This window comes from Cherax quadricarinatus, chromosome 70, assembly GCF_038502225.1.
Source record: "Cherax quadricarinatus isolate ZL_2023a chromosome 70, ASM3850222v1, whole genome shotgun sequence".
In the NCBI taxonomy this organism is placed as follows: Eukaryota; Metazoa; Arthropoda; class Malacostraca; order Decapoda; family Parastacidae; genus Cherax; species Cherax quadricarinatus.
This window is the reverse complement of record NC_091361.1, coordinates 7,206,540-7,340,536: the sequence shown is the minus strand read 5'-3', so window position 1 is coordinate 7,340,536 and position 133,997 is coordinate 7,206,540. Positions and strand designations below refer to the sequence as shown.

At 42.2% G+C, this 133,997-nt stretch overlaps 1 protein-coding gene across 1 annotated transcript; it reads right to left on the bottom strand.

Annotated features, from left to right (window-relative positions):
* Positions 1 to 18,819: 18,819 nt before the first annotated feature.
* On the bottom strand, positions 18,820 to 83,706 carry LOC138854805 (piggyBac transposable element-derived protein 3-like). Its single transcript, XM_070099959.1, has 3 exons — positions 83,447 to 83,706; positions 81,451 to 83,182; positions 18,820 to 18,938 (listed from the first exon to the last, which is right to left on the bottom strand). Exons 1-3 carry the CDS (start codon positions 83,450 to 83,452, stop codon positions 18,820 to 18,822), a joined length of 1,857 nt encoding a protein of 618 aa, XP_069956060.1. The 5' UTR covers positions 83,453 to 83,706.
* Between the last annotated feature and the right edge of the window lie 50,291 nt (positions 83,707 to 133,997).

Sequence of the window (133,997 nt, the reverse complement as noted above, 5' to 3'; positions counted from 1 at the left end):
ATATATATATATATATATATATATATATATATATATATATATATATATATATATATATATATATATATATATATATATATATATATATATGTATATAACTGTCCTGGGGACCCTCATCCTCAGAGAAAAGAGTAAACTTGCTTCAGGAAAAACTCAAAGTTCTACCTGAAGCTGTTTGCATATTTTCTCCTACCACCCCCTATATTCCATATATGCTTTATTTAAAAACAAAATACACTAGGGAATAAAACAACATAAATAACAACTCAGAGCTACATTACAAATACTGCATCTAGCTCCTCAACAGTGGGCTGCTTGCCCAGAATGCTGCAAGAATTTTCTCTCTGGATCGCAACACTGAGTCTCTGAAAGACGAAGCTGGCCGCCCTGTGGTCCTTGGTTTCTATGATGAGTTTTTCACCCAGCTCTTTGAGGAACTTTAGTGCACACTTGTCGCCTGCTCCAAGAGTCTCCGACCCTTTAGCAATGAAGTTATAACAAGGGGGTAGGTTTTTATATTTGCGGGTCTTCTGGGTCTCCCAGTGGTTGTTAGCTTCAACCCCTTCAGCTACGGATTATGGCAAGTAGGTGTCTGCCAATGTGGTAGCACAGGTGTAGTCCCAGGCAATCTGCTTTCCATCCTTCCAGGGAAACATAGTGGTTCCGTCAGTACACTTTTGACTTACGTCAGACCTATGCACTTGGGGTTCCCGTTGAGCTGGGCAACGGGCCGTGACAAGGCTTCTCTTTATGATGTCACTGACTTCCTCATTTCTGGCGTACTTCCCTTCTGATGTGTGACACACAAGACCATGAAGTCAGAATTGATCAGCCGTCGCCCTGCCGTAAATACACCTAGCTTTGGTGAGGATGAGGGCAGCTAGGCTAGGAGCAACACCAATCCGAATGGCCTGAGGGTCGATTCGAGTGCCCAGGGAGGAATTGGGAACAGCTAGAAGGAAATCTCTTGAGTGTGGTGCCTTCAATGTTAGGAGATGAGCTTTGTCCTTTCCTGAAGCGTTGGTGAGCATTGTGCTGGCTACTTTTTCCATGATCGCTTTGTCCCAGTGGGACTGTCTGTGCTCTATGGGAGGAGCTGATCTACTGGAGGAATCTGCAAAGGTGTCCCACCACATCGCTACTTCAGTAAGCCTGAGGTCTCGAGCTCCTACCACATCTCTCAAGCGTTCGGGGACGATCTTCTTGACTAATCCACTGGAAGCCAAGCACAAAGACAGGAAAGCAAGTAAAGCTACATGCGTTGCTTTGCGCACCCTTATACCTCCCAGTCGCACTGGGAGGGTTGCCTGATCCCATTGCAGATCCTCTAGTGACAGGTTCAGTGCCTTCTGAAAAGTTGATCTCAGGTGTGCGTCATATTCGTCGAGTGTCGGGTTGTCAAAAGAGGGTGCACACCTCAGGAAGTGATTCTTGGCATAGTAAGAAACCTTGTGAAGAGATACAGAGCATCATGGGCATCAAGATCGATTATTCTCTCCTCCATTCTCTTCAGGTCATTCAATTTGTCCTTGAGGACAGTGTCGATGGTCTGGTGAACCAGTAGTGCTCCCAAGAGGGTACTGTTGGACGGAGTGGTAGTAGAGACTTCCAGAAGGATTCCTAGCACGGCACTGATTATTTCCTGGTTTGCTGTGATGATTTCACACTTGGAGGGATTGAGGATGAGTCCCAAGTCTTCTCCCTGTGTTTTCACCAGTTGTACATCCTCTAACAGGGGCTCCTCAGTACCTGCCAGAGTGCCATCATCCAGGTACCAGATGTTGAGCTCGCTGCAGAGGCTGGAAATTAGTTCTCTTACTGCGAAGCAGAACAGAAGTGGAGCGTGTGGATTACAGCAATGGGTCTGATTCCCCCATCCTTCTTCTTCAAAGTGCATAATGAGGCTCCAAAAAAGAAAGGTTTAATTTGTTCTGGAATTTGCCCAGCCAGGCAATTGTTGACAAAAGTTGTTAACACGGTGAGAATTGATGCAGATGCTCCGACTACGGGATTTATCATTTCTTTGACGTGTTGTGGTCGAATTCCAGTGTAATCTCCTGCAGATCCTGTAGGAAATGACACTGTCGCTTTATAGACCTCTGATTCTAGCAATATTAATTGTTCAGTGATGGGGTCTTCCTCAGGGTTGTTGTTGACGGTTATGGTGTCCCTTGTTTGGTGCTTTTCTCTTAGTGCTTGGGCTGTTTTTTCATCTTTTGGAGCTACAGTGTCGTCACTTGTGATTATTCTGATTGCTCCCACTGTCTTACCTTCTTCGATTTTTTTGCTAACTTGTGCGCAAATTTTCTCGTTTTCAGTGAAAAATTTCTAGGGTCTACCTCTGTGATTTCTACGATGATGGGGCAGAGGGACACAATTATCCGTTCTTGGGTAGTTGCGGACTGCCTTTATGACTGAAGTGGCTAGCAGTTTGCCTCATCTTTCAGGAACTGCAAGACAGACATTGCCGAACAAGAGTAGGTTGCACCATTATTTGATGGTGCCTTGGACTTCTAGTTGGTGGAACCTCCAATTACCTGCTTGAGAAGGTCTGTGACTTTCCCTCCTACATATGGGCGAGCCGCTTTAGGGATGTAGGATTGGGTACTGCTAGAAGTGGATCTGAATGCCAGCAGAAGGTTTCTGCAATGAGGAGGTTGCCATTGGAATTGTTCTCTGCCGGTAGAGGCTGTGGGCTGCTTTCTGCTGGCGACCTATGTGATTCTGCACATCCATTGTGTGCATGAATAAGGCCATCCCAGTTGCTTGCTCAAAACTCTCCGCACACCTGACATGTTCTTCTTCTTTCATTGTTGGGTGCATTGTTTTCCTGGCTTTTTGGCTGGCTGGCTGCATCATCTTCCATACCTCGAACTGTGTGGTAAGCTCAGGGTGAAAGGAAAATGGCGCATGGCACCTACCGCTTGTGGTTCATGGTGGTGGTGGGAGGAGGAGAGAGGTCTCCCATCCATATGGTGGGCAGCAGGGGAGAGGGAGGTGTGGAAGATGTGTGATGAGGCGGAGTAGGGCACTGACTCCTTCTCACGACTCATCACTCTACACCATTATGCTCTGTGCACAGCCCCCCCCACCACTGTAAGTGACGTATGGAGAAATTTTCACCAGGAAGGGGGTATTAGCCCCCTTCTTCCCCTTTCAGCCCCTTTCAGCCCTGAGGGGCCCAGCCCTCTCAGAATGGGTAAGCATCTTGTTTACTGCTGCAGCAAGTAATTGTTTCCAGATGCTGTACAAGTATGTGACCAGGTCAAGCGACCGCATCTCCATGCAAGAATCCGATGCTGCAAATAGTTTAGTAATAAGAGACAGTCCATCTCTAACCTTAGCAGGACAATTAAGGAAAATGCTGCTTCCACTTTATTACCATGGTAAAGATAGTGGACATTGTTGTTTATGCTTAAGACAGAAAGTATCAAGCATTCTGCTTTGCTTCATGGAGGAAGTTTGGCAAGGAAGCAAAAAGTACTAGGTCAGCTCTTCCTTTATGTTGTAGGGGCATTGCAGTGGCGTAGGAAGCTGTGAGGTCAGATTACTTTTCACCCTACTGATCCGTTCATTAATATGAACAAAATGTCTCACAAAACACAATAAACACTTACAGAGAAGTGTGATCAGCTTCTTTAGTGATAAGATTGTGAACAATAAAGACAAACCTTGTGGAACATAGTTTACCAGTGTGCGTATTCCTAGACTATGGAAGACGTGGACATCCAAGGACACTTAAGCTTCTATCAAGTCACCGATACCTGTCGAGGGTGTAAAGAACACCATAGCTCATGCTACAAGAGTAAGGTAGGTTACGATTTTTTTGTAGTACGGGGTACTGCGCAGTTCTTGTCTTGGGAGTTTGTAATCAACCTATAGTCGGCAGTGAGGTGCGGACTTTTGAGTCCACACACGTAAGTTTTGTCAGCAATCAGTTAATGAAATATGCTGACATAATACCCCCTAGGGATACTTTATTATTAATGTATTTACTTTCCAGCTCGTTGTGAAGTGGATATGACAGCTTCTCAAGACCTCGCCTGCAGGGGCGACTGTGCAGGCGATGAGCTGTCTTACCAAGCTAAGTTCCCCCTACATTTAATCTTTAACCTTAGCTGGTAAACCATTTCTCATCACGACACACCGCTATGCAATACACATGCTATGCACATACCATGCACATGCTAAGCATATACCATGCACTATACACTATATACACTATACACACGGTGAACAAACACTCCATTGTCGTAACACAACCACACAGTGTATGCACGCCTGTTTGAGGTAGGGAAAGGGGGCGAGGACACTTTTACCTCTCAACGTCTGCCTCCTCCTCCTCCATGAGGCCTCCCCTCACCGGCCTCTCTTATCCATATGTGACCGCTATGTTCCCTCACTAACTTCACATACCCAACATTTTTCTTGATTCTGAAGGGAGAGAGGAAATGCAAAGTCTTCTATCCCTTTCCAACACGAGCTGCAAATATTCACACACCAACTTGTTCATGATAATCCTGGTATGTGTTCTTAATAGGACGATATTGTGCCAAAACCACAGAGCAGGATGCCCACAACCTCTCTCTGGCAGAGGTGCCAGATGTGTGTGTGTGTATATATATATATATATATATATATATATATATATATATATATATATATATATATATATATATATATATATATATATATATATATATATATATATATATATATATATATATATATATATATGTCATGCCGAATAGGCAGAACTTGCCATCTTGGCTTAAATAGCAACGCTCATCTTGCCATATAGGACAAGCGAAAATTTGTGTATGCAATAATTTCGCCAAAATCATTCTGAACCTAACGAAAAAAATATATTTCACTGTATTTGTTTAGTATTAAATTATTGTAAACGTATTTAAATTGGGTTAGGCTAAAATAAATTGCTCTTGTTATAATAAGGTTAGGTAAGTTTTCTAAGATTTTTTTGGTGCAAAATCATAAATTTTTACATTAACATTAATGAAAAAAATATATCTTTAACGATGTAAAAAATTTTAATTTTACACCAAAAGCAACTTAGAAAACTTACCTAACCTTATTTTAACAAGAACAATTTATTTTAGCCTAACCCAACTAAATATATTTTAGATTTGTTTACAATAATTTAATACTAAACAAACACAGTGAAATATATTTTTTTCGTTAGGTTCAGAACGATTTTGGCGAAATTATTGCATATACAAATTTTCACTTGTACTATATGGCAAGATGAGCGTTGCTATTTAAGCCAAGATCGCAAGTTCTGCCTATTCGGCACGACATTATATATATATATATATATATATTATATATATATATATATATATATATATATATATATATATATATATATATATATATATATATATGCCAGACCCCTTATATAGCTTCCTTGGATGCTTTACTTTCATAGTTCCTTGATAATGTGAGTAGTCACGAAAGAGCTTGGAATTTCTCTATTCTTTCAGTGTGGTTGTTTTGCATATTCTGAAATCACCTGTTTACTGTGATCTTATTGCATATATATATATATATATATATATATATATATATATATATATATATATATATATATATATATATATATATATATATATATATATATATATATATATATATATATATATATATATATATATATATATATATATATATATATATATATATATATATATATATATATATATATATATATATATATATATATGTATATATATATATATATATATGTATATATATATATATATATATATATATATATATATATATATATATATATATATATATATATATATATATATATATATATATATATATATATATATATTTATAACTGAGGTCCACCTCTGGTGTAAATTGTGGGACCCATAGCCTCGGAGAAGTGGATAAAAAGGCTTCAAGGAGGAATATTTGGATTTCTTCCTGAAGCCGTTTGAATATTCCACTTCCCCTACCACCCTATCTTTTAAACTATTTTTTTTTTACCAATAGGAATATTTTATTACATAATATGGCACAGAAGATTTAAGAGATACATTGTTAATATAAAGGTGGCATATACGGTACATGTTGTTACGTGTGTATCACCGATTATAAGGCGAAAATCTCATCCAGCTCCTCATAGCTGGGGCGTGTGCCCAAAATACAGCAGGCATTACCCCTTTGAACAGCCGCACTGAGCCGCTGGAACAGAAAACTAGCTGCCCTGGGATCCCTAGTTACCCTGATGAGTCTTTTTCCCAGCTCCTTAAGGAAATTAGATGCACTCTTTCCCCATGAGCCAAGGGTCTCTGAGCCTATGGGAACAAACATATAATGATGGGCAAGTTCTCCATATTTTCTAGACTTTTGGGACTCCCTGAAGCTGGCAGCTGCCCCTCCTTCTTCCCTGGTGTATTGGAGATAGGTATCAGCCAAGGTAGATGCACATGTATAGTCCCACACCACCTGCTTCCCATCTGTCCAGGCTTGAAGGGTGATACCATCTGGACGCTTCTGGCTGCCATCAGATCTGCATACTTGGGGTGGCTCCCTTACTGCTGGGCATCCAGCTGTTGTGAGGCTCCTCTTGATAATGCTATTAACCTCCTCATGTCTTGCAATCTTTCCCTCGGATTTACGGCACACAAGACCATGGTACCCGAATCGGTCTGCTGCTTCACTGCCACAAATACACCTGTGTTCGGCGAGAATAGGGGCGGCAAGTCGAAGGGCAACACCAATGCGGATGGTCTGTGGGTCAAGGCGTGTGCCAAGGCTGGAGTTGGGAACAGCCAACAGAAAGTCCCCAGCATGAGGGGCTCTCACTGCCAGGAGGCGGGCTCTATCCTTCCCTGACACACTCTGAAGCATTGTTGAGGCAATATTTTCCACTATTGGACCATCCCAGTGCGATTGTTTGTAGTTGTTGGGGGAAGCAGGTCTGGTTTCAGAGCCCGTTAGATTGTCCCAGATCATTGCTCCGTCAATGAATTTTTGGTCCTGGACTCCAATCTTGTCCCTAAGATGTTCAGGGGGAATCGCTGCTACAAGCTCTCTGGATGCAATACACGAGGACAGAAAAGCAGGTAACGCAATCTGTGATGACTTGCGGACACCAATGCCTCCTAGTCTGACTGGAAGTGTAGCTTGGTTCCATATATATATATATATATATATATATATATATATATATATATATATATATATATATATATATATATATATATATATATATATATATATATATATATATATATATATATATATATATATATATATATATATGCAATAAGATCACAGTAAACAGGTGATTTCAGAATATGCAAAACAACCACTCTGAAAGAATAGAGAAATTCCAAGCGCTTTCGTGACTACTCACATTGTCAAGGAACTATGAAAGTAAATCATCCAAGGAAGCTATATAAGGGGTCTGGCCGGCACCTCACTATCAGATCCCACAACGGTTTAAACACCTGACGCGCGCCGACCCAACTTGGATAGGTCCTTGGCACAACTCACCCCACAAACTATTCTACCCAAGAAATAAGAAATTTTAAAGATTATTTGTCCAGTGTATTATTAAATTCTTCCCAAATTCTATTAATTATAAATGGATCTAATTTATATAAACTGGACAAATAATCTTTAAAATTTCTTATTTCTTGGGTAGAATAGTTTGTGGGGTGAGTTGTGCCAAGGACCTATCCAAGTTGGGTCGGCGCGCGTCAGGTGTTTAAACCGTTGTGGGATCTGATAGTGAGGTGCCGGCCAGACCCCTTATATAGCTTCCTTGGATGCTTTACTTTCATAGTTCCTTGATAATGTGAGTAGTCACGAAAGCGCTTGGAATTTCTCTATTCTTTCAGAGTGGTTGTTTTGCATATATATATATATATATATATATATATATATATATATATATATATATATATATATATATATATATATATATATATATATATATATATATATATATATATATATATATATATATATATATATATATATATATATATATATATATATGCAAACAATCGCAGACAGGAGATCTTAACTATGCAGGACAAGCCACAGGGGATGGGGTGGAAATCTTTACCTTAACTACTTTCACACTTCTGAGTGCATCAGGAACTGTGCAATGTTGCAAGGGAGCAACCAAAGCAGGGAGAGAGGTCTCAGAGTAGCATAGGTGTCACCGGACACGGTTACCCTTAGACTGGGTTAGTGGTCGGTGCCAACCCCACCCTACCATCATCCCCCTACTTCCCACATGGGGTAGGAGGGTTTCTGAGATGTCAAGTATGAAATTATAAGATATAAAGAGCCAGCCCTAAGCTTTTTCTTATCGTTTATAACAGGTCATGTGGTTGGAACAAAATAAGCTTCTCGTTAAATACTAAAGACATGGATTGCTATTATTCTGTGTGACCTTTTCAAATAATGAAAGAAAGGAATACAATGTGCTCTTTGTCCATTTAAATGTCCTGCTCTGAGGTACTTGAATGTTTTACAGATATACTCAGAAGTATCTCTTCCTAAATATTGTCTACTATTTTTCTCAGTTAACATGCCAAACATTGGGATCTTCTATGCCTATCTGATAATATTTCTATGATCTAAATTCTACTAATCCCCTTTAACCTCTCCTTGCGTTATCTCGTTATTTTGTGTGCTTGTCAGTGTATGGTACATTAACAGCTACAGGTGTTATATAACCATCACAACTGACGTAGTTTGAAGTTTTGGTTCGTAGACACTGGACGGGCGTCAACAATCCATCAACCCACCTGGCATAATGAACAATCCTGTGATTTTGTATAGCACTGTTATTTAAATTGTATGCACTGAACTTTACTAAATAATTATCGAGCTTGTATGACCCATAATTTAAGTTGTGTAGAGTATTCCTTTCATGTTTCTAGAGGGAAGATTCAATTATGTTTCTTTCCATGACAGAACTGTTTGGAAATATAATTTGGGAAGCATCTCATTCCGGTGAGTGATTACAGGATCTAACGTGGTTATAGATAGCATTCGAATCCTGCCCTCTCCTGACTGAGTATTTATGCTGGGCAATTCTGGTTTCCAGAAATTTACCTGTTGGACCGATATATGAGAGATGACACTGAGTACATGAGACCTTGTAAACTCCACCAACTCTGTTGGATGGTGTGTTTTTAATCAGCCTTTGTTTCACTGTTACCCTGGTTTCGTGGTTGGAATAGTAATGAATATATGACGGCACATTGGTGGACTTCCTATAAACTGTGAATTTTAATTTTCTATCGACACGATGGATTAAAACATCTAGGAACTGCAAAGTGTTATTTATTTCATGTTCCGTGGTGAACTTAATGGAAGATACTAAGCCATTGAGTGTGGAAAAAAACTCATCAATGTTGTGATCATTAGGCCACAGGCAAAGAACATCATCTACGAGGGAACCATGCCGGGTCGAGTCACGTGCGGTTGAACTCCATCAAAAATTGTGGTTTCCTGACAGTAGCAGAGGGAACAGAGTGTGGGAAATAAGCGTGTACAACCATAAATTGTAGATAAGAGTAATCTAAATTGTCCCCCAGTATAACGTAAAATATACGGTGTAGCATATGGGAATATTTACAAGCGATTTGCAGTAGCAACTATTGCCACAGGTCCAGAGAAGTGGAAATAATGGATGACTGTTTACTATAGTCATAAGTGATAAAACGAGTGATGGTAGCACTGAGTTGCAGGGAATCACAGTATACATAAATTGAGGAAACAATCGATGAAAAGGCATAAGTCTACCGTGTAACGTATTTTTCCCGTTACCTTTGCTAAGTATGAAATAAATTTCCATGGAATTGCAGGGGAAAGTTACCGTAGGCCAAGCTGCTGTGTGAATAATAAAACAACGATCCCAGTATAGTGCAGTGAAAAGAAAAGTGTATCTTGAATGAATATAGTGTATATCCTTGAGATAACCAGTGTACAGCATAACATAAAAGAAAATAAAATAAAAAAACAATAGGAAGTGTGGCAGTGTGGGTAAATCTTGCCCTGGTGTTGACATGTGACAAGTGATACTCAAAGCAATGAATAGAGTAGGATACCGAGACATAATGGAAAGACCTAGTGAACCTAAATTATCAGCGGTACAACACAAGGATAGTGATTAACATAATGGAAATGGTTTAAACTAAATGTGACATCCCATGACAGAAGATCCACATACCCTGAGTGGTGTGCTACAACCATACGTCTGGCAGTGCTGCCAGGCAGCCACTCAGGCCTACCATATACACCACACACCCACCACCACACCACCACCCACCACCACCCACCACCCACATTCCGCAAACTTGGTTCGTATAAATACATCTTGCATACTACTGGCACCAGTAAGAGAAAGGTAAAGTGGAAATCAGTTTTCTTCTGTGGCATACAGAGTGTAGTAGGATACAGATAGGATGTCAGTACAGCATACCTGTGGGACATGTAAAAAAATCCTTGGAAGGAAATCCAGAATCACATGCAACCTCTGTTCTTCCAAACACCATATCTCTTGTACTAGACTAAATACAACCTCAAAAAATGACCTCGAGCTAGCAAGGTGTTTCTAGTTGTGCAATAAAGATATAGAACTTTGGGCAGGTATCAGAAAGGTACTAAGGAGAGTAATAAATTATAAAAATAATCACGAAAACAAAGATGACCTCTTGGATACTCTACCAAAAATATATGAAACATAGGGAAAAGAGATGGGAGTGAACCAAAAAATGCAGAATGCCCATACCACAACAGATGACTCGAAATTATCTAGTCACCCGCATAATGCTAAGCCAGACCCATCCCCCAGTCATAGCATTAATGCCCACAGCGCTGGTGCTGGCCCAGGCTCAGCCCCCAGCCCCAGTGCTGATTCAGTCTCAGCCCACAGCCTTATTGCCAGTCCAGACTCTACTAGGGACCCTGCCACAGCCACCAATAAAACCTTAAATATACAACCATCATTGCACAAGACCAAAGCCCACAGTACACATGTAGGGGAGGAGTCTCCTTCTTCGCCTATTGAGGAAAGTAGATGGAATCGAGGACGGGATGGCCCTGGCTTGGATACTGAGGATTATAGTGCAGTCCCAGAACCTGCAGAAATTGAAAACACACCTCCCAACAATTTACTTCAACTATTACAACCCAGGAGTCCCAAAGGCCTGTTATCCTGGGTGTAAAGGGAACAAAATGAACACAGCAGAAAAACTTTTGACTTGTATTAACCTTCACCAATTTTGAACAGAAGTATGTACACTATGTACACTTTGTACAACAATAGGCATTAGTGCACTCCACGGTAAGCAAGGCAGAATAGAAGCCACTAGAGAGAAGACCGTGCTTCAACCAGCTCTAGAATGGGAATGACAAGGGCAGACAGGTGAGTGGTACCCACAACACCTCTGCGATTGCCAAAACCATCTTCTCATTGGCTGGAACCTGGGTACTGATTAAACAACGGGGCACCGTCATCAACCCTAGTACTTGGTTCCCTGGCTAGGGGAGATAGTCTTTCAATGAGGGTGTGTACATGCGCCGAATAAAGGTTATGTACTCTTTGCATGCCACAACAACCAAAAGTGAAATTGTGCAAATACTATGCTTGGGGCATTTCTAAGCATGGAACATCAGGAAAAAAAATGGGACATGCCACTTTGAGTATCACAAAAAATGTAGCGACCTACTGTCTAAAGGAGTGTGTCATGACTTAAGAAATCGTAATGACACGATTGCAAATAAACCATACCCCCGGCCGGGATTGAACCCGCGGTCATAGAGTCTCAAAACTCCAGCCCGTCGCGTTAGCCACTAGACCAGCTAGCCACAATAAGATTCATCCAACTAGGTATATTTCTGCAATCGTATCATTACGATTTCTTAAGTCATGTTGACGGCAGTGAAGGGACTTGAGCTAGAGTTCGTCACGGCCACGCTAGCTGGAGATTCGTCTGTAAAAACTTGCGTTTGTGGTCACAGAGGTGCCTGTGCTAACCTTCCTATGGTGTAGAAATATACCTAGTTGGATGAATCTTATTGTGGCTAGCTGGTCTAGTGGCTAACGCGACGGGCTGGAGTTTTGAGACTCTATGACCGCGGGTTCAATCCCGGCCGGGGGTATGGAGTGTGTCATTCTTCCTGTACTTCCTTTCACCCAAAAATGTGCCACTCCTCAGTCCTCCAAAAGCAATGTTACAACATAAACTGCTCTGCATACCATCTAAAAGGGACCAGGAGGCACAGACCCCACAAGACAAACAATAGTAGCTACGACAACCCAACTCCATATGATTTTTTAGTGGCAGGAAACAAAAAGAAAATGGAAGGAAATAACAAAAATAGTCCAACACCTTGGAGCCTTGTTGGACTGGAGGCACAGCCAGTGGCCACCCATGGCCCTCCAGAACTACAACTACTGATGCCAATAACAAAATCCCCCCGACAAACACAGAATACAGCCTCGTTCATATTTGCTAATATACAGGGCCTTAAGCCATCCACCACCAACAAAATACCTTTTATCAGTGAACTTCTAAAGGAGTCTAATGCAATGTTTGCAGCCTTCACAGACACCCACACAAAAGATCGCTTTGACAGTGAAATATGGATAAGTGGGTACAACCTTTTTGATGCGACAGAAAGAAGAGGCAACAAGGGGGTTTTGGCCTGTATGTCAAAGAGTCCCTTATCTGCACGGAGTTGCTGAACACCACAAATTATGTAGTTGAAGTTCTATCAATAAAGATCGAGTACCAAAACTTAGTCATCGTGGTTGTATATAAGCCACCACATGCAACAGTTCAAGGAATAGCTACTGACAATTGATTACTGTCTGGAAAGCCTTCCAGCTCCATCCCCAAACATCTTCCTGCTTGGTGATTTGAATCAAAGGCATACAAAATGGAAGAATGTAGCAAATAATGTTATAGCAGAAACAATCCCTGGAGGTAACACAGATGAATGGTCACACACACATGAGCTACTAAGTCTCTGCGATAAACACACCTTAAGCCAGCAGATAGTGGAGCCAACAAGACTAGAAAACACACTTGACCTTATCTTCACAAATAATGAGTACCTGGTAGGAGACATATCAAAAACAACTAATTCCAATAACTATCTAATGGAAGTCCAGACTTACATGTACAGATGTTCTGATCAGCAAAATGCATGTACCTGTGAAGGTGTCTTCACAAAATACAACTTCAACAACAAGAACATCAACTGGGACCAGGTAAACCATGTCTTAAATGAAACATGTTGGGAAGATATCTTAAATAACATGGATCCAAACCAGTGCCTTGAAAGAATCAACTTCCTGGCAGCTGAAGCATGTTCTAGGCATATTCCCCTAAGAAAGAAGAGGAGCAGAAGTAAACTGGAGGAAGACGCTCCCTCTACAGAAGACGACGAAAAATCACTGAGCTCTTCAGGAACGCTAGAATATCTGATACACGGAAGGAGGTGCTGACCAAGAAAGAGGAAACTATCGAACTTAAGTTAAAGGACTCTTACAGGAACCAGGAGAGACAGGAAGAGCTTCAAGCTATTAGTAAAATTGAACGAAATTCGAAATACTTCTTTTCATATGCTAAAAACAAGGCAAATACCACATCTAGTATTGGGCCCTTACTCAGACAGGATGGGACTTACACAAATGGCAACAAGGAAATGAGTGAAATACTGAAATTCCAGTACGACTCTGTGTTTAATGAGCCACTAATCAGTCTGAGGGTCGACGACCCAAATGATTTCTTCATGAATGAGCCTCAAAACTCCATAAATGTATGCCAGATTTCCGACATTACCCTAACTCCGATAGACTTTGAAAAAAACATTGACAACATGCCCATGCACTCAGCCCCAGGCCCAGACTCGTGGAACTCTGTGTTCATTAAGAACTGCAAGAAACCCCTCTCACGTGCCCTAAGTACATTATGGTGAAGGAGCTTGGACATGGGTGAAATTCCACAGTCACAGTCACGGATATAGCCCCATTCCATAAAGGTGACAGTAAAACATTAGCTAAGAACTATAGACCAATAGCTCTAACGTCCCACATCATAAAAATCTTTGAAAGAGTGCTAAGAAGCAGGATTGCAAACCACCTGGATTCCCAAAATCTGCAAAATCCGGGGCAACATGGGTTCAGGGCAGGTCGCTCCTGCCTCTCACAACTACTGGATCACTACGATATGGCCTTGGATGCACTGGAAGAAAATCAGAATACAGATGTAATATACACAGACTGCAAATCGTTTGACAAGTGCAATCACGGCGTAGCAGCGCACAAAATACGTGCTAAAGGAATAACTGGCAAAGTGGGGAGATGGATCTTCAACTTCGTAACCAATCGAAGACAAGGAGTAGTGGTCAACAGAGTTAAATCGGAGGCTGCCATAGTGAAGAGCTCTGTTCCACAAGGCACAGTATTCGGCCCCATCCTGTTCCTCATCCTCATATCAGACAGACAGAGATGTAACCCACAGCACCGTATCATCCTTTGCAGACGATACTACGATCTGCATGAGGCTGTCATCTATTGAGGACACGGTTAACCTCCAAGAAAGTACAAACAAAGTTTTTCCAGTGGGCAACAGAAAACAATATGATGTTCAATGAGGACAAATTCCAACTACTCCATTATGGAAAACTGGAGGGGATAATAACTAGAACAGAGTATACTACAAACTCTGGCCATGCAATAGAGCGGAAAAATAATGTAAGGGACCTGGGAGTAGTAATGTCTGAGGATCTCACTTTCAAGGATCACAATAGTGTTACGATCACAAGTGCAAAGAAAATGATAAGATGGATAATGAGAACGTTCAAAACGAGGGATGCCAAGCCATTGATGATCCTTTTGAAATCACTTGTTCTCTCTAGGCTGGAATACTGCTGCACATTAACATCTCCGTTCAAGGCACGTGAAATTGCAGATCTAGAGAGTGTACAGAGAACCTCTACTATACATATAAGTTCTGTCAAGCACCTTAACTACTGGGAACGCTTGGAAGCACTTGACTTGTACTCGATGGAACGCTGGAGAGAGAGATATATCATAATCTACACTTGGAAAATCCTGGAAGGAATGGTCCCGAATCTTCGCACAGAAATCACTCCCTACTGGGCAGGCGATGCAAAATACCCCCAATTAAAAGTAGGGTCGCCATTGGTACATTAAGGGAAAATACCATAAGTGTCCAGGGCCCAAGACTGTTCAACAGCCTCCAACTAAGCATAAGGGGAATTATCAATAAACCCCTGACTGCCTTCAAGAGAGAGCTGGACAGATACCTAAAGTCAGTGCCGGATCAGCCGGGATGTGATTCGTATGTTGGCCTGCGTGCGGCCAGCAGTAACAGCCTGGTTGATCAGACCCTGATCCACCGGGAGGCCTGGTCGTGGACCGGGCCGCGGGGGAGTTGATTCCAAGAATAACTCCTCCAGGTAACTAGCTTTATCTGGAAGAATGTCTTTAAGAAGTCTGGTCTCATAGAATTCCATATACAGGTCGCTGAGTAAGGGGCTAAGGGGATTTCCCATTGCCATGCCTTGTTTTTGAGCATAGAATTTCCCTTCAAACACGAATTTGCAACCAGCAACACAAAGTTTTATCAATTCAATTATTGTTTTCTTGGGGAAGGGCATGGGGAAGTTTTCTAGTTCCTCTTCGAGGTACGAAAGCAAGTCAGGGACAGAGACTTTGGTGAACAGAGCTGTGACATCAAAGCTCACTAAAGAAAAGTCATGAGGGACATTTAATTTCTGGAGCCTCTCAGTGAGGTCAACATTATTTTTAATATGTGCGTCTGAGATCTTATCAACCATGGGAGTTAGAAGTTTAACCAACCATTTAGACAGATTATATGCTGCTGGACCTACTGAACTAATAATGGGACTGGCTGGGTATCCTGGCTAATGGGTCTTGATTACCAGATTTAGATATGGTAGAGTTGCTGACCTAACCGACAGATATTTAATTAATTCACCATTCCCTTTCGATAACGTTTTAAGGCGTTTATTAAAATGGCTGTTGACTATGTCTGTGGGGTTTTTAATGAGCGGTTCATGCGTTACATTATCACTTAATAAATGGTTAATTTTCTCTAAATATTCAGTTTTGTCCATAATAACAGCCACCTTAGATTTATCACCTCGTGAGAGGTGCAAAGTCTGATCATTATTGAGTCCTTTGTAAGCTTTTGTGAATCTTAATGGGCAATTGGGAACCACTGGTTGGAGTAAAGTCAGATATACCATACCTTTGCATATATTAAAATTATCAGGGGTCAAATCCAGCATGCAAAACGATTTTGCTAAGTCTACGTAATTAACTTCATTAGTTGAGGGCGCAAAGCTTAATCCAAACCCTAGTGCTACCTGTTGGTCACTGCTTAATTCCTTGCTAGACAGGTTCATAAATAACTCCGGATTCGCATGTGTGGTCCAACCACTCTGTGCTCTGAGATTATTTAACTTCCTAGTATGAAAGCGTTCGGTGTTTTGTCTGACTCTTCTAAGTTCCCTATAAACATAATCAAGCACGTAGTTATGCCAGCCTGGGGGAATCTTATTAAAGAATACCGTCTTGGTTTTTCTCATTTCAATGAAAAGCGTCTTCTTTTCATGTCTTATTAATTCAACATTTTTAATGAGCACTAACCTGTGTAGTTGATTGAACGGCGTAGTAGCTAGTCTGACCAACCTGTTCTGCAGTAGGGATTTTGGAAGAACCTGTTCACTTAGTCACTTATTTAGAAATTCTAACTTCAGAGCAGCTTTGTCGGCTTTGAGTAGTGCGCGTTTGTAGGAGGTAACAGTAGAAGTCAAGAAAGGAAACAAGCGGGAAAATTGGGAGAAGAGGTGACGAGTGACGTTCATGATGCAAACAATCGCAGATGGGCGATCTTAACTATGCAGGACAAGCCACGGGGAAGTGGAAATCTTTATCTCAAGTACTTTCACACTCGTTCGTGGGCACAATAATATAAAATACTGCTCGTTGTACTAGCACACTAAACAGGGGCTAGAATGAAATTAGCCTAGAGTCATCCACACCATCGTATATCCTTGGGTAGCAAGTACAACATCCAGTTCCGCTGGATGCGATACTCTTAAGGATTGTATGGTTTAGTGGATTAAGGCGTCATGAGTTTTCACTCACCATGAGGCAGGCCAAAGCTTCCCACACACTCTCACTCACACAGCGGCCTAGCTGCAAGACAGAAGGCCTAGCAGCTGTCTCTCTCTCGTGGGATGGCCCTCCCGGGCCATGGGCACAACACACAAGCCTATGTACCCACCACGACTTAACAATAAAGTAAGAAGCCTCCTAAGATATATCATTCACCCACGCCACTGCCTTACCAATAATCTTGGTTCACATTGGTGGGAAGCGGTGGTCGCAGCAGTTGTGTTTGCCCGGAGAGAGGAAGGAGGAGGTATGAAGCCATCTTCACTTCATCACCCTACACAAGAAGCATCCGTCTCTCAACGAGTTATCCTAATGTTGTGTCTGCACGTTTGAGCATCCAGACACAGGTACAAGCAGGATCCAGCCGAAATTTACCGCTGCCACCAATGTGAACCAAGATTATTGGTAAGGCAGTGGCGTGGGTGAATGATATATCTTCGGAGGCTTCTTATTTTATTGTTAAGTCGTGGTGGGTACACAGGCTTGTGTGTTGTGCCCATGGCCCGGGAGGGCCATGCCACGAGAGAGAGACAGCTGCTAGGCCTTCTGTCTTGCAGCTAGGCCGCTGTGTGAGTGAGAGTGTGTGGGACCAACTTCCCACAGACCTGGACAGGCCCAGAAGGCAGCACTTGAGTGTCGCGAAATATGAACTAAGCTGGCAGACAGCATGGGCTGTCTGTGCAGACTCTACAGTATCATACAATCGTGGAATTCTAGAAATATAAGTGGGACATGTAAATACTTGTATATAGTTGTAGATAACGGAATGTGGTTCAGCCAAGTGTGCAAAATCACCTGTCAGTGTGTACATGTGTATTTATGACAATATGATAATAATTTCGTATATAATATTGGTGTATAAACAACAATTTACATTGAAATCAAAAGATTTACTATAAAATATAATTATTATATCACGAAGACCAAAAAACTGAAAAAATAAAAGAAAGCGGCAAATATGTAGAATTTCTGCAAGCGGCAGCGCTCCATGTTGTCGTCAGGTGTTCGCCAAGTACCAAATTCGCTGCCGCATATCTCGGTAAGTACTGACCCTAATTCATTTTTTGTTGTAAAACACTTAAAAAAATGTGCTCTTTCTTTCTATAAAACAAAAATTCTTCAAAATATTCGGGGCGCGGTGCGAGAGAACGTGTATGTACCTATGGATCGTTTAGGGGTTAAAAAGCCTTTTTTTATTAGCATCAAACACCAACACTAGTGTATCCTACTTACAATAAATTTGTTGTTATTAATGGAATGTCTAATAGCCATTTTATATTGTTTAATCGCGAAATACAATAGAATTACATTATTGCGCTATTATGCCTTGAAGCTGCTATGTGCTTCTTGTTTCAAGATATAGGGATTATTTTCCTATTCTATAGATTAAAACTGAATACTTATCATTCTGCAGAAGCTCAACGACCTCTACTGGTGTAGCGCTTTCCCTGATTCAAATAAAAGGTTTTTGAGCATAAGTTTAAATTGCTCTTTCATCTAAATAAAATGAGAGATTTATGAGGGGTTTAGGCTGTGCACATGCACTTAATGATGGATTTATTGCGATAATAGGTAAATCAGTTTTCAGTACAGCTTTTAACTTGTAGTTCCGATGTAGATTTCCGCAAACGAAGCCTCGCCTTCATTTTAGGTTCTGTATTTTTGAATGTACTAACTGCATTAACTAAATTGGCTTCTGTGAAATAACCAAAGAATATCATTTTTGGACAGAAATACTCAGTGTTTTACATAGGCTTACCCTGAGCTAAATCTGCATTTTGTTATTTTTTTGTTCTCACTACATTACTGTACTCTCAAGACCACTGTAAAATATTGTTACAATAAAACTTTATTACTTACATGCATTACGTAAACTCCAAACGCTGAATATACTAAGAGATAGTTCTGGAACAGTTTGGGTGTTTGTTCATTTCAATTTTCCATATTTTATGAAAAAAATGGGAAAATTGGATGGTAGGCATTAAATTTTCAGTGCTTCATCTGACTGGCCTGACCATTCACCGCTAGTAACTAGATAATACAAGTTCTACACACCTTCAAACTTAATGTGCTGGAGTATTTTAGGATATTGGCTTCTTTCGCTGAGATAAGAAGACAGTGCCTTCTCAGCTTAGCTACACGAAGCTGCTTTGTCTAGCTAGATAGTTTGATTTACGTAATTTTGGGCTGTGTACGATCTAACATGTCATTTTTATTGAAGAAATGGAATATTAACATCTATCTGATAACTTTCAAATACCACATCTCATTCAGCTTAATACAAATTTACTTTTGAGCTACACTAGAAACTAATGAACCATTCGTCACTATTCCCTTCACGTGCTTGATGTACCTGGGACATTGGTTGCGCAATTCAAGGTACTTTTCTAGGTTTTGCTCAGTAACAGATATGCTTCTTGTTATTCTTTAGTATTAAACAAATATTGTGAATGGTAAATAAAAGTAACTTTAATTCATGAGATAGAAAACAAAAATAGATTTTCGTAAGTGTTCTTTAGATCGCTCGATGAATCAGTATATTCGACCTCTTATTCCCTTCATTAATTCTCAGAAAAAAACTTATTTCTTCATGATGTTGAACGCTCGTATTCCATTAATCCTGAGTACATTAAACCTTGTGTCATTCTTCAAAACTAAGAGTAGATTCTTGAAGAAATTGCCAGTTTTCTAAACCATTTAGATCACAAGTAGCAATGGTTCATAAGAATGTGATTTACAGTATAAACAGTTAATCAGCTCCCAAAATGGCATGCTAATTTATGAACAAAATCATTTTTTTATTATAATTTTACACTAAAATTCTCTCTCTCTCTCTCTCTCTCTCTCTCTCTCTCTCTCTCTCTCTCTCTCTCTCTCTCTCTCTCTCTGTGCCCCTTTGCCTTTCCCTCTCTCTCTCTCTCTTTCCTTTCTCTCTCCCCTTCCACTTCCCTCCCCCTTTTCTCTCCCTCTCCCTCTACCCCACTTCCAACTCTCTCTCCATCTCCTCCTCCCATTTCTCTCCCAGTCCCCTCCCTCCCTCTCCCCATCTCTCTCCCCCTTACAACTCTCCTCCCCCTCACACGCACAAACAGTACACACACGCACTACAAAACCTAGCTCATTAAAAAAAATTCTGCTCATGAAGTCGAAAGCTCAGGGGATCAGAGAGGAAGAGGATGCAGGCAGAGAAGACGTGAGTCAAAAGCTGAAGCTGCAGAAGCCACAATACGAAGGCGAGTTACAGTGCTATTGCCCAGAGGAGACATCGCATCTGAAGCAGGTATCCCCATACTGAATGAGGAGCCCAATGAAAAGGAAGGAGACAGGACTTACTCTAAGATCTATCAGTCTGAGGGCTGAGGAATGAAGAGGGAGAGCTCTTGGGAGCACGGATAATAGTAAATGAAGGGGGGGCAAGGAAGAGAACATGACAGGTCACATGCAGAGGCACGACCATACCACCAAGAGTTACAGGAAAAAATAAAGGAAACAATGGTCATGTACAAAAATAAAGGACCCAGAAACACAGAGGAAAAGGCAATAGGAGAAGGAGAGGGAGAAGTCAGTGTTTATTCATGGGCTTCAGGAGAGTGAAGGGAGGACACATACTGAGAGATGGCAGAAAGAGAAACAGAATGAAAACATCATCAAAGATGTAGGCAAGGAGGACTAAGATAGTAAATTTTGAGACAACAGGGGGATACATGAAGGGTAGAAATCAGCCAGTAAAACTGATTTTTATGGTAGAAATGGTGCAGAACAGGATCCTGCAAGAGAAAACAGCTGAAGGAATCATCAACCTACAAGATGGTGCTCCTAGACCGCAACAGAACAAGAACAGAACGACAGCAAGTGAGGGAGAGGACACAGAAACGGAAGGGGCTAGGAAAAGAGACAATGACAGAGTCACCAGAAGACAACCGGAGCAGGGCAGAGCAGAAAGCAAAAGCACACACAGAACCACCCTCAGAACCCCACACCGAAATAAATACACTATCCCAACATAACCGACAATCCACACTTAGAACCCCCACCAAACACTATACCGTAGAATCCCACAACACACTGCCAAGTCCCCCACCCCCACAGGTTCTCCAGAACTCAGTGTTTGAGAGGAAACTTAAGGTATAGTACACCAATGCTGACTGAATAACAAAGAAATGGGAAGAATGGCATGAAAGATTCAAAGAGGCATCACCAGACATCACAGCTCTCATAGAAATCTAGCTAACAGGAATCATAACAGATGTCATCTTTCCAACGGGATGTATGATCCTGAGGAAAGACAGAGGGAGTGGAGGAGGGGCAGTGCTCATCAAAAACCAATGAGATTTTAATGAGCTGGAGAAAGGAGACAGAGGAGAAGTAAGAGAGGTCCCAAGGTGTATAACCCACCACAGAACAACAGGAGGACAAGGCAAGAGTATGATGAGAGTAATGGAGCGATGGTTGACAAACTAGCTGAAGTGGCCAGATGGGCTCATGCGAGCAGGGCAAAGCTGCTCATAGAGGTTGACTTCAATCAGAAGGAAACTGACTGGGAGAACCTGAAGCCACATGGGGACCCAGAAACGTGGAGGGTTAAGATGTTGGAGGTGTTACTGGAAAATGTCATGTACCAACATGTGAGGGACACTACAAGAGAGACTGAAGAGAGGACGAACCAGCAAGACTGGACCTAGTATTAACCTTGAGCAGTGCAGATACTGAGGACATCAATTTTGAAAGACCCCTCGGGCCAGTGACCACGTGGGTCTGAGCTTCGAATACATAGTAAATTTACAAGTGAAGAGTAAAGCAGGAAGGGCAGAACGAATGAAGCTAAACTACAAGAGAGAGGGCTACACAGGCATGAAGAATTTCCTGCATGGGGTTCAGTGGGACAGAGAACTGGCAGGGAAGTCAGTAAATGAGATGATGTATGTGACATCACTATGCAAGGAGTCTGAGGAGAGGTTTGTACCAAATTGTAAGAGAAATAACGAGAAAGAAATGATGTGCCCTTGGTTCACCCAAAAGTGCAGAAAGGCCAAAACCAAGTGAGCTAGAGAATGAAAGAAGTATATAGAAGGTAAAGGACCTAAGAGAATAAAGAGACCAATTGTAGAGCCAGAAATGAATATACACAGGTAAGAAGGGAGGCCCAACTACTATACGAAAATGACATAGCAGCTAGAGCCAAATCTGACCCGTAGCTGTTGTACAGCCACATCAGAAAGATAACAGCAGTCAAGGAGAAGGTAATCAGGCTGAGGAAGGAAGGAAGGGAGATCACAACAAATGACCATGAAGTATGTGAGGAGCTCAACATGAGATTCAAATAAGTGCTCACAGAGGAGAAAGAAGGGACTCCGCCCCTCCATGGGTCCTGAGAGAGGGAGCAGAGGAGCTATGTGTACCACTAACAACAATCTTCAATACATCTATTTAAACAGGGCGACTACCTGATGTATGGAAGACTGCAAATACTGGAGGACCAGGCAAGGATAACACAGAAGGCACTGCAAAGGATCAGGAAATACCTGTCGGGAAGGCAACAGCGAGTCATGGAATGTGACATGACACAGAAGTGTCCCTGTTTGCAGATGATGTAAAGTTAAATGTGAAGAATTGAATCGAAGGAGGACCATGCAGAACTATAAAGAGATCTGGACAGACTGCAGGCCTGATCCTGAAACTGGCTCCTGGGTTGCAATCCCACCAAGTGCAAAGCCATGAAGATAGGCGAACGGCAAAGAAGGCCGCAGACGGAGTACAGTCTAGGTGGCCAAAGACAACAAACCTCACTCAAGGAAAAGAATCTTGATGTGAGTATAACATCAGGCACATCTCCTGAGGCGCACAACCAAATAACTGCCGCAGCATATGAGTGCCTAGCAAACCTATGGATAGCATTCCGACATCTCAGTGAGGAATCGTTCAGGCCCCTGTACAGTGTGTACGTTATGCCTATGTTGGAGTATGCAGCACCAGTTTGGAACCCCCACCTACCCACGCCTGCAATGAAATTAGAGAAAGTACAAAGGTTTGCAGCAAGAGTAGTCCCGGAGCTGAGGGGCATGGCCTAGGAAAAGATGTTAAGCGTAATCGACTTAACGACACTGGAGGACAGGAGAGATAGTGGGGATATGATAACGACATATAAGATTCTGAGAGAAATTGACCAAGGTAAACAGAGACAGGATGCTTCAGAGATTGGACACAACAACAAGAGGACACAGTTCGAAGTTGAAGACTCAGATGAATCACATGGATGTTAGGAAGTATTTCTTCAGTCACAGAGTTATCAGGAAGTGAAATTGTTTGGGAAGTGATAAAGTGAAGGCTGGATCGATACATAGCTTTAAGAAGAGGTATAATAAAGCTCATGGAGCAGGAAGAGTGACCTACTAGCGGCTAGTTAAAGGCGGGGCCAGTAGCTGTGAATCGACACTTGCAACCACAACTAGGTGAGTACAGCTTGGGGAGTTCACACACACACACACACACACACACACACACACACACACACACACACACACACACACACACACACACACCATTAACATACACACATACATTCAAATAAATGAACGTGATGCAAGTAAAATAGCACTGGATGGACTATATAATTTTGCACATAAGACTAGAACAAAATCTTGACAAGCAAGCAGAAATAATAGTGAACACGTAACAGTAAAGCAATAAATGCATAACAGGAAGAAAGCAAAGAGTGAGTGGTAATGACTCCAGAAATGGTAAGAAAGAAATGTAGTGTACCAAATGGATCTATTCCGGGGCCAGCACCGTTTCTGAAGTACATTAACGAAATGCAGAAAGAAGTAAACTCCGATATATTCTTGTTTCCAGGGAGGACAAGAAAATGTTGCATATGATCATGAATTAAATGAATGATTATTTTACATGAATTATTTGAATTCAACCTTAGCTAACGCAATGTTATGAAAACTGGATTTAAACAAAAAAGATAGACAAGGGGAGAGAAAAAGCTGTAAATCTCACTTAAAAAAAGAAGAAATCTCTGCGTGAGCATAATGCAAGCACATCACCAGAAATACACATCACCTGAGCATCGTTTTCAAGTTCAATTTTAAAATCCCCCCCAAAAAGAGAAATTCACGACACTAAATTCGTATAATGTGTGAAGCTCTTATTTTAGTATGCAGCGCCAGGAAGGTAAGAGTGTCTGTGGAACAATTTCATGACACTGTAGAGAATGCAGTGGTCACCCATGCTAACTTCCTTGTGGTGTATAGAAATATATCTAGTTGGATTAATCTTATTAGAACAAGCTGGCAGAGAGGTTAACTCACTGGCCTGTGAATTTTAGGACTCAATTGCCAATAATTCAAACCCATCCCGTTCCATGATTTGTTTGCAATTGTGTTATTACGGTTTAGTGAGTAAGAGAGAACGCAGAGGTTTCAACAAGACTAGTGCCAGAGTGTAGAGTTGTTCTTAATAAATATGAGGAGTGATTAAAAGGAGGAAATCTAATAGCTTCGCTGATTAGATAGAAAAATGGAGGTATGGTAAAGATAAAAAATAATAGATCTAATTTAAAGCAGCAGAAGGAAATTTCCGAAATTTCCCATTTCTGTTCTCGCATGATATTAGGAACATTGAAATTTGTTGTACCTAAGATTTTCCCCAACTTTATATTGTCCGAAAATTGAAATCTTCCAACTTTCCTTCTGGGTTACGTACATGTGTGTGTAGTCTTGAAAAAAGTGTGTAGCAGAATGTCTATAAATTCAGTTCGGTGCTCTTTACGAATCCTATGTCACCCATCAGGAAAGAGTCTGGGTCATCACCTGTCATTGCAGTCTACACGATTTTTTCCCTTTCACGCTCTCACTCTGTTTCTATTCAATTACCTTTCTCCTTACCCTTTTCGCTGCTTGAATTTCGGTGAATTCGAATCACATTTGAACTATTAAGATTAAATATTTAATTGAATTTTTGGCATATATAAAATAAAGCCCATCTACACACCAACATTTAAAACATTTTACAAAGCTTTGATTCCATACGTATGGAAATTTGAGGTCAGTCGCATGCAAGGAGTAGAAAAAGCAATTCTATTTTTCAATTGGATAAAAAACCTAGATTTAGAATGCAATTGAATACTTACATACAATTATATATCAAAGGTTATATAGTAACTGTAAATTACTGACACCCACTATAAGTACACAAGCGACTGCATAATTATTGAGCTGAACATCACCTGACAAAGACACGTACTGAGAAATAATTGCACTATTCTTGTCGAACAAACACTTTCATGAATGGGTTTTGTTATACGCGAAAGTTTGTACTAATCACTGAACTGTTACCTACAAAAACATATATCTTTGTTTTGTATCTGTTCATTACTTTCATAATATCAACTACTGTGAACTTCTGCAATTACCGAACTTCTTTCACGTGACACTTTATAGCAGACGTCTCAGCGATTTTAACATTAAAACAATGATGTTATACATACGTTTTCTTTTCCTGTTTTCCAGTCATTTATTTAATAAACCGATAGAGATAGACGTATGTCCTGCAGCCTTCCTCTGTGCACACAGACATGTTTCTTACAGCGTTACCTCCGTCCTTACTGACACGTGTTCAGTGAGGACACAGTGACCTGTGTCTTGCAGCCTTTCTAAGTGAACAAACACGAATGTCATGCAGCTTTAATCCATTCAAAGAAACAAGTGAGACCTGCAGTCTACCCTCGTCGATAACCTACCACTACAAATGCAGACACTTATTTTCTGGGGCTTTCACTGCCTACACAGACATTTGTGCTATTCAACCTTCCACTTTTCACACAGACTGGTGAGAATTGTAGCGTACACCATTCTTCATAGACACGTGTGTCCCTCAGCCTCCAATCTTGAACACAGACTCGTGTATTCTGCAGCAAACCCACAGTTCTCACAAACATGTGTACAAGGCATTCTCCACCCGTTCACACAGACGCATGTGTATTGCAGCCTCCAGCCCTCCACCGAAATGTGTGTATTGCAGCCTACACCATTTAACACAAAAACACATCACCAGGTTCCCCACAGGTAAAGTTAGAGGCTCGAAAAAAAACAGAAACATCTTTTACTGTTATGTCTTTTCTGTTTGTTGAGAGAATCTTTGTCCTTTGAAAACATGTAGAGTTTTTATAATAAATGGAGGGTGGCACGAGCATTGTTTTTATTGAGGAAGTGACTCCGGAGACCTGTTAACCAGTTGAGTTTTCACCGGCTTGTATATACAGGCGAGAAAAGGTGTTAGCATGACCTCTGAATATTACGCGGGCTGCCCAAGCAGCGTGTTTCTCACAGATAATTCAAATCAATGTGAAATGATACCTGGGTACATTTTTGGGGAGGATAAAAAAGGAGTTTAAAGGTGTGCCAATGGGTGAGGGGATTACCTAGTAAACCAATATGTTCATAGTGAGGGAAATGGAAATGAAGGAATAATAATATTAGAGTTCAGCGAAAGACAGAAGCGAGTCGGAAAGGTTTCTTCCACGTGTATGGAGGAAAGATTAAGGAAAGGCTGGGTCCAGTTAATACTTACTTTGAATAGGTTTCATTTAGATTATGCTGCACAGTTCTGGTCACCGTATTACAGAATGGACGTAAATGAATTGGGGAACGCACTGAGAAGGATGACAAACTGATAATCTGTATCAGAAATCTTTCCTACGAGGAAAGATTTCTGATACAGATTTCTGCCTTTCACTCTGTGGAAAGGCATACAATTAGGGCGATATGACTGAGATATATAAATGGAAACCAAGAATAAATAATGGGGATTTAAACAATGTGTTAAAAATTTCTACCCATTATTGGACTCGCAGCAATGAGTTAAGATGGAAAAATTTAGATATAGAAAAGATATATAAAAACGAATGTTTGAGAATTGAGTTGTGGATGAGTGGAGGAAACACCCGAGTAAAATAATTGAAAAAAAATATTAAAAATAGGTTAGAGAAGTACATGAGTGGGTGTGAAGTAGAGCTGCTTAGCTTGGGCCAGTAGACCTGCTGCAGTGCTCCTTCTTTATAAAGCAGTTAAACTTAAAGTGTTGCATATGCTAACTCTGGACAGCTTCCTCTCTAGAGTTAGCAATGGTTTCAAGTTGGTATCAGTGGTTTTGAGTCGGATTTTGCACAGAAAAACACAAGGTGTTCGTAATTTCGTCTTCATCTTCTGGTTGTGGTTGTTGTTGTTGTTGTTGTTGTTGTTGTTGTTGTTGTTGTTGTTGTTGTTGTTGTTGTTGTTGTTGTTGTATTATTATTATTATTATTATTATTATTATTATTATTATTATTATTACTATTATTTTATTATTATTATTATTATTATTATTATTATTATTATTATTATTATTATTATTATTATTATTGTTGTTATTATTAAAGATCTGAAGTTAACAAATTGCGTAGAATCAGTCACTGGACACATGGTTGTTTGACGGGTAGATTTAATTGGAATAAGACCGGGTCCTAACGATCGAAGTAGCTGTTTTTAGTTTTTTTGTTTTGTTTTTGAGAGTACAAGATCAAACTTTAGTTGCCGATAATTAGACTTTCAGTTATCTGTGGAAGATTGCTAACGTAGTTTCTGTAATAAATATAGGCTGTGAAAACAGCTACAGGTTTCCGTCCAATGTTGGACAGATTGTTAGAATCTAGGTTGAGTATATGATGGGGAGCCTCTTTGATGAGTATAGTTTGACTGGTGAGTTTCAGCTTTATCTTATATTAAAAAAATTTTGCCTGATAAATTTACAAACTATTTATGGTGAAGCATTTGTGGTAGTGCCGTAATCAAGAGTGCGATTTTGTTTATCTGTATCTCAGCAGGAATTTCGATAGTGGACTGTTAGAGAGGAGCGGTGACAACATGGTGTTTGGTAATAGGTTCTCTCATTGACAGAACCCTGGCTGGCTGTTGGCGGGGGGAGAAGTTTGCAGAGGTGAGGTAAAATTAGAATGGATGTCTTTCAGGGATGACACTTAAAATGAATCAGTTTTCGGGCCTTCTTTGTTTATTATCTGTATTTGTGACATTGGCGTGGCAATGGTAAGCGACTGAAGAAGCAGGGATATGCCTGATGGTGGATTAGGAGGATGTCTTTGAGCTTCTGTAAGATTTGAGAGGCTGGTGTAGAGGTCTGATAGTCTGCAAATGGAAGTACCACCCCTCACACTTGTAAAGAAGAGGAACAAGATCGTGCAGAGTATCAGGGGATGGTTTACAATTGTGGTTGGTGGAAATCTTAAAGCTACGACTGCGGTGCCTGGGCTTGTGTGGTGGGGATGGAGGACAGCTTGAATTTATATAGATACAGAAGTGTAGCTGAGAGAAGTCTACAAAATGTGATTGACATTGACAGGTATGGAAGTGAGACACATATGAGAATGGCGTATTAGGAAATTTCCTGAAGAAGTATTTCGCCCATCAGCAGCTTTATTGGTCTGATGATTCTACAGGTAATATAAATAAAGCATCAGTTTACTTTACAAAAGAAAGGATTTAAAGTTCTTTGTAACTAACTCTTCAGCATTTTCCCGAGAGGGTCCATCCACTCATCCATCCCTACCCATTACTTCTAATCCATAACTCCTTTCCCACTCCCCTTAAATCATAACTCCCTTCCCACTCCCCTTAAATCATCCCTCCCTACCACTCCCTCTATCCATCGCTCCCTACCGATTTCCTCTAATCTATCACTCTCCACCCAATTCCTCAAATCCGTCACTCCCTCCCTGCTCCTCCAGAAGTTCCTAATCCCCCTATAACTCACTCCTCCTCTCACTCCCACTCTCTCCCCACTTATGTGAGTACACACACAGACACGCACATATACAACCACGTGCAAACAAACGTACACATACATACTATCACACACACAAACACATACACTCACATACACACATTCACATACATATCCACACACATGCACACACAAACAAACACACACACACACACACACACACACACACACACACACACACACACACACACACACACACACACACACACACCACACACACAGTGGGTGCAGACGTGGGTGCACAAGGCTCCGAGAACCTTAGTGTTTTAAGTCGTGCAGTAAGTGCTAGCAATAATCAGTGGTAGTGACAACGTCAGTGAACAATACTACGAGTGATAACTAAAGTTAGTAGTTTAAAAAAAGTCGAGAGGAAGTCTGAAATCATTAATATTTCAAAGTGCCAAACCGTTAAGGGTTAGTAGGCATCTGTTGCCACACAGATTTAAATATACAAAGATCAAAGTGAGTGTGGAAGCGGGTGTTCAAGAATTACCAGCGTTTGGTTAACAAGTGAAATGTGGGGCACCATACAGTGAGAGTGAAAAAGTTAATAAGCAAAAGGAGAAAGGAAAAATAAAAAATACAACAAGGGAAGGTGGCAGTAGTAGGCCTGCTGAGGCAGTGACGTCACAACAAGTTGCGTGCCCTTATACATATAAAGTGAAGTGTATATAATGTGAAGTGTATTCTATCATAAGTAAAAAGTGAAATCACGTGTGGAACGCAGGATGCATGAGCATATATGGTTATAAACATCATGGGTGAAGGATTTTCAAAATAGTGACAGAAGGCCTATGTACGACGACTACGTCATCAGCATCTGGCAACCTGTCACCGCTCCGCTGCCAGTGCAAATATTGCTCACTAATTGTGGTTGCATGTTGTCAGATTCTGGTCTTGCATCACTGTTAGATACTGGTCACTCACTCCTGCAAGCTATTACCAGAATTAGAGTAGAAATAGCATAGATAAGGTGAAGATAGTGTTGACAAGCAGAGCAGTCTAGCGAGGGGCAGTCTAGCGAGGGGCAGTCTAGCTAGGGGCAGTCTAGCGAGGGGCAGTCTAACGAGGGGCAGTCTAGCGAGGGGTGATGTACACACTCCTAGCAGCTGAGACAAGCTAAATTTTACAACCTAGTTACTTTCTAATTTTATAAGTGGAACTGATAAGTGTTAGACGTACTGGCATTACTACCGGTATTTATTAGCAGTATGAATACTTAGAAGTGTGGGCACACACACACTAGGAAGCTAGGAAGTCCTCTCTCAATGTGAGCAAGGAATAGGATAATAACCAGCAGTAAATGATACTTAAATCCAGAAAGGTCAATAAGTGGAGAGAGTAGCATTACTAGGAAAGACAGCTGGGACTAAATTTGAGCCTTCACGACATAGAGGTATAACGGATCTTTCAACCACAACTACCTATCCCCTACCCCCCTAACCATCTCTCCCTCACACACACACACACACACACACACACACACAAGGGTAGACACTTATAGAAGCTTTAGACCCAAGTATCAATTTCTGTATTTTATAAGTAGAATTGGTAAGTGTTAGAATTACTATTGGTACGTTTTTTAGAATTACTGGTATTTATTTGCAGTATCTCCCCCTCACACCTCCCCCAAACACACGAACACACACACATATGCACACATGCACACACACACACACACACACACACACACACACACACACACACACACACACACACACACACATGCACACACACACACACATGCACACACACACACTCACACAGTAGGGACAGAGAGCGCGCGAGTCACGCCTTCCGTGCTCCGAGAATATAAGAGTTTTTGAGGGCTACCCAAGTGTTCTGCAAGGGTTGCAAAGTGTGTCAGGGTAGTGAACAATCCTAGAAGTGTTTTTTAATCTGCCTGAGCCAAATAAGCGTCGAGAGAGCCGCAATTTTGTAAGTGATCTAGAAAATAAACACGTGGTGGCGCAGAGTGGGCAGGTTAGTGTGGGTGGTAAGGCGACATTGTCAAGTGTCACCCAAGAAAGATAATAAAGTGAAACAATCGTGTGACCATTGAGAGAAATACAGTGAATAGGGTGCATTATTAACGAGAAGAAATTGAGGTGGATCTACGCCAGGACGTCACATCGAGCTGGACAATCTACAGGCTGCTACAGCTGCACTGCAAGTACTGTATCCACCTATGAGTGGTTGTTTGGGTGTGGGGTTCCAGGTTCCAATTAACCACCAAGCTGAATGTGAACGGTCTAACTCTCATAGCACGATAAAGAATAGGCACTCAAGTATTCAATAAGGAATAGCAATTGGTAATCCATTGAACAAGGCGAGTAACTTACTGTAAGCTAGGTGGCAGGTCAAGCATTGGCAACATTGTAAGTAGGTGAGCATCAAGTCCCAGAAGGGTGGGGGTCAGGCCACAAGAGGTTGTGGACACAAGCGACCACTGAAAATCCACATTACACTCCAAGCACAAGCCACCTACTTTTCAGACACATAATAAACCCACACATAATTCGACACATAATTACACACACACACGCACGCACGCACACACACACACACACACACACACACACACACACACACACACACACACAACCAACCCCCCCTACCCATCCCTCCCTCACAACACACACACACACACACACAAGGGCAGACACTCATAGAAGCTTTAGACCCTAGTAGCAATTTCCACTTTTTATAACCCAGAATTACTGGTATGTATTAACAGTATCTCCCTGTCATACCTCCCCCATACACACAAATGCACACATATACACACATACACACACACACACCTGTACTAGGACAAAATGGTAACTAACAAACTAGGCGAATACACACACACACACACACACACACACACACACACACATATACACACACATACACAAACACACACACACACACACACACACACACACACACACACACACACATATACACACACATACACAAACACACACACACACTCACACACACACACACACACACACACACACACACACACACACACACACACACACACACACACACACTCACACACACATATCCAGACTCACACATACACTCCCCCCCTCACCACCGACATCTCACTACTTCCCCTGATCCCTCCCCTCCCTCGTTCACCCTCCCCTCCCCCGTTCACCCTCCCCACCCCTCCCCACTCCTCTCCCAAATAGCCACAATTCCTCCATTACCTCCCCCCCCACACTCTGACATACACACTACTAACCTAACATACAGAACTACATAGGTTTCCCCCTCTGAGGCAATCAGGATAAAACAAAAATGGGTTGCCAGAGAGCAACAAGAAAAACCAAGGAACAGGAGGAGGAAGTTGCAAAGGAAGATTGGGCAGCAGAGCTCATAAAAAGGGATCATGAATGGGAAAAGAAACTAGAAGAACTTAGCATGAGAATGGAAGAGAGGATAGATATGGAAAGCAGGAAGTGGGAGGTGCATGTCAAAGCAGCAGAGGCTAGGATACAGAGTTTAGAAGAGGAACTGAAAAATCTGAAACAGCCTAAAGAACTAAAGAACATTTTGGTATTGACAACAGAGACTGCTACCTCAGCCACAAATAAGGGGACAGTAGGGAAAGAAGGAGCACAACTGCATGGAGAAGCTCTATCAGAGGAGACTGTAGTAAATGAAAGAGCTAAGCTTTATGTGGAGGCCCTAACAGACAACAATAGAGCCCAAGGAAAGCCGAGAAGGAAAAATGACAGGCCACTGAGTCCAAGTACATTAGCTAGTGAAACTGAAGAAAAGAAAGCTGCAGTGGAGGAAACCAAATTAAATGAGGGGGTACACAGGGATATGCAGTGATAGAATGAAAGGGTGAGGTCAGTCTTTGTGTATGGGCTCCAGGAAGTTGAAGGGGAAACATATGAAGCAAGAAAACAAGGGAAAAAAAAACAATTGAAAGCATCATGAAAGAAATAGGAGAAGACGACATGACCCAGCTGGAAATTTTTTGGAGAATAGGGGGGTTTGTAAAAAAAAGAACCCAGCCAGTGAAAGTGACCTTCAAGGCAGAAGTGATTCGGAACAGGATCCTGCAGGAGAAAGCACAATTAAGGGACATGCCGGCATACAGGAAGGTGTATCTCGACCGCGACAGAACACAATAAGAAAAGCAGAAACTGAGAGAGATGGTACAAAGGCGAAAGGAGGAAAGAGAGGGGATGGAGAAGACAGACAGGAGATCCCAGACCCAGGAAGAAGATCAAATACAGCCTCCCTCACAACTTCCTATAGAAGCCTCCCAACCAGGTCAACCCCAGTGCAACCAAACACTCTAAATCAAAACACCCATGCCACATCCAATGCCCCCACCCACTACATTACAAACTCCACCCCCACAGCAACAGCCCATAGTTCCTTACCAGGTCTCCCACTTCCCCAACCCCAATATACCTCCCAGACCACAGTCTTAGAAAAAAAGTTGAGGGTGTGGTATACAAATGCCGATGGAATAACAAACAATTATGAGGAGTGGCACAAAAGAATCAAGGAGACATCCTCAGACATAATAGCACTCACAGAAACAAAACTCACCAGAATAATAACAGATTCAATCTTTCCTTCCGGATATCAAATCCTCAGGAAAGACAGAGGGAGGAGAGGGGGAGGAGGAGTCGCACTGCTCATTAAAAACCAGTGGGGTTTTGAGAAAATGGAAGGAATGGATGGCACAGGCGAAAGGGACTACTTAATAGGAACAATCCAGTCTGAGGGACATAAGGTGATAATTGCAGTAATGTACAACCCACCACAGAACTGCAGGAGGCCAAGAGAAGAATACGATGAGAGCAACAGAGCAATGATCGACACACTAGCCGAAGTGGCCAGGAGAGCACACATGGGGGGAGCAAAGTTACTAGTTATGGGTGATTTCAATCACAAGGAGATTGACTGGGAAAACCTGGAGCCTCATGGGGGTCCCGAAACATGGAGAGCCAAGATGATGGATGTGGTACTGGAAAGCCTCATGCATCAACATGTTAGAGACACTACCAGAGAGAGAGGAGAGGATGAACCAGCAAGACTGGACCTTGTATTCACCTTGAGTAGTTGGGACATCGAGGGTATCATGTATGAAAGGCCCCTGGGAGCTAGTGATCATGTGGTTCTGTGCTTCGACTACATAGTTGAGCTTCAAGTGGAGAGAGTAGCAGGAATAGGCTGGGAAAAACCAAACTACAAAAGGGGGAACTACTCAGGCATGAGGAACTTCGTTCAACACATTCAGTGGTAGAGGGAACTGACAGGATAACCAGTACAAGAAATGATGGACTATGTGGCAACAAAATGCAAGGAGGCAGAGGAGAGGTTTGTTCCCAAGGGAAACAGGAATAATGGGAAGAACAGAACGAGTCCTTGGTTCACCCAAAGGTGTAGGGAGGCAAAAACTAGGTGTACTAGAGAATGGAAAAGGTACAGAAGACAGAGATCTCAGGAAAATAAAGAAATTAGCCGAAGAGCCAGAAACGAATATGCACAGATAAGATGGGAGGCTCAGAGACAATGTGAAAATGACATAGCATCAAAAGTAAAGGCTGATCCGAAGCTGTTGTACAGCCACATCAGGAGGAAAACAACAGTCAAGGACCAGGTAATCAGACTGAGGAAGGGTGATGGGGAATTCACAAGAAACGACCGAGAGGTATGTCAGGAGCTCAACACAAGATTTAAAGAGGTATTTACAATGGAAACCAGTAGGACTCCAGGAAATCAGAACAGGGGGGCACACCAGCAAGTGCTGGATGAGGTACATATAACCAAGGAGGAGGTGAAGAAGCTGCTATGCAAACTTGACACCTCAAAGGCGGTGGGACCAGACAACATCTCTCCATGGGTTCTTAAAGAGGGAGCAGAGATATTGTGTGAGCCATTAACAAAGATCTTCAACACATCATTTGAAACTGGGCAACTCCCTGAGGTATGGAAAATGGCAAATGTAGTCCCAATTTTTAAAAAGGGAGACAGACATGAGGCACTAAACTACAGACCTGTATCACTAACGTGTATAGTATGCAAGGTCATGGAGAAGATCATCAGGAGGAGAGTGGTGGAGCACCTGGAAAGAAACAAGTGTATAATTGACAACCAGCACGGTTTCAGGGAAGGAAAATCCTGTGTCACAAACCTACTAGAGTTTTATGACAAGGTGACAGAAGTAAGACAAGAGAGAGAGGGGTGGAACGACTGCATATTTTTGGACTGCAAGAAGGCCTTCGACACAGTTCCTCACAAGAGGTTACCGCAAAAGCTAGAGGATCAGGCACACATAACAGGAAAGGCACTGCAATGGATCAGAGAATACCTGACAGGGAGGCAACAACGAGTCATGGTACGCGACGAGGTGTCAGAGTGGGCGCCTGTGACAAGCGGGGTTCCACAGGGGTCAGTCCTAGGACCTGTGCTGTTCTTGGTATATGTGAACGACATAACGGAAGGGATAGACTCAGAAGTGTCCTTGTTTGCAGATAATGCGAAGTTAATGAGAAGAGTCAAATCGGATGAGGGTCAGGCAGGACTACAAAGAGACCTGGACATGCTACAAGCCTGGTCCAGCAACTGGCTCCTTGAATTTAACCCTGTCAAATGCAAAGTCATGAAGATTGGGGAATGGCAAAGAAGACCGCAGACACAATATAATTTAGATGGCCAAAGACTGCAAACCTCACTCAAGGAAAAAGATCTGGGGGTGAGTATAACACCGAACATATCTCCTGAGGCGCACATCAATCAGATAACTGCTGCAGCATACGGGCGCCTGGCAAACTTACGGATAGCGTTCCGATACCTCAGTAAGGAATTGTTTAAGACTCTGTATACCATTTACGTCAGGCCCATACTGGAGTATGCAGCACCAGTTTGGAATCCACACCTAGTCAAGCACGTCAAGAAATTAGAGAAAGTGCAAAGGTTTGCAACAAGACTAGTCCCAGAGCTACTGGGATTGTCCTACGAAGAAAGGTTGAGGGAAATCGGCCTGACGACACTGGAGGAGAGGAGGGTCAGGGAAGACATGATAACGACACATAAAATACTGCACGGAATAGACAAAGTGGACAGAGACGGGATGTTCCAGAGAATGGACACAGACACAAGAGGTCACAATTGGAAGTTGAAGACTCAGATGAATCAAAGGGATGTTAGGAAGTATTTCTTCCGTCACAGAGTAGTCAGGCCGTGGAATAGCCTAGAAAGTGACGTAGTGGAGGCGGGAACCATATATAGTTTTAAGGCGAGGTATGATAGAGCTCATGGAGCAGGGAGAGAGAGGACCTAGTAGTAATCAGTGAAGAGGCGGGGCCAGGAGCTATGACTCGACCCCTGCAACCACAAAAAAAATAGGTGAGTACACACACATACATACGTTTATGTGAATTGACCCTCGAACCCTTCCTTCTCTCTCTGTCTCTTTTCCTCTCTTCTTTCTCTCTCTCTATTCTTCTCTCTCTCTCTTTCTCTCTCTCTCTCTTACTCTTTCTGTCTCTTCCTCTCTCTCTCTCTCTTAATCTTTCTCTCCCTTCCTCTCTCTCTATTCCTCTCTCTCTCTCTTCCTCTCTCTCCCTTTCTCTCTCTTCCTCTCTCTCTCTCTCTTAATCTTTCTCTCCCTTCCTCTCTCTCTATTCCTCTCTCTCTATTCCTCTCTCTCCCTTTCTCTCTCTTCCTCTCTCTCTCTCTCTTAATCTTTCTCTCCCTTCCTCTCTCTCTATTCCTCTCTCTCTCTCTTTCTCTCTCTTCCTCTCTCTCTCTCTCTTAATCTTTCTCTCCCTTCCTCTCTCTCTATTCCTCTCTCTCTCTCTTCCTCGCTCTCCCTTTCTCTCTCTTCCTCTCTCTTTTCCTCTTTTTTTTTTTTTACACAGGGTTTGACAAGGTTAAGGATCCCTAGCTTTATTGACAAGCTACTTACAGGTTAAGGATTCCTAACTTTATTGGCAAGCTAAGAGCTGTTACCTACATCAGCTCATTTGAAAGCATTTTTATTGTTATGAGACATACAAGTAGGGAACAGGATGAAGTTGGAGCCATCTGTGGGCCAGCATTTTCATTTGATCAACTGACTTTATCTCGTTGACATCATTATCCTGTACGAATGTGTTCCATACTCGAGTCATCCTGGGTATGTATGATCTCAGATGGAGTGATGTTCTGGAGAAGGGTACAGCCAGAGTGAAGTTGCTGCTTTCTGCCCGTCTTGTGGCATAAAAGCTTGTTTCACGCTGTCCTCGAAGTGGATCCAAGTGTGGTATTTTGACAATATTGGCCTTGTACATAACAGTAAGGCCACCCACATCCCTCCTATGTTGAAGGCTCTGCTGAAATGACAGATCTATCCAGGATGGGTCCTCTCTCTTCCTCACTCTTCCTCTCTCTCTCTCTCTCTCTCTCTCTCTCTCTCTTTCTCTCTCCCACTCTCCCTCTCTCTTTTCCCTTCTCTCTCCCCTCTCTCCTCCTATCTTTTCTTTCTCTCACTCTCTCCCCCTTTTCCTTTTCACTCTCCCCCTTTTCCTTTTCACTCTCCCCCTCTCTCTCCTTCTACCTTTCCCCCCCTCTCTCTCTCTCTCTCTCTCTCTCTCTTTCCTTTACTAAAAAAAAAAAAAAATGGTTCGAACTCGTATGAATCAGGGATCAGATGACAATGGTATTGGTAGGGAGGAATGGATGGAGGAGCAGTGGAGAAGGACGGAGCCAGAATGGGAGAGAAAATTAGGAGAGCTTTCTGAAAAAAATGGAGAAAGAGCTCTCTGCGAAATGGGAAAAGAGGTTGGAGAAGGAGACGAAGAAATGGGAGGCACAAGTCGAAACTGCAGTAGACAGGGTAATGGTCCTAGAGTTTGAGGTAAACAGGCTGAAGCAAGTCTCAGGGCCAGTGACCAGAGAAGACACAGCATATGAAGCTGAGAGGATGAAATGGAAGGAAGGAGATATGAATTATGCTAAGGTCATATCAGCCTGCAAAGAAGGGCCAGGGAGTGAAAGGGAAGAGCAGCTGGGGGCAGATGGAGAGGGAGATAAGTCGAACGCTGAGGCACAACCATGCTACCAAGAGCAACTGGAAAAATCCTTTTCTCCGATTCTCTTTTGTATGGACTGATGAAGCCACTGTGTGGCGAAACGTTTCCTCAATAAAGATACCCAAGAGTTGCACATGTGTCTAATTTATCAACAACTGTATGCATATCTTGGCGGCTTGTTGATACTTCTGGGGATGTCACCATTCTGGTAGCAATTTTACTTTTCTTGTGTTTTCTGGTTGGTGGAGTAGTACTTTCATTTCATGTTCATACTCGCTCCCTTCAGATTCAGTACCACTGTCACTCGATGCTTGATCGTACGATGTTCATGCTGAAGCTGAGTCAGCAGGCAGTTTCCGTCTTTATGAAGGATAAATAGTTTTTTCACTTGCTTTCCGCTTGAAGGTGGTACAGCTGTTTGTCTTCTGAGGATAACAATTAGCCATTTATTTTTGTGATATCAAAAAGTTCATTCATTGCCTCATATTTTCCCCTCCTGACATATTCATCATAAGTGTTCATCACCTTGTCAACCTTTGCTCGTATTACTTGATCTGACACATGTGGTAAATTTATTTTATTCCTCCATAATTTCGTAACTTCCTTGTAATTTTCGCTATTCGCTCCTTTCTTCTTTTGATTTCTACTCCAAGAAACTAGTACCGTCCAATGATATAGGTTTGAAGAGGTATTCTCCACTTTTCTTCTAGTGGAGATTCTTCTAAAGGCACAATTCCTCTTCACCTGTGACTTCTGGAGTCCTACTAAATTATTGTTCCAGATATCTTTGTTGTTCTTTATGGTTGTATCACTTTTCTTGTGTGACATTATAATTAATTCTGAATTTGTAAAACAGATATAACGGTAATAACTTGATTTGTTTGTTTATAAAGTTTTTCATATTTACTAGAATTTGGATTGTTTTACAAACTAGTATACCGCTTCAGAAATTTCTTAATCGTTCTAGAAACTGGAAACGTTTACAGTGACATGAATGTAAAATACTGAAAATAAAACCTATACTGTTAGGCTATACCAGTAAATATATTGTCAGACAAGCGGTGATCACTTAGGTTAGGTTAGGTAAGGTTCGTCAGGAAACAGGACAAATGTTTCCTGACGCGGGTCTTAGTCAGATGATGACCCGCCTTTGGAGCTTTTGGTCATCTGACCGAGGCCTTCCGCTGGCTTACCGGTCCACCCCTTTAAAAATTATGGTCATTTATAACCATTGTCTGTCTATATATTGACGGACTGATTATCTACGACGCGGTGATCACTGATACACTCCTCTGTGATATACAATGAGAAAGTGATAACAACAACAGTAGACGCCAGTATACAGTGTTGCCACAATATATACAACCGAGGAGAAGGTGAAGAGGATGTTAAGTGAACTAGATATCTCAAAGGCAATGGGGCCTGATGACATCTCTCTGTGGGTCCTCAGACAGGAAACAGTGGTGCTGTGTACTACTAACAACCATCATCAACATCTATCAAAACAGGGTGACTACTAGAGATGTGGGGGACAGCAAATGTGGTCCCAGTTTTTAAGAAAGGAGACAAACACGCAGCATTAACTATAGACCAGTGTCACTGACATGTATAGTATGCAGAGAGGGAGAGAAGATTATCAGAAGTCCGGAGATGCAAACGGAAAGGAATGAGTTTATTCACGACAACCAGCACGGTTTCAGGGATGTGAAATCCTGTGTCACAAGCCTACTGAAGTTCTGTGACAGGGTGACAGCAGTAAAACAAGAGACAGAGGGGTGGGTAGACTGCATTTTTCTTTGACTGTAAGAAGGCTTTTAACACAGTTCCACACAAGTGATTAGTGCAAAAGTTAGAGGACCACGTTGGGATAACAGGAAAGGCACTGCAATGGATCCGGTCCTAGGGTCGGTGCTGTTTCTGGTACAGTATATGCGAATGATGTGACGGAAGGAATAGAATTAGAGGTGTTACTGTTTGCAGAAGATATGAACCTAATGAGGAGGATTCATTTGAACAGGGATCAGAAAGGACTACAAAGGGATCTGGACAGGTTACAACCCTGGTCTGGCAACTAGTTCCTACAGTTCCACTAATTGGAACGTCATGAAGACTCGGAAGGGCGAAGATGACTGCAGACAGAGTACAGTCTAGGTAGCGAAAGACTGCAAACCTCACTCAAGGAAAAGGACATTGAGGTGAGAGTAATGCTGAGCACATCTACTGAGGCACACATCTGCTGCAGCATATATGCAACTAGCAAACCTAAGAGTAGCGATCCGTTACCTCAGTAAGGAATCATTCAGGACACCTTACACGGTGTACATTAGGCCCATACTGGAATATGGTGCACCAGTTTGGAACCCACACCTGGTCAAGCAAGTCAAGAAATTAAAGAAAGTGCAAAGGTTTGCAAGGAAACTAGCTGCGGAGCTAAGGAGCATGTCCTACGAGGATCGGTTAAGGGAAATCGACCTGATGACACTAGATGACAGATGGATAGGGAAGACATGATAACGACATATATAATACTGGAATTTAACCTCAACAACTGCAAAGTTTCGAAAAGTCTAAAGAAGATCTCAGACGGGGTGCAGGCTTAAGAGCAAAGACTGCAAATCTTTCTCAAGAAGAACCTTCGGGTGAGTATTGTATCAAGTATACCGCCTGAAGTGCACATCAACCAAATAACTGTTCAAGTATACGCGTGTCTGGCAAATCTAACACTAGGTTTTGGACATCTAAGTAAGAAGTCATTCCCGATAATGTTTACAACATACTTGAGGCTCATATTGGAGCATGTACGATCAGTATGACACCCACACCTGGTCAAGCATATCAAAGAACTGAAGAAAGAGCAGTTGTTTGCAAAGAGAATAGTACTGCATCTAAGTACTATATCCTATGAAGAGAAGTAAAGAGAACTCTGCCTGATGACAATGGAGGACAGACGGACAAGAAGTGACATGATAACAACTTATAAATAACTGACTTTAACTGATGGAGTTAATTAATGAAACTTGTTTTAAAAATGAGGAAATTGGAACTCGAGGTCACGGCTGGAAAATGAAAACACAAATGAATATCAGGAACTTGGGAAGTATTTCTTCAGCCATATATTGGTCAGGAAGTGGAACAAGTTGCCGAATGAAGTGGTAGAGGCAAAATCCATTTGGAACAGAATGAATTAGATTTGGGCTTTATGTAATCTAGTTTACAATTTAAAGTGACGAAATTTAGACCATACTTTCCTTATTATTACTTGTGATTGCCTTCTCTAATTCACTTCAGGTTTTCACAGCTAACATTTAACTGCATTATTAACTTATGTAGCTGTCAGTACCTCTGTTACGTGTACTGAGACACTGGAGAATAAGGGATGTTTTTTTCTCGATCGCGGAGCTACCAAAATACTTTTACTTATTATTATATATTAGATAAAAAAGAGAGAAAAAAATTCCTATATTGAAAATGCTCTGATTTTAATAATAAAACATAAATGATTTATTTGCATTAAATATTTTGTAAGTAACAGGGATTTTACTGTGCCTCATCTAAGGAAAATACTAGCTATCAAGTGGCCTTGACTATACTTACAATAGCAAACAAGAACATATTATTTTTTTTTTTAAATAACAGGGTGTATGCAAATTATATAAAGTTACTAACCCTTGATTCGATTACAGATTTGTTGCATACATCACATGAATTCTATTGTTTGAGAAATGCAGTTATTATAATTACAATTAAACCACAGTGGGATCAGCCGCAGAATATGTTACTGCGTGTTCCTCAGTTGTTGTAGTGATATGTTGCTCTACCAATCATGTATTAAATCATTCGTGTTGCATGTAATCTTAACTATCACATAACTCTGTACACATGGTACTTTAGAATTAGTTTCCATTTGGTGATTTACTCGGTGTGTAAAATCACTTAACAATCCAGATATCAAGTCTTCACTTTCGGTAAAAAATAACGGAGGTACTTAGCGTCATTGTCGTCATCATAAACCTTGTGACTGCATTGAAAAATAGTGAAAAACTGTAATGATGTGTGACTTTCCAAGATATAGTGATCATTCATCCCCAGGATAATCTACGATTATTGGTTCATTACATATGTTGTCAGACCCAGAGACATAATTTACAATCAGGAGCTGAGCATTCTTCATCGGAAATTCTCCTAATATACTCCAAAGTATATTACTCGTAAAATATTGTACTCTCCATACACATCTTTCATAATGCAACATTTATCCTGTCACTGCAGTTTGTTTCCAAGAGACATTGTTGTGAACGTAGGTTTTCTTAGAGATGGGTAAGACATTATCTCTCAGCAGGGAAACATATATACAACTGTCACCATATGACAGAACATTTTTCCAAGAATCATTCATGGAAAATACGATTTTGGCATCTCTATAGAAAGGTCTTATTGCTCTCTCAACTGCGTCTAGAGACAGATGTCTTGATTTTACGAATCACAAGAATATGAAGAGTAATGGTCTAACGTTTTACTATTGCAGCGAAAATGATCTTTCTTTTATTACGATCTAAAGTTGAAGGTGTAGAGGGGAGGGGGGCGTCTGTTACTGCTTCTTCCAGACTTTTATATTATATTGCGTTTCACTTCATAACTTATTGTAACACAAGATTTTTAGTTTGTCCCTCTTTCTAACAATTTGTGCATTGCACTGTAGTGTTTTCTATATTAGTACGTACTGTGTAAGAGGGAATGTTTACATGAGAAATAGTGACTTATTCATGTTTAATTAAACGAGGCCGTACATACACTAATAGGTATAAACCAAAAATCTTAATTCTATTCACCAGTCTAGGGATTTTGTACAATGTATGTGTGAAATGAATATATTGTACAAAATAAGGGTGTCTATGCACTTCATTTCAGTCTCCATGAAAACCATAATCATAATATAGAAATTAATTTAGTCAATTTATGTTTAACATGAACATTAACCAAAGTGCTAAATATTGATAAGTCACCGAAAACTAATAACAAGATTAATTAAGTTCAGCACCGTGATGTATGTTACGTAATAATTTGCTTCATATATAACACCAAAATCTGAAGATCTGCACTCATATCAAGGTGTGCAATTCATCATATCAAGGTGTGCAGTTCATCATATCAAGGTGTGTAAATACAATTTAATCACAATTAATTTACCACAAAACAATGAGTGGACACCAGTTACAATGTGAAAGAAAGTTAGATCAGTTACAGTAAAGAGAAAAAAATTAAGTCTTCTAATTGGTAGCCATGAAGAAGGAAACCTTTTTTTGAGACTGAGATCACAACAGACTTCGTCAAGCACAAACAAGTAACACATTGTGTACGTATGTGTGTGTGTGTGTGTGTGTGTGTGTGTGTGTGTGTGTGTGTGTGTGTGTGTGTGTGTGTGTGTGTTGAAGAAGTTGAGTTTCAGCTTGTCACCCCCACTTCTCTTGGTTTCCTCTCTTCTGGTTTCGAGAAGCTTATCGTACCTGTTCTTTAAGCTATGACCTATGAAATCGTAATGACACGATTGCAAACAAACCATACTACAGGAGGGGATAGAACCCGCGATCAAAGAGTCTCAAAACTCCAGACCGTCGTGTTAGCCACTGGGCCAGCTAGCCACAATAAAATTCATCCAGTTAGGTACATTTCTACTCCACAGGAACGTTAGCATAGGCACCAATGTGACCAGTGCTGGAGATTCGTCTGTAAAAACTTGCATTTGTAGTCACAGTGGTGCCTATACTAACCTTCCTATGGTGTAGAAATATACCTTGTTGGATAAATCTTATTGTGGCTAGCTGGCCCAGTAGCTAACGCGACCGTCTGGAGTTTTGAGACTCTCTGGTCGTGGGTTCTATCCCCGCCCGTGGTACGGTTTCTTTAAGCTATGAATGGATTTTACCTCTACCACTTCATTCTGCATCTTGTTTCACTTCCTGACCAATTTATGGCTGAAGAAATACTTCACAAGTCCCTGTGATTCATTTGTATTTTCGTCTTCCAGCCGTTACCTAGAGTTCCAATTTCCCTTCTATAAAACATGCTTTATTAACTAGCTCTATCAGTTCCTGTCAGTTATTTTTAACTTGTTATCATGTAATTTCTTGTTCGTCTGTCCTCCATTGTCATCAGGCAGAGTTCTCTTACCGTTTCTTCATTGGATATAGCACTTTGGTCCAGTAGGTTAGGTTAGGTAAGGTTCGTCAGGAAACAGGACAAATGTTTCCTGACGCGGGTCTTAGTCAGATGATGACCCGTCTTTGGAGCTTTGGTCATCTGACCGAGGCCTTCCGCTGGCTTACCGGTCCACCCCTTTAAAAATTATGGTCATTTATAACCAGTCTGTCTATATTTGGTCCAGTACTATCCTCACTGTAAACAACTGCGCTTTCTTCAATTCTTTGACATGCTTGACCAGGTGTGGGTTACATACTGGTCGTACATACTCCAATATGAGCCTCAAGTATTCTGGAAACATTATCGGGAATGACTTCGTACTTAGATGTCCAAAATCTGGTCTTAGATTTGCCAGATGCGAATTTGCTGAAAAAGTTATTTTGTTGATGTGCACTTCAGGCGATATTCTTGATACAATAGTCACCCGAAGATTCTTCTTGAGAAAGATTTGCAGCCTTTGACCCTGAGCCTGCACCTCGTCTGCAGTCTTCTTTAGACTTTCCCAAATTTTACACTTGTCGTTATCATATTCTCCTTATTCATCTTGTCACCTAGTGTCGTCAGGTCGATATCCCTTAAACGTTCCTAGTAGAACATGCCCCTTAGCTCCGGGATTAGTCTCTTTGCAAACCTTTACACTTTCTTTAATTTCCTGACTTGCTTGACCAGGTGTGGGTTCCAAACTGGTGCTTCATACTCCAGTATAGGCCTAATGTACACTGCTTATGGAGTCCTGAACGATTCCTTACTGAGGTATCGGAACGCTACTCTTAGTTTTGCTAGTCGTCCATATGCTGCAGCAGCTACTCAGTAGATGTACTCAATATTACGCTTACGCCAAGGGCCTTTTCCTTGAGTGAGGTTTGCAGTCTTTGGCCCCTTAGACTGTACTCTGTCTGCAGTCTTCTTTACCCTTCCTCACTCTTCATGACGTTGCACTTGGTGGAACTCTAGGAACCAGTTGCCGGACCAGGCTTGCAACCTGTCCAGATCCCTTTGTAGTCCTCCCTGACCCTAGTCCAAATAAATCCTCCTCATTAGATTCACATCGTCTGCAAACAGTGACACCTCTGAGTCTATCCCTTCCCTCGTATCATTCGTATCATTCGTATAAACCAGATACAGCACCGACCCAAGGACCGACCCCTGTGGGACCCCATTCGTAACAGGTTTTTGCCCTCCTGTCAGGTATTCCCTGATCCATTGCAGTGCCTTCCCTGTTATCCTTGTCTGGTTCCCCAACTTTTTGCCCTTTTAACTGTGTTAAAAGCCTTCTTACAATCCAAGAAAATGCAGTCTACCCACACCTCTCTCTCTCTTGTCTTACTGCTGTCACCCTCTCACAGAACTCTATTAGGTTTGTGACACAGGATTTCACTTCCCTGAAACCGTGCTGGTTGTCGCGAATAAGCTCATTCCTTCATGTTTGCACCACCAGTCTTCTCTACGACTCTGCATACTGTACATGTTAGTGACACTGGTCTGTAGTTTCGTGCTGCATGGTTTCCTAAAAATTGGGATCACATTTGCTGTCTCCCACATTGCGGGTAGTCACCCTGTTTTGATAGATGTTGATGATAGCTGTTAGTGGTACACAGCGCCTCTGTTTCCTGTCTGAGGACCCACAGAGAAATGTTATCCGGCCCCATTGCATTTGAGATATCTAGTTCACTTAGCGTCCTCTTCACTTCCTCCTCGTTTGTATATATTGTGTCCAGCACTTGATGGTGTACCCCACCACTACTGCTTTCTGGAGTCCTTTCTATCTCCACTGTAAATACTTCTTTAAATCTCTTGTTGAGCTCCTCTCATACTTCTCGGTCGTTTCTCGTGAACTCCCTTCCTTCGTTCCTTAACTTGGTCCTTGACTGTTGTTTCTCCTCCTGATGTGACTGTAAAATAGCTTCGTGTCAGGCTTGGCTTTCGCTGCTTTGTAATTTTCGTATTGTCGCTGGGCCTCCCTCCTTATCTCTGCATATTCATTTCTGGTTCTTTGACTAATTTCCTTAAATTTCCTGGGTCGTTTGCTTTCTATACTTCTTCTATTCTCTAGAGCCCTAACTTTCGGTCTCTCTACACCTCTGGGTGTACCAAGGGCTCGTCCTGGCATTTCCATTATTCTTGTTGCCCTTGGGTACGAAACTTTCCTCAGCTCCCTTGCATATTGCTGACGAACATTCTATCATATCGGTTACTGATTTCCTAACAATTCTCTTTCCCAATGAACCTCATGTAGGAAATTCCTTCTGCCTGAGTAGTCAGCTCTTTTGTATTTTGGCTTCATTCATCCTACCCTTCCTGCATCCCTCTACACTTGTAACTCTATGTATTCAGAGCTCAGGACAATGTAAACTTTAACTCTGAGGGGTCATTCATATGTGATGTCCTCAATGTCTGTGTGTATGTATGTATGTACTCACCTATTTGTACTCACCTATTTGTGGTTGCAGGGGTCGAGTCACAGCTCCTGGCCCCGCCTCTTCGCTGATTGCTACTAGGTCCTCTCTCTCCCTGCCCCATGAGCTCTATCATACCTCGCCTTAAAACTATGTATGGTTCCTGCCTCTACCACATCACCTTCTAGGATATTCCATGGCCTGACTACTCTATGACTGAAGAAATACTTCCTAACATCCCTTTGATTCATCTGAGTCTTCAACTTCCAATTGTGACCTCTTGTGTCTGTGTCCCATCTCTGGAACATCCCGTCTTTGTCCACCTCGTCTATTCCGCGCAGTATTTTATATGTCGTTATCATGTCTCCCCTGACCCTCCTGGCCTCCAGTGTCGTCAGGCCGATTTCCCTCAACCTTTCTTCATAGGACAATCCCCGTAGCTCTGGGACTAGTCTTGTTGCAAACCTTTGCACTTTCTCTAATTTCTTGACGTGCTTGACTAGGTGTGGATTCCAAACTGGTGCTGCATATCCAGTATGGGCCTGACGTAGATGGTATACAGAGTCTTAAACGAATCCTTACTGAGGTATCGGAACGCTATCCGTAGGTTTGCCAGGCGCCCGTATGCTGCAGCAGTTATCTGATTGATGTGCGCCTCAGGAGATATGTTCGGTGTTATACTCACCCCCAGATCTTTTTCCTTGAGTGAGGTTTGCAGTCTTTGGCCATCTAAACTATATTGTGTGTGCGGTCTTCTTTGCCCTTCCCCAATCTTCATGACTTTGCATTTGGCAGGGTTAAATTCAAGGAGCCAGTTGCTGGACCAGGCTTGTAGCCTGTCCAGGTCTCTTTGTAGTCCTGCCTGATCCTCGTCCGATTTGATTCTTCTCATTAACTTCACATCATCTGCAAACAAGGACACTTCTGAGTCTATCCCTTCCGTTATGTCGTTCACGTATACCAAGAACAACACAGGTCCTAGGACTGACCCCTGTGGAACCCCGCTTGTCACAGGCGCCCACTCTGACACCTCGTCGCGTACCATGACTCGTTGTTGCCTCCCTGTCAGATATTCTCTGATCCATTGCAGTGCCTTTCCTGTTATGTGTGCCTGGTCCTCTAGCTTTTGCAGTAACCTTTTGTGAGGAACTGTGTCGAAGGCCTTCTTGCAGTCCAAAAATATGCAGTCGATCCACCCCTCTCTCTCTTGTCTTACTTCTGTCACCTTGTCATAAAACTCTAGTAGGTTTGTGACACAGGATTTTCCTTCCCTGAAACCGTGCTGGTTGTCAATTATACACTTGTTTCTTTCCAGGTGCCCCACCACTCTCCTCCTGATGATCTTCTCCATGACCTTGCATACTATACACGTTAGTGATACAGGTCTGTAGTTTAGTGCCTCATGTCTGTCTCCCTTTTTAAAAATTGGGACTACATTTGCCATTTTCCATACCTCAGGGAGTTGCCCAGTTTCAAATGATGTGTTGAAGATCTTTGTTAATGCCTCACACAATATCTCTGCTCCCTCTTTAAGGACCCATGGAGAGATGTTGTCTGGTCCCACCGCCTTTGAGGTGTCAAGTTCGCATAGCAGCTTCTTCACCTCCTCCTTGGTTATATGTACCTCATCTAGCACTTGCTGGTGTGCCCCCCTGTTCTGATTTCTTGGAGTCCTACTGGTTTCCACTGTAAATTCCTCTTTAAATCTTGTGTGCAGCTCCTGACATACCTCTCGGTCGTTTCTTGTGAATTCCCCATCACCCTTCCTCAGTCTGATTACCTGGTCCTTGACTGTTGTTTTCCTCCTGATGTGGCTGTACAACAGCTTCGGGTCAGTCTTTACTTTTGATGCTATGTCATTTTCATATTGTCTCTGAGCCTCTCTTCTTATCTGTGCATATTCGTTTCTGGCTCTTCGGCTGATTTCTTTATTTTCCTGAGTTCTCTGTCTTCTGTACCTTCTCCATTCACTAGTACACCTAGTTTTTGCCTCCCTACACCTTTGGGTGAACCAAGGACTCGTTCTGTTCTTCCCATTATTTCTGTTTCCCTTGGGAACAAACCTCTCCTCTGCCTCCTTGCATTTTGTTGCTACATAGTCCATCATTTCTTGTACTGGTTTTCCTGTCAGTTCCCTCTCCCACTGAATGTCTTGAAGGAAGTTCCTCATGCCTGAGTAGTTCCCCCTTTTGTAGTTTGGTTTTTCCCAGCCTATTCCTGCTACTCTCTCCACTTGGAGCTCAACTATGTAGTCGAAGCACAGAACCACACGATCACTAGCTCCCAGGGGCCTTTCATACATGATACCCTCGATGTCCCAACTACTCATGGTGAATACAAGATCCAACCTTGCTGGTTCATCCTCTCCTCTCTCTCTGGTAGTGTCTCTAACATGTTGATGCATGAGGTTCTCCAGTACCACATCCATCATCTTGGCTCTCCATGTTTCGGGACCCCCATGAGGCTCCAGGTTTTCCCAGTCAATCTCCTTGTGATTGAAATCACCCATAACTAGTAACTTTGCTCCCCCCATGTGTGCTCTCCTGGCCACCTCGGCTAGTGTGTCGATCATTGGTCTGTTGCTCTCATTGTATTCTTCTCTTGGCCTCCTGCAGTTCTGTGGTGGGTTGTACATTACTGCAATTATCACCTTATGTCCCTCAGACTGGATTGTTCCTACTAAGTAGTCCCTTTCGCCCATGCCATCCATTCCTTCCATTTTCTCAAAACCCCACTGGTTTTTAATGAGCAGTGCAACTCCTCCTCCCCCTCTCCTCCCTCTGTCTTTCCTGAGGATTTGATATCCGGATGGAAAGATTGAATCTGTTATTATTCTGGTGAGTTTTGTTTCTGTGAGTGCTATTATGTCTGGGGATGTCTCTTTGATTCTCTCGTGCCACTCCTCATACTTGTTTGTTATTCCATCTGCATTTGTATACCACACCTTCAACTTCTTTTCTAAGACTGTGGTCTGGGAGGTATATTGGGGTTGTGGAAATGGGAGACCTGGTAAGGAACTATGGGTTGTTGCTGTGGGGGTGGAGTTTGTAATGTAGTGGGTGGGGGCATTGGATGTGGCATGGGTGTTTTGATTTAGAGTGTTTGGTTGCACTGGGGTTGACCTGGTTGGGAGGCTTCTATAGGAAGTTGTGAGGGAGGCTGTATTTGATCTTCTTCCTGGGTTTGGGATCTCCTGTCTGTCTTCTCCATCCCCTCTCTTTCCTCCTTTCGTCTTTGTACCATCTCTCTCAGTTTCTTCCTTTCTTCTTGTGTATGTGTGTGTGTGTGTGTGTGTGTGTGTGTGTGTGTGTGTGTGTGTGTGTGTGTGTGTGTGTGTACTCACCTAATTGTACTCACCTAATTGTGGTTGCAGGGGTCGAGACTCAGCTCCTGGCCCCGCCTCTTCACTGATCGCTACTAGGTCCTCTCTCTCTCTGCTTCCTGAGCTTTGTCATACCTCTTCTTAAAACTATGTATGGTTCCTGCCTCCACTACTTCACTTGCTAGGCTATTCCACTTCCTGACGACTCTATGACTGAAGAAATACTTCCTAACGTCCCTGTGACTCGCCTGAGTCTTCAGCTTCCAGTTGTGACCCCTTGTTTCTGTGTCCCCTCTCTGGAACATCCTATCTCTGTCCACCTTTTCTATTCCCCGCAGTATCTTGTATGTCGTTACCATGTCTCCCCTGACCCTTCTGTCCTCCAGTGTCGTCAGTCCGATTTCCCTCAACCTTTCCTCGTACGACATTCCCCTGAGCTCTGGGACTGGCCTTGTTGCAAACCTTTGTACTTTCTCTAACTTCTTGACGTGCTTGACCAGGTGTGGGTTCCAGACTGGTGCTGCATACTCCAGTATGGGCCTAACATACACAGTGTACAGTGTCTTGAACGATTTTTTATTAAGGTATGGGAACGCTATTCTCAGGTTTGCCAGGTGCCCGTATGCTGCAGCAGTTACCTGGTTGATGTGTGCCTCCGGTGACGTGCTCGGTGTTATGGTCACCCCAAGGTCGTTCTCCCTGAGTGAGGTCTGTAGTCTTTGTCCACCTAGCCTATACTCTGTCTTCGGTCTTCCTTGCCCCTCCAAAATCTTCATGACTTTGCATTTGGCTGGATTGAATTCGAGAAGCCAGTTTCTGGACCTTATGTCCAGCCTGTCCAGGTCTCTTTGCAGTCCTGCCTCATCCTCATCCGATTTAATTCTTCTCATCAACTTCACATCATCTGCGAATAGGGACACTTCAGAGTCTATTCCTTCCATCATGTCGTTCGCATTTATCAAAAATAGCACTGGTCCTAGGACTGACCCCTGTGGTACCCCGCTCGTTACAGGCGCCCTCTGTGATACATCTTCACGTACCATGACTCGTTGCTGCCTCCCTGTCAGGTATTCCCTGATCCATTGCAGTGCCCTCCCTGTTATATGCGCCTGATCCTTCAGCTTCTGCACTAATCTCTTGTGGGGAACTGTGCCAAAGGCCTTCCTGCAGTCTAGGAAAACGCAATCAACCCACCCCTCTCTCTCGTGTCTTACTTCTGTTACCTTGTCATAAAACTCCAGGAGGTTTGTGACACAGGATTTGCCTTCCATGAACCCATGCTGGTTTTCATTTATAATCTTGTTTCGTTCCAGGTGTTCCACCACTCTCCTCCTGATAATCTTCTCCATGACTTTGCACACAATGCATGTCAGAGACACAGGTCTGTAGTTTAGTGCCTCATTTCTGTTTCCTTTCTTAAATATGGGGACTACATTTGCTGTCTTCCATTTCTCAGGTAGTTGCCCAGCTTCAAGGGATGTGTTGAAGATTGTGGTTAGGGGCACGCACAGCATCTCTGCTCCTTCTCTAAGGACCCATGGGGAGATGTTGTCCGGTCCCATCACCTTTGAGGTATCAAGGTCACTTAGCAGCTTCTGCACCTCCTCCTCGGTTGTTCGTATGTCATCCAACACTTGTTGGTATATTCCCTCTTGATGTTCCCTTCTGTGCTGTCTTCCCAGAGCTCTTCCTGTCACTACTGTAAAAACTTCCTTAAATCTCCTGTTTAGCTCCTCACATACCTCCTGATCATTTCTTGTGAGTTCTCCACCTTCTGTCCTCAGTCTGATCACTTGGTCTTTGACTGTTGTCTTCCTCCTGATGTGGCTATGCAACAGTTTCGGGTCAGTCTTGATTTTCGATGCTATGTTATTTTCATACTGTCGCTGGGCCTCCCTCCTTAACTGTGCATACTCGTTCAATTCTCTATTGCACTTTGTTTTTGCTTCCTTACACCGTCGGGTGAACTAGGGGCTCCTTCTGGTCTTCCCATTGTTTCTATTGCCCTTGGGAATAAACCTTTCCACTGCCTCCTTGCATTTTGTTGTTACATGTTCCATCATTTCATTTACTGGCTTTGCTGCCAGTTCTCTGTCCCACGGAACCTCCTGCAGGAAGTTCCTCAACCCTATGTAGTCCCCTCTTTTATAGTCTGGCTTTTCCCATTCAACTCCTGTTACTCTCTCCACTTGCAACTCTACTATGTATTCAAAGCACACAACCACGTGGTCACTAGCTCCTAGGGGACTCTCATATGTGATGTCCTCAATGTCTGAACTGCCCAGGGTGAACACAAGGTCCAATCTTGCTGGTTTATCCTCCCCTCTCACTTTGGTAGTGCCCTTAACATGTTGGTGAATGAGGTTTTCCAGCACCACATCCAACATCTTGGCTCTCCATGTTTCGGGACCCCCATGTAGCTCCAGGTTTTCCCAGTCAATCTCCCTGTGGTTGAAATCCCCCATAACCAGCAACTTTGCTCTGCTGGAGTGAGCTCTTCTTGCCACCTCAGCATGTGTGTCCACCATTGCTCTGTTCCTCTTTTCATAGTCCTCTCTTGGCCTCCTGCAGTTCTGTGGTGGATTATACGTCACTGCAATGACCACCTTGTGCTCCCCAGACTGAAGTGTACCTATTATGTAGTCCCTTTCTCCTGTCTCGTCTATGCCTCCCATTTTCTCGAATTTCCATAGTTTTTTTAAGAGCAGAGCAACCCCTCCTCCCCCTCTGCCCCTTCTATCTTTCCTCATGATCTGGTATCCTGGCGGGAAGATTGCATCTGTTATTGTCTCCGTGAGTTTTGTTTCTTTAACTGCTATGATGTCTGGGGACTTCTCATTGATTCTTTATTGCCATTCCTCATATTTATTCATTAATCCATCCTCATTTGTGTACCAAACCTGAAACTTCTGTTCTAATACTGTAACTGTGGTCCTGGGGGAAAACTGGGGTTGGGAGAGCAGGAGCCCTGGTGGGGGCCTGTGGGGGGTTGCAGTGGAGGTGGAGGAAGAGCTCCCATAGGGGGTTGCTGTAGGGGTTGGGTTCGTGGTGCGGGGGGTGTGAACAGAGGGATCGGTGTGTGATGGTTGGTTTGGATTGTTCAGTTGCCTTGGGGGTGTCATGGCTGGAATCCTTCTGCAGGTGTTTCTGGGGGGTGTGCTTGTCCTTCCATCTGTTCCTGGGTTATTCTGCTCTCCTTTTTCATATTCTCCCATTCCTTCTTTCGTTTTTTGCACTCTCTCTTTCAGTATAATCCTTTCCTCCTGTGTTCTGTCTCGATCGAGGTACACACTCGTGAACTCCTGTTTGCCTCTCAGCCGTGCTTTCTCCTGCAGGATCATGGTTCGAATTGATTCTGCCTTGAATATTACTTTGAGAGGCCGATTCCTTTTCTTTGTGAACCACCCGATTCTCCGAAAATTTGCCACCTGGGTCATGTCTCCCTCGCCTATCACCTTCATGATACCTTCAATCATTTTTTTCTCCTCCTGCTTTCTTTCATCATAAGTTTCCCCTTCCGCTTCTTCTAGCCCATAGACAAAAACTGATCTCTCCCTTTCCACCTCCCACTGTGACTCCCATTGCATCCTCTGAGGTGTTTTAGTTCCTTCCCATGGAGTGTTCCTTCCCTCGGTCCCATCCCTAGCTGTGGCCCCTATGCTCATTGGTTTGTCCTTCCTGCTCACCTGTTCCTAGTCCCCACAAGTGTCTGTAAGGTCCCTGCACATGTCCTAGTTCCTTCAATGTCTTCCAACCTCTCATTCTGTCCTAGTGTGCTCCCTGTCTTTGTTTTGGCCCCATATGGGTTTGACAGGACCTCTGCATACAGTTTAGCTTCCATGCTCCCTTCATACCCTTTGTCTGTGTCTGATGTAAACATTGCTGATGCTACTTCTGTATTATCTTTGTCTCTAGGCTGTTTCAGATTTCTCAGCTCCTCTTCTAATCTCTGTATCTTGGCTTCTGCTACTGTGTGTTTGTGTGTGTGTGTGTGTGTGTGTGTGTGTGTTTGTGAGTAGTGGACTTTCTGGCTGAATGGCTCATCAAAGGATGCCGCCTTTTCACACATAGGTGTGAGAATTTTCATACCTAGGTGTTAATGACTCTGACCTCACCCACTCCCCGCGATGCCCCACCCCATCCCCGCCCTGAGTCCCCTTCTGTTGCGTCCTCCAGATCGCCCCCGCTTCTCGAAGTTTTTTTGTCCGAATTTTCCAATTTCATAATTTTTCTAGGTCCCCCTATGAAGGTCAGAGGTACATTTTCACTGCTCCCTAAGGGTAACCCTTAAAATTTCTTGCTATCGGTAATACAAAGAAAATGATTTGAGTTTTTCCCACTTTTCGAAAATGCTACCAAATATATTTTTTCGAATTTTTCATTTTTTTTGTTTTGGGGGGGGGATTTCCAAATCCTCGGATCAAGATTTTATCTCCATCTCCACGAGAGTAAGCATTCACAAATAGTGTGGGGGTAGGGTAAAGGTCCTCCCTATGGGGTAAGCATTCAAAAATGGTGGACATCTTTTGGGTTCCTCCTAACGGAGGTCACAGGCACCCTTTTAAAATTTTTCATTTTAAATAATTAGTCAAAAAAATTTAAGAATCAGTTATCCCGACCTGACTAGGTTGGGCCATTGACTTGGACTTGCCTCGCATGGGCCAGTAGGTCTCCCCTGTGGGGGTGCTCGTATGTATTGTGTCAGATTTTGTACATATCGCCTATGGGGTATGGTCTTACCTACTGTACTTTCTCTTGTTAACTTAAATAAATTAATAGTGAGGAGTGACGTCATCACAAGCAAACACAGGTGGGTTATCACGTGACGTCATCACAAGTAAACACAGGTGGGTTATCACGTGACGTCATCACAAGTAAACACAGGTGGGTTATCACGTGACGTCATCACAAGTAAACACAGGAGGGTTATCACGTGACGCCATCACAAGTAAACACAGGTCAACAAGTTAAAACGAGATAATACTAATATAAAAAAAATCATTTATTTTCCAAATCTTTTTAAGTAATACATTTTCTTAATTACAGGAATTCGCAGTAATACATATTTTCGGTAATTCAGTACATTTCATACACAACATAGAGAAAACATTACACATGTTCTCGAGTTCAACATAAAATACATGTCAATGGAACATTACACATTTTTTCACTAGTTCAGCCACAACAACCCACAAAACTTGCAACTTTCACTTGTCTCACGAAATCGTAATGACACGATTGCAAACATACCATACCACGGGCGGGATTTGAACCCGCGGTTATGAGACTCTCTGACCACGGGTTCAAATCCCGCCAGTGGTATGGTTTAACTTTCACTTGTCTCAGTTTTACATATCACCAATTAAGATTTTGGTAAATACATCAAATTTTCAGATGTTTTAATACCCAACAGATCACATTATGTTGCAAAAATCTCATAAATTTCACTCAACCCACAACATGACATAATTTTCCCATTTACCTAGTACAAAAGATATCACTTTCACAAGCCACAATATCACTAACTTCCAATATAACCTTCACACAATATTCACCCCCAATTTCACTCTTATTACCAATTAAGATTTTTATAACTTCCACTCCCCATACCATCCAACTCTCCCTCAACTCTAGGCGTCTTCTGCTCAAATGACTTCATTTATACGCCTGGTGAGGTTCGAATATGAACCTGAGGTACACCTTTCAACCCCGCCCCCCGACCTCACATAAAGATTTAAGATCACCCCAAAGCATCACCTGAGGCTATGACTTGCTCTCTGTCTCTCTCTCTCTCTCTCTCTCTCTCTCTCTCTCTCTATCTATCTATCTCTCTCTACCACACTACCTCCACCATTAATCAACCAACACCTTACTTCAAGCAAAACATTTTCATAGACAGAATTAACGCATACTCAATTCATTCTTTAAAATGTTCACAGACTCATAACCCAGGATAACCCCAAAAATTTCCTCTTTTTCGGTAAATTCAACAAAATCTTTCACTTTTTCACAATTTTACATATTACGAATTAAGATTTCGTTAATACGACAAAAGTTTCACTTGTCTCAATAATATCCACAACATGTCTCTAATTTTTACATATCACGAATATTTCCTCGTTTCAGTATTCGGCAATACATGGGTAAATACATCAAAGGATTTTATTTTCATTAAAATTTATGCAAAATCCTCATTATTTCATTAAAATTCGCACAAAAACCCACATTCTCGAGACTTAATGAACATAACTCATCCCAAACCCCCCAACAACTCACAATTTTCACTTGCTTTTCACTCATAACCCACAATTTTCCCCGTTTTTACTAATTCATCCATTATTTTCTGGATTTCAATAATAACGATTTTTATTCATAACTTTTCACTTCTATATTTTTCTTTTTAAAATATTCACAAAATACCTTATATTTCATTAAAATTTACGCAAAATTCCAATTAACTCAACCCACGTCACCCAATTTTCTCATTTTGAATAATTAGCTATGCAGATCTCTTGACACAATTTTTCGCTAATACAAGAAAAAAGATACAAGCCAAACACACACACACACACACACACACACACACACACACACACACACACACACACACACACACACGTAGTTCCCATTTTTAAAAAACGAGGCAGAAAAGAGGCACTAAACTATAGACTTGTGTCATTGACGTGTATAGTATGCAAAGTTAAGGAGAAGATTATCAGGAGGAGAGTGGTGGAGCACCTGGAATGGAACAAGATTATAAACGCCAACCAGCATGGATTCATGGAAGGAAAATCCTGTGTCACAAACCTTCTGGAGTTTTATGATAAAGTAACAGAAGTAAGACACGAGACAGAGGGGTGGGTTGATTTCATCTTCTTGGACTGCAAGAAGGCCTTTGAAAGTTCCTCACAAGAGATTAGTGCAGAAGCTAGAGGATCAGGCTCATATAACAGAAAGGGCACTGCAATGGATCAGAGAATACCTGACAGGGAGGCAACAACGAGTCATGGTACGTAAAGATGTATCACAGTGGGCACCTGTGACGAGCGGGGTCCCACAGGGGTCCGTCTTAGGCCCAGTGCTATTTTTGGTATATGTGAACGACATGATGGAAGGGTTAGACTCAGAAGTGTCCCTGTTCGCAGAGGATGTGAAGTTAATGAGGAGAATTAAATCAGATGAGGACCGGGCAGGACTTCAAAGAGACCTGGACAGACTGGACACCTGGTCCAGCAACTGGCTTCTCGAATTTAGCCCCACCATATGCAAAGTCATGAAGATAGGGGAAGGGCAGAGAAGACCGCAGACAGAGTATAGTCTAGGTGGCCAAAGACTGCAAACCTCGCTCAAGGAGAAAGGTCTTGGAGTGAGTATAACACCGAGCATGTCTCCGGAAGCATATATCAACCAGGTAACTGCTGCAGCATATGGGCGCCTGGCAAACTTGAGAACAGCGTTCCGATACCTTTATAAGGAATCGTTCAAGACACTGTACACCGTGTACGTCAGGCCCATACTGGAGTATGCAGCACCTGTTTGGAACACGCACTTGATGAAGCACGTCAAGAATCTAGAGAAAGTGCAAATGTTTGCGACAAGGTTAGCTCCATAGCTAAGGGGAATGTCTTATGATGAAAGGTTAAGGGAAATCGGCCTGACGACACTAGAGGACAGGAGGGTCAGGGGAGACATAATAACGACATATAAAATACTGCGCGGAATAGACAAGGTGGACAAAGACAGGATGTTCCAGGGAGGGGACTCAGAAACAAGAGGTCACAATTGGAAGTTGAAGACGCAGATGAGTCAGAGAGATATTAGGAAGTATTTATTCAGTCATAGAGTTGTCAGTCAGTGGAATAGCCTAGAAAGTGATGTAGTGAAGGCAGGAACCATATATAGTTTTAAGACGAGGTTTGATAAAGCTCATGGAGTGGGGAGAGAGAGGACCCAGTAGCAACCGGCGAAGAGGCGGGGCCAGGAGCTAAGATTCGACCCCTGCAACCACAAGCAGGTGAGTACACACACACACACATGACTTAGATTTTTTGGATGTGTCTTAGATTTTGGTTATGTCTCATAATTATTAAATTTGTTTGATCATGTCGTGTATTAGTTGGTGATTATGATGTAGTGTTTGTGTTATGACATATTTTGTGTTCATGTCTTAGATTTTGGTTATGTCTCATGACTTAGTTGGATGTGTATGACTTAGTTTTTGTGTTCATGTTATCTCTTGGTGGTGTCTGTGTGTGTGTGTGTGTCTTAGATTTTGATTATGTTTCATGCTTTAGTTGGATGTGTATGACTTAGTTGGAGGTGTATGACTTAGTTTTGGTGCTCATGTTATGACTTAATTGGTGGTGTCTTGGTGATAGTTTTGGTGTGTATGTCTCATGTCTTAAATTTTTGTGCACATGTATTAGTTTTGGTTATGTCTCATGTCTTAGTTGGAGTTATACGTCTTAGTTTTGGCGGTCATGTTATGTCATGGGGGTGTATGTGTTTGTTAGTTTTGTTAATGTCTCCTGTCTTAGATTGAGGTGTATGTCTTAGTTTTGATGGTCGTGTTATGTCTTCGTGGTGTCTGTGTTACTTTTGGTGTTGTTTCATGTTATAGTTTTGGTGTGTATGTCTTATGTCTTAGTTGAAGGTGTCTTAGTTTTGGTTTGTGTATGTCTCGTGTCTTAAATTTGTGATCATGTCATGTATTAGTTGGCGGTTCTTAAATTTTTTGGGGTGTATGATATGATATAGTTGGTGGCGATCGTGACATGGTATTTTTGTGTTTATGGCTTATTTTGCGAATATGCCTTAGATTTTGTGGATATTTCTTAGATTTTGGTTATGACTCTTGTCTTAAATTTGTTGTGATCATGTTGTGTGTATTAGTTGGTGGTCATGTTATAGTGTTTGTGTTATGGCTTATTTTGGGTTCGTTTCTTACATTTTGAAAATGTTTTAGTTTTGGTTATGTCTCATGTCTTATATGTAGGTGCATGTCTTAGTTTTGGTGTTCATTTTATGTCTTAGTGGTGCATGTGTGTTAATTTTGGTAATGTCTCATGTCATAAATTTGATGTAATTATGACATGTCTTAGTTGGGTGTATTCATGTTATGTCTTGATTAGTGGTTCTCTGATTTTCTTTTTGCATACATGATATGTTATAGCAGTTGGTGATCGTGACATGGTGTTTTTGTGCTTATGTTTTTGTGGATATGTCATAGATTCTGGTTATGTCTCATGTCTTAGTCTTAGGTGTATGTCTTAGTTTTGGTCATGATATGTCTTAGTTGGTGGTGTCTGTGTGTTAAATTTGGTGATGTCTAATGTCTTAGTTGGAGGTGTATGACTTAGTTTTGGTGCTCATGTTATGACTTAATTGATGGTGTCTTGGTGATAGTTTTGGTGTGTATGTCTCATGTCTTAGATTTTTGTGCACATGTTTTAGTTTTGGCTATGTCTCATGTCTTAGTTGGAGTTGTAGGTCTTCGTTTTGGAGGTCATGTTATGTTATAGTGTTCATGTTATGTCTTAGTTTAGCAGTCATGTTACAAAGTTGGTGATCTTGGATAAAGTGATTTGAAGTTGTGTGAATAAAATGAATGTGTTGAGTGTGTATTAGTGGTTTTGAGACGAGTGTTTTCATATTTTATTAATAATCTGGGTTTTAGTGATTTTATGGGAATGTGTATAAAAATGAGTGTGTTATGAGTATTAGTGGTTTTGAGATGAATGTACTTAGATATCTGGTAAATAAGATATGGAGTAGTTGGTTCTGATTTTTGTGTGAATGATTTCTGCGATCTTAGTAAGGGTGTAGAGATTGGGTGAGGTGTCTTTGCGGGTTATGTGGTGATCTTATAAAGTTGGTGATCTTAATAGTTTTGAGATGAATAATCTTAGATAATGGTTTGTTAACTTAAAAAGTTGGTAAAAATGTTTTGAGGGAATGTGTATAAAATGGGTGTTATTGATTATAGTGTTTTGAGGGAATGTGTAAAAAAATTATGTTGTGTGAGCTTAGAGTCTTGTCCTAAATGTTCTTAGATAATGGCGATCATGAAATGGAGTTGGAGGTAGTGATTTTTGTTTTTTGTTCTGAAGAGTTGTGTAAAAAATGTGTTGATGATCTTAGTTTCTGATGATCATAGTGTCTTGTCCTAAATGTTCTGGTAATCATGAGGGGGAGTGAGGTTTTGGGAGATGGGTGTGTTGATGTGAAGAGGTGAGATTATAGGGTGATCTTAGTTAAGGTAAAGAGATTGCGAATGGAAGAGTGTGTATTAGTGTCATTAAACGTTTGAGAAAAACATTGATGTAGTAAAAATGGGAAAAATCGTGAGTTATGAGTGAGAAAACAAATGCGAAATGTGTGACTGAGAATGTAATTTGGTGGTTGAACTAGAAATGTAAAATGTTATTTGAGAATATTCAAATGGCGACTGAGACTATTCAAACGATGTTTGAGAGTATTCAAAGATGTTTGAGAGCGTTTTGGAGGTGTTCAAAGTAATCTGGAGTTGTTCTGTAGTGAGATGTTAAAGGTTGTTGATGTGAGAATATTTCTTAACAGTTATTGAGAAAAGTATGTGTGTGTGTGTGTGTGTGTGTGTGTGTGTGTGTGTGTGTGTGTGTGTGTGTATGTGTATGTATGTGTGTTTGACTTGTATCTTTTTTCTTGTATTAGCGAAAAATTGTGTCAAGAGATCTGCATAGCTAATTATTCAAAATGAGAAAATTGGGTGACGTGGGTTGAGTTAATTGGATTTTTGCATAAATTTTAATGAAGTTAAAGGTATTGTGTGAATATTTTAAGAAGAAAAATATAGATGTGAAATGTTATGAACATTATGAGTAAAAATCTTTATTATTGAAATCCAAATAAAAAAAAATGATGAATTAGCAAAAACAGGGAAAATTGTGGGTTATGTGTGAAAAACAAGTGAAAATTGTGAGTTGTTGGGGGGTTTGGGATGAGTTATCTTCATTAAGTCTCGAGAATGTTGGTTTTTGTGCAAATTTTAATGAAATAATGGGGATTTTGCATAAATTTTAATGAAAATAAAATCCTTTGATGTATTTACCCATGTATTGCCGAATACTGAAACGAGGAAATATTCGTGATATGTAAAAATTAGAGACATGTTGTGGATATTATTGAGACAAGTGAAACTTTTGTCGTATTAACGAAATCTTAATTCGTAATATGTAAAATTGTGCCAAGTGAAAGATTTTGTTGAATTTACCGAAAAAGAGGAATTTTTTTTGAGTTATCCTGGGTTATGAGTCTGTGAATATTTTAAAGAATGGATTGAGTATACGTTAATTCTGTCTATGAAAATGTTATGCTTGAAGTAAGGTGTTGGTTGATTAATGGTGGAGGTAGTGTGGTAGAGAGAGAGAGAGAGAGAGAGAGAGAGAGAGAGAGAGAGAGAGAGAGAGAGAGAGAGCAGGTCACAGCTTCAGGCGATGCTTTGGGATGACCTGAGATCTTTATCTGAGGTCGGGGCGGGGGTGAAGGGTGTACCTCAGGTTCATATTCGAACCTCACCAGGCGTATATATGAGGTCATTTGAGTAGAAGACGCCTAGAGTTGAGGGAGAGTTGGATGGTATGGCGAGTGGAAGTTATAGAAAGCTTTGTATTGAAATCTTAATTCTTGATATGGGACAAGTGAAAGTTGTAAGTTTTGTGGGTTGTTTTGGTTGAACTAGAGAAAAATGTGTAATGTTCCATTGACATGTATTTTATGTTGAACTCGAGAAAATGTGTAATGTTTTCTCTATGTTGTGTATGAAATGTAGTGAATTACCGAAAATGTGTATTACTGATAATTCTTGTAATTAAGAAAATGTATTTCTCAAAATAAAATTGGAAAATAAATGACAAAAAAACTGTTTATTAGTGTTATCTTATTTTAACTTGTTGACCTGTGTTTACTTGTGATGACGTCACGTGATAACCCACCTGTGTTTACTTGTGATGACGTCACGTGATAACCCACCTGTGTTTACTTGTTATGACGTCACGTGATAACCCACATGTGTTTACTTGTGATGATGTCACGTGATAACCCACCTGTGTTTACTTGTGATGATGTCACGTGATAACCCACATGTGTTTACTTGTGATGACGTCACGTGATAACCCACATGTGTTTACTTGTGATGACGTCACGTGATAACCCACCTGTGTTTACTTGTGATGACGTCACGTGATAACCCACCTGTGTTTACTTGTGATGACGTCACGTGATAACCCACCTGTGTTTACTTGTGATGATGTCACGTGATAACCCACCTGTGTTTACTTGTGATGATGTCACGTGATAACCCACATGTGTTTACTTGTGATGACGTCACGTGATAACCCACATGTGTTTACTTGTGATGACGTCACGTGATAACCCACCTGTGTTTACTTGTGATGACGTCACGTGATAACCCACCTGTGTTTACTTGTGATGATGTCACGTGATAACCCACCTGTGTTTACTTGTGATGACGTCACGTGATAACCCACCTGTGTTTGCTTTTTTATATTAGATATAGGCACTTCATCAGAAAAAAATGTGCAGATTACTTACAAAAAACTTTCATATTTTGAGCCTAATATAAATAGTAAACAATTCCCTTAACATTTCACCATCTATGTATCTGAAATTTATTTTACAGTTTTCCAGTGAAGGATATAAGTTTCTCACAGGTTTTGCAAGATATCTAATATTCTGCGTGTAGCCTGATGTCACTTTCTTCCATTTTAAATACATCATACTATCACTCCAAGTTCCCAATTAATCTAGATCGTCTTGTAAACATTTACATTCATTTTCATTATTTGCTAAAGATTTTTGCATCGTCTGTAAACATAACCATATATTTTCATATTCTTTCTGACAAATCTTTGAATTAAATTATAAACATCACATGAGCAGGTACAGACCCTCGTGGCACCCAACTCTTGACGTCTCTTAACGCAGACATTTTTTTCTCTTATAAAAATTTGCATTTTCCTTACACACAAAAAGTCTTTCGTACATTTCATAATTTACCTTCAGTTCCTCCCATATTTTGCAGTTTGAGGGTAAAAGTATACAAGTGTCCGCAGACTTCGCTTCAGAATAAACCTCAAGCTAGTTCAGGAGTTTCTATAACACAATTCTCTATCCAAGTGAGAATAAGTTGGAGTACTGGAGGGGTAGCTCAGTCAGTGCACACTAAGTCGGCAGGGAGAGCGAACTGATCTCACACAGTTAATCCCAACATGACATCAACTCGCCAAAGGGGAGAGCAGACTAAACTACCCTCCAAGGACATACGTACCTTGTTTCAATTCTTAGCCAGCTGTTACCTACCTACCTAACACATTACTCAAAATATATATACATATCATACCCGGGTATATTCCTAAACCAGATAATATTATAAACTAGTGGAATCTTTAATTTAGCTAATATTAAAGAAACCCCGAGTATTAAGTGGACAAAACATAAATTAATCTCATTATGTCCTTGGCCATAACAGTGAATGACATGACAGAAGGGATAGACTCAGAAGTGTCTCTGTTGTCAGTTAATGAGAAAAATCAAATTGGATGAGGATCAGGCAGGACTACAAAGAGACCTAGATAGGCTTCAAGCTCGGTCTTGCAACTCGCTCCTCGATTTTAACCCCGCCAAATGCAAAGTCATGATGATCGAGGAAGGGTCAAGAAAACCACAGACAGAGTATAGACAAGGTGGCCAAAGACTGAAAACCTCACTCAAGGAAAAGGATCCTGGGGTGAGTATAATACCGAGCACATCTCCTGAGGCGCACATCAACCAGATAAGTGCTGCAGCATATGGTTGCGTGGCAAACCTAAGAATAGCGTTCGGATTCATCAGTAAGAAATCGTTCAAGGCCCTGTACAACGGAAAGGGCCCTGGGAGACGAGGGGAGGGCTGGGGCTGAGGGCATGGGTGATATGGAAGGGGGTGTTTGCAAGGAGGTTGTGGTAGAGGGCCGGAGGGTGGGTGCTGGGAGTTCCTGAGAGTGAGTGAGAGTGTGGTAGCTGGGGGGAAGTCCTGTGAGTAGGAGGACGGGAGGGTGCGGGGATGGTCTTGGGAGAGGGATTGACGGTGGGGGATGTGTGTGCATGAGTATGTGTGGAGGATGATAAGGGAGGTTACTGGAAGTAAGGGGCTAAGGAGGTGGGGGTGGGGAATTGTAATGGGGAGAGAGACGGGGAGAGCAAGGGAGGGGGACAGAGATAGTGATAGGGAGGGGAAGAAAGAATGAGAAGGGGTAGAGGGAGAGGGAGAGAAAGGGGGAAAGGGAGGAGGTAGAGAGAAGGGAAAAGATTGAGAGGGGAAATAGGAAGGGGGAGAGAGAGGAAGAGAAAGGGGAGACAGAAAGGTTGTAGGGAAAGGAATGGATCTTGAGTTGAGTATAGCACCAGGCACATCTCCTGAGGCGCACATCAAGCAAATAACTACTACAGCATATGGGGGCCTACCAAACCTAAGAACAGTTTTCCGACATCCCAATAAGGAATCGTTCAGGTCCCTGTACACTGTGTATGTCAGGCCTATATCGGTGTATGCCGCATCTGTTTAGAACCCACACCTAGCCAAGGACGTGCGGAAATTATAAAAAGTACAAAGGTTTGCAACAAGACTAGACCCGGAGCTAAGGGGCATGTCCTACGAGTAGAGGTTAAGGGAAATCGACCTGACGACAATAGTGGACAGGAGAGATAGGGGGGGAACATGATGTTCAGGATGATGAACAGGATGTTCCAGAGATGGGACACAGCAACAAGGGGACACAGTTGGAAGCTGAAAATTCAGACGAATCATAGGGATGTTAGAAAGTATTTCTTCAGTCACAGAGTTGTCAGAATGTGGAACAGTGTGGGAAGTGATGCAGTGGAGGCAGGATCCATACATAGCTTTATGAAGAGGTTTGATAAAACTCAAGGAGCATGAAGAGTGACCTAGGAGTGACCAGTGAAGAGCTGGTGCCAGGAGCTGTGACTCGACCCCTGCAGCCACAACTAGGTGAGTAGAAATAGGTGAGTACACACACACATACACACACACACACACACACACACACAAACACACACACACACACACACACACACACACACACACACACACACACACACACACACACACACACGCACACACACACACACACACACACGCACACACACACACACACACACACACACACACACACACACACACACACACACACACACACACACACACACACACGCATACACGTCATATCTATTGAGGCGCACATCAATCAGATAACTGCTGCAGCATACGGGCGTCTGGCAAACCTACGGATAGAGTTCCGATACCTCAGTAAGGGATCGTTCAAGACTCTGTATACCATTTACGCCAGGCCCATACTGGAGTATGCAGCACCAGTTTGGAATCCACACCTGGTCAAGCACGTCAAGAAATTAGAGAAAGTGCAAAGGTTTGCAACAAGACTAGTCCCAGAACTAAGGGGATTGTCCTACGAAGAAAGGATGAGGGAAATCGGCCTGACGACACTGGAGGACAGGAGGGTCACACGAGACTTGATAACGACATATAAAATACTGCACGGAATAGACAAGGTGGACAAAAACGGGATGTTCCAGAGATGGAACACAGAAACAAGAGGTCACACATTGGAAGTTGAAGACTCAGATGAATCAAAGGGATGTTTGGAAGTATTTCTTCAGTCATAGAGCAGTCAGGCCGTGGAATAGCCTAGAAAGTGATGTAGTGGAGGAGGGAACCATACATAGTTTTAAGGCGAGGTATGATAAAGCTCAATGAGCAGGGAGAGAGAGGACCTACTAGCAACCATTGAAGAGGCGGGGCGAGGAGCTTTGAATCGACCCTTGCAACCACAAGTAGGTGAGTACAAATAGGTGAGTACACACACACACACACACAAACACACACACATGCACTCTAGGAAGAGTGACCTAGTAGCGACCAGTGAAGAGGCGGGTCAAGGAGCTAGGACTCGACCCCTGCAACCTCAACTAGGTGAGAACAACTAGGTGAGTACACACAAACAGACACACACACTTCTCACACACACACACTCACTCACACACTCACACACACACACACACACACACACACACACACACACACACACACACACACACACACACACACACACACACACACACACACACATACACAAACACACACACACACACACACACACACAAAAAAAATGGTGGGGACTCGCAGGAACCAGGGATCAGATGAGAATGGTTCTGGTAGAGAGGAGTGGATGGAGGAGCAGTGGAAAAGGATGGAACAAGAGTGGGAGAGAAAATTAGGAGAGCTTTCTGAAAAAATGGAGAAAGAGCTCTCTGTGAAATTGGAAAAGAGGTTGGAGAAGGAGACAAAGAATTGGGAGGCACAAGTCGAAACTGCAGTAGCCAAGATAAGGGTCCTAGAAGTTGAGATAAATAGGCTGAAGCGAGTTACAGGGGCAGTGACCAGAGAAGACACAGCATATGAAGCTGCGAGGCCGAACAGGAAGGAAGGAATTATGAATTATGCTAAGGTCATATCAGCCTGCCAAGGAGGACCAAGGAGTGAAAGGGAAGAACAGCTGGTTGCAGATGGAGAGGGTGATAGGTCGAATGCTGAGGCACAACCATGCTATCAAGAGCCACTGAAAAAATCAAGGGAGAAACTGACCATATACAGGCAGGATCCAGAGTCACAGAGGGTGAGGCAATGGGAGGAGAAAAGGGCAAAATCAGTGTTTATCCATGGGCTTCAGGAGAGAGAGGAAAGGACACACACTGAAAGGCAGCAGGAAGAAAGAAAGGAGATTGAGAAAATCATCACGGAAATAGGTGAAGAGATGGACGAGATTGTAAATTTTCAAAGAATAGGGGGGTACTCGAAGGGAAGAAACCGACCAATCAAGCTGATTCTCAGGACGGAAACAGTGTGGAACAGGATCCTCCAAGAGAAACCACGATTGAAATACTCGGAAGAGTACAAGAGGGTGTTCCTGACAGAGACAGAACACAATCAGAACGACAGCAGCTGAGGGAGAGGACAAAAAAGCGAAAGGAGCTAGGAAAAGAGACAAGGATGGAACCAGCAGAGGTCAGTCAGAGCAGAACAGAACAGCAAGGGCAAGCACACATACAACTATTCTCAGAACCATACAACCTATCACACCATCCCAACACACACTACAATCCATACCCACAGCCTCCACCCAACACCGAGCTATAGAATCCCACAGTATGCTACCAGGTCTCCCACCCTCACAGGCCCCCTAAACCACAATGTTGGAAAGGAAACTGAAGGTATGGTACACAAACGCTGATGGAATTACAAATAAGTGGGAGGAGTGGCATGAAAGAGTCAAAGAGGCATCACCTGACACCATAGCTCTCACAGAAACCAAGGTTACAGGTATGATAACAGATGCCATCTTTCCAACGGGATACAAAATCCTGAGGAAAGACTGAGGGAACAGGGGGGGGGGTAGGAGTGGCATTGCTGATCAAAAATCGCTGGAATTTTGATGAGCTGGAGAGAGGAGACAGTGGAGAAGAAAGTGATTACATAGCGGGAACGCTTCACTCTGGAGGTCCCAAGGTGGTAATAGCAGTCATGTATAACCCACCAGAGAACAGCAGGAGGCCAAGGCAAGAGTTCGACGAGAGCAATAGAGCGATGGTTGACACACTGGCTAGAGTGGCCAGAAGAGCTCATGCATGTAGGGCAAAGCTCCTGATCATGGGTGACTTTTACCACAAGGAGATCGACTGGGAGAACTTGGACCCGCATGGGGGCCAAGATACATGGAGGGCTAAGATGATGGAGGTGGTACTGGAAAACTTCATGTACCAACACATAAGGGACACCACAAGAGAGAGAGGAGAGGATGAACCAGCATGGCTGGACTTAGTATTCACCTTGAGAAGTGCAGATATCGAGGACATCACATATGAAAGACCCCTTGAGGCCAGTGACCATGTGGTTTTAAGCTTCGAATACACAGTAGAGCTACAAGTGGAGGGAGAAGCAGGAAGGCCAGGACGAATGAAGCCAATCTACAAGAAAGGGGACTACACAGGAATGAGGAACTTCCTGAACGGGGTTCAGTGGGAAAGAGAACTGGCAGGGAAGCCAGTTAATGAGATGATGGAATATGTAGCAACAAAATGCAAGGAGGCTGAGGAGAGGTTTGTACCCAAGGGTAAGAGAAATAATGAAAAAGCCAGGATGAGCCCATGGTTTACCCAAAGGCGCAGGGAGGCAAAAACCAAGTGTGCTAGGGAATGGAAGAAATATAGAAGGCAAAGGACCCAGGAGAATAAGGAGAGCAGTCGTAGAGCCAGAAACGAATATTCACAGATAAGAAGGGAGGCCCAAAGACAATATGAATATGACATAGCAGCGAAAGGCAAATCTGACCCGAAACTGTTGTACAGCCACATCAGGAGGAAAACAACAGTCAAGGACCAGGTAATCAGGCTAAGGAAGGAAGGAGGAGAGACAACAAGAAATGACCGTGAAGTATGTGAGGAACTCAACAAGAGATTCAAAGAAGTGTTAACAGAGGAGACAGAAGGGGCTCCAGAAAGACGAAGAGGTGGGGCACACCACCATGTGCTAGACACAGTGCACACAACCGAGGAAGAAGTGAAGAAGCTTCTGAGTGAGCTAGATACCTCAAAGGCAATGGGGCCAGGTAACATCTCCCCATGAGTATTGAGAGAGGGAGCAGAGGCGCTATGTGTACCCCTAACAACAATATTCAATACATCTATCGAAACAGGGAGATTGCCTGAGGCATGGAAGACAGCAAATGTAGTCCCAATCTTTAAAAAAGGAGACAGACATGAAGCATTAAACTACAGACCAGTGTCACTGACATGTATAGTATGCAAAATCATGGAGAAGATTATCAGGAGAAGAGTGGTGGAACACCTAGAAAGGAACGATCTCATCAACAGCAGCCAACATGGTTTCAGGGACGGGAAATCCTGTGTCACAAACCTACTGGAGTTCTATGACATGGTGACAGCAGTAAGACAAGAGAGAGAGGGGTGGGTGGATTGCATATTCTTGGACTGCAAGAAGGCGTTTGACACAGTTCCACACAAGAGATTGGTGCAAAAACTGGAGGACCAAGCAGGGATAACAGGGAAGGCACTACAATGGATCTGGGAATACTTGTCAGGAAGACAGCAGCGAGTCATGGTACGTGGCGAGGTGTCAGAGTGGGCACCTGTGACCAGCGGGGTCCCACAGGGGTCAGTCCTAGGACCAGTGCTGTTTCTTGTATTTGTGAACGACATGACGGAAGGAATAGACTCTGAAGTGTCCCTGTTTGCAGATGACGTGAAGCTGATGAGAAGAATTCACTCGATCGAAGACCAGGCAGAACTACAAAGGGATCTGGACAGGCTGCAGACCTGGTCCAGCAATTGGCTCCTGGAGTTCAATCCCACCAAGTGCAAAGTCATGAAGATTGGGGAAGGGCAAAGAAGACCACAGACGGAGTACAGTCTAGGGGGCCAGAGACGACAAACCTCACTCAAGGAAAAAGATCTTGGGGTGAGTATAACACCAGGCACATCTCCTGAAGCGCACATCAACCAAATAACTGCTGCAGCATATGGGCGCCTAGCAAACCTCAGAACAGCATTCCGACATCTTAATAAGGAGTCATTCAGGACCCTGTACACAGTGTACGTTAGACCCATATTGGAGTATGCGGCACTAGTTTGGAACCCACACCTAGCCAAGCACGTAAAGAAACTAGAGAAAGTGCAAAGGTTTGCAACAAGACTAGTCCCAGAGCTAAGAGGTATATCCTACGAGGAGAGGTTAAGGGAAATCAACCTGACGACACTGGAGGACAGGAGAGATAGGGGGGACATGATAACGACATACAAAATACTGAGAGGAATTGACAAGGTGGACAAAGACAGGATGTTCCAGAGATGGGACACAGTAACAAGGGGACACAGTTGGAAGTTGAAGACACAGATGAATCACAGGGATGTTACGAAGTATTTCTTCAGCCACTGACTAGTCAGGAAGTGGAATAGTTTGGGAAGCGATATAATGAATGAAGGCAGGATCCATACATAGCTTTAAGCAGAGGTATGATAAAGCTCACGGCTCAGGGAGAGTGACCTAGTAGCAATCAGTGAAGAGGCGGGGCCAGGAGCTCGGACTCGACCCCCGCAACCTCAACTAGGTGAGTACAACTAGTTGAGTACACACACACACACACACACACAAACTCACACAAACCTAATCTAACCAAACACATTAGTTCATAAATCCCCCACCACACACATTTTTACGATAAGCTGAAGCAGTAGAACATCCCAACAGGATAAAAACAAAATGGGCTCTCAAAAGGGAGGACGTAAAGGCAAGGGAACCGATGATGGCTGGTTGGAAAAGGGAGAATGGGTAGAACGGCTCAAGAACAAAATGGAACAACAATGGGAGAAAAGATTAAATAAGCTTTGCAATAACATGTTAGAGCAAATATCTGCGGATAGCAAGAAGTGGGTATCACGAACTGTGGTAGCTGAGGCAAAGATACAGAGATTGGAGGAAGAAATGGACATGCTGAAGCAGGATCTAAAGATGAGGTCCTTTCGGACCTCATCTTTAGATGAGGGCACTGAAGGAGGGGATGGATCTAAGAAATCTTTTGCAGCAGTAATATCAGGCCATCATGGTGTCTGGGAGATGATTAGGGAAACAGCAAAGGAGATACTTAAATCAGATCCAGAGATACAGAGGGAAAAGAAATGGGAAGAGGAGAGGGAGAGGTCAATAATTATTCATGGGCTTCAGGAGGCTGAAGGGCAGACCTATGATGAAAGAAAGCATTGGGAGAAAACAGAGATTAAGAACATCATTGCAATAACAGGAGAGAGGGGCATGTCTCAGGTAGAAAATTTTTACAGACTTGGGGGGTATTCAAGGGAAAAAATTCGACCAATCAGATTGACATCCAAGACAGATGTGGTACAGAACAGGATACTACAACAGAAACCACTGTTAAGGGACTCTCCAGATTATCAAAAAGTGTTCCTCAATCGAGACAGAACACGAAAGGAAAGGGAACAACTGAAATTGAGAGCAAGACAGAACCAGTGGAAGGAAAGAGAGACAGGACAGGCAACGACAGACAGGAAAACTCAGCCTTTGGGAGAACATCAAACACAAATGCTTACAGAAACGTCTCAACCCCTGTCACCACATATCAGCCAAACACAGTACACAGAAACAAACCTCACCCCCCTAAGCACAAATTCCACAATCACAGCTGCCTCCCATAATATTGTGCCCAGCCTCCCACCCTCCCAGCCTGCACCTTCCTCTTCCATCTCCCAAAATACAGTAATGGAAAGGAAGCTAAAGGTATGGTACACCACTACAGATGGAATAACAAATAAGAGTGAAGAGTGGCAAGAACGCATCATTGATGCATCACCTGATATCATAGCACTAACAGAGACAAAACTTATAGGGAGGATAACAGATGCAATTTTTCCACCTGGATATCAGATTATGAGGAAAGACAGAGAGAACAGAGGAGGAGGAGGAGTAGCATTGCTCATAAAAAAAACAGTGGAGTTTTGAGGAGATGGGAGGAATGGAAACAAGGGAAACAGACGACTTCATTGCAGGAACACTTCAGACTGGTGGTCCAAAGGTGATGATAGCAATGATGTATAACCCACCACTTAACAGCAGGAGAACAAGAGAAGAGTATGATGTGCGCAATAGGGCAATGGTGGATACACTAGCTGAAGTGGCCAGGAGGGCTCATATGGGTAGGACAAAATTGCTTATAATGGGGGATTTCAATCATAAACAGGTTGACTGGGAAAACCTAGAGCCACATGGGAGACCAGAAACATGGAGGGCTAAGATGTTGCAGACTGTATATTGGAGAACTTTATGCATCAGCATGTTAAGGATACAACCAGAGAGAGAGGAGAGGATGTTGCAGCAAGGCTGTATCTCATATTCACCTTGAGTAGTTCAGACATAAGGGATATCACCCACGAAAGACCCTTTGGCGCTAGTGATCATGATGTCCTGAGTTTTGAATATCTTGTCGTGTTAACAGTGGAGAATGCAGCAGCACGAGAACAAAGAGAGAATCCAAACTTCAAAAAAGGGGACTACATAGAAATGAAAAGTTTCCTGCATGAAGTGCAGTGAGAAAGAGAACTAGATGGAAAAACAGTAAATGAAATGATAGAAATAGTAACCACTAAGTGCAGGGAGGCAGAGGAAAGGTTCATACCAAAGGGCAACAGAAAAAAATGGTAAAACCAGAGTGAGCCCATGGTTTAATTGGAGGTGTAAAGAGGCCAAAACCAAGTGTGCTAGAGCATGGAAAACGTATAGAAGGTAAAGGACTCAAGAAAACAAGGAGATGAGCAGAAGAACCAGAAACAAATATGCAAGGATAAGGAGAGAGCCCCAGCGGCAATACGAGAACGACATAGCATCAAAAGGCAAATCTGAACCAAAGTTGTTATACAGTCACATTAGGAGAAAAACAACAGTCAAGGACCAGGTAATCAGGCTGAGGAAAGAAGGGGGGGAGCTGACGAAGAGTGACCAAGAAGTATGTGATGAACTAAACAAAAGATTTAGAGAAGTATTCACAATAGAGTCAGGAATGCTACCAGCAAACTGTTGAGGTAGGGTGCATCAGCAGGTGCTGGACACAATACACATAACCAAGGTAGAGGTGAAGAAACTGCTAGACGAACTCGATACCTCAAAGGTGGTGGGCCCAGATAACATATCTCCATGGATACTGAGAGAGGAAGCAGAGGAACTGTGTGTGCCATTAGCAGCAATCTTCAGTAAATCTATCGAAACAGGGCAGTTGCCTGAGGTGTGGAAGACAGCATATGTAGTTTTAATTTTTAAGAAAGGGGACAGACAGGCAGCATTAAACTACAGACCAGTGTCACTGACTTGTATAGTATGTAAAGTCATGGAAAAAATTATCAGGAGAAAAGTAGTGGAACACATTGAAAAGATTGGGCTCATACATGACAGTCAGCTTGGCTTCAGAGATGGGAAACACTGTATCACAAATTTACTTGAGTTCTACGATAAGGTAACAGAAGTAAGACAGGAGAGAGAGAGGGATGGGTAGATTGCATCTTTTTAGATTGCAAGAAGGCTTTGACACAGTACCACACAAGAGACTGGTGCAAAAATTAGAGGAGCAGGCAGGAATAACGGGGAAAGTACTGCAATTGATCAGGAAACAACGTGTGTTGATACGTGCTGAAGTGTTGGAGTGGGCAAATGTGTCGAGTGGGGCTCCACAAGGATCAGTCTTAGGCCCGGTGCTGTTTCTTGTATACGTGAATGACATGGTGGAAGGAATAGATTCAGAAGTGTCACTGTTCGCTGATGATGTGAAACTGATGAGGAGAATGAGGAGAAGTATAAATAATAGAAGTCCTCAGGTTGTTCTTCAACTCTATATATCCTTGGTTAGGCCTCATTTAGACTATGCTGCTCAGTTCTGGTCACCGTCTTACAGAATGGATATAAATGCTCTGGAAAACGTAGGAGGATGACAAAGATGATCCCATGTATCAGAAATCTTCCCTATGAGGATAGACTGAAGGCCCTGAATCTGCACTCTCTCGAAAGGCGTAGAATTAGGGATGATATGAACGAGGTGTATAAATGGAAAACAGGAATAAATAAAGTGGATGTAAAGAGTGTGCTGAAAACTTCCAGCCAAGACAGGACTCGCAGCAATTGTTTCAAGTTGGAAAAATTCAGATTCAGGAAGAATATAGGAAAGCACTGGTTTGGTAATAGAGTTGTGGATGAGTGGAACAAGCTCCTGAGTACAGTTATTGAAGCTAAAACGTTGTGTAGTTTTAAAAATAGGTTAGATAAATACATGAGTGGGTGTGGGTGGGTGTGAGTTGGACCTGACAGCTTGTGCTGCTGGGTCTGGTACAGTGCTCCATCCTTGAGTGGGGATGACCAGACTGGGTGGGTCATTGGGATAATCCGGGGGGTGGGTCATTGGGATAGCCCGGGGGGGGGGCATGGACCTGCTCCGCATGGGTCAGTAGGCCTGTTGCAGTGTTCCTTCTTTCTTATGTTCTTATGTTCTTATTACAAGGGGATCTCGACAAACTACAAGTTTGGTCCGACAAATGGCTCCTGGAGTTTAACCCCAGTAAGTGTAAGGTCATGAAGATTGGGGAAGGACACAAAAGACCGCAGACGGAGTACAGGTTAGGAAACCAACAGCTGCAAACGTCAGTTAAAGAAAAGGATCTTGGGATAAGCATTATAAAGAACATGTCCCCTGAGGCACACATGAATCAAATAACTGCTGCAGCATATGGGAGATTGGCAAACCTGAGATAGGCATTCAGATATCTGAGTAAGGAGTCATTCACAACATTGTACACAGTGTACGTAAGGCCTATACTGGAATATGCAGCGCCAGTATGGAACCCTCACTTAGTCAAACACGTCACGAAATTGGAGAAAGTGCAAAAATTTGCAACACGATTAGTCCCGGAACTGAGGGGTATGTCTTATGAGGAGAGGTTAAGGGAGCTCAACCTGATGACACTAAAGGATAGGAGGGATAGAGGGGACATGATAACAACGTATAAAATACTAATAGGCATTGACAAGGTGGACAAGGATCGAATGTTTCAGAGATGGGATACAGAAACAAGGGGACACAATTGGAAACTAAAAACCCAGATGAGTCATAGGGATGTTAGGAAGTATTTCTTTAGTCTTAGAGTTGTCAGGAACTGGAATAATCTGGCGAGTGAAGTAGTGGAAGCAAGTTCCATAAATAGCTTTAAGAAGAGGTATGACAAATATCGTGGAGCAGGGAGAGAGTGAATTAGTATCCACCAGTGAAGAGGCGGAGCTAGGAGCTATGACTCGACCCCTGTAACCACATATAGGTGAGTACACACACACACACACACACACACACAAACAAACAAACATACACACACAAACACACACACACACACACACACACACACACACACACTCACACACACACACACACACACACACACACACACACACACACACACACACACACACACACACACACATCAGTATCGGCTAGCTGACAGATATATTGCCCCTGGAGTTCCAATATTTCATTACTGCAAATCAGAAGGGCATTTATCAGACGTTAGCCAAGATATATGAGGGAATCGGAGAAGAGCGTCGGATGTTCGATGAAAAAGTTTTATATACGAATTCTTTGAAACGCCGCTCGTAAATGACAAATATCTCATATTATAGTGAGACATCCTTCAAGAGAACTGAAGGAGCATTTTCAAGCCAAACAACCAATTTTCCAGGCTTCTGGGCGCTATGATTCCTTTACCTGCCATTACTTATATATTCTACTTCTATAATTTTCTCATCATAAACATTTTAAGTTTTATTTTTATTGTAGCGAGAAGTCGCATGAAACATTAAAAGAGAGGCATCATTATTCGCCCGGCAACTCTTTCCTACTTCTGCAACAGAGATTTGTTTATCTTTAATCTTTTATAGATAAATGAGATTTTACATATAAATATTGCAGTATCTGAAGCGTCGACACACACACACACATACACACACACCTGGAGCCACATGGGGGTTCCGGAAACATGGAGAACCAAGATAATGGATGTGGTACTGGAAAACATCATGCATCAACATGTGAGGGACACTACCAGAGAGAGAGGGGAGGATGAGCCAGAAAGACTGGACGTTGTGTTCACCCTGAGCAGTTCAGATATTGAGGACATCACTTACGAGAGGCCCCTTGGAACTAGTGATAACGTGATTTTGAGTTTTTATTATAGAGTAGAGTTACAAGTGGAGAGGGTAACAGAAATTGAATGGAAAAAACCAAACTATAAAACGGGGGACTACACAGGTATGAGGAACTTTCTGCAGGAGGTTCAGTAGGACAGAGAACTGGTAGGAAATTCAGTAAACGAAATGATAGAATATGTAGCAACAAAATGCAAGAAGGCAGAGGAAGGGTTTGTTCCCAAGGGCAATATAAATAATGGAAAGACCAAAGCGAGTCCTTGGCTTACCCGAAGGAATAGGGAGGGAAAAAAAAACTAAATGCACCAGAGAATGGAAAAGGTACAGGAGGCAAAGGACCCAGGAAAGGTATGTGAGGAGCTCAACATGAGATTTAAGGAAGTATTTACAGTGGAGACAGGAAGGCCTCTGGGAGGATAGAACAGAGGAAGACACCAGCAAGGAATAAACCAACATGTGTTGGATGACATACAACTGAGGAGGAGGTGAAGAAGCTGCTAAGGGACATTGATACCTCAAAGGCAATGGGACCGGACAACATCTCCTCGTGGGTCCTTAGAGAGGGAGGGGATATGCTGTGTGTGCCACTGACTACAATCTTCAACACATCCCTTGAAACTGGGCAACTACCTGAGGTATGAAAGACGGCAAATGTAGTTCCCATTTTTAAAAAAGAAGACAGAAAAGAGGCAGTAAACGATAGACCAGTGTCATTGACGTGTATAGTATGCAAAGTAATGGAGAAGATTATCAGGAGGAGAGTGGTGGGGCACCTGGAACGGAACAGGAGTATGAACGCCTACCTGGACCGATTTATGGAAGACAAATCCTGTGTCACAAACTTTCTGAAGTTTTATGATAAAGTAACAGAAGTAAGAAACGAGAGAGAGGGGTGGGTTGGTTGCATCTTCTTAGACTGCAAGAAGGCCTATGACACAGTTCCTCACAAGAGATTAGTGCAGAAGCTAGAGGATAACGCGTGGATAACAGGAAGGGCACTGCAATTGATCAGAGAATACCTGACAGGGAGGCAACAACGAGTCATGGTTCATGATGAGGTATCACAGTGGGCACCTGTAACGAGCTGGGTCCCACAGGGTTCGGTCCTAGGAGCAGTGCTATTTTTGGTGTATGTGAATGACATGATGGAAGGGTTAGACTCAGAAGTGCCCCTGTTCGCAGATGATGTGAAGTTAATGAGGAGAATTAAATGAGATGAGGATCAGGCAGGAATTGAAAGAGACCTGGCAAGACTAGACACCTGTTCCAGCAACTGGCTCCTAGAAATTAACACCGCTAAATGCAAAGTCATGAAGAAAGGGGAAGGGCACAGATGACCGCAAACGGAGTATAGGCTAGGTGGCCAAAGACTACAAACCTCGCTCAAGGAGAAAGATCTAGGGGTGGGTATAACACCGAGCACGTTTCCGAAAGCACACATCAACCAGATAACTGCTGCAGCATATGGGTGCCTGACAAACCTGAGAACAGCATTCCGATACCTTAGTAAGGAATCGTTCAAGACTCTGTGCACCGTGTACGTCAGGCCCATGCTTTGTATGCAACACCTGTTTGGAACCCACACTTGATCAAGCACGTCAAGAAATTAGAGAAAGTGCAAAGGTTTGCTACAAGGTTAGTTCCAGAGCTAAGATTAGTTCCACAGTTCTATCAAGAAAGGTTAAGGGAAATCGGCCTGACGACATTGGAGGACAGGAGGGTTAGGGGAGACATTATAGCGACATACAAAATACTGCGTGGAATAGACAAGGTGGACAGAGACAGGATGTTCCAGAGAGGGGACACAGAAACAAGGGGTCACAGTTGGAAGTTGAAGACTCAGATGAGTCAAAGGGATGTTAGGAAGTATTTCTTCAGTCATAGAGTAGTCAGGAAGTTGAATAGCCTAGCTAGTGAGGTAGTGCAGGCAGGAACCATACATAGCTTTAAGATGAGGTATGATAAAGCTCATGGAGCAGGGAAAGAAAGGACGTAGTAGCACTCGGTGAAGAGGCGGGACCAGGAGTTAAGTCTCGATCCCTGCAACCACAATTAGGTGAGTACAGTTAGGCGAGTACACACAATACAGCCACGACATCAAGAACTGCTACTTCAGTCACAGACGATGGGACTGTAGGGAGCAAAGGAGATGGCTCTATCAGATCCAAGTGAGGTCCGGGAAAAGACAGGGACAACAGCAGGAACAAATGAGGGGACGTAAGACAATGAACGAGCTAAGCTGTATGCAGAGGCTCTAGCAGACAACTGCTGTGTCCAGGAAGAGCTAAGCACAGGGACACCTGATAAGGAAGAGACAGAAAGAAGAAACGATTCAATGGCAGGAACTAATTTGTCTCAGAGGATGCTCAGGGATGTGCAGTGGGAGGACAAATGGAAGAGGGCACTTTTTGTCTATGGGCTCCAAGAAGTTAAAGGGGAAACTTATGAAGCAATAAATCAGGAGGGAAAAAACGATTGACAGCATCATGGAGAGGATGACATGGCTCAGCTGACAATTTTTTGGAGAATTGGGTGGTTTGCGAAAGGAAAACAGCGTCCAGTCAACGTGATTTTCAAGGCAGAGTTTGCTCGAAACCAGATTTTGCAGGAGAAAGCATGTCTAAGGGACAAACTGGAGTACCGGAGTGTGTACCTCGACTGAGACAGTGCACAAGAAAACAGAAAGATACTGAAAGAGAGGGTGCCACATTGCAAGGAGGAATGGGAGGCAAGGTAGGAGGGGAGCAGGAGAATCCAGGACCAGGTGGAAGAGCAAACACAACTTCCTCCAGTACCACCCATAGAAGGAATCTAACCATGGCAACCCCAATGCAACCAAACAACCTAATCCAAAACTCACACACTGTACCCTTTACCCCTATCCCCATCACCACAAACCCCACCCCCACAGCAACCCTCTATAGGAGCCTATCAGGCCGCCAGCTCCCCCAAACACACTATTCTCCCCAGACCACAGTTAAAGAAAAAAACTGTAGATTTGGTACACAAACGCGAGGAATGGCAAGAAAGAATCAAGATGTCCCCAGACATCATAGCAGTCACAGAAACAAAGCTCACTGGGACAATAAGAGACGCAATCTTTCCACCCAGACATCAGATCCCGAGGAAGGATAGAGGGAGCAGAGGGGGAGGAGGGGTTGTACTGCTCATTAAAAATCGATAGGGATATCAGGAAATGGAAGGAGTGGACGAGATTGGAGAAAGGGATTACATAGTAGGTGCAATTTAGTCAAGGGAACATAAGGTAGCCATTGCATAGCATGTATAACCCACCACAGAACTGCAGGAGGCCAAGAGAAGCATATAAAGAGAGCAACAGAACAATGCTGGACACACTAGCTGAGGAGGCAAGACGAGCTCACTCGAGTGGAGCAAAGTTACTGGTTATGGGCGATTTCAACCACAGGGAGATTGACTGGGAAAACTTCGAGCCACAAGGGGGTCCCGAAACATGGAGAGCCAAGATGATGGATGTGGTATTAGAAAACCTCATGCATCAACATGTTAGGGACACAACCAGAGAAAGAGGGGAAGACGAACCATGGTCCAGTCTTGCTGGACCATGTGTTCACCCTGAGTAGCTAAGACAATGAGTATATCACACATGAAAGGCCCCTTGGAGCTAGCGATCACGTGGTTCTGAGCTTTGAATACATCGAAGAGCTACAGGCAGAGAGGGTAACAGGAGAAGAAAAGCGAAAAGTCTAACTATAAAAGAGGGGGACCACACAGGTACGAGGACCCTCCTGCAAGAGGTTCAGTGGGAAAGACATTTGGTAGGAAAGTCAGTAAACGAAATGATGGACTACGTAACAACAAAAATGCAAAGAGGCAGATGAAATTTTTGTTCCCAAGGGTAAGAGAAATAATGGGAAGAACAGAATGAGCCCTTGGTTTACCCGAAGGTGCAGGAAGGCAAAAATAAGTGTGCTAGAGAATGGAAAAAGTACAGAAGGCATAGGACCTAGGGAAATAAAGAGATTAGTCGACGAACCAGAAACGAGTATGCACAGATAAGGAGAGAGGCCCAGTGGCAGTACGAAAACTACATAGCATCGAAAGTCTGACCCGAAACTGCTTTATAGCCACATCACTAGGAAGACAACAGTCAAGAACCAGGTAATCAGGCTGCGGAAAGAAGGGGGGGGGAGCTCACAAGAAACGACGTAGAAGTATGTGAGGAGCTCAACATGAGATTTGAGGAATATTTACAGTGGAGGCAGAAGGGACACTGGGAAGACAAAACAGAGGGGTACACCAAGAAGGGATATACCAACAAGTGTTGGATGACATACACACAGCCGAGGAGGAGGTGAGGAAGCTCCTAAGTGACCTTGATACCTCAAAGGCGTTGGGACTGGACAACATCTCTCCGTGGGTCCTTACAGAGCGAGCAGAAACACTGTGTGTACCACTAACCACAATTTTCAACACATCCCTTGAAACTAAACTACAGGTCACTGTCACTGGCGTGTATAGTTTGCAAAGTCATGGAGAAGATTATCAGGAAGAGAGTGGTGGAGGAACTGGAAAGGAACAAGATTATAAACGATAGCAAGCACGGATTCATGGAAAGCAAATCCTTTGTCACAAACCTACTGGAGTTAAATAACAAAAAAGGCACAATACCGTGACTGGAACGATACACAAATAACCTGCACATAAAAGAGAGAAGCTTACGACGACGTTTCGGTCCGACTTGGACCATTGACAAAGTCACACTGTGTGACTTTGTCAATGGTCCAAGTCGGACCCAAACGTCGTCGTAAGCTTCTCTCTTTTATGTGCGGGTTATTTGTGTATCTACTGGAGTTTTATGAGAAGGTAACTGAAGAAAGACATGAGAGGGAGGGGTGGGTTGATTACATTTTCTTGAACTACAGGAAGGCCTTTGACACAGTTCCTCATAAGATATTAGTGCAGAAGCTAGAGGATCAGTCACGTATAAATCCCTTCAGGGGGCAAGGAAGTCTAAAGTGTGAATTTGAAATTGATTTCCTATGAGGGGATAGAGCCACTCAATGTAAGGTCACTGAGACCATCCAAACAGAGTTGTGAAAGTAACATCTCGCGCAATTGCAGATATTCGAAGACCGAGTGTATTCGGTCCTGCCCGTTTGGGGTATACCATTTTTGAATGTTGCAATGTTGCATTGGTTGTAAAAAAACGAAATAAGTATTTTTTAAATTTATTATACAAGTAGACAATATAAAAAACATAAATGGAACTTGTTTCTGAACAATTTGTAACCAGTAAAAAAATAGAAATAGGAACTACTTATCAACAATGACACATTGCAATGGGATGCAACTTACAAATGAAATATTCCTGAGTTCCCTGAGAAAGAACAATCATTTCACATCACTAATTTTGCAAATGAAAGTTCATGAAACAATTTTTATCCTTCTTTATGCACAGATTTACTTTACATATGGCACAGCAAAATGAGGATGTGACATGATTATTCTTTTTGCTGCAAAACTTGCATGAAAGCAGCTTACCTAACACTGGCCAGTGACCTAGCTGTTTATCCAGCCTCACACTGTCATCTGGCCTTTCTGCACGTTGGTACTGAAATGCAGATGGGTATTCCACGTTTGACAAAGCTTCATTACTGCCAACCAAAGAAGTACTGGGTGAATCTCGACTTCGTCTCATGCTGGTGCGGTTGAACTTTTGTCCTTTGGATCTTGCAGTGACAGAGATGTCAAGCCTGAATAGCTTCAGTGGTGTGCATGGCATGTTTAGTGACCTACAATCACGACAGTAAAGAAGCCATGCATTCACAACAGCAACATCCAAAACATAAGCAAAGAGCCGCATGTACCAACGCTTTGATTTCATTGGTGTTTTGTAAAGATGGACCAACATGTTACTTTTGTCGATACCTCCCATGTTTGCGTTGTAGTTCTTGATGATGCCTGGGCACTCAAAGTGGTCTTTCTTCTTTGATGCCTTGTCATATCTTTCAATAAGACCCAAAGGATAAACTCCGACATCATTTGTGACTAGAGTCACAACTTTGTTGTCCTTCCATCTTACAAGAAGGATATGATCATTGCTTTGGAAATCAAAATAGCCCCTGGCCACATTATTCTTTTGCATTTCTTTCACAGGCATCAGTTGTGGCTTACCACATCTATTATCACGTATTGTTCCAGTGTACCTGCAGTTATACTTGTCTCTCAGTACCTTGACCAAAGGTAGACTTGAAAAGAAATTATCAGCATAGACTGCTGATGTTTTTCTTTGGTCAAGAGATGCTGCAAGTACAAGAACAATCCTGGAACTCATTGGGAGTTTATTTTCTTCATTTGACAGCTTTATGTGATGGTTCTCAAAAGTTGGGTTACCTTGATACATCAGTATATCATGTATGATTCCATCTTCACTGCTACGACAGAAGAGTTTGAAACCCCACTTGTCTGGTTTGTTTTTGATGTATTGCCTTAGGTTTCCAGCTGTTTTACCCTTGAAAGCAACCATAACTTCATCAACAGACTGCTTGGGTGTAGCTGGAACTTTCAAGCAAGCTTTAGTCAGTCCATTGTAAAGAGGCCTTATTTTGTAGAATCTGTCATTATCCTTCTTTTTTGTGTTATCATTGAAATGAATGGTACGCCTCAGCAACCTAAACCTCTTTGATCCCATGACTTCTGCAACTTGAATTGTCCTACTTGCACTTCTCCAATAGTCCTCAATGGATGGCTGTACAGTGTAACCCATATACAACAGAATACCTATAAACCTAGTCATTTCCTCAGAATCTGTTTGAAAAGTAGTATGTATGTCTTTTTGCCTGGCATACAAATTAGTTTGAAATGTAATGTTGTCTATCATGTCTTGAGTAAAAAAGTCTGTAAAATAATCATATGCACACCTAACTTCAACAGGCTTTTCATGTTCATATTTAGGCAAAGGGTCATTGTGGATGTCCTCATTCTTCCATTTGGTGTCTACTTGAGAAGCAAGATCATCTTGAAGCACTTCTTCATCAGGGTATTCCTCCATAGTAATACGTTTCTTCCTCTTGTTCAATTTTTTTTTTTTTGGTGGTGGCGCAGCTTCCTCCTCCCCATCTGTTGACACCTCTGCATCTGGTGGCAAGAATTCATCCTCACTATCCAGGAAATCCATGTCATCTGAGTCTTGATCTGAGTCAGTATCATCCCAAACACAGACAAATTTCGAGGTAGCCTTGGAGGACTCACCGTAGAACAATTTCTTATTGATCTGGAAGGACAATAAAAACATTCTGTACACACCCAGACCATTACTGAATTCATATATACACTACCAAATTTTATGGAAATATTTATATACCGAAACTTGAAAACTGCACCTAAAAGGGCAGGAACGGCCGTGCATGGTCCTATTTTGTTGTACTTTTTTCATTTGCATGGTGCACTCGTAATATGCTTCACAACGCCTTCATATATATATCAAAATATGGCTAAACTATTCATTTACACACTAGACACACAAATCAGTACTTACCGACATTGTATTGGGTGAAATGCTTCAGTATATAAGGAGCACTATACCGAGAAACACGAGTTTTGGCGCCGGCAAGGTAGAAGTGTTTACATTCTGCTGTCTCGACCAATGGGAAGCGAGCAGCCGCCATCACCGCTCAGCCTGGGCGACTCAGGGAAGGTCTGTGATTGGTCAGAAATAGAGAATGGGAACCTAGATGCGCGGCGGGAGTTGTAGGACGTGCGCAAAAAACCACGCTATGAGGACCGACTTCACTCGGGTCTGCCCGGTAAAGGGATTTATATAACAGGAAAGGCAATGCACTGAATCAGAGAATACCTAACATGGAGGCAACAGCGAGTCATGGTACGTGAAGAGGTATCACAGTGGGCGCCTGTGAAGAGCAGGGCCCCACAGGGGTCAGTCCTGGGACCAGTGCTATTCTTGGTATATGTGAATGACAAGACGGAAGGAATAGACTCAGAAGTGTCCCTATTCGCAGATGATGTGAAGTTCATGAGGAGAATTCAATCAGATGAGGACCAGACAGGTCTACAAAGAGACCTGGATAGGCTGGACGAGTGGTCCAGCATCTGGACCCTAGAATTTAACACCGCCAGATGCCAAGTAATGAAGATCGGGGAGGGGTAAAGAAGACCACAGACAAAGTATAGGCTAGGTGTCCAAAGACTGCAAACCTCACTCATAGAGAAAGATCTAGAGGTGATTATAACACAGAGCATATCTCCGGAAGCACACTTTACCTAGATAACTGCTGCGCCATATAGGTGTATGGCAAACCTGAAAACAGCGTTCCGATACCACAGTAAGGAATTGTTTAAGAATCTTTGCACTGTGTGCGTCAGGCCCATACTGGAGTACACAGTACCAGTCTGGAACCCACACCTGGTCAAGCACGTCAAGAAATTAGATAAAGTGTAACGGTTTGCAACAAGACTGGATTCCAGGTTCCTACGAAGAAAGGTTAAGTGAAATCGGGCTGACGACACTGCAGGACAGGAGGGTGAGGGGAGACACGATAACGACATACAAAGTACTGCATGGAATAGATAAGGTGGACAGAGACAGGATGTTCCAGAAATGAGACGCAGAAAAAGGGGTCACAATTGAAAGTTGAAGACACAAATGAGTCAATGGGAAGTTAGAAAGTATTTCTTCATCTACAGAGTTGTTAGGAAGTGGAATAGTTTGGCAAGTGATGTAGTGGAGGCAGGAACTATACATAGTTTTGAGACGAAGTATGATAAAGCTCATGGAGCAGGGAGACGGAGGATACAGCAGCGGGCAGTGAAGAGGCAGAGCCAGGAGCCGAGTCTCGACTCCTGCAACCATAATAACGTGAGTACACGTACACACACACACACACACACACACACACACACAAACAAACACACACACACACACACACACACACACACACACACTGACCCACGCACACACACACACATATATAGACATATATATATATATATATATATATATATATATATATATATATATACATATATATATATATATATATATATATATATATATATATATATATATATATATATATATATATATATATATATATATATATATATATATATATATATGCAATAAGATCACAGTAAACAGGTGATTTCAGAAAATGCAAAACAACCACTCTGAAAGAATAGAGAAATTCCAAGCGCTTTCGTGACTACTCACATTATCAAGGAACTATGATAGTTCCTTGATAATGTGAGTAGTCACGAAAGCGCCTGGAATTTCTCTATTCTTTCAGAGTGGTTGTTTTGCATATATATCTATATATATATATATATAGATATATATATATATATAGATATATATATATATATATATAGATATATATATATATATATATATATATATAAACAAACACTGATCTCTGGCTGAAGGAGACTCGAACCTACGAACCTTGGAACGAGGCACGCAGTAGTTTACCAATCTGCCCACACTGGACCAATACCTTGGAGTCCAACTTGCGCTAGACTTTGACCCAAGGCAGCCAGCTTTCAGGGAGAAGGCTTACAGCTTCTCCCTGAATTCGCTCTTGCGAATTTCTTGCATTGTTAATATCTCTAGTAAGGCTGATGCATGCAGGGGATGAGATGAAAAGCTGTAAGCCTTCTCCCTGAAAGCTGGCTGCCTTGGATCAAAGTCTAGCTCAAGCTGGACTCCAAGGTATTGGTCCAGTGTGGGTAGATTGGTAAAGCACTGTGTACCTTGTTCCAAGGTTCGTAGGTTCGAGTCTCCTTCAGCAAGAGATCAGTGTTTGTGTATATTTCGCCTGCTCTTGCGAATTCCTTGCACATATATATATATATATATAATATATATATATATAATATATATATATATAATATATATATATATAAATATATATATATAATATATAAATATATATATATATATATATATATATATATATATATATATATATATATATATATATATATATATATATATATATATATATATATATATATATATAGGTATATTTTATTACATAATATGGTACAGAAGAATTAAGAGATACATGCTGATACAAAGATGGCGCATACAGTACAGGAGCTGTGAGAGATACATGTCTAGTACATATCTAGTACATATTGTTACTTGTTTGTCACTGATTATAATGTGAAAATCTCGTCCAGCTTCTCAGACCTGGGGCATGTGCCCAAAATACAGCAGGCATTACCCCTCTGAACAGCAGCATCGAGTCACTGGAACAGAAAACTAGTTGCCCTGGGATCCCTAGTTACCCTCATGAGTCTTTTGCCTAGCTCCTAAAGGAACTTACATGCACTCTTTCCCCATGAGCCAAGGGTCTCTGAGGCTATGGGAACAAACATGTATTTTCTAGACTTTTGGGACTCCCTGAAGCTGTCAGCTGCCCTTCCTTCCTCCCTGGTGTATTGGAGATAGGTATCAGCCAAGTTAGATGTACGTGTGTAGTCCCACACCACCTGCTTACCGTCTGTCCAGGCTCGAAGGGTGATAACATAAGAACATAAGAAAGAAGGAACACTGCAACAGGTCTACTGACCCATGCGGAGAAGGTCCATGTGCCCCCCACCGGATTAACTCGATAATCCGCCCCCGGATAAACCCAATGACCCACACAGTCTGGTCACCTCTACTCAAGGATGGAGCACGGCACCAGACCCAGCAGCACAAGCTAGTCAAGTTCAACTCACACCCACCCACACCCACTCATGAATTAATCTAACCTATTTTTAAAACTACACAACGTTTTAGCCTGAGTAACTGTACTCGGGAGTTTGTTCCACTCATCCACAACTCTATTACCAAACCAGTGCTTTCCAATATCCTTCCTGAATCTGAATTTTCTAACTTGAAACCATTGCTGTGAGTTCTGTCTTGGCTGGAAATTTTCAGCACACTATTTACATCCCCTTTCTTTATTCCTGTTTTCCATTTATACACCTCGATCATATCCCCCCTAATTCTACGCCTTTCGAGAGAGTGCAGATTCAGGGTCCTCAGTCTGTCCTCATAGCGAAGATTTCTGATACATGGGATCATCTTTGTTATCCTCCTCTGTACGTTTTCCAGAGCATTTATATCCATTCTGTAATACGGTGATCAGATTCGAGCACCATAACCTAAATGAGGCCTAACCAAGGATATATAGAGTTGAAGAACAACCTGAGGGTTTCTATTATTTACACTTCTAGATATGAAGTCAAGAATTCTGTTAGCTTTATTGCGAACACTAATGGACTGTTGCCTTGGATTTAGATTACTGCTAACCAGAGCTCCTAAATCCTTTTCGCAATCAATAGTATTAAGATCTACATTATTTAGTTTATATGTGGCATGGTTATTTAACTGTCCAACATTTAGAACTTTGCATTTGTCAATACTAAACAGCATCTACCACTTCTCCGACCATTGCATCAGTCTATTCAAATCATCCTGGAGTGCTCTAGTGTCCTCATTAGAGTGAACTGAACGGCATATTTTGGTGTCATCAGCAAATTTGCTTATGTCGCTATTTATTCCCTTATCTATGTCGTTTATGTAAATTGTGAACAACAACGGGCCCAACACTGACCCCTGAGGAACACCGCTTGTGACGTGCCCCCATTCTGATTTCTCCCAATTTATGCAAACTCTCTGCTGCCTATTTGTCAGCCATGCCTCTTCCCAGGAAAAATTTTCTCCTATTCCGTGTGCCTTAAGTTTCCTCAATAGCCTCTGATGTGGAACTCTATCGAAAGCCTTACTGAAGTCCATATACACAATATCATATTCAATACCATGATTACCTCTTCAAACACCTTAGTGAAAAAAGTTAGTAAATTCGTAAGACAGGAACGCCCTTTTGTAAAACTGTGTTGAGATTCATTAATCAACCTGTGCCTATCAAGATGGCTACGAATTGCTTCGACAATTACTGATTCCATAAATTTTCCCACTATGGAGGTAAGGCTTATTGGTCTATAGTTCGAAGCCAAGGACCTACCACCTGCCTTATAAACAGGTATAACATTTGCCATTTTCCACTTATCAGGCAATATGCCAGTTTGTAGTGATATGTTAAAAAGATTAGCCAAAGGTATGCTAAGTTCCTCTTTACATTCCTTTAACACCCTTGCAAAGAGTTCATCAGGGCCTGGGGATTTGTTAGGTTTTAGTTTCTCTATTTTTCTGAGGACCATGTCACTTGTTACCGCAATCGTACATAGTTTATTATCCTGTTCTACGTAATCTATTATTTCAGGAATATCGCTTGTATTTTCCTGGGTGAAAACTGAGAGGAAGTAGTTATTGAGAATTTCACACATATCCTTATCACTGTCAGTGATCTGACCAGAGTTACTCTTAAGTGGGCCAATGTTGTCCCTAATCTTACTTCTGTATACCTGAGAAAAACCTTTTGGGTTAGTCTTTGAATCCCTTGCGACCTTAGCCTAATAATCTTTTTTTGCTTTTCTTATTCCTTTCTTTATTTCACTCTTTAATTGAATATATTGATTTCTTAACTGCTCATCCTCTCTTTTGATACGCCTATGTATGCCTCTCTTTTGACTAATGAGATGTTTTAATCTATTGTTCATCCATTTGGGATCATTTTTGTTAGATCTGATTTCCCTACTAGGAACAAAAGTTGTGTGGGAAACTAGAACTATGCTCTGAAAAACGTCATACTGGCAGCCAAGATCTTCTACCTGACCCATAGTCAGGTTATCCCAATTCAGCACACCCAGGTAATTTTTCAGTCCCATGAAGTCGGCCAAGCAAAAATCTGGGACAGAGATTTGATTGCAGTTATCTGAGTAATTCCATGATATATTGAAACAAAGTGATTTGTGATCACTTTCCCCAAGCTCATCATTAACCTCAAGATTATTAATTAGTGACTCTTTGTTGGCAAGAACCAAGTCAAGCAAATTGTTTCCTCTAGTTGGTTCTGTCACAACCTGTTCTAAAATGCAATTCTGAACCGTATCAAGAAAGTCACTAGACTCAAGATTTCCTGTCATATTGTTCCAATCAATTTGTCTAAAGTTAAAATCTCCCATTATCACAACATTTTCATATCTAGATGCCTTATGAATTTCATCCCATAACAGCTTACTGCACTCCCTATCATGATTTGGAGGCCTATAAATCACACCCAAAACTAATTTGTCACAATCCTCCAGAAACTGAAGCCAAACAGATTCTACGTTCGATGTTTCTAATCTTATATCATGTCTAAGACAACAATTTAAACTTCCACTGACAAACATCGCCACTCCACCACCCTTCCTGTTGACCCTATCAGTGTGGAATAGTTTATAACCCTGTATGTTGCATTCAGAAGGCATTTCTCTATCTTTCAGGTTGAACCAGGTCTCTGTTATACCAATGATATCTATATTACCTGCACTTGCAAGTCATCTTAGCTCATCTATCTTATTTCTTAGACTCCTACTATTTGTATAGTAAACCTTAAGGGAGCTAGTCACTCGTTGCCCTCTACTATCTTTCTTTGTTGATCAACTGATTAGCCATTACTAGCAACTTTATTTTGAATATTGCCTTTTAAACATATCCCTGAGGTATCCCGGCAATAACTACTGTTTTTAACCCTAATGCTGCAGCCTGATTGTTTCCCACAAACACCCATACCTCTGCAATCTATCAGTTTAAATTCCTAGACAAGTCATCAATTACCCTCTCAATTGAATTGGCTAATGCAACCACTCCATCCCCGGAGAGATGAACCCCATCTCTTGCATTCATATCACGTTTGCCAAAGAATAGGTCCTAGTTATCAATGAATGGGATTGCAAGTTCCTTGCAGTACCTGTCTAACCAGCAATTTATACCAATTGCCCTAGACATCCATTCATTGCCTTTCTAGGCAAGATGCTACATGTGACTGGGATCCCTCCCTTAAGCCTAACTACTTCTATGGCTGACCTGTACTTATCTAACAGCTCCTCTCTCCTGCCTTTCCCAATGTCATTACCCTCAGAACTAAGACAGATAATGGGCTTGTTCCCATTAGCTCACATAATATTATCCACCCTGCTGACTATGTCACCAACACCAGCTCAAGGAAGGCACACTCTCTGTCTGACCTTTCTGTCTCTGTTTCAAAATGCACAGTCCATATATCTTACCTGAGAATCGCCTACTATTAAAATATTCTTACCTTGATTAGCAGGGGAATCAGTGGTACCTTCAACTTCACTAACTACTGAAGTACACTCGTCTCGGAGAACAGAGAATCGATTTTCTACCTTCACATCTTCTCTTTTAACTCTCCTCATCTTCCTTCTTCCTGATCTGTGAACCACTTGCGACTTAAAGAGGCTGGCACTATCACTGCTAGTGACCATTTCCTCCTTACCAGCTAAATCCTTCTCACACTCGCTCCCAAACTCATCTATGCAAAGCTTCAGCCTCCAGTTTTTTTTCTGAAGAAGTGGAATCTCCTTCAACACTTGAACCTGTGATTCTAAAATACTACATCAAGCCATGGTGCTTGGTAACAGTCCATGCTAACTTCCAAGAGCTTAGGCAGGTATGACCGCAGGTGACCACTGACTTCAGTATACTATGATACGATCTGGACGCTTCTGGCCGCCATCAGGTCTGCATAGTTGGGGTGGCTCCATTACTGCTGGGCACTCGGCTGTTGTGATTCTCCTCTTGATAATGTTAATAACCTCCTCATGTCTTCCAGCCTTTCCCTTGGATTTACGGCACACAAGACCATGGTATTCGAATCGGTCTGCTGCTTCACTGCCACAAATACACCTGTGCTCGGTAAGTCGAAGGGCAACACCAATGTGGATGGTCTGTGGGTCGAGACGTGTGCCAAGGCTAGAGTTGGGAACAGCCAGCAGAAAATCCCCTGCATGAGGGGCTCTCACTGCCAGGAGGCGAGCTCTACCCTTCCCTGACACACTCTGAAGCATTGTTGAAGCTATATTCTCCACTATTGGGCCATCCCAGTGCGACTGTCTGTAGTTGTTGGGGGGAGCTGGTCTGGTTTCAGAGCCAATTAGATTATCTCAGATCATGGCTCCGTCAATGAACTTTTGGTCCTGGGCTCCAATCTTGTCCCTAAGATGTTCAGGGAGAATCGCTGCTACAAGCCCTCTGGAAGCTGTACATGAGGATAGAAAAGCAGGTAGCGCAATCTTTGATGACTTGCGGACACCAATGCCTCCTAGTCTGCTTGGAAGTGTAGCTTGGTTCTACTGCCCGTCTTCTAAAGTAAGGTTAAGTACTTTCGTGAAAATCATATTCGTGCTATATAGGGTTATCATATAGAGGTGCACATCTTAGAAAATATGTCAACCTGGGCAGACTCAAGCGCTTTGTGAGACGGTATAAGGCATTAGGGTGTCAAGATTGAAAATTCATTGTTCCATTCTCCTCAACTCTTCCAATTTCTTCCTGAGAATTGTGTCAATGGCATCGCTTCACAGAGATGTTCCAAGCAAGACGCTATTTGAAGTGGCAATGACTGATGCTCCTGATAGTTTGGAACTCACTGCATTTATCACTTGTTGATTGACTGAAATGATTTCACATTTAGATGGATTAACGATGAGACCCATTTCCTGTCCCCGTGTCATCACCTGAGTAAGATCATCTAGGAGGGACTCCTTTGTACCTGCTAGTGTGCCATCATCCTGGAACCAGATATTTAGCTCATTGATCAGTCTGACTGTGTTTTCCTTAACCGCAATACAGAAGAGAAATGGTGCAAGAGGATCCTCTTGCTGGACACTCTATCATGATGTGATTTTGTGCTCTCCAAACAGGAGCATTGATACCTTGCTATATCCAGCTGAATCGAAGGGAAAGAGACCAGGGAAATGTTCTTCTACCGCTGCTAACAGGTGATTTTAAAATATGCAAAACAACCACTGTGAAAGAGTAGTGAAATTACAAGCGCTTTCGTGACTACTCACATTGTGAAAGAACTAATAGTTCCTTGACATTATGAGTAGTCACGAAAGCGCATGGAATTTCACTATTCCTTCACAGTTGTTGTTTTGCATATATATATATATATATATATATATATATATATATATATATATATATATGTATATATATATTATATATATATATATATATATATATATATATATATATATATATATATATATATATATATATATATATATATATATATATATATATATATATATATATATATACATACATACATACTTATATATATATATATATATATATATATATATATATATATATATATATATATATATATATATATATAATATATATATATATATATATATATATATATATATATATATATATGTCGTGCCGAATATGTAAAACTGGTTAGTTATTAAAAACTCATTTAAAATTAAGTCCTTTCCAAAATTTTCTCTTATACGTTTGAAGATATATTTTTTTCATTAATGTTAATGTAATTTTTTTTTAATTTTGCACCAAAAGAATCTTAGAAATCTTACCTAACCTTATTATAACAAGAACAATTTATTTTAGCCTAACCCAACAAAATATATTTTAGATTTCTTTACAATAATTTAATATTAAACAAACACAGTGAAATGCATTTTTTTCGTTAGGTTCAAAATGATTTTGGCGAAATTATTGCATATACAAATTTTCACTTGTCCTATATGGCAAGATGAGCGTTGCTATTTAAGCCAAGATCGCAAGTTCTGCCTATTCGGCACGACATATATATATATATATATATATATATATATATATATATATATATATATATATATATATATATATATATATATATATATATATATATATATATATATATGTCGTGCCGAATATGTAAAACTGGTCAATTAGCAAGAACTCATTTAAAATTAAGTCCTTTCTAAAATTTTCTCTTATACGTTTAAAGATATATTTTTTTCATTAATGTTGATGTAAAAATTTCTAATTTTGCACCAAAAGGAACTTAGAAAACTTACCTAACCTTATTATAACAAGCGCAATTTATTTTAGCCTAACCCAACTAAATATATTTTAAATTTGTTTACAATAATTTAGTACTAAACAAACACAGTGAAATATATCTTTTTCGTTAGGTTCAGAATGATTTTGGCGAAACTATTGCATACACAAATTTTCACTTGTCCTATATGGCAAGATGAGCGTTGCTATTTAAGCCAAGATCGCAAGTTATGCCTATTCGGCACGACATATATATATATATATATATATATATATATATATATATATATATATATATATATATATATATATATATATATATATATATATATATATATATATATATATATATATATATATATATATATATATATATATATTGCTGGTGTCTTTTTCTGTCTCAAACACGCTAGATAACAGGGATATCTTGCTACTTCTACTTACACTTTGGTCACACTTCACAGACACGCACATGCATATATATATATATATATATATATATATATATATATATATATATATATTTCTCCTTTTTCTAAATAGCTCTTGTTCTTTATTTCTTCTATTGTCCATGGGGAAGTGGAAAAGAATCTTTCCTCCGTAAGCCATGCGTATTGTATGAGGCGACTAAAATGCCGGGAGCAATGGGCTAGTAACCCCTTCTCTTGTAAACATTTACTAAAAAAGAGAAGAAAAACTTTATAAAACTGGGATGCTTGAATGTGCGTGGATGTAGTGCGGATGACAAGAAACAGATGATTGCTGATGTTATGAATGAAAAGAAGCTGGATGTCCTGGCCCTAAGCGAAACAAAGCTGAAGGGGGTAGGGGAGTTTCGGTGGGGGGAAATAAATGGGATTAAATCTGGAGTATCTGAGAGAGTTATAGGTAAGAAGGGGTAGCAGTAATGTTAAAGGATTAGTTATGGAAGGAGAAAAGAGAATATGAATGGGTAAATTCAAGAATTATGTGGATTAAAGTAAAGGTTGGATGCGAAAAGTGGGTCATAATAAGCGTGTATGCACCTGGAGAAGAGAGGAATGTAGAGGAGAGAGAGAGAGATTTTGGGAGATGTTAAATGAATGTACAGGAACTTTTGAACCAAGTGAGAGAGTAATTGTGGTAGGGGACGTGAATGATAAAGTAGGAGAAACTTTTAGAGAGGGTGTGGTAGGTAAGTTTGGGGTGCCAGGTGTAAATGATAATGGGAGTCCTTTGATTGAACTTTGTATAGAAAGGGGTTTAGTTATAGGTAATACATATTTTAAGAAAAAGAGGATAAATAAGTATACAAGATATGATGTAGGGCGAAATGACAGTAGTTTGTTGGGTTATGTATTGGTAGATAAAAGACTGATGAGTAGACTTCAGGATGTACATGTTTATAGAGGGGCCACACATATATCAGATCACTTTTTAGTTGTAGCTACACTGAGAGTAAAAGGTAGATGGGATACAAGGAGTATAGAAGCATCAGGGAAGAGAGAGGTGAAGGTTTATAAACTAAAAGAGGAGGCAGTTAGGGTGAGATATAAACAGCTATTGGAGGATAGATGGGCTAATGAGAGCATAAGCAATGGGGTCGAAGAGGTATGAGGTAGGTTTAAAAATGTAGTGTTCGAGTGTTCAGCAGAAGTTTGTGGTTACAGGAAAGTGGGTGCGTGAGGGAAGAGGAGCGATTGGTGGAATGATGATGTAAAGAAAGTAGTAAGGGAGAAAAAGTTAGCATATGAGAAGTTTTTACAAAGTAGAAGTGATGCAAGGAAGGAAAAGTATATGGAGAAAAAGAGAGAGGTTATGAGAGTGGTGAAGCAATGTAAACAGAAAGCAAATGAGAGAGTGGGTGAGACGTTATCAACAAATTTTGTTGAAAATAAGAAAAAGTTTTGGAGTGAGATTAACAAATTAAGAAAGCCTTGAGAACAAACGGATTTGTCAGTTAAAAATAGGATTGGAGAGTTATTAAATGGAGAGTTGGAGGTATTGGGAAGATGGAGGGAATATTTTGAGGAATTGTTAAATGTTGATGAAGATAGGGAAGCTGTGATTTCGTGTATAGGGCAAGGAGGAATAACATCTTGTAGGAGTGAGGAAGAGCCAGTTGTGAGTGTGGGGGAAGTTCGTGAGGCAGTAGGTAAAATGAAAGGGGGTAAGGCAGCCGGGTTGATGGGATAAAGATAGAAATGTTAAGAGCAGGTGGTGATATAGTTTTGGAGTGGTTGGTGCAATTATTTAATAAATGTATGGAAGAGGGTAAGGTACCTAGGGATTGGCAGAGAGCATGCATAGTTCCTTTGTATAAAGGCAAAGGGGACAAAAGAGAGTGAAAAAATTATAGTGGGGTAAGTCTGTTGAGTGTACCTGGTAAAGTGTATGGTAGAGTTATTATTGAAAGAATTAAGAGTAAGACGGAGAATAGGATAGCAGATGAACAAGGAGGCTTTAGGAAAGGCAGGGGGTGTGTGGACCAGGTGTTTACAGTGAAACATATAAGTGAACAGTATTTAGATAAGGCTAAAGAGGTTTTTGTGGCATTTATGGATTTGGAAAAGGCGTATGACAGGGAGGATAGGGGGGCAATGTGGCAGATGTTGCAGGTGTATGGTGTAGGAGGTAGGTTACTGAAAGCAGTGAAGAGTTTTTACGAGGATAGTGAGGCTCAAGTTAGAGTATGTAGGAAAGAGGGAGATTATTTCCCAGTAAAAGTAGGCCTTAGACAAGGATGTGTGATGTCACCGTGGTTGTTTAATATATTTATAGATGGGGTTGTAAGAGAAGTAAATGCGAGGGTCTTGGCAAGAGGCGTGGAGTTAAAAGATAAAGAATCACACATAAAGAGGGAGTTGTCACAGTTGCTCTTTGCTGATGACACTGTGCTCTTGGGAGATTCTGAAGAGAAGTTGCAGAGGTTGGTGGATGAATTTGGTAGGGTATGCAAAAGAAGAAAATTAAAAGTGAATACAGGAAAGAGTAAGGTTATGAGGATAACAAAAAGATTAGGTGATGTAAGATTGGATATTAGATTGGAGGTAGAGAGTATGGAGGAGGTGAATGTATTCAGATATTTGGGAGTGGACGTGTCAGCGGATGGGTCTATGAAAGATGAGGTGAATCATAGAATTGATGAGGGGAAAAGGTGAGTGGTGCACTTAGGAGTCTGTGGAGACAAAGAACTTTGTCCTTGGAGGCAAAGAGGGGAATGTATGAGAGTGTAGCTTTACCAACGCTCTTATATGGGTGTGAAGCATGGGTGATGAATGTTGCAACGAGGAGAAGGCTGGAGGCAGTGGAGATGTCATGTCTGAGGGCAATGTGTGGTGTGAATATTATGCAGAGAATTCGTAGTTTGGAAGTTAGGAGGAGGTGCGGGATTACCAAAACAGTTGTCCAGAGGGGTGAGGAAGGATTGTTGAGGTGGTTCGGACATGTAGAGAGAATGGAGTGTATCAGTCTGTAGTGGAAGGAAGGCGGGGTAGGGGTCGGCCTAGGAAAGGTTGGGGGGAGGGGGTAAAGGAGGTTTTGTGTGCGAGGGGCTTGGACTTCCAGCAGGCATGCGTGAGCGTGTTTGATAGGGGTGAATGGAGACAAATGGTTTTTAATACTTGACGTGCTGTTGGAGTGTGAGCAAAGTAACATTTATGAAGGGGTTCAGGGAAACCGGCAGGCCGGACTTTAGTCCTGGAGATGGGAAGTACAGTGCCTACACTCTGAAGGAGGGGTGTTAATGTTGCAGTTTAAAAACTGTAGTGTAAAACACCCTTCTGGCAAGACAGTGATGGAGTGAATGATGGTGAAAGCTTTTCTTTTTCGGGCCACCCTTCCTTGGCGGGAATCGGCCAGTGTGTTAATAAAAAATATATATATATATATATATATATATATATATATATATATATATATATATATATATATATATATATATATATATATATATATATATTAAACAAATCTAAAATATATTTAGTTGGGTTAGGCTAAAATAAATTGCGCTTGTTATAATAAGGTTAGGTAAGTTTTCTAAATTCCTTTTGCTGCAAAATTATAAGTTTTTACATTAACATTAATGAAAAAAATATATCTTTAAACGCATAAGAGAAAATTTTAGAAAGGACTTAATTTTAAATGAGTTCTTGCTAACTGACCAGTTTTACATATTCGGCACGACATATATATATATATTTTTTTTTTCAACAAGTCGGCCGTCTCCCACCGAGGCAGGGTGACCCAAAAAAGAAAGAAAATCCCCAAAAAGAAAATACTTTCATCATCATTCAACACTTTCACCACACTCGCACATTATCACTGTTTTTGCAGAGGTGCTCAAAATACAACAGTCTAGAAGCATACACATAAATAGATACACAACATATCTCTCCAAACTGCCAATATCCCAAACCCCTCCTTTAAAGTGCAGGCATTGTACTTCCCATTTCCAGGACTCAAGTCCGACTATATGAAAATAACCGGTTTCCCTGAATCCCTTCACTAAATATTACCCTGCTCACACTCCAACAGATCGTCAGGTCCCAAGTACCATTCGTCTCCATTCACTCCCATCTAACACGCTCACGCACGCTTGCTGGAAGTCCAAGCCCCTTGCCCACAAAACCTCCTTTACCCCCTCTCTCCAACCCTTTCGAGGACGACCCCTACCCCGCCTTCCTTCCCCTATAGATTTATATGCTTTCCATGTCATTCTACTTTGATCCATTCTCTCTAAATGACGAAACCACCTCAACAACCCCTCTTCTGCCCTCTGACTAATACTTTTATTAACTCCACACCTTCTCCTAATTTCCACACTCCGAATTTTCTGCATAATATTTACACCACACATTGCCCTTAAACAGGACATCTCCACTGCCTCCAACCGTCTCCTCGCTGCTGCATTTACCACCCAAGCTTCACACCCATATAAGAGTGTTGGTACTACTATACTTTCATACATTCCCTTCTTTGCCTCCATAGATAACGTTTTTTGACTCCACATATACCTCAACGCACCACTCACCTTTTTTTCCCTCATCAATTCTATGATTAACCTCATCCTTCATAAATCCATCCGCCGACACGTCAACTCCCAAGTATCTGAAAACATTCACTTCTTCCATACTCCTCCTCCCCAATTTGATATCCAATTTTTCTTTATCTAAATCATTTGATACCCTCATCACCTTACTCTTTTCTATGTTCACTTTCAACTTTCTACCTTTACACACATTCCCAAACTCATCCACTAACCTTTGCAATTTTTCTTTAGAATCTCCCTTAAGCACAGTATCATATTTATATATATATATATATATATATATATATATATATATATATATATATATATATGGAAGGAATTCGCGAGAGCATGCGAAGTATACACAAACACTGATCTCTGGCTGAAGGAGACTCGAACCTACGAACCATATGACAAGGTACGCAGTGCTTTACCAATCTACCCACACTGGACAATACCTTGGCGTGTAGCATGCGCTACACGTTTGATCCAAGGCAGCCAGCTTTCAGGGAGAAGGCTTGCAGCTTTTCATCTCATCCCCTGCATGCATCAGCCTTACTAGAGATTTGTGTATAATTCGCATGCTCTCGCGAATTCCTTGCATTTTTCAAATCTCTATCAAGGCTGATACATGCAGGGGATCTGGGTAGATTGGTAAAGCACTGCGTACCTTGTCCTAAGGTTCGCAGGTTCGAGTCTCCTTCAGCCAGAGATCAGTGTTTGTGTATACTTCGCATGCTGTCTACCAACCTACTACCCCTATATATATATATATATATATATATATATATATATATATATATATGTGTATGTGTGTGTGTGTGTATTTCTTGTCAATATGTTCCAATCAATTTGTCTAAAGTTAAAATTCCCGATTAACACAACACTTTTATATCTAGACGCCTTATGAATTTCGTCCCATAGCAGCTTAGTGCATTCCCTATCAAGGTTTGGGGGCCTATATAGCACACCCAAAATTAATTTTTCATATCCTTCGAGAAACTGTGTCAAACAGATTCTGTGTCCGATGTTTCTATTCTTATACCATGTCTAACACAGCGAGTTAAATTATCTCTGACATACTTCGCCACTCCACCACCCTTTCTGTTGACCCTATCAGTGTGGAATAGTTTATAACTCTGTATGTTGCATTCAGAAGGCATTTCTCTATCTTTCAAGTTGAACAATGTTTCTGTTATTGCAATAATATCTATATTACCTGCACTTGCGAGTAATCGTAGCTCATCTATCTTATTTCTTAGACTCCTACTATTTGTATAGTAAACCTTAAGGGAGCTAGTCACTCGTTGCCCTCTACTATCTCTCTTTGTTTGTTGATCAGTTGCTTTGTCTTTATTAGGAACTTTATTTTGAATATTGTCTTTTAAACATATCCCTGAGGTATCCTGGTAATATCTGGTGTTTCCAACAATAAAACTGCAGCATGATTGTTTCCCACAAACACCCATACCTCTATAATCTATCAGTTTAAAATCCCAGACAAGTCATCAGTTACCCCGTCAATCGAACTGGCTAATGCAACCACTCCAGCCCCAGAGAAATGAACCCCATCCCTTGCAAACATATCATGTTTGCCATAGAATTTGTCCCAGTTATCAATGAATGGGATTGCAAGTTCCTTGCAGTACCTGTCTAGCCAGCAATTTATACCAATTGCCCTAGACATCCATTCATTGCCCTCCTTTAGACCTGACTACTTCTATGGCTGACTTGTAGTTATCCAGTAGCTCCTGTCTCCTTCCCAATGTCCTTTCCACCAGCACTAAGACAGATAATGGGCTTGTTCCCATTACCTGACATAATATTATCCAACCTGCTGACTATGTCACCAACACCAGCTCCAGGAAGGCACACTCTCTCTGACTTTTCTAGCTCAGTTACAAAAAGCACGGTCCATATATCTTACCTGAGAGTCTCCCACAATCAGAATATTCTTACCTTGATTAGCAGGGGAGTCAGAGGTACGTTTAACCTCACTAACCAGTGAAGTACACTCGTCTTGGAGAACAGAGAATCGATTTCCTACCTACACATCTTCTTTGTTAACCCTCCTTATCTTCCTTCTTCCTGAACTTTGATCCAGTTGCCACTTAGAGCGGCTGCCACTCTCACTGGTGGTACGCATTTCCTCCTTACCAGCACCAAATATCTCACACTCACTCCCAAACACATCTAAGCGAAGCTTCAGCCTGCTATTTTCCTCCTGAATTAGTAGAACCTCCTTCTTCAACACTTTAAGCTGAGATTCTAAAAGACTACAACAAGCCATGGTGCTTGGTAACACTCCACGCTTATACCCATACAGCTCAGGACAGGTATGGACACACGTGACCACTGACCTCAGCGTACTGACCCTACCTTCAACATGTTGGAACAGTAATAACAGTTCGTCATTTCACGTAGCGTTTTACATTCTTCGGCTTTCTGGTTTTAGTGAACCTGTGCTACTGTAGCCCAATTTCTTGTGGAACCGAGTGGAACCCGGTGTATTCATCTTCTGTTGCTAGGTATCCACTTCACCGCTCGACATGTTGTGCTTAAAGAGATGCTCCTTTGCATACTACTGTTGTAACCCATAATTATTTGAGTTACTGTCATCTTCCTGTCATTTCTAACCAGTGTGGTCATTCTCCTCTTACCTCTTCCATTATCAAAGCGGTTTTGCTCACAAAACTTCCACTCACTAGATGTATCGTCTTTTCACACCTTTATCTGTAAACTCTAGAGAGAAACTGGTGTGCGAGAAAATCCCAAGAGATCAGCAGTTGACCAAATGCTCAAAGCACCCTCTGTGTAAAACTAAGTCTCTTAAACGACTGCATCTTTAAACTGAAGGTCAGCCTATTATACTGACCAAATTTTAATTACATGAATTTGGAGACAAATGTGTTAATTTTAATTTAAAATTAATTTAAAATGAATTAAAATGCATTTAATTTAACTCCTGAATTCCCAAAGGGTAACAAAGGGTGCAAAGTAAGTTTAATTTTTTCAGAAAAGTTACTAATGTGATTGAAAATAAAGAATGCCTTGAGATTTATGAATATTCATACATCATATTCATCATTCTCTTGCTCGAACAATATTTGCATAACTCGTAGTTGCCAATTAGTAGGATTCATGAAAATATCTGCAATACTTTTGCCAGATACACAAACGTTGCAAACATGAGGTGGAACCAAACAAAAAATATTTTCCATTTATGTCAGAGAAATGAATACAACGATAAACAGAAATTCCGTTTAACATCCACTCACGGAATCTTATGTATTAGAGTCTTACATATATTTGTGATTGCTTTTGTGCGAGTGTATGTGAGTGTATGTGTGTGTGTGTGTGTGTGTGTGTGTGTGTGTGTGTGTGTGTGTGTGTGTGTGTGTGTGTGTGTGTGTGTGCACTCACCTATTTGTACTCACCTATTTGTGATTGAAGAGGTCGATTCATAGCTCCTGGCCCCGTTTCTTCATTGATTACTACTAGGTTCTCTCTCTCTCCCTGCTCCATGATCTTTATCGACCCTCGTCTTAAAACTGTGTATGGTTCCTGCCTCCAATACGTCAATTTCTAGGCTATTCCACGGCCTGACAACTCTATGACTGAAGAAATACTTCCTGACATTCCTTTGACTCATCTGAGTCTTCAGCTTCCAATTGTGACCCCTTGTTTTTGTGTTCCATCTCTGGAACATCCTGTCTCTGTCCACCTTGTCTGTTCCACGCAGTATTTTGTATGTCGTTATCATGTCTCCCCTGACCCTCCTGTCCTCCAGTGTCGTCAGACCGATTTCCCTTAACCTTCCTTCATAGGACATTCCCCTTAGCTCTAGAACTAGCCTTGTTGCAAACCTTTGCACTTCCTCTAATTCCCTGACGTGTATGACCAGGTGTGGGTTCCAAACTGGTGCTGCGTACCCCAATATGGGTCTGACGCACACAGTGCATAAAGTCTTGAACTATTCCTTAATGAGGTACCGGAACGCTATTCTCAGGTTTGCCAAGCGACCATATGACGCAGCAATTATCTGGTTAATGTGTGCTTCTGGCGATGTACTCGGTATTATACTCACTCATAGGTCTTTCTCCTTGAGTGAGGTTTGCAGTCTTTGGCCTCCTAGCCTAAACTCTGCGGTCTTCTTTGCCCTTCTCCGATCTTCATGACTTTGTATTTGGCGGGGTTAAATTCTAGGAGCCAGTTGCTGGACCACGTATCCAGCCTGTCCAGGTCTCTTTGTAGACCTGTCTGGTCCGCGTCTGATTTAATTCTCTTCATTAAATTCACATCATCTGCAAACAAGGACACTTCTGAGTCTATACCTTCCGTCATGTCGTTCACATATACCAAGAATAGCACTGGTCCCAGGACTGACCCTTGTGGGACCCCGCTCGCCACTGGCGCCCACTGTGATACCTCATCACGGACCATGACTCGTTGTTGCCTCCCTGTTAGGTATTCTCTGATCCATTACAGTGCCCTTCCTATTATATGTGCCTGTTCCTCTAGCTTCTGTACTAATCTCTTGTGAGGAACTGTGTCGAAGGCCTTCTTGCAGTCCAAGAAAATGCAATCAACCCACCCCTCCCTCTCATTTCTTACTTCAGTTACCTTGTCATAAAACTCTAGTAGGTTTGTGACACAGGATTTGCCTTCCATGAATCCGTGCTGGCTGTCGTTTATAATCTTGCTCCATGTGTGTGTGTGTGTGTGTGTGTATGTGTATGTGTGTGTGTGTGTGTGTGTGTGTGTGTGTGTGTGTGTGTGTGTGTGTGTGTGGCTGTGTGTGTGGGTGTGTGTGTGTGTGTGTGTGTGTGTGTGTGTGTGTGTGTGTGTGTGTGTGTGTGTGTGTGTGTGTGTGTGTGCGTGTGTGTGCCTGTGTGTGTGTGTGTGTGTGTACTCACCTATTTGTGCTCACCTATTTGTGGTTGCAGGGGTCGAGTCTTAGCTCCTGGCCCCGCCTCTTCACCAGTTGCTACTGGGCCCTCTCTCTCCCCGCTCCATGAGCTTTATCAAACCTCGTCTTAAAACTGTGTATGGTTCCTGCCTCCACTACGTCATTTTCTAGGCTATTCCACTGCCTTACAACTCTATGACTGAAGAAATACTTCCTACTATCTCTCTGACTCATTTGTGTCTTCAACTTCCAATTGTGGCCTCTTGTTTCTGTGTCCCCTCCCTGGAACATCCTGTCTTTGTCCACCTTGTCTATTCCACGCAGTATTTTATATGTCGTTATCATGTCTCCCCTGACCTTCCTGTCCTCCAGTGTCGTCAAGCCGATTTCCCTTAATCTTTCTTCATAGGACATTCCCCTAAGCTCTGGAACTAACCTTGTCGCAAACCTTTGTACCTTCTCTAGTTTCTTGACGTACTTTATCAAGTGCGGGTTCCAAACGTGTGCTGCATACTCCAGTATGGGCCTGACATACACGGTGTACAGTGTCTTGAACGATTCCTTACTAAGGTATCGGAATGCTGTTCTCAGGCTTGCCAGGCGCCCATATGCTGCAGCAGTTATCTGGTTGATGTGTGCTTCCGGAGACATGCTCGGTGTTATACTCACCCCAAGATCTTTCTCCTTGAGTGAGGTTTGCAGTCTTTGGCCACCTAGCCTATACTCTGTCTGTGGTCTTCTGTGCCCTTCCCCTATCTTCATGACTTTGCATTTGGCAGGCTTAAATTCGAGAAGCCATTTGCTGGACCATGTGTCCAGTCTGTCCAGGTCTCTTTGAAGTCCTGCCTTGTCCTCATCTGATTTAATTTTCCTCATTAACTTCACATCATGTGCAAACAGGGACACTTCTGAGTCTAACCCTTCCATCATGTCGTTCACATATACCAAAAATAGCACTGGTCCTAGGACCGACCCCTGTGGGACCCCGCTCGTCACAGGTGCTCACTGTGATACATCATCACGTACCATGACTCACTGTTGCCTCCCTGTCAGGTATTCTCTGATCCATTGCAGTGCCCTTCCTGTTATATGCGCCTGATGCTCTAGCTTCTGCACTAATCTCTTGTGAGGAACTTTGTCAAAGGCCTTGCAGTCCAAGAAGATGCAATCAACCCACCCCTCTGTCTCGTGTCTTACTTCTGTTATTTTATCATAAAACTCCAGAAGGTTTGTGACACAGGATTTGCCTTCCATGAATCCGTGCTGGTTGGCATTTATACTCTTGTTCTGTTCCAGGTGCTCCAACACTCTCCTCCTGATAATCTTCTCCATAACTTTGCATACTATACATGTCAATGACACAGGTCTATAGTTTAGTGCCTCTTTTCTGTCTCCTTTTTTAAAAATGGGAACTACATTTGCCGTCTTCCATACCTCAGGTAGTTGCCCAGTTTCCAGGAACGTGTTGAAGATTGTGGTAAGTGGCACGCACAACATATCTTCTCCCTCTCTAAGGACCCACGGGGAGATGTTGTCCGGTCCCATAGCCTTTGAGGTATCGATGTCCCTGTGAAGGCTTCCTCAGCCCTGTAACAACTTCAGTCAGTATTACTCAGGCTGGCTCCTCCTCAGGAAAATTAGTGAATAGAAAAAGAAATAATAACAGACAAACATAAACACTTTATTATATAGAAAATATAAAATGTAAAACACTTAAATATGAAATATTAATCCTACATTAAAGAAAATGAAAAATGAAAAATATAAATGATAACTGAATTGAACGCTAATTTAAATGTATATAAAACGTGGGTGTCTGGTATTGGTGACACTCTTGTTGAAATCGTAGCCGTTGCTGATGATGGGGGGGGGGTCGCAGGTGTTGGTGACCACCACTGGCTAGATCTTCACAGATTATTGCCGTGAGTATAATATCCCGATGATAGGAAAGCAGGTTCTTTACCGCTGCAATGCTGTGGATTTATGTCCTGCAATTTCCTACAGGTGCATAGGTAGTTCAATACAAAATGGAGAAGTCTCTGGACGTTAGTCCTTCTCCTGTTCTACTCGTTGATTGCCAGGTGACCCTCTCTGACATCCAAGCTGGAAAGATAGACAGGTTACCCACTGCTTAAATAATCACTCTCCATGGTAAGTCTGATACTTAAAAGATGTGGTGATTATTACAACAGTCAACATAGAGCAAGGCTGAAAAGACTAAGTTTATTATTGATCAAAAGTGAAGCTTTCAACCAATAAATCCACTAGAATACAAGGCAGGCATGTACTTACAGTAGAGTTGGGAGCTGTGAGTCTAGTGATTTACTGTTTAACCAGAGCCCCACACGTCACCTTTCGGGGGGGGGGGGGAAGAGGGAGGGGAAGGGATAGGGGGAGCTAGACTGACCCTACCTTAACAAGCAGCCGGCAGTCAAACTATCACTTTCAGGGAGGGGGAGAAAAGGCGGGAAAAACGGGAGCTTGACTTACCCTACCTTAACTAGTAGCCGGCAGACAAACTATCAATTTAGGGGTTGGGGGAGAAAAGGCGGGAATATCGGGAGCTAGACTGACCCTACCTTAACGAGTAGCCGGCAATGAAACTATTGTTAATATATATATATATATATATATATATATATATATATATATATATATATATATATATATATATATATATATATATATATATATATATATATATTCCCTCTCTACTCCTATCTATTGAACTTTTCCCTCACACTCCCCCATACCAAGACTTATAGTCAAGGAGTATAAGAAGAATAGGCGAGGAAAAAGTTCTAACATGTGGAAGTCGCGTAAGGCAACAAATCTTCTACTGACTGTCACGACTTAACCAGTCAGAGAAATAATTGGATGAACCATTGATGTACACAATATGGAACTTATAAGCCTGGAGTGCCAATGTCCACCCCAAGAGGCAACTGTTGGTTCCCTTAAAAGTTTCTAGGTATATCAAAGGTTTGTGGTCCGTTTCTAAAATGAATTCTTTTCCCAACAAATAAAATTTAAGTTTGGAGATACCCCACACAAGGGCTAAACATTCCTTTTCTATTGTGGAGTATCTTGTTTCTGCGGGAAGGAGTTTCCGGCTTAGGAAGGATACAGGGAAGGGAGTACCATCATGGTATTGTAGTAGCACCGCACCTAAGTCAGTATTGGAGGCATCAGTTCTCAGACAAAATGTTTTATTAATATCTGGAATCTTAAGTATAGGGTCTTTCGAAAAGATACTTTTAATCTCATTAAACTTTTCCCGAGCTACGTCGGAAAGTTCAAGAGGTTCCTTCACAGACTTTTTAAGGAAGTCCGATAAGATGCCTGTAAGATCAGCAAGATTCGGGATAAACCGTGCATAAAAAATTACAGAACCAAGAAAGCTACGCATGAGTTTCTTGGTTTTGGGGAATTTAAATTCTAATAAAGCTTTGATCTTACTGGGGAGAGGCTGCAGAGAGTTATTAGAAAGTATCAGTCCAAGATATCTAATCTTGTTATACCCAAGGAAGCATTTCTTTGGCTTGGCAGTGAGGCCATGTGAGCGTAACCTACGCAAAACTGATGTTAATGTTTGGATATGTTCGCCCCACGTGGATGTCATTACGTAAATGTTATCAAAATAAACTGAAACATTTGGCATATGACCCAAGACCTTTCTCATCAGTCTCACGTAGGTAGCACAGGCAGTTACCAAACCGAAGGGCATAGTTCTATACTGCATCAGTCCTTGGTGTGTAGGAAAAGCGGTGTACTGCTTAGAAGAAGGATCTAACATTACTTGATGATATGCCTGTGCAATATCAATCTCTGGAAAGAAGGAAGAGTCATAAAATTTGTGTAGATCGCTATCTATTAAGGGCATAGGCTCAGCATCCCACCGAGTTATAGCATTAAGGCCTCTGAAGTCAATAGCAAGTATATATGAATTATCCTCCTTCTTAACCATGACTACTGGTGAACAATATGAAGATACTGAAGGTTCAATGATCTTTAGTTTTAATAATTTGTCTACCTCTCGGTCAAATGCATCCCTAAGGTGAACTGGAACTGGGTATAATTTCCGTTTGATAGGATTGTCCGTCAATAAGTCAATCTTATGGACTACCGTGGAGGTAACACCTGGAATATCAGTAAAGACGTCTGAAAAGTTACTCACACATTGAAGTAGTTCATGTCTCTTATGGTCATCCAAAGATTCATTAATATTAATGTTGGTAGCATCCGAGTGGTCAAGAGTCACCAAGTCATGTAGTTCTTCATCATAGTCTAAGTTAGAGGTGTCAATTACGCACACTTTACATTCTTCAGTTGTCTTATCAAGTTCGTGTGGAAAAACTAAGTCAAAGTTGTTAAGGCAGTTAACCGAATTTCTTCGGTAATATTTCTTAAGGATGTTGATATGATAAAGCTTAGGTTTCCCCTTGACTTCTATGAGGTAGTCAACTTTCCCACAAATTTTTAATACTTTATATGGACCTTTCCATGCTACTAATAATTTATTTGACTTGATAGGCAAAAGTACAAGAACTTCATCTCCTACTTTAAAACTTCTCCTCTGACTTTTGGAGTCAAAATAGGTTTTGAACTGGTCCATTGACAAGCGTAGGTTCTTCGAAACTATGTCAGATGTCTCCTCAAGTTTGGATCTAAGGTCAAGGAGAAACTGGTAAGAAGACTGAACCTCAGTATTTACCTCCTCATTAGTCCATAAGTCATGAAGGATGGACAGTGGACCTCTGGCCTGTCTACCATAGAGAAGTTCAAAAGGTGAAAACCCCAATGAGTCACTGGGAACTTCCCTCATGGCAAACAAAGCACAGGGTAGGTAACGATGCCACTCCTTAGGTTTAAGGGAGCAAAGTTTCCTTAAAATGGACTTGAGAATCGAATGCTGGCGCTCAATCCTCCCATTACAGCTGGGATGATAGGGTGTTGTGAAGAGAGGCTTCACTCCCAGAAGTTGGTATAGATGTTGCATTAAGTCAGATGTGAATTGTGTCCCACGGTCAGACAAAATTTCTCTAGGGATGCCCACTCTGGAGAAGATGGACAAAAGGGCTTCAGCCACCTCTGTAGTAGTTATGGTCTTTAAGGGTATGGCTTCAGGGAAACTCGAAGCATAATCAACTAATGTTAATATATATCTATGTCCCCCAGATGAAAGTGGAGATAAAGGACCAACGATGTCAATAGCTACTCTTTCAAACGGTACCGTAAAGATAGGCATTTTGACCATAGGTACTCTCCTGGTACCTCGGGAGGATGACAGTTGGCAAACTTTACACGATATACAATAGGTAGTGATATCTGAGGACATTTTTGGCCAAAAATAGGTTTCCCTAATTTTATTTAAAGTTTTACGATGCGAGAAATGTCCGGCCACTGGCAGGTCATGAGCCATTTTAAGAACAGTCTCTCTGCATTGACTTGGAACAACTAAGATGGAATAGTCTATCTCATTTGAATTTAATTTGAATACTGACTTGTACAAGATACCTTTTATATATTCAAATTTATATGAAAAGTTTTTCCTAACCTGGTAGCCCAGGTGTCAGCAGGCCATTCACAGAGGGTAGCGGTATTTTCAAACCTGATAATGTAAGAAGTTATGTCGCCCCCCCCTCTGTGAAGGGAGGTAAATTAGGTGTTGGAATATGTGTACTAGCTGCACGTTGTTCCATTACTCCTTCCTCTAATTGTTGTTGTGTAAAAGTTAACTTTTTATTCTCTAATTCAAGGCGAGATTTTTCGAGCTCGCGATCATTTTCTCTTTCTTCAAGTTCTCTTAATTTAACTTGTTCTTCACGCATCTTAGCTTGTTCCTCACGTTCCCTAGCTCTTTCCTCACGATCAAGTCTATCTCGCTCTTTTTGGTCTTCTCGCTCTCTTTCTAACTGTCTTTCTCGGATTTCTCTCTCAATTCTCTCTCTCTCCTTTTTCTCTTCTCTTTCGATTCTCTCTCTCTCCTTATTCTCTTCTCTTTCCCTTTCTAACTGTCTTTCTTCTCTCTCAATTCTCTCTCTTTCAAGTCTTTCCTGGATCTTAGCACTAATGAAAGATTCTAAATTTTTCCCTGTTATTCCTAACTTACTTCCAGCATTCATCCAAAACTGGTATTCCTCCATGCTTGCAAGAATAACTTAAACTATCAGGGGAAATAAAACGGGTATTAAAGAAAACGGAGGGTTCAATTCCTGCTCCGCTCAAACTGTAAATAAACCAGAGGGCTCGATCCCTGCTTCAATTAAACAACTTGTATTAACGAAAACGAAGGGTTCTATGCCGGCTCCGAGCAAACAGTAAGTAGAATGGGGTCACTTGACCATCCAATCTTCTCACCAACAAATCAAGAGTGCCCTATGACAGTTCCCTTGATATAATAAAGAGCTCACTGAAACAAGTTGTCACTGGAAAATCTCGGGTCCCTAGAGTCTAATCCTCCAAAGTGTTTCAAGCTCACACACAATTAGGTGGCAGAATTAAATATTATATCCTGCCTGACTTGACTTACAATAAATTGAGACTATAACAATCACCAAATCTTTCAAATACCTGTACTGTAGTCCTGCCATAGAGAATGATTACTCATGGCTGGTGGTAACCGTCTGTGGTATGCAGCGTTGAAGGTCCAATGGTAGATTCGAGATGGAGTTGAATCTTGATTCAGTAGAGTTTTTTTTTTTATATTTTATTAAAAAAGCACAATACATATTCATATGTATACTATGCATACGTTACATAAACTAAGACATGTTATCCATTAAATATGAAACAACAATTCCACATTCCCTATCCCAGCTCTTAACCTATACTTAATAGTCACACTTCAATTTAACATGATTGCCATCCCCAAAAATTCAATCATACATGTGACTACACAAAAGGCAACCCACACCCAAACATACAGTAAGGTTTAATAAATTCAAATACAGTTTCTTACTCACAAAAGACTATATAATCCAAAGAAAATCACACGTAGTACATTATACATAAAAGGCTATATACAAAGTCATACCCATATAATCGGTTCCTTACCCCCTCATTTTAACAACGAATACAAGAACGTATAAGTGATTAATAAAAAGAACTATACTGGATATTATCAAAATTCCTCTACAACACATTCCAGAACTTAAATAATACGTTACCCGTAGGTGAATTACCACCATTTACAAACCCCTTTTTAACAAATTAATAGACCAGTGCATACAAAAAATATTTTCATGCACAGTTTTGACAAAAAAAAAAAAAAAAAAAAAAAAAAAAACAAGTAACCAAACAATAACAATACAAAAGAACACAGATATGTACATTATGTTACTACACGGACACACTTGTATAATTGGTAGAATATACATCCACAATATTCCATATCAATAATAAAAAACAACAACCATGAAAATCAGAACATCATTGTATAACATGTGTTTTACACATAAATTAGAGGATACACTTCTTTAAACAACCTATGTACATATTTAATATAAACCATATCAAATGGGTTCTCACAAGGACGGGGCAAACTTGTTAATGACTAAACAAAATTCTAATCTCCCTATCTGAAACACAATTAAACCTCCTTGACTAAGTCATATTCTGCACATTCTCTTGTGCCAAGGTATTACAATCCTTCTTTTATAAAGAAGTACCGTTATAAAGGAAATAATTGTATACTAATTATCTAAAAAAAAACTAATCAAGGGTAATATGGAAAGTACTTGCAGCTACACGTTAAAACTACTAAAAAAAAACTTGACTACAGTTTTTACTTGCTTTATTTTATATTTTAAAACCCCTTCTCAACGTTAATAAAAACACATACTATAATTCACTGGTAAATCATTTTTTCATGTGTTCAGTACTACTTGGCCTAAAAAGCATAACAGCCACTTAAACCACCTCTCCTCGATAGTGAGTGCAATAATATACCCAACCAATATGTAATGCAAGGCATTCCAATTATGACAAAGTATCCAAGGTACTGATCGCCAATATCAAATATCTCTACAGGAACATAGCCATTTCATAAATATATGCCCTCACTATCTCACCCTCACACCACCTTCCACACTGCTATCCTAACCTTACACCCCCCCTCACAAAAAAGACCCTACCCTTGCCCCCCCCCCCTGTTCCCTAAGAAGCTGTGCTGCAGAAAAATTACGATAACCTATCGAAAAACTTGAATCCCATCTCCCCCCATATATTAACCTATTCCTACACCTTGTCCTATAAAACCTCGCTGCTAACGCTTTTATCCTCAACTGCCCTACAATCTGCCTCATACCCCAAGAAACATGCAAATAATCTGCCATGACATACATCAAAGCCCTACCCACCTCACTTGCTACCCCACTAACATCCATTGACAACGATCTAAGAAAAGACCAACTCCCCCCCCCAACAGCCTAATAACCCCCGCCATCCAGACTCTCACCACTTCCAAAGATGAACAAAAATATACCACATGATATGCCGTCTCCTCCTCCCCACAGAATAAACATGTTGCCTCTCTAACAAACCCCATCTTATGCAACATATACTTAGATGCCACCACCCCCATTAGAAAACGATACACCAACTCCCTAACCCTTGCTGGTATCCGAAGCGTCCTGAACTCCCTCCATATGACCCTCCAGTTATACATGGGGTATACTGTGACCCCCTGCAATGCACCCCTTCCCCACACCACACCCACCACTGCTTTTACCTTCAACCTTTTTACCTGCCCCACTGCCAACATGAATCTTATTACATCTTCACACTTTCTCAAATCCCTACCACTCCACCAGTTTCTAGCATCCCTCATCACCCTATCCACCCTAACACCCCTCTCCCCCCCACCCTTAAATACCTCTGCTTAATATATAAAACCATTACCCTAGACCCTAAGTCCAACAAACCTAGACCCCCCCTTTTCACCTCCGTCATGACCACATCTTTGGACAACCAGGCCCTCCCAAACCCCCACACAAACCTCAACACCCTCCTCTTTATTTCCTGTATATCCTGCACCCTCAAAGGGAACACCTCCGCTACACCCCAGACCTTGCTATACACCACCGAATTAATTACCAACACCCTCTGCTGTAACGCCACTTCACTGGCCCTCAAACCTTTTAACTTGCCTATAACCCTACTCGTGACTGCTTCTGAGTTAATCCTCCTACATTCCTGCAATTGCTTCATATACCAAATCCCACACACCTTAATTCTATCACAAACCGTCCATCCCATCTCCTCCCCCAATCTCCCCCCAACCCATGTTCCTACTTTGCTAAATTAACTACCATTCCTGAAACATACCCAAAGCTCCTAATGACCTCTCCCACCCTACGTAAAGCCTCCCCACTCGTAACTAACACAGTTGTATCATCCACATAACCTACTATGCCCCCCATACTTCCCCCCCCACCTCCCCCAATTCCTCGTCCACAGCCTCAAAGAAAGGATGTTGCACGCATGCAAAAAGCAACTGTGACAGCGGGCAACCCTGCCTTAATCCCTGTTCCATCATCACCGCCCCCCCCAGCTTACCATTAACTTGCACCCTCATTACAGCCCCCTCATACAGCGTGCGCACCCACCTCACTACCCCCCCTCCAAAACCCAATTTCTCCAAACATCCCCACAAAAAGTCCCTCTTCACACAGTCATATGCCTGAGCCCAATCCAAGCCAAGGACGCCCCCTCCCTGACAGTTCTCTATAAAATCCCTTATCGCACTATGCCCATTCTTCATAGTCCTTCCCGGAATCCCATACTGTCCCTCATGTACTCTACTCCCAATTACCTTCTTTAACCTGTTCCCCAATACCTTCGCAAAAATTTTGTAATCCGTACACATTAACGACAACGGACGATAATCTCCCAAACCCTTCTCCTCTCCTCCCTTCTTTGGCACCAAGACAACGACCCCAGTTCTCTGTGTTTGTGCCATTCTGCCCCATTTCAACATATAATTCAGAACCTCCACTAGGCACTCCCTCAGAACCTCCCAATGCGCTTTGTAAAAATCATTAGGTAACCCATCTATTCCCGGTGCCTTCCCCTGACTCAACCCATTCACCACTTCCCCCACCTCCTCCCCCATAATGCCTCCCTCCAACTCCCTATCCCTCTTCCCCATACCCTGCGGTACCCTAATCCCACTAAATGTTTCTATCCCACCTACCCCTCCCCTTCTCTTCCATTTCTCCGTAAACCAATCATCAGCATACCTACTTTTTTTTTTTATATTTTATTTAAAAACTGCATATACATAATACATTGTATTACTTACAAAACAAACCACAGTGAAAATAAATAAAAAGTACATACAGTGAACTTCATACCTCTCCGAACATGAAATTAAACACCAACATTACAAAATAGTCAATAAACCAACCACATCCACTGTAACTTTATAGAAGTACTTAGTATTGATGACAATACATACATACACATACATATATTTACTCATATATATATATATATACATATATATATATACACATACACACACACACACATACATATATGTTAATTAAATTAATATACAACTCAGATCGGTATACAGAACAAATACATATAGTTTACTTCCATGTCACAAGTACTTGGCTAAACAGGAGCACCATACCTAACACATACACCAGAATATTGAAAACCCAACCTTCCACATCCTTACAATACAGAATTTTATAAACAGAGCAAATACAATAATGATTATAGTATAAAATTAAAAACCATACTAGGTATTACAAAACCTCTAGTACACAATCCCGGTACATTTTAAGAACACCATAGATCAAGGCCATATTACAACCATATACATAACCCCACAACCATATACATAACCTATAAACCCTCCTTTTATAATAATCATTATTACCAGTGCAGACACAGCTGACACTTCTACCCCCCTCTCCCCGTTTGTACAGTCCCCGTTCTAAATAACATACATTGAATTATCCTAATGAAAGGTCATACCCTGACCTCATCAAACCTAAAAGTTGGTAGGGCTTGAACAAGACAAAAACACAAAATTCACAGACTAAAACATATATGAAACATTACATTCCTAGACACATACACTGTAATAAGTAGAATTATATACACCACCAATATGATATCAAATATTAATGTTAACCATGAATTACAAACATTCAAAACATTTGCATATAGTGTAGTTCACACTCAAATTACAAGATAATACACCACATGCCATAGTAGCGGTACAATACTAGGCTATGTAAATAATTTAAAGAACCCGAGACTTAAATAAAACCAGAGTAGTTATAAGACTAAGGCTGCTGTAATGTGCCAGTCCCAAAAGAACTGACACGTATCTCAGAAAAAATTTTGTGTTGATACCAACGTGTCAATCTAATTACTTAAAAACGAGATCCTAAGGGCTCGGTATCCTGGCTTTCAAGGAAATTTTAAACCCAGTGAACATAACCATCAGGCTTAGAAAAGTAACCCTGGAAACCACACTTATATCTCACTATGACAAACATTCTCTTGAAACATGGCTTACCATCCATACCTAATTCTCACTACCTTCCTCTTACACACATCAGTTCCAGATAAACCAAAAACAACCCCCCCCCCTTTACATCCCCCCATAAGGAGACCACTCCTTTGTCCATCCTCAGGGACCCCGCCCAAGGGAACCCACAGTGAGATTCCTATAACCTTCCGGGAAACTTTTTTCCCAAGACGCCCCATAAACCAACTTATTCCTACACTTCGTCCTATAGAATCGGGCCGCCAACGCTTTTATCCTCATATCACCCCTTAATCCCCTCATTCCCCATGAAATGTCCAGATAATCCACTATGATATACATTATAGCCCTTCCTACATCCCTAGACACTCCCCCTACATCCAGTAGTAAAGCCCTTAAAAGCGACAAACGCCCCCCCCCCCACAGTCTGATAACCCCACCCATCCATGATCTCACCCCCTCCAAGGAGGTACAAAAAAAAACCACATGAAACGCCGTTTCAACATCACCACAAAACTGACAAAAAGCCTCTTCCACAAATCCCATACTACGTAACACCTCCTTGGAAGCCAGAATCCCCATGATAAACCTATATACTAATTCTCTTACTCTAGCCGGTATCCGCAGCTTACTAAAATCTTTCCAAATGACCCCCCAATCATACGTTGGATACACGGCTACCCCTTGCATAATTCCTTGACCTTTCACTACCCTCACCAACCGTTTCACTTTGATTTTATCCACCTGTTGCACTGTCAATAAAAAACGCAACATATCTTCACAAACCCTCAATTCCTTCCCACTCCACCATTTACGTGCCTCCTCCATAACTCTTCCTACTTTAGCTCCCCTCACACCCCCTTCCCTCATATACCTCCACTTGATATATACAGCCATTACTCTCAGTCCTAAAGGCAACAAACCTAAACCCCCTCTCCGAACATCCGTCATAACTACCTCCTTACTTAACCATGCCCTCCCAAATCCCCACACAAACTTCAGCACCCTCCTCTGCATTTCCACAATATCTCGTACCTCTAAGGGAAAAACCTCTGCCACCCCCCATACCTTGCTATAGACAAGTGAATTTACCACCACTACCCTCTGATGTAAAGCTAAGTCCCTCGCACTTAAACCTCCTAGTCTACTTAAAACCTTACCCTTGACAGACTCCGAATTTACCCTTCTGCATGCCTGCACTTCCGCCAAATACCATATCCCACATACCTTGATTCTGTCAACCACTGTCCATCCTAACCCTATCCCCAAGCCCCCCCCTATCCAATTACCGACCTCTAGTAACCTTGATTTCACCGTATTAACTCTCATTCCGGTATTCATACCAAACATCTGAATCACTCTTCCCACCCTCCTTAACTCCTCCTTACCCCTTAGCATAACAGTAGTATCATCCACATACCCAACGATGCCCCCTTTGCACCCCCCTTCCATCTCCTGATTGTTCATTACCCTCTCAACAGACTCATAAAAAGGATTCTGCACACACGCAAAGAGCAGCTGTGACATCGGACAGCCCTGTCTCAAACCTCTCTCCATTGGTACACTTTCACCCAACCTCCCATTGACCTGTACCCTCACCTCAGCCCTATCATACAGGGTGTTCACCCACCTCACTACCCCCTCCCGAAAACCCAACCTCTCTAAGCAAACCCCTAAGAAATCTCTGTCCACGCAATCATAAGCATTCACCCAATCTAAACCTAGTATTCCCCCTCCCGAACATCTCTCTAGAAAATCCCTAATCACTCCATGTCCATCCCTCATCCTTCTTCCCGGAATTCCCAACTGTCCCCTATGTAACACTAAACCCAACACTTTCCTCATTCTGTTGCCCAAAACTTTAGCAAAAATCTTGTAATCCGAGCACATTAACGTAATCGCACGATAATCATTCAAAACTCGGCATTCCTTCTTTTTGGGCACTAAAACCGTGACACCCGTTCTTTGTGATTTCCCCATCCTCCCACTATTTAACATACAATTCAAAACCCCCACCAAACAATGCCGTACACTCCCCCAATGATACCTATAAAAATCGTTTGGTAGTCCGTCTATGCCTGGGGTTTTACCCTGGCACATCCCAAAAACTGCCTCCTCCACCTCCTCTACAGTAATACTACCCTCGATTCTGTTACTGTCCTGCTCACTTAATACTCTATTAAACCCTTCATCCCCAAACCGTCCCTCACCCACTCCCCTGCCAACCCTCCTCCACTTCTCCCTAAACCAAAAATCTGCATACAAACTAATATTTTCCGTGGTGGATAGGCCTTGACCCTCCTCAAAACCACCCCCCCCTGTACCTACCTCAATATACGCCAAGGTGGTCTTCGCCTGCCGTTCCTTAAACCTCCTTAATACAAAACCCGATGGCCTATCTCCCCTTAAGACATCCTCCAACCCTGCCCTAACTCGAATTGCCTCAAATTTTTCATTGTGAATTTCCGCCAACCTATTTCGCAAACGTTCCATGTCCTCACTCCGCCCCACACGTTCCTCTGCATAACAGTCATTTAACTGACCCTCAAGATAATTTTGTAGGCCATAGCTCCACCTAGCCATCTCCTTACCCCTTACTTTAAAAAATTTCCCTATTTCAACTTTAGCCCTCATTTCCCACCAATCCAGCAAATCCATTTCCATATTCCTAGTCTCCCACAAGGATTTCCACCAATCTTCAAACCCCGTAGGTTCATCCTTTTCCCTAAGTAGCCTCACATTTAATTTCCAATATCCTGCATAAACCCTCACTATGCCATCTACCCTCAAATCTGCTATAACAGCACGATGATCAGAAAAACCCACATCGATAGTCCTCACCCTCTCCACACCTATGCCCTGCCTAACATAAATCCTATCTAACCTTGCCTCATATCCCCTACGAATAAAAGTGTGCTCCACTCCATATCCCCTACTTCCCACCACATCTACTGCTCCAACATCTCGCAAAACATCCCGCAGGACCCCCAAAACACAACCCGCCCCCCTCGGAACCACATCACCCTTCCTAATGACACAATTCCAATCCCCACCAATCACCGTAAAAGCAGGTAAACCTCTCAAGTGATATACCAGAACCTCGCGTACAAAATCCACCTTCACTCTAGTGTTACTAGTTGCTGGCATGTACACACCTACAAAACTAACCCTCCTGGCCCCCCAAAACCCATCCACCCTGACAACCCTCCCACCCCCCCCCCCTCCTCCCAACCCAGGATACGCAAAGGACTGGTCTCCTTTACCGCCACAGCCACACCTCCTTTCAACCTCAAAGCATCACATGTAAACAACCTATAACCTTTCAACAACAGCTCACATCCTAACCTATGGTTATGTTCCTGCAAAAAACAGACATCAATGCTAAATCTCCTCAAAACCCACTCTAACCATACCCTCTTGACCTCGTTTTTAAGACCGTTTACATTGAAAGTTACACACCTGAATTTTACAAGAAAGGCGGCTTACCCCTGTGCCGCTGAGGCTTACTTGGTCCTCCTTTCATAGGTCTCGGTTCTTCTCTATCAATCCCTCGTTCCTGCCCTCCAACCCCTCCCTGTCCCTTCCCACCTAGCTTCCCATTGCCCCCCCCTCCTCCCTGACTTGCCTTTGCAACCACAGCTGCCCACATCTTCTTCCCAGGCCTCTGCGCTGGTGTGAGGACCTCGTCCATGTCTGATGCCCCCGCTGATCTCTTGCGGGAGCTACCCTCTACATACATTTCTTCTTCAACCACATCTTCTTGATGGACCTCCACCACCACATTGCTCTCCTTTCGAACCTCACTCAAGTCTTCCTTACCCTGCTTCTGTTCATCCATCACCTTGTCATCACCTGACCTCACATCACTTTCCACACCAAGCACCGACTCTTCCAAAAAATCCTTCAGCACAGCCTCCAAAATCCCGTCCTGAGCTGACTCTGCATTATCTAACGGTCTGTCTGACGGCGATATTCCCTCCCCTCCCGTTTCCACTGGTAGTGTAACACACGTCTCCAAAACCACCTCTGCCCTGTCGACCTCCTCACTCCATAGGCCTGTACCCCGTCTTTCCACTTCATCCGTCATAACATCCGTGGCTTCTAATGGCGTATCCACAGCAGCTGTCTCCTGACGCCTAGGCTCCTGTCTCCTGGGGCATTGTGCCACCATGTGCTCATAAGAGTCACATAAACGGCACGTCTTCCTCTGCCCCGCATAGTGAACAAAAACCTGTGTTCTATGGTTACGCAATGTAACATATGATGGTATCGGTCTCCTCAGGGTCATTTTCAGTGTGCATGATCCTTCCGGCATCCCCTCATAAGGGCCGTCCCTCCACATTCCCATGCTCGTCGAGTGTACAGTTCCATAACCACTGAACACATCTTGGATGCTGTATGCTGTTGCCTCAAAAGGTACGTTCCTTACCTTCACCCAAGTAAAATACTTAGACACATCATGCAAGCATACTTCCACTGCCGAATTGATACTCATCCGTCGTTCTTGAAATTCATCTACGATGGTAGAGTAGAAGTCAGCCCTCATGAACTTCACGAAGACCCTTGACATTCCATTCAGTGCCACACCATACAGCTCTTCGTTGGGGATGCCATAACAGTCCCTGATAATGCTTGGCAGGAGAACGTTCATCGTGTCGTTGCTTAAAGTTCCTCTAACCAGCTGAATGCAGACAGTATTAATGCGCCGGTACAGTCGGTCCGCCATCTTGGCGCTAATACTATGTTTTCCTCACCAGGTGGCGTGCAAGAGAACCAGTAGAAGCGTCCTCTCTCCCCGCAGGTCGAGAGACGAATGGAGCATACCTACTAATAGAATCTGTGTCAGTGAGACCCTGTCCCCTCACATAACCCTCCCCACCCTCCACAACAATATGCGCCACGGTAGTCCTCAAGTGTCTGTCCTTGAATTTTCTGAGAACATACCCGGTTGGCTTATCACCCTTTAGTACGTCCTCCAATCCTGCCCTGACCCTGAGTGCATCAAAACGTTCATTATGCATCTCTACTAAACGACTCCTAAGTTCCCCCATAACTCCTTCCCCTCCCTCCCTACTCCCCCCCACATAACAATCATTCAACTGACCCTCTAAATAATTCTGCAATCCAAACCTCCAACGTGCCCTTTCCCTGCCCCTCTTGCTAAAAAATTCTACAATTTTCACCTTTGCCTGCAACTCCCACCAATCTAACAAATCCACCTCCTCATCCCTAGCCTCCCAAAAGCCCTTCCACCATGACCGAAAAGACCGACCTTGATCCTCCTCCTGTAAAAGCCTCACATTTAATTTCCAATAGCCCTGATATATTCTCGGAATACCATCCACCCTAAGATCAGCCAACACTGCTCTGTGGTCTGAAAAACCCACGTCTACTGTTCTAACTCTCTCCACTCCTATCCCCTGCCTCACATAAATCCTATCCAACCTTGCCTCATAACTCCCCTGTACATAGGTATACTCAACCTGATACCCCCCCCTGCCAACCACATCTACCACCCCGACATCACCCAATGCATCCCTTAAAACACCCAACACACACCCCGCCCCCCTAGGAACTACGTCTACATGCCTAATCACACAATTCCAATCACCTCCAATTATCGCTATGGCAGGTAAACCCCTGAGATGATATAACAAAACGTCACGAACAAAATCTGATTTTATCCTTACGTTACCAATCGCAGGCATATAAACTCCCACAAAACATACCCTACTCTCCCCCCACCACCCATCCACCCGAACAACCCTCCCCCACCCCCCTCCTCCCACCCCATGACTCGCAAGGGACTGGTCTCCTTTACTAAAACAGCCACTCCGCCCTTTAAAAGCGTTGCCATGCTCACAAACAACTTATATCCTCTCAATCTCAACTCACTACCTGACTTATAGTTATGCTCCTGTAGGAAACCAACATCAACATCGTACCTTTTAAGGAACCACTCCAACCACACCCTTTTAACCTCAGTTTTTAAGCCATTAGCATTTATCGTTACACACCTGAATGGTCAAGGAGAGGCGGCTTACCCCTATGCCGCTGTGGCTTGCTTACACTTCCCTTCAAGCTGCTTACACTTTCCTTATTACTCTTTTTAATAGAACTTCCTACCCCCCCTTGTCTCTCCCCCAATTTTCCCTGTACTCCCCCCCCTGTAGGGGAATTGCGGACCACCTCCGCCCAAACCTTCTTACCTGGTCTTTGCCCAGGTGTTAAAACATCATCTAATTCAGTCAGCCCCGCTGGTCTCTTCCTAGAGCTGCCTCCCAAAGCCACCTCTTCCTCAGGTACATCCTCCCTGTGTACCTCTGCCACTACAAGTGTATCCTTTCCAGTGTTCCCTACTACTTCCGACTTCTCACTCAGGCCTTGCAATTGCTGCTTTTCACTGATCCGTTCATCCATGTCCCCTCCTACCAAGGCCTCCTCCAAGAATTCCTGGAGTACTGACTCCAAGGACACCTCCTGTGTCGTCTCCACCACTTCCTCCACCACCTCAGATGTTGGAGAAGGAACTTCCTCCTCCACCGGGAGTGTGACACACGTCCCCATCTGTTCACCCTCCTTCTCCACCTCCTCACTCCATAGAGTAGACCCATTCTTCGCCGCCGCCACCACACTCGCCTGCTGGATGTCCTCCACCGGGACTGACACCCCCGGGGCAACTCTACGTGCACATTGTGCCGCTATATGGTCAAAAGAGCCACAAAGACGACACGTTCTCCTTTGCCCCACATACGACACATATACCTGGTTTCTGGTGCCTGGCAACATTACATACGAAGGTATAGGCGTCTTTAAAGTCATCTTGATATTGCATGACCCTTCCGGGAGGCCCACATATGGTCCATCCCGCCAAGCCCCACCTCTGGCTTCATGAATGACACCATATTTGCGAAAAACTTCCTGTATACCAAACTGCGTTGCCTCGAAGGGTACATTCCTCACTCGTACCCACGTGTAGAATGTAGATACGTCATGCAAGCACACATCCATCGTCGAGTTGAGACACATTCGCCGTTCCTGATACTCCTCCACCACACTGCTGTAGTAGCTATTCCTCAGGAACTTTACAAATACTCGTTTCATCCCATTAAGGGCCACACCATACAGTTCCTCATTAGGGATACCATATAAATCCCTAATAATTGCAGGTAGAACGACGTTCATAGTAGCAGGGCTCAGAGAACCCCTCAACAGCTCAATGCAAACTGTATTTATCCTCCTGCCGGTGTACTCCGCCATGTCTGAACAGTGAAAACTGCGCAGAAACCAGTTGTAGTGGGAGCTACTGCACAGTGCGTCCGCACGGCCCAACAGCGATGCGAACAATGATGTAGAGTTGTATCCTGGCAAGGTCGCCACTTGTGAAGGCTTCCTCAGCCCTGTAACAACTTCAGACAGTATTACTCAGGCTGGCTCCTCCTCAGGAAAATTAGTGAATAGAAAAAGAAATAATAACAGACAAACATAAACACTTTATTATATAGAAAATATAAAATGTAAAACACTTAAATATGAAATATTAATCCTACATTAAAGAAAATGAAAAATGAAAAATGTAAATGATAACTGAATTCAACGCTAATTTAAATGTATATAAAACGTGGGTGTCTGGTGTTGGTGACACTGTTGTTGAAATCGTAGCCGTTGCTGATGATGGGGGGGGGGGTCGCAGGTGTTGGTGACCACCACTGGCTAGATCTTCACAGATTATTGCCGTGAGTATAATATCCCGATGACAGGAAAGCAGGTTCTTTACCGCTGCAATGCTGTGGAGTTACGTCCTGCAATTTCCTACAGGTGCACAGGTAGTTCAATACAAAATGGAGAAGTCTCTGGACGTTAGTCCTTCTCCTGTTCTACTCGTTGATTACCAGGTGACCCTCTCTGACATTCAAGCTGGAAAGATAGACAGGTTACCCACTGCTTAAATAATCACTCTCCATGATAAGTCTGATACTTAAAAGATGTGGTGATTATTACAACAGTCAACATAGAGCAAGGCTGAAAAGACTAAGTTTATTATTGATCAAAAGTGAAGCTTTCAACCAATAAATCCACTAGAATACAAGGCAGGCATGTACTTACAATAGAGTTGGGAGCTGTGAGTCTAGTGATTTACTGTTTAACCAGAGCCCCACACGTCACCTTTCGGGGGGGGGGGGAAGAGGGAGGGGAAGGGATAGCGGGAGCTAGACTGACCCTACCTTAACAAGCAGCTGGCAGTCAAACTATCACTTTCAGGGAGGGGGAGAAAAGGAGGGAAAAACGGGAGCTTGACTTACCCTACCTTAACTAGTAGCCGGCAGACAAACTATCAATTTAGGGGTTGGGGGAGAAAAGGCGGGAATATCGGGAGCTAGACTGACCCTACCTTAACGAGTAGCCGGCAATGAAACTATTGTTAATATATATATATATATATATTCCCTCTCTACTCCTATCTATTGAACTTTTCCCTCACAGTCCCTTAGCAGTTTCTTCACCTCCTCCTCATCTGTATGTATGTCGTCCAACACTTGTTGGTGCATTCCTTGCTGGAGTCCCCATCTGGTCTGTCTCCCCAGAGCCCTTCCTGTCTCTACTGTAAATACTTCCTTAAATCTCGTGTTGAGCTCCTCACATACCTCTTGATCGTTTCTTGTGAGTTCTCCACCTTCTTTCCTCAGCCTTAACACTTGGTCCTTGACTGTTGTCTTCCTCTAATGTGGCTATACAGCAGTTTCGGGTCAGATTGACTTTCGATGCTATGTCGTTTTCATACTGTCGCTGGGCCTCCCTCCTTATCTGTGCATACTCGTTTCTGGCTCTTCTACTAACTTCCTTGTTTTCCTGGGTCCTATGCCTCCTGTACCTTTTCCATTCTCTGTTGCACTTAGTTTGTGCCTCCCTACACCTTTGCGTAAACCAAGGACTCGTTTTGGTCTTCCTATTATTTCTGTTTCCCTAGGGAACAAACCTTTCCTCTGCCTCCTTACACTTTGTTGCCACATATTCCATCATCTCGTTTACTGATTTTCCTACCATTTCTCTGTCCCACTGAACCTCCTGCAGGAAGTTTCTCATACCTGTGTAGTCCCTCCTTTTATAGTTTGGCCTGTTCCCTTCAGTTCCTGTTACCTTCTCCACTTGTAACTCTACTATATAATCAAAACTCAGAACCACATGTTCGCTAGCTCCAAGGGGCCTCTCGTAAGTGATGTCCTCAATGTCTGAACTCCTAAGGGTGAACACAAGATCCAGTCTTGCTGGCTCATCCTCCCCTCTCTCTCTGGTAGTGTCCCTGACATGTTGATGCATGAGATTTTCAAGTACCACATCCATCATCTTGGCTCTCCATGTTTCGGGACCCCCATGTGGCTCCAGGTTTTCCCAGTCGATCTCCCTGTGGTTGAAATCGCCCATTACCAGTAACTTTGCTCTGCTCGAGTGAGCTCTTCTTGCCACCTAAGCCAGTGTGTCCACCATCACCTTGTTGTTTTCTTCGTACTCCTCTCTTGGCCTCCTGCAGTTCTGTGGTGGGTTATTCATCATTCCAATGACTACTTTATGTTCTCCGGACTGAATTGTACCTACAGTGTAGTCTCTTTCTCCAATCATGTCCATGCCTTCCATTTCCTCAAATCCCCATCGGTGTTTTATGAGCAGTGCAACCCCTCCTCCCCCTCTACTCCTTCTATCTTTCCTCAGGATCTGATATCCCGTTGGGAAGATTGTGTCTGTTATTGTCTCAGCGAGTTTTGTTTCTGTGACTTCTATGATGTCTGGGGATTTCTCACTGATTATTTCGTTCCACTCCTCATGTTTATTCGTTATTCCATCCACGTTTGTGTACCAAACTTTCAGTTTCTTTTCTATCATTGTGGTCATGCAAGAATATTGGGGTTGGGGGAGCGAGAGCCTTGGTGGGGGCCAATATGTGGCTGTGGTGTAGGTGAGGAATGTGATGATGGGGGTGGGGTCAGAATGCCCATAAGGGACAGCTGTTGGGGTGAGGTTTGTTATATGGGGGTTGGTGGCAGAGGGAACAGTGAGTGGGTTGTAGTATAGGTTGCTCAGTTGCGTTGGGAATGTCGCAGTTGGAGTCTTTTGGCGGGAGATTCTGTGGGGTGTGTTTGCCCTTCCTCCTGTGTCTGGGTCCTGCTCATCTTCGTCAGTGCCTCTCGTTCCTCCTTGCGTCTCTGTACCCTCTCTTTCATTGTAGTCCTTTCTTTTTGTGTTCTGTCGCGGTCGAGGTATACTCTCTGGTACCCCTGTTTGTCCCTCAGTCTTGCTTTCTCTTGCAGAATCCTGGTTCGAACTGATTCTTCCTTGAAAATTACTTTGACAGTCTGTATCCTTCCACTCGCAAACCACCCAATTCTCCGAAAATTTGTTACCTGGGTCATATCGCCCTCACCTGATGTTTTCATGATGCCTTCAATAATTTTTTTCTCCTCCTCTTTTATTTCTTCGAAGTTGTCCCCCTTGGCTTCTTGGAGCCCGTACACGAAAACTGACCTCGTCCTTTCCTCCTCCCACTGAGTCTCCATCTGCTTCCTCTGAGGCATTTTATTTCCTTCCATTGACATGTTCTTGTGTGTGTGTGTGTGTGTGTGTGTGTGTGTGTGTGTGTGTGTGTGTGTGTGTGTGTGTGTGTGTGTGTGTGTGTACTCACCTAATTGTACTCACCTAATTGTGGTTGCAGGGGTCGAGACTCAGCTCCTGGCCCCGCCTCTTCACTGATCGCTACTGGATCCTCTCTCTCTTTGCTTCCTGAGCTTTGTCATACCTCTTCTTAAAACTATGTATGGTTCCTGCCTCCACTACTTCACTTGCTAGGCTTTCCACTTGCTGACAACTCTATGACTGAAGAAATACTTCCTAACGTCCCTGTGACTCGTCTGAGTCTTCAGCTTCCAGTTGTGACCCCTTGTCCCTGTGTCCCCTCTCTGGAACATCCTATCTCTGTCCACCTTGTCTATTCCCCGCAGTATCTTGTATGTCGTTATCATGTCTCCCCTGACCCTTCTGTCCTCCAGTGTCGTCAGTCCGATTTCCCTTAACCTTTCCTCGTACGACATTCCCTTGAGCTCTGGGATTAGCCTTGTTGCAAACCTTTGTACTTTCTCTAACTTCTTGACGTGCTTGACCAGGTGTGGGTTCCAGACTGGTGCTGCATACTCCAGTATGGGCCTAACATACACAGTGTACACTGTCTTGAACGATTCCTTATTAAGGTATCGGAACGCTATTCTCAGGTTTGCCAGGCGCCCGTATGCTGCAGCGGTTATTTGGTTGATGTGTGCCTCCGGTGATGTGCTCGGTGTTATGGTCACCCCAAGGTCTTTCTCCCTGAGTGAGGTCTGTAGTCTTTGTCCACCTAGCCTATACTCTGTCTGCGGTCTTCTTTGCCCCTCCCCAATCTTCATGACTTTGCATTTGGCTGGATTGAATTCGAGAAGCCAGTTACTGGACCACATGTCCAGCCTCTCCAGGTCTCTTTGCAGTCCTGCCTCATCCTCGTCCGATTTAATTCTTCTTATCAACTTCACGTCATCTGCGAACAGGGACACTTCAGAGTCTATTCCTTCCATCATGTCGTTCACATATATCAAAAATAGCACTGGTCCTAGAACTGACCCCTGTGGGACCCCGCTTGTAACAGGCGCCCACTGTGATACCTCTTCACGTACCATGACTCGTTGCTGCCTCCCTGTCAGGTATTCCCTTATCCATTGCAGTGCCCTTCCTTTTACGTGTGCCTGATCCTCCAGCTTCTGCACTAATCTCTTGTGGGGAACTGTGTCAAAGGCCTTCCTGCAGTCTAGGAAAACGCAATCTACCCAACCCTCTCTCTCGTGTCTTACTTCTGTTACCTTGTCATAAAACTCCAGGAGGTTTGTGATACAAGATTTGCCTTCCATGAACCCATGCTGGTTTTCATTTATAATCTTGTTCCTTTCCAGGTGTTCGACCACTCTCCTCCTGATAATCTTCTCCATGACTTTGCACACGATACATGTCAGAGACACAGGTCTGTAGTTTAGTGCCTCGTTTCTGTTTCCTTTCTTAAATATGGGGACTACATAATAGCTGTCTTCCATTTCTCAGGTAGTTGCCCAGTTTCAAGGGATGTGTTGTTAGGTAAGACACATATGCAACAGTTAGGTATCTTTATTATGAAACGTTTCGCCTACACAGTAGGCTTCTTCAGTCAAGTACAGAAAAGTTGATCAACTTTTCTGTACTTGACTGAAGAAGCCTACTGTGTAGGCGAAACGTTTCATAATAAAGAAACCTAACTGTTGCATATGTGTCTTACCTAACAACCTGTCGGTATTTTATACCATTTTATTGTTCAAGGGATGTGTTGAAGATTGTGGTTAGAGGCACACACAGCATCTCTGCTCCTTCTCTAAGGACCCATGGGGAGATGTTGTCCGGTCCCATCGCCTTTGAAGTGTCAAGGTCACTTAAGAGCTTCTTCACCTCCTCCTCAGTTGTTCGTATGTCATCCAACACTTGTTGGTATATTCCCTCTTGATGTTCCCTTCTGTTCTGTCTTCCCACAGCCCTTCCTGTCTCTACTGTAAAAACTTCCTTAAATCTCCTGTTCAGCTCCTCACATACCTCCTGATCATTTCTTGTGAGTGTCCTTAATCTGATCACCTGGTCTTTGACTGTTGTCTTCCTCCTGATGTGGCTATACAACAGTTTCGGGTCAGTCTTGATTCTCGATGCTATGTCATTTTCATACTGTTACTGTGTGTGTGTGTGTGTGTGTGTGTGTGCGTGCGCACGTGTGCGCATGTGTGTGTGTGTGTGTGTGTGTGTGTGTGTGTGTGTGTGTGTGTGTGTGTGTCTGTGTTTGTATGTGTGTACTCACCTAGTTATACTCACCTAGTTGTGGTTGCAGGGGTTGAGTCACAGCTCCTGGCCTCATCTCTTCACTGGTCACTGCAATGTGTGTGTGTGTGTGTGTGTGTCTGTGTGTGTGAGGTCAGACACGTCACCTAGGTCCAACTCACACCCACCCACACCCACTCATGTATTTATCCAACCTATTTTTAAAACTACTCAACGTCTTAGCTTTTATGACGGTACTCGGGAGTTTGTTCCACTCATCCACAACTCTATTACCAAACCAGTGTTTTCCTATATCCTTCCTGAATCTGAATTTTTCCAGTTTAATACCATTGCTGCGAGTCCAATCTATGTTATTATGGCTTATTGGTCTATAGTACGAAGTTAAGGACCTGTCACCTGCCTTGTAAATAGTTATTACATTTGCCATTTTTCACTTGTCTGGCACTATGCCAGTTTGTAGTGATACGCTGAAAAGATTTACCGAAAGTACGCTAAGTTCCTCTTTACATTCCTTTAACACCCTTGCAAACAATTCATCAGGACCTGGAGATTTGTTAGGTTTTAATTTCTCTATTTGTCTGAGGACCATGTCACTAGTTACCCCAATCGTGCATAGTTTATTATCGTTCTGTTATACATAATTTATTATTTCTGGAATTTCGCTAATATCTTCCTGAGTAAAACTTGGGGGCGGAGCCCTTTTGACAGATAGATATGTTTTTGAACTTGATCTTGATATGGTTCGCCGGTGTTGTCCAGGCCCGTTTTTTTCATTTTAGAGTTGATTTCAGTAACGTATATGACCCCCCCGTTTTGTGGAGGAGGCGGCGCCACATGTTAGAATATTTTCTTTGGAGTACACTAATGATCATTTTACTGTTCTGTATATACTGATTTCTAAATGATTCTTGAATTTACATAATTTTAAAGCACTTGTTAATTGATTTCAAACGCACATAGACTTTCTAAATTCTAGTTTTTGGGATGACATCCATTGATAGGTATGCAAATGGCGCCCTATGTTAAATGACCTATAATTTTATAGCTCTCTTTAGAACTAGTTCAGATATATATTATCAACATAACCTTATCATTTGAATTAAAAAAAATCATGAGGGGTGTGAAACTTCATCTCCTGAATTGTGAAAAGGATGGTGAAGGGTTTTTCTCCTAATACCTGCCTCCTTACAAGGCAGGTGCATGTACATTATTCTTCTAACAAGGTGGGTTCAGGGCTAATAATCCTCCACACTCACTTCATAAGAAGACAAGTTTGGAGGTATAAGTTTTTCCACAGCCACCACCTGATGAGGCTGGTGCTGGTGAGCGACTCTTGCACACCTAGCTCCTGACAAGTTTTGGATCCTACTACACCTATCTTCTGACATTCGTGGTGTGGATTGACAAAACTAGCCCAGTAGCATACGTCTCCCACTCCCCGGTATTAAGAAGGTGAATATAGAGGCTCAGTCACTCACACCTGCCTGTTGACAAGGTTGATGAGGGAGAGCTAATTTAAAGTCCTTAGAAGAACTACTAAGGTAAGAAAATTTTTCATTGACGTCCCTGTCTAGCAACGAAATAATCAGGTGCAACTTAATAAACAGAGCATCTAACGAAACTGACTGATTTATTTGTTTTAACATCTATGTAAAGTTTGCTAATTGATTTTCAGAATTATTTCTTCTTCTTGTAACCAGAGCTTTGGTAAGATGGGTAAGGAAGAAGGATGGGTAAGGATAGAAATATTGGAAAAGGGTGGGAGGGGGGAGAGAGGTAGGATATAAAAGGTAAGTGGCCCAACCACTTTGGTGTAATTTAAAAAGTGTATGTGGAATAATAAAGTATTCTTGAAAGGGTATAATACTAGCCCATCAGAGTCACATAGATATAACAGATATATAAGTACATGACTCTGAATTGGTAGTAATTATACAAGTTGCAATTGTTTGTTTTTTTTGCGATTGCACAACGAATATTTAAAAGACAATGAAGGCGATAATTGTCTGGACAATTCGTAAAGAATTACTTGACACGTTAGCATCTTACAAGGTGGTGTCCCGGCATAGTAAATGTAGCATAATTTTAACAGTAGAATGCTATACAAGATATCTTCCTAATTGGGGGCGAGGATTTTCTTAGTATACATAGAAGGGTTCTGGTGTTACCCAGTCATCTTCATCTGCAGGGAGGTTGCTCAAGATCATTGGTCGATGGTAATCGGTTTTATGGATGAAGCGACGCACCCTCTGTGGGAGAGTCATTCTTTGGGTCCTGTGAGGAGGAGTATTAATGATATAGTCAGTGGCATTTTCAACTTGGAGAGGATGTTCTCTGTCTGGCATGTAGAGTTCTTGCATTGCATAGAGTTGTTTCTCCTTCAGGGTATCAAGGCGTACATTTAAGGCAGTAATATCCTGTTGTACGTGTAAATCTGCCATTTTTAACTCTGTCTCTCCTCCTGGTACCCGTAATAAAGCGGAGAGCTCTATTCTGGACCCGTTGCAACTGTAGCATGTTGGTCTTTGTTGTTAATGACACCGGGACACATAGGTATTCGAGTGTTGGTCTTATCATCATTTTATACAGATGATTTTTGACATATGTAGGGGCTTCATTAAATCTAAATATTAAATCTAATACCGGCTTTGGCTATGTTTATCTTTTTATTGACGTGAGATGTTGAGTGGAGCAGCCTGTCTATTTCATATCCCAAGATCTTTTTAGGATTTCTAATGGCTACAGGTGTTCCTCTGATGGAGTTAATCCCCTGATCTTCAATGGTTGATGCAAAACATCCTATCGTGCTAACGAGGACTTTGTCAGGGTTGGTCGTAATTCTCCATTTCTTTTCCCAATTGGATGTTCGACGAAGTTCAATATTCATTTTTTCTATGACTCTTTCATACTTGTATTTTCCTGTTACCGGAGTTGATGAGACAACATGGATAACATCATCTGCAAATTGCGTTATAATTGTATCATTAAACTCTGGTTGAGGAAGATCATTCACATAAATATTGAATAGAATTGGACTAAGACAAGAACCTTGTGGGACACCAGCTGTCGGTATAAAAGGCTCTGTCGACCTGCCGTGAAAGGTAGGACTGATTTTTCTTTGAGTTAGGAAGTTATATATAAATCTGAGAAATGTCCAGTAATGATCAGGTAGGTCAATATGTTTATATATAAGACCATCATGCCATAAGCTATCAAAAGCTTTATGAATATCTCTGGTGGCAATTAGGGCAAGATTGCCCAGATGTTTTAGACTTGTTACAGTATCGAAAATAATATTTATTGCATGATGGGTACCTCTATGTGTTCTAAAGCCAAATTGTTTTTCAGTAAAAAAGTGATTAAACTCCATATAGTAGTTCAATCTGTTGGAAATGATCTTCTCAAGAATTTTTCCAGTGACTTCAAGTAAAGATATAGGTCTATAGTTCCCTGGTTGGTGGATGTCTTTATTGGGCTTAGCAAGAAAGATCATCCTAGCAGTCTTAAAAACCACTGGAAAATGTCCGGAGGCCAAGATGGCATTAAAGATATTAACCAAAGACTATTTACAATTTCTGGGTAGGAACTTTATTTGTTTCATTGTTATTCCAGAGAGACCAGGGGCTCTATTTCGCATTCTTCCAATAACCTGACTCATCTCGAGTAATGTAATAGGTCTAGTAAGCGGCTGGGCGTCTTCAAGAGTTGATGTATCGATGGAAGGTAGTGGTTGTAGATCATCCAAGTTCTCATCTCTCCATTCATTTACCAACTGATAGTGATTATTGTTAAATCGACGACTGTTATTGTGGGAGAGAATTTTCTCCCATACATCACCCATCAAATTAGCCTGGTCCTGTGGATCAGTTTAATCTCAACATCTTCATCATCATCATCAGTGAAGGTATGAATTAGGTAGTTAGGAGCCTTGTGCTTTGCCCCTAAAAGTTGTCGGATCTTACTCCAAAATTTTGCTGGCTCACTTTTATACTGATTAGCTTGGAGAACTAGCAATTTCCATAAGTCACGTTTGTGATGACTAATCATGTTAATTAATTCTTGCCTCAATTTGTGTAATGTAGCTACTGGTGGTTGTCGACATTCTGTTTGATAATTTCTCAAAGCGTCTCTAATTTCCCTATTAGGTTTATATTGTTGGTAGATCTTTGTGGAAGCTAATTGGCAAGTTGCATTAGTAGCATCAATTATTCGATTGTGAAGGGACCTGATCGCGTTGTCAATTGCAGTGAAAGGTAGATTTTCCAACGACACAATTTCATCTTCACCCAGAAATGCCCTGAAGGGGTCAAATCCTAAGGTGTTGAGATTGGGTTTAGGAGGTACAGGTATTCTAAATGGAGAAGTTTGTAATTGTAATATGACAGGGATATGGTCAGATCCTACGTTTCCACCAGGAGAGATACGACAATGAAAGAGGTCACAGTCTCTGTTTGTCAGGACTATATCTGGTGTCCCTGGATGAGGTCCAATATACGATTTAAAGAATGGGCCTTGAAATGACAAGTTTCTGGCTGTCATGATATTAAATAGTTGTTTTCCTTTTAAGTCACCCAGTGGAATACCAGCTCCACAGTTAAAGAGGGCAGGGTGATGAGCATTAAAATCTCCCGCTAGAATTGTTGGAATATTTCTGCTTAATATCCTATGTAGAGGAATTGATTCTATATATTGTTGTCTCGGAGGAAAATATCCAGTTCCTATCACTAGTTGGCCATGAGACGTTGTCATTTCTATTGCAAGAATGTTATCTTCGTCAACATGAATATTTTTAAAAGAATAGCCTAATTTAACTAAGATGGCTACGCCACTAAAGGGTCCTCTCGATTTCTCCACAGTAGAGTAACCACGTAATTTAATATGTTGATCAACTCTTGCAGCTGTCTCATTCAAGAGTATAACATCGGGATTGTAATTATGTAGTTCAACCTCAAGGAGGTAACGGTTATTAAAGAAATGTTGAATATTAAGTTGGAAAATTGTAATCCCCATTATTTCTTGCACTTCGCACGTGTACTGCGGTCTGAACGCCTGCAAGTAATGTCATGTTTGGTATCCACACTACCCCTGCTGGACTCGTCAAGGGGAGGAGGGAACTTCTGAGTAGTTGCTTGTGTATTAAAAGTGTCACCATCCTCACTTGAACTGGTAATATTAACAGAATCATTAGAGTCATTAGAGTCATCCTCAGAAAACAGGTGTGATATTTCCAGTTTCAGGAAGCAGAGGCTCGTGAGAGTTGATGGGAGACTGTGGAGGCTCCAAGGGAAAATTTGTTAGGCCAGGTGAATTACCCTGGGAAAGATCCTGTTCAACAGGATCAGCTGCAATAGTGGAAGAGTAAGCACCAATCTCTGGGGCATCGTCAGGGTCAGGTATAGACTCATCGGGTTGAGGGGAGTTGACAACCTGGGTATGCGAGGTGGGTGATCCCAGGACAAGGGATGAATTAGGCTTATTTGTAGTAGAGTAGGGCACATACTTCTTGTTTTGAGAAGGCTGGGCCAAAATAACTTTAACATTATCTGGGATAGTAATGGGAGTAATCCCATTAGCCATTAACAAATCAATTAAAATATTAGAGCAGAGTTGAATGTCACCACCTGCTATGTCTTTGGCCATCATATACATTAGTTGCGCTCTCGTCATATCCCCGGCTGAGGATACCTGAGACATAGGAGGTGAGGTTGAACCTTGTTGTTGCGTTTGTGTATGTTGTAGGTGAGGGTTAGATTGGGGCACTCCAAGAGGGGCAGAATTCCAAACATTGGAACCAGTGGAAGAGACCTTAGGAGTCCCACTAGATCCAGGCAAAGCTGGGAAGGAAGTTTGGGACATTGTTGGAGGTGCCTCGGGAGTGGTCATCTTAGAATTGGACAATTTCTATGCTTCTAGAATTTTCTGCATTTCTTTTTTCCTCTCAGGACAGATAGCAGAAAGAGCATGATGTTTTCCATTGCAGAGGACACACTTAGGCTTAGTTTTGTTATTACAATCTCTAAAAGAATGTTGACCAGAGCATATGCTGCAAATCAGTGTTTGGATACTGCATTTGTTGGTGGTATGACCAAATGCGTAACATTTGTAACATTGTGTAACACTGACAAACCGCTCAAGAGAGATTTGGTCAGGTGTACATCTGGTGCCAAAACATTTGAAGCCATTTTGACACACTAGTTTGGCTGCTTCAGGTGTCTCAAGTATTAACTTTAATGTTACCTGGTTGTTGCCAGGTTTAGAAAATTTATTTGCTTGGATAGCCTTAAATTCAGAATTCTCAGTATTAAAGTCATCAACAATTCCCTGCACTGTGCTGTCTCTCATGAAGCTGTTAATTCTGTCAACAAACTCAGTTCGCTGAGCTTGATAGCTTTCAGGTGCATTTGGATGGATACCAAAAAGTCTTCAATTTGTCCAGGACGTCCTGCTTAAGTAGTTGAAGCAACTCTTCTTCAGAAGAGAGAAGTACTACCCCAGCGAGAGTTGTAAAAACATCCACTGGAGCAACAGTTGAATTCGAGCAAATACATTCTAGAATTTCTTTCCTCGACTTTTGGTTGCCATCAACATGTAATCTTACTCTTATCCTCGCTATGATGTCCAGGAAGGTACATCTGGCACAGAAGTTACTTTAACAAAAAGGGTCTTTCCTTAGTGGTAGTGCTGACATCCTATTTCAGCTGACTTACGAAGATCAGCCCCTAAGATAACCTACCCTCGATTGGTGAGGGGGACACAGGGCCCAAGGCAAAGATCGGCCGGATTTTAAAAAACCACACGGGCT

Bases quoted from the DNA above. Each gene is read 5' to 3' on its own strand.
- LOC138854805 (XM_070099959.1), bottom strand. The intron at 18,939-81,450 runs GTAAGCTGCTTT...GTTATTTCACAG, and splicing joins AGGTCACTGGCCAGTGTTAG to AAGCCAATTTAGTTAATGCA.